This window comes from Anabas testudineus, chromosome 3, assembly GCF_900324465.2.
Source record: "Anabas testudineus chromosome 3, fAnaTes1.2, whole genome shotgun sequence".
Taxonomy (NCBI): Eukaryota; Metazoa; Chordata; class Actinopteri; order Anabantiformes; family Anabantidae; genus Anabas; species Anabas testudineus.
In genome coordinates, this window is record NC_046612.1 from 24,526,066 (window position 1) to 24,670,244 (window position 144,179).

Genomic DNA, 144,179 nt, shown 5'->3' on the forward strand with positions numbered 1-144,179 from the left:
CATCAGGCTGAGCGATGGAGTCGCTGCTCACAAAGTGATGGGCAGAATGGGAGGAACTGAGGAAAGAAAGAAAAAAGGAAATAAAAAAAAAAAACCCAAACAAACAAAAGAAGAAAGGGAAAGAAAAGAGGAGGAGGTCCAGTAGATCTCCGCCAGTTTTCTTCTGTGCGTCTCTTTCTCTTCTGAGAGCAATTAGACTCTGCAGGCAGTGGCTAGTCCCCAGGCTGAAGCTTTTGTTTGCGTGTGTGTGTGTGAGGGAGAGAGACAGAGAGAGAGGGAGAGAATGTCCGGTTTTTGCTATAATCACTGCAGCATCTCCAAAGGCTCTTTGTGAGTTCAGCAGAAACGAGGTGGTGTGCCTACACGGTCAGAGTGAGAGCAGAGTGAAGCATCAATGTCACAGTGACATCTGGAAAAACTTTATCACCCTACACTGTCTCTATATTTATTCTGATTATACATGTTTTCTTTATTTGTTTTGTATTTGTTGTAGTTTATATTTTATTTTAGTACTATTTTAGGCTTGGTTTCTGTTTTCCTGGGTAATTTACAGGATAATTACAGGAAGTTAGAGCTATTTTCTGCTGTTATTAAAAGTGGTAATGGAAGTAGACAGGAAATAAGTATCGTCCAAGCCATATTTGGTAAAGCTTATTCATAGGTGTATCTATGTATTTGCAGAAGTTTGACAGAAAGTGTAAATGTTACAATGCACACTGAAACATTAGGTGCACTAAATATTTGTATTTACTCATGCATGCACCTGCAGACACACACACACACACACACACACTTTCGTATGGTAGTCATTATGAGGAAACTCATTGACATAATGCATTCCCTAGTCCCCCTCTTGTCGCGTGGGCCATGTTAATCTACTCAGTATAGATTTTTAATTTATCACGTGTACTGCCTTACGCTAACCCTAACCCTAAACATCACAACTAACTTCCTCACCCTAAACTTTACACTTAACCTAAACCTAATTTTAACCCTAAAACCTAGTCTTTACCCCAGAATTGCCCTTCTCATTGTGAGGGCCGGTAAAATGTGCTCGCTTTATAAAAATGTCCTCAGTCCAATGGTTAAAAATTCATGTTGTTCCTCACAATGATAGCCATACAGACACACACACATGCACACACACGCACACACACACACACACATAACTCTTTCTTGTAGCAGACTGATTACTGTGGAGAGAGCTGCCATTTTACATTTAGGTGTTCCTGGTTTGGTTTAATCACGCTCACTGAAAGTGCAAACATTTACACGTTTAATCACCAAACTCCTTTCTCTGACTCACACAAACAAAAACACACACACACACACACACACACAATATGTGACGACCAGTGATAGGAGTGGGTGGTTGGTCAGGGGCTGATCTGTGTGTAATTGGGGGATATTTCAGCAGTCATCTCACTTAGCCTCCGGGAGACTGATCTATATTCACTCAGTTACTCATACACACATACACACACACACACGCAATAAACAGCATTCTTCCACACAGAATCCATAGACCAAGTAAAGACACTGAAGTCTCTGATGCTGTTGCCACTGTGGAAACACACAAAGACTCTTTTAAAATGCTTTTGAATTGTGCCAAGAAAATGATATTATGTCATATTGTGTCTTTTTTTTATCTTACTAAAATACCAATTGTATAGGCTTAATCATCAATATGTCAATTGTATATACTGTAAAACATGCAGTACAGTTGATATCAATGATTATCACATTAATAAAGAAATAAGCTCATAAATGCAGAATAAACACATGAAGGTACAACTTTCTTTGAATTAGCTTCACCTCTAATCAATAAAATTAAACTGAGTGTAAATTAAGTTATTTAAAAAGTCCTAATTTACACGGCTGCTGATGCTGCACTGCAGCCCTCGTCCACCCTTAATATCACAGTAATAATTGATGGATGTTTAGGCAGCTGAGGCCTGTGCAGATGGAGCTTCTACATAATCTTAAAGAAAATAAAGCAACTGCACAATCTTCGTACTATTATCGTTCATCGGATCAGACAATTAATTCAGCTGATGATCGCTGCTTCCCTCCCCTTTCTGGTTTGTGCCTTATACTATAGACGTGCAGATAAAGTGTAAAACACAGTCGTGGTACAGACAGTGGTTGTTTCCCAAAGTAGGCAAAAAAAAATAATAAAATACAGAAGTATCAGCAGGACATTACAAATGTACTTAAAATTTGTTTGCATATAAAAACTGGATTATTAATTGATTCACATACAGCAGCTGGTCCAACTGACTTTATCAGATAAGAGAAATGTTACTGACATACGTAGGCTTTTATTTTCTTTATTTCAAATTATCAGTGAAGACAAGAACTGATGCAGTAGATTAAGTAAATGACTTTTACCACTTTACTTTAAGTAAAGCATCTAAAGTATTGAAAACTACAGCAACAATGCCATAGAAAAAGCATTAGCATAAATTGGAAACAAAGTATGTAGTTGTACTTTGTTACTTTCCACCACCGTCTTATGACGTGCGCTCACTTAAAGGGCCACACATTCCAAATGTTTCCATTAAAAGAGATTTGTTAAGGACGATTCACTCCAAACTATTGAACCCAGTCAGTGACGTGAATCGCGTATTAAAAATATTCCATACATGTCATTGTGTGTCCGCTCGTTCAATCACTTTTTAAATGCAGGTGTCACGGGTTTAAAAATGGCGACGAGCGCTACTCTTTATATTTAATGAGAACAACAGTGGAGAGCACGAGAGCAAGGTGATCTCCTCTGTGCCTCAGAGAGCTCCATGCTAATTTTTCCAGGGCACAGGCACATTAGCATAGGGAAGCTGACACCGTTGCTTTGGGCTACATATAATACCCTAATGACCGCTCTGCTGTTACTTTGAATCAAGGGTATTAGTTTTGTCTCTGATAAAAGACAGCCATGACGGCCTAGCCTACTTCCAGTGTTGGACAGTGAAGAGTTTTTTCTTTTTTATTACAGTGTTTTGTGGAAAAAGGCACGATGTGATTTATCTTTGACTACTACTGAGAGTAAACATCTCGTCATCTCTCTTCCCATCTCCGCTGCGCTCTCATCTCTCCTCTTATGTCTTTTTGTTGCTCTCCTCTCTCCTCTTCCACTTTTATTACAAAAGAATTCACTACATAAATCAAAGCAATCCAACGGTGGTTATGGAAATAATTACAATGAGCATGCCGCATTTTTTTTTTTTTTCTCTCCCCCAGCCGGAGCATCAGAGCTTATTAAAAGCAGCAACTTGAGACGTGTTCGTCAGTATGTTCCACCTTCCGCAGCCATGTGTGTTTGTGGTGGAACATACAACATACACAGACTTACACCCATAAAACAAACTGCTGCATAAACATCACATAAACATATACAAGATGTAAAACCTCTTCTGGGCTCGTATTTTTCACAGCATTCCCCCTGTTGTTCCTCTTTGCACCTCCCCAAGAAAATCTTATAAATGCATTATAAGAAACTAACACCAAGAAAAACCAAGTTTTCTAAAAATGTCTTGTTTTGCACCTCACACTTGCAGAATCTTTACTTTTTTAAGAAAAAAAAAATAATTTGATGACTCAATATTTCCAATAAACACGATCTTTAGTTAAACAGTTCTGTCAAGCATAACAACAGGCCTCCTTTCTGCTTTAGATCAAAATATGTTTCCTGTTATAAAAGAAAAAAACAAAACAAAACCGTAATGTCACTCAAGTAACACATTACTTAGAAATTTCATTTGATTTCATGCAAATAATGGACGGGGATGGAGAGGATCAAAAATTAATGCAGGACTTTGGGAAGCACGATAAATTATTGAGCGGCGGGCTGATTAATTCTTAATAGCCATTGTCAAAAAATCACCGTCTTCTAGTGCCGTTAATTCTCATCAAACCTACTTTAGAAGAGCATTTGTGGCTCTGCTCCGACGTACGGTGCAGGAGCACTTCCTCCTCCTCCTCTCTGCAGAGGAGAGATGCAGCTCGTTTCCTATGGCTTGTCTGACCTAGTGGAGTGATGGCATCATAAAATTAAAATGGTACATTTGAGTGTTGCTCTAAAAAAATATCATTTTACTTTTTTAACTGCAAGTCTGAAGTCTATACTATTTATTTTCTACATATGTAACATGACATCTTTGTACGCTTTAACTCTTTTAAGTCCTTTTTTTTTTTTTTTTACTCCAGTGGGAACTTCAAAGAGCTTTTAATTTGGAGAAACATGAAACAAGGACACTGTCTTGCATGCCCTCTGAACCTGATATTAGCTTGTCCCTTGCTTCTAGAAGGACTAATTCTAATGGCACAGGAGCAGACACACAGCAGTGTAGTGCAGACAGAGGCTTCGCACTGTGACATGCATTTCTGCAGAAACATTTTCTAAGTTTCTGTCTAAAATGGTCACAAATCTTTATAAAGGTATAGTTGGATTTCATCCTTTAATCATTCTATCTGCCTGTGGACATAGCTGATGCTTTCTGGGTGAATACTGGCTAAGTACTAGACACAAATAAGAGAAATGAACAGTCATGTGCAAGTAAGAAAAAAAATGTAATAAAAAAGTCATGTTGTTCTTCGTGTGCATGCAGCTAAATAGTTGAAATATCTGCTCCCTACACGCCCCCCAGCAGAATCAAAGCACCACATCTTATTTTGAATATTAATTTCAAAACATGTTTCCATGAATTATAGATAACAGATATCAATATGTTAATGAGTACACAACATATGGTTAGCTCCAATGATTATGAATGTACACCAGTAGGGGGAAGAGTGTGCAAGGAAACAGATCTTGTTGTTATGAGAGCAATAATCCAGCCTGGTAGTGAACCTCTCTGTTCATGGAATATGAGGAAAACTTAAGTGTTCCTGTTATCGTTCACGGATATTTACCATGGAGGGCGACTCTACGCCTGCACGGCTCAGAAAGAACACCGACAAACTTCAGTCCTCGAGGAATTCAAATAAAGAGCGGATCTGTGCTTTGAAAACACATTGGTGGAAAGAGGATGAGCAAAATAGGGGAAAATAGTGGATCAGGTGGTGGGGGGGGGGCTTGAATAAACAATCTTGTGACCATTTTTAATTTATTTTAACAAGTTATTAATCAAGCTATGTACAGTTTTATTACAGCTATGATTTTTAGGGGTTCTCTGCGCTGTCAGGGTTGACATTTAGAAATGTATAATATATTTATAAGTGGAAAGTTGGACACATTTGAATATTTTCAGTACGATGACACATCAATTCATAACATTCATTACATTACTATGTCAATTCACGTGACGTGATATCAGTGTTGTCAGTAACTATAGTCGTGTCTTTTGTATTTATTATGCAGATGATAACTTATTCTCTGTTTAGATTTATTTTTAAAGGGTACAGTAACTGGTCAGTGCCAACTTACTCTTTATATTTACCACACTTTCTATGACAAATCATATTTAATCATGTGTCAGTTGATAAGTATGATCTCTAAGAGATTCATACTGTGGTTGACAACATTTTCATCCAAATTAGGCTTCTTCTTCTGTCGTCAGGATAATTAAATGTACATCCAAACCTTCAGTTTACACATTTTATATCACTCTACATTTACAGTGCATTCAGGAAAGAATGAGGCATTTAAATGAGCAGAAAGACAAGCCACTGAAAACAATGAAAGAAATGAGAGCTTTAGCAAATAAAGCTGCTAAAAGCTGCAGCCAGTAATAAGGCAAAGCATCTGATCCAGTGTGCAGCCGCTGACTGTTGACTGGCACGGCCTATCTTCTTCTGCATATTCAACAGCTCTTATGAATATCAGAGCTACTTGATTGCATTGTGATTATTCAAAATTCTCACTCACAACCACCCCACCCCTCCCACCCCCTCCCGCTCTGCCTGCCCTCTGCTACTCTATTACTAGTCAGAACACAGCCCCAGTGTTGTAGCATCGCCAGCCCGATCTGACACCATTCCTTTTACAGGTTCAACAGCTTGCTTGTCGTACAGCAAAGTAATTAGTACTGCATGCTCATATTAATTAACAAAGAGCGTTATCACTTTATTAATCCATATTAGAGAGGTGGAGGAGGAGGGGAGGGCGCATTCAGTGTTAGTGTAAGGATTGCTCTCTGTGGGAGTCTTCCCCAGCGCTGCTTTGTAGTCCCATTGTCCCTGACCCCTGGTTGTCTTCAAAACATTCCTACAGCAGTGGCGTATGGCTTCCACAGTGTTCATTAAACCTCTGAATGCAAATAATCTTTACAGTATAAACAAACAGGGGTGGCAGGATTGGGGAAAACAGGTGCCACGGTGTGAAAGCACGCTAAACGATGTGATAGTGGGGGAATTAATTACTACCACGGCGCTAATTGGAAGCAATAATTTGTGTGATTAGCGGGCCGCTTAAGAAGTGAGACACACATTCACCGCCTGTGTACACAAGCGGAGAGGCGTGAGACCATAAATAAGATGCCAGTCACACATGAATCAGTAGATCTCAACTCTCATACTGCACGTAGCGCTAATGGGGAGTAGTTTTGTGGTGCAGATACGAACTGTAAATGCAGAACACGCTTCAAGAGTGGGGGCGAATAGGTATAACTCTGTGATGAACCGTATCCAAAAGGTTTTATTAGAAAATGCTGATGGGGTATGGGCTAAATAACAAAGCAGGTTTTGTACTGTAGGTTGCGCCCCTACTCCCTCCCGTTTGGTCTCCCTCACCCCCACTCCCCCTTCTTTTTTAAAATCTCTCCATCTCTTGATGCTACACAAACCTCAAAGCTCTGAGGGCATCTTTACACATACAGCACTTCTAAATGTAGACTACAGTTTAAAAAAGAGTCCATGTATTAAATCCCCCCTCATTATTTCCCCTTTTCTTCTGATTGGCCATAATGATCAAAGTGCATAATTAATCTCTGCCAATTCAGGATATATTTGAGTTCTATAATTCTGTTGTTCACTTCTTTTCTTCTTTTTTGTTCACACAAGTGGAACCCAGTCGTCTCTTGTTCCACAGCAGCTTTACATCAGTGATCCAGTGATGTGCTTCCTGTTTAAATCTTCCTCTCTTTGATGACAGCACTGTTAATATGTTTGCATAAAGCGCCTACGGTGTAGATGCAGCATGAAATCGTGTTGCATTCTCCCCCGTAGCTACGCTGTATAATTGTCCTGACTTTATTTCTGCCCCAGTAGAATTTGCTGTAACAACACACACTGTATTTTGTCATGTTTCTCTGTGCTGCCGTCACACTGAAGGCTTCCTCTCATACGCTTTACCTCACTTTCATTACACTTTTTACTGGTTCTGTTTGGCTTCACCCTACTCTTGTGCTTTCATCAGGAATCCTCCTGATGCTGACAAGGACCCTTTGGAGTCACGATTCGACATCATGGGATTGACGTTGGACACGTCATGAGAACAATCAACTTCTGTCTCCTTTGGGAAAGTCCTACGTGTTGTTGGGCCATCCAACACCGAACCAATACCCTACTTTATTGTTCCAGGCATAAAATATCGACGCACCTGTGTTATTATCCCCATGCATCTCATACTGACACTAAGGGGTACCTTTAGTATCAGTATGAGACGCCGAGGGATTTGCCAAAGCATCATTATCTGGCACTCTGGGAACTAGAACAGGCTGTTTTAACCTATACTGCCTGTTTATTGTTTGGATGTAGTCACTATTAGCATCATTACATCCACTGCTATTTGTCTTCGCTAACTGTTACGTGAACATGATGCATGAAACCTTTTATAATTGATATATCACATGATCCACTAACACCTCTCTCTATGGGCATGAGAAATGGAAATACTACTAGTGTTAGCACCACGGGTTGTGTTGAAACTCATCCGTTTGCTGTGGTCCGATTGATTTTCTGGTCACATTTTGTGAAACATGCTCCCTGATGAAACGTCGAGCAAGCGGCAGATGTTTTAAAACACAGATATCACAGAGCTGTTATCTGATTCTTTCTGATGAATTAGAGCCGGGTCCTTCCAGTGCTCAAAGGGAGTCCACTCCGCATGAATTATTACCAAATATAATTTCAGCTATTAGTCCTCTTTCCTGAACATCTTAACACGGAAAATGTGGAATTAGAAATTAATACCTCTGAATATCGTGACAGGGTTTTTGAGACCAGGGGATTCATTTTCATCTTCTCCTCTTCCTCCCCCTCTCTCTCTTTCTTTTTGTATTCCAACTGAGTTTCTGACACATTTACGTGTTAAGTTGGGCTCAAGCAGTTCTATTACCATACAGATTATCCATTGTGAGCTTTGGTGTGCTGTTGAAAAGAATTGGCATTCAGTAGAGAAAAAGAAAATACAGACGCAAAGAAAAATGGAATGGCAATGGGATTATGTGTATCCTACTTCTCTCCTGTTTATGTCTCTAATCTTTACTGGGGTATGTTTTATCCAAATTGATTTCTTCAAGCTAAATGCTCATGTTCATGGTATGCAGGATGGCTCTGTCTGCCTATCTGTGCAAAGTTAAACAGTTTCCTCCTTATCTACATAATGGCATATAGGACAAGGTGATGACTTCATATGCTATAATAACAACAAACAGCAAGAAAGCGTCAACAAAGACGTCCCTGACTTTTCTCCTGTGGTCTATAATTTATTTGCACTGGTCACCTCTTCATGTAACCATCTAGGTTATTGTAAGTAATAACTGCAATTCTGTCAAACAGAGAGATGTGTCTAAGGGCCTGTAAATGCTTCAAAAAGCATCTGGAGAAACAAACAAAGAGAGAATTTAGAAGGTACATGCAAGGAATGCTCAAGACTGACTCATGAAGCATCATATCAGCCTCCACTGGGTCAGTCATTGGCTAATGTCAGGCTGTCAGTGAGAGTATGTTGCCTTAATTCAATTCAATTCAGTTCTGTTTTATTTATATATAGAGCCAAATCACAACAGATGCCGTCTCAAGGCACTTTACAGTGTTTAAGGTTTGTGTTTAAGACCTTACATTATGTATACAGAAGAATTATATAGAAAACCCATCAACCCTACTTGAGAAAGCACTAGGCCACCAGGCTCAGGGTGGGTGGCCATCTGCCTCAACCGGTTTGGGTGAGTGGAAAGAGGAGAGAGAAAAGAACAGCAGGCAACAAAAAAACATCAACAACAAGCAGGAAAAACACTGGACAGGTTGGTAGGGCCAGTAACTGCAGTCTGGAGATACAGAGCTCCAAGCCCAAGGATACCTGCAGAGAAAGTACAGAGAGAGGGAGAGAAACAGAGAGGAGAAAGCACAACTATGGGAGAGAAATGACAAAGTTAATGACATTCAATTGTAGCAAGAAGAGAGGAGGGTAACTTAGCTTATCAAGGAGAGTCCCCCAGCAGACTAACCTATAGCAGTATAACTAAAAGATGGTTCAGAGTCTCCTGATCTATCTGTAACTATAAGCTTTATAAAATAGGAAAGTTTTAAGCCTAGTCTTAAATGTAGAGAGGGTGTCTGCCTCCCGAACCTGGACTGGGAGCTGTTTTTTCAGGAGATGAGCTTCATAGCTAAAGGCTCTGCCTCCTATTCTACATCTGGAAACTCTAGGAACCACAAGTAGACTTGTAGGAGAAATATGATCTAATCCTGCTAATTCCAGTTAGATCTCTGGCTGAAGTATTTTGGTTTAACTTGAGGCTTTTTAAGCTGTTATTAGGACATCCTCACTATTAATAGGGAATTCCAATAATTAATAGTGAATTACAATAATCCAGTCTAGAAGTACCAAATGCATGGACTAGTGTTTCAGCATCATTTTGGGACAGGATGCTCCTAATTTTAGCAATATTCCCCAGGTAGAAGTAATTCTAGATGGGGCAATTCTAGATATTTCTTTTATGTATAAAGTAAAGGAGATATCGTCAGAGATAACTCTAAGATTCCTGACAGTATTACTTGTGGCCAATGTTGTGTCATCTAGGGTAAGAATATGATTAGACATCATGTCTTCAAAACAAAATAACCTCTGTCTTGTTTGAGAACATCCAGGCCTTTATGTCATTTAAGCATGCTTGAAGTTTGATTAATTTATTAGTTTCTCCTGGTTTCATAGATAAATATAACTGGGTATCATCTGCATAGCTATGGAAATGTAAAGATTGTTTCCTAATAATATTGCCTAAGGGAAACATGTATGGAGTGAAAAGAATCGGTCCAAGTGCAGTTCCTTTAATCCTAATGAAATGTTCCAGTCTGTGTAATAGAATGTTGTGATCTATAAGGAGGTATCGCGATATAACCTCTATAGAGGTAAGGGGTCTAAGAGACATGTTGATGATTTAGATGAATTAATTATTGAAATTAACTCAGCATGATGTATGGGAAAGAAGAAGTCTAAGTACAAGTGTCTTACAAATTAATCTAGAGCTGTTATACAAATGAATCAATCCATGCCGGTGCCATAGAGGATCTGATAATTTTTTTTAGTTATGATTTTATTTGTAAATAAATTCATGAAGTCATTACTACTGAGAGTTAAGGGATTCTAGGCTCAACTTTGTCAGCCTGGCTACAGAGCTGATAAGAAACATGTAATTGTTCTTATTTGCTTTTAATAATGATGAATGACACGTGGTTCTAGCTTTATGGAGAACTTTTTTAACTGTGTTTTCAGATCAGGCAAGATTCATCTAAATTAGTAAAACACCACCTCCTTTCCAACTTACATGATGTCTGCTTTAAGCTACGGATTTATGTATTGTACCATGGAGCTAGCTTCCTCTATTCAAGACCTTCTTTTTCAGTGGGGCAGTATTGAGTATTGTTCAGGCTGAGTGAGGCTGCAGTATTATCAACAAAATCAACGTGTATTGGAGTAGAGTTAGGATGACTGCCCTCCTCTGTGTTGGTACATGGCTCTGAAATAGAAGATGGAATCAGTTCCTTAAATTTGACAAAAGCATTTTCAGATAAACATCTACTGTAGTGAAACTTATTCTTAGGTGAAGTAAAGTTTAGTACAGTAAATTCAAATGTTATTAAAAAATGGTCAAAAGTGTTTTGGGGAAAAACTATAAATTAATCGATTTCAACACTGTATGTCAAAACAAGATCAAGGGTGTGATTAAAACAGTGAGTGTTGTTTTTTTTTTACATTATAAGTAAAACCAATGGAGTCTAACAGTGTATTAAATGCAGTATTGAAGCAGTTATTATCAACATGGATCTACACGGATGTTAAAGTCACCCAGTGTAATGACTTTATCTGCAGTAAGAACTAAATCAGATAGAAAGTCTGAGAATTCAGTTAAAAACTCAGAGTAAGGGACAGGAGGACGGTACACAGTAACAAACAGGACTCGCTTTTGACTTCCAGTTTGGTTTAGAGAGGCTAAGAGTGAGGTGCTCAAATAAATTCAAACTTGTCAACCTGCCAAATGTTTAGGTCTGGGGTTGATTAATAAGCTTGAGTGGAAGATTGCTGCTACTCCTCCACCATGACCTGCGCTTCTAGGAACATGATAATTAATATGGCTTGGGGGGGTCGACTCATTCAGACTGACATATTCTTCCTGTTGCTGCCAGGTTTCAGTGAGACAAAATAAATCTATTTGATGGTCACTCAAATAATTTGCTAACAGGGATTTAGACAAGAGAGATCTGATATTTAACAGTCCACCTTTGAAAGTTTTCTTTTTAGTTTGTTCTGTAAGAGGGACATCTTTATTTTTATTTTAGACATTTCAGTACATTAATGTGACTCTAAGGTGGATGTAGACACGCACCAAGTATGTTAGAAGTGCACTTTCTCTTGCATTTTTTACATTTTACTTTTTAGTCCAATCCTCTCTCAGAATGGTCCATTCAGAAGTCACAGTCCCACCTCAGGCTCAGTCCAAACATCGCCCACTGAATCTTGCAGTTCTTTTTTGTATTTCCTTGCCTCACTCTGCCAACGGGAAAACGGTAGCAGCTGAAGCTCCTAGCCTGCACTTCCTGCCCCTGGCTTTTATTTTGACAACCCCCTCCGGTCTAAGCCTTTTTTTTCTTTTTTCCAGCTTCACTTAATTGTCCCTCATTGATTTCACCTGCTCTCCCCTGCCACTGATCACCTGATCTGTTTCACCAGGTAAGCTCCCTTCACTCCTCACCATTTTGCCAAATTGTCATTTTGTTTTGGTTCAGACGGTTCTTTTCTTAAGCCCTGTTTTTCCTGCCTTGAACGTTCCCTGTGGTTTTGATTACCTTTGGACCTGCCCCTTGCCTCTGGTGTTTGCATTAAATAACGAAATAATAAGGACAGTCGGGATGTCTAGGTCTATGCCTGGGGTTTTGAAACCTGGTCCTAAAGGGGTCCCTGCCCTGCTAGCTTTCCTAAAATCTTTGCCCTTCCCTTGGATTAGGCTTGTTCCGTAAATAAGAAGATGGAAGAAAACACCTGATCTACATTATTATCTTTGTGTAGGACAGGGATAGTTAGAAAAAAGCAGGGCAGGAGGTCCTTATGGTCCAGGTATTTGCAACCGTTGATAAAGAAACCCACTCCAGGTTATACAGACACTGACCTGTGGCAGTACTGTACAGTCACTCAGCTATGGTAAGCATTTCTCACTCTTGCTGACGGATATTTACTGTAAGCCAATATCCGTTCAAGATGTTTGCAATTCTATTCCAAGTAAACCTTTCCAGGAACACCCAAACACACGCAAAACTTTAATCTTCACTTTTTCCTACTAACGGAAAACAGAAGATCTAGAAAATTCTTTCTGTGACCCAGATTTCCTTACCTACCACCACTTACAGTTTGTAATCCCGTACTGACCTCAACCTATCCTTTCACCGCTCTCGTTTCAATGTGCGTCTCTTGGCCACGTCCTTTGCTATATTTCCTTGTTCCATCGCTCTCTCTCTCTGTCTGACCTTAAAGAGAAGAAGTCATGAGGGAGGAGCCCATCTGAAAGTTCAGCCAAATGTTAGCAAGAGAGGGAGGGATGTTCTTGAAGAGGAGCACTCACTCACTCACTCTTTGTCACCCCCCCCCCCCCCCCCCCAACTCCTCCGCTTCAGTTTGCCATGTCTCCTCTCCCAGCCAAAAGCTTTCTGTCTAGTCTTTTTGAGACTGCTGGCCAATAATGGTGGAGTAGTCTGATACCATCGACTGCCAGAGGGAGTGGAGGCAGCAAAGAGGTTGTCTGGCAAACCCAAACACCTGTATGCTGTCATTCATGTGATTGTTATCCCTCACCCCTCCATCCCTCTTCACTCTGCCTCCCTCTCCATCATTCACCCCCTCTGATCTTTCTGCCTGTCTCTCAGAGGGGACCTGCCAAGATTACTGCACCCTGGAGAAGTGTGTGCACGATTTGTGTGCATATCCAGGTACAGTATATGTGTCTGAGCTCGCCTGCTCTTTTTTGATGGAGCAAATGGGGAGGCGATTTATAAGCTGAGAGACAGAAAAGGGTGCCTCTTCAAAAGTTTGGCAGGGCTTGAAAGAAATAGAGCTGCAGGTCTGGAGAGAGCATGTCACCAAAACCTGTGTCACTCCCCCCCTGTTCTTCCTCCTTATCTTTCTCTTCATTTTGTTTTCTAATAACGTAAAGACGAGAGGAATTAGAGGGAGGGGGGAGAAATGTCACTGAGAAGGAGAAAATGATTAAAACCTATGGTGATTGTGGCGGTGGAAAAGGTTGCGGTTATTGGAATAAATGTACTGTTGCCAAAAAGTCTGTGTTGCCTGTTACTTACACCTCCAAGATTCACATTACTGTGTGAATTGTTGGGTGAAACACTTGTATATCCAGCATGTCAAGTCTTCCACAAACAGTGGTGCAGGAGACCAGGATGACAGCACTGTAGACAAGCTGCTCCCTCACTGGCTTCTAAATACAATCTCTCATTAGTGCTCTTTCTGGAAATGTGAAATTCACTCGGTACGCCACGGTACTGCTACTTAATGTTTTCTTTTTAAATGTAACAACAAACAACTTGGTTGGGTTTAGTATTATTATTATTACAATGATATATTTAAGGTTATATATATATATATATATATATATATATATATATATATATATATATATATATATATACATATATGACTGGGTTGAAAATATACAAGTTGTTTTAGGGCAAACTACCAATAGGCTGCTTGCACGAAAGACCTATGTGATTATTTTATATGCGGGGACAGTCTCAACACTGTCCTCAAAAACACTGGTGAAGAAAAATGAAACAGAGCAATCCAGAACATTCCTGTATAATTGTATATGATTTCTATACGGTTCGTGATCAAGACCACTTGTAGCCCCAGGCAACTTCTTCCATATCCATCATTCAAACAATGACAAACTACAAAGCGACAAAGATTGAAACAAACAGCTGAAAACAAGAGCTGTTGTTGACGCTTGACAGCAAGCATAACAGCGCTGCTTGGGGATTTGGGTTCAGTGGCAGGGTGGAAAAATCTTTGGGACATGTGCTCGGGGTGTTGGATGTTGTTCGACACCAGTCAATGCTCTTTCCGGAGTCAGAGTGGGCGGTTGGAGTCATAGACATTAGACAGGTGAGTGTTATATCTTTGGGGGGATTGAGATCTGACGAGTGGAGCAGGGTTGTCAACAGTTTTTATCCTTACAGCGCAGATGAATAGAGCTGGTGATCTAAAGCTTGTTTAAATTTGGCAGTTAAGAATGGAAAGCTGTAGTCCTGAAGAGCCCCCTTCTACCAGTGTCCCTTTATCATCTTTTATGAGCGTCATCATCTTCGCACAGAAAAGTGGAATCCTGGCACGAGATAAATCGATTATTTAAAATTTGGAATGAGGGTTGACACATTTGGAGATTTGCACAGCCAAAGAGAAAATAAAACATTTTGTCAGGGTTTTTAAGGGTGTTTAAGACAAGTATTGTATACAAAAGTGAATTTTGATTTGTTAAGAATATACTATTATTATGCTGTCATGATGCAGACTCTTCTGTATTTGTGCATCTTTTGTAAGTACATTCAACAATCACACTTGTGATTTTTGCATGCTTTATGTCTGACTAATACATCTGCTGCAGACTGCTCATCCTTAGTTGCAGGTGTTTAAATAAGCACAGTAAACAGCCCTCATGGCACGGATCTCAGATCAGACCCCTTGATGAGTTCCTGGTGCTGTGGACATTTGCAAACAGTTGTTTTTAACACTATGCTGTACAGGAAAGTCACTCTCAAGAGAACAAATTTAGTCTAAACAACAATTTTAGAAGGGTAAGGACTAGTGGGACACCAGTGTATTTACTGTAAAGATGGCCTAAAATAACTCTTTTCCCTAAAAAACAAGTTTTTATACAATGAAACTATGTTTTGTAGTATTGAGACTGGATTTCTCTTAAGATAATGAGTATAGATGTACAGTATGTTGACATTTAAAATAAATGGCTAATTGCAAATATGCCAATACAAAATATTGTATGTCAATAAAGTGTAAGCCAAAAAGTCTTGCCGTACAACATCAGGTTTTTTTGACTGCAGCCTTATTAATTTGTTGCGTGGTTATGTGGTTATTTTTTCAAAGCATTTAGTTAAGGTCAGCAAGAAAAAAGATTTTCTCTTTTATGCTAGACTACAAGTACGAGACACAATGTGTCCATTTACTTTCAAGCAAAACTATAGTCTTTGCCTTACTTTTACTGATTAAATCTAGAGTTGGACCGAGGTATTTGGTGTAATAGTTGTGTGCTTCATACCCCCACTGTTTATTCCAGGCACAATCTTTCATCCCAGATGCTGTAAACAAAAAGTGCATCATTGAAAAATACGTTTTCACAATTTGAGCCCAATGAATCCTGCCATTGTCATCTTTGAATATACAGAAGAAAAAACATCCACTGATAGAATAACCTGGTCATTCAGTTTATTCAGGTAGTCTGCTGACGTCATTCTTTGGACACATACATTACTGAACCCTGACCTGACCAACTGTAGCAACCCCAGATCATAGCACTGCCCCCACAGGCTTGTACATTAGGCACTAGGCCTGATGGGTGCATCACTTCATACACCTCTCTTCTTACCCTGATGCACCCATCACTCTGGAACAGAGAAAATTTAGGACTCATTACACCACATGACCTTCTTCCATTGGAAGGTTCTGAAGATGTTGTATTTCCTTGATGCATGTCAATAATTTGACCCTTCTGAAACAGGATAACATCTTTTCCACAACATGCAGTTTTTGGATGGCCAGGGGATATATATATATATTTGGCCCCCTACATCTCAGGGTAAATTTAAATTGGCACAGCGTACAGGTAGCATGTGGCTCCGTTTAGGATGATGTTTCTATGTACTACCTGAACATTCATACATTATATAAATCATCATCATCCTTGGGCTGTTGAAGGTAAAAATGCAGATGGTGCACTTTCAGTGAGTTTCTCTTGTCTAATTTCCCCACTGACCACTGCGTTAAAAATAGACAAGAGAAACTCTACAGAAATGCACCATCTGTATATTCAAATCCAGTGGCAAGAGCTAAAATCACATAAAAAATGACACCCACTTAGAACAGCATGTACTATATAACGCTTTAAAAAAACGTAAACTAATTATAGTAAACTTGTTGATTTTTTGTTATGTTTAAATTAATGGTTAATTAAAAGATCATATTCAAGCGGGACAGTGGGAGAGGATATGGTAAATGCAACTGAGCACAGTGCAGTAGGTACAGTATGTGTCTCCCAGGTTCTGCTGCCATCCATGGCTTGTCGAGTAGATTTATGCGAAAGGCATGCTAACATTGAAAAAGCATGCTGCTCTCTTCTTGCATGGATCCCCTTCCTGACTAACACACACCTACCTACACACTCAAAACCCCAAACATGGGCCTCTGTGCTTCTATCACAGCAACCCTTGGCTTTACTTGTGAGAGGAGTTACTCATTGAGCCTCTCTCTATCTCTGTTTCTCACTAACACACATGCACACTTTCAAACACACAGGCGCACTCGAACACAGAAAGACAAATGGAAAAAGGAAAATGTGGCTGCAACTCTTAAAACTCAACCATTTTCAAAATAAAAGAATGTTGACTTGAAACCAGCATGTCGAACGCAGCCACTGCTGAGAACACCGAAATCCTGGAGTGTAAATGAAGAAGATGAATGGCACACAGCGCTGTCACTGTCATGGTAACCTTCCCACAACCGCACCCCCTTTCTACACAGGGTGTTTTATTACAATCAGTACCCATGTCTGCTTGCACTGGGGAAAATGTGCAAGAAATAATGATCTGGATGGTCTAGGGGGTCTGGATTGAAGTGTTCCTGTAAGAATTCTAGTGGCGTAAGCAATTTATTTCTTAACACATAGTTCATATTGTTTAAGACACCCCATATATCTGCCAAGTGTGATGCGAAATATGGCTTTAATACAGCATCACGCACACCAGGGGACAAGAAAATATTTCTAACCCCACCACCGCCCACTCCCCCATCAGCCATCCAAAACTCAGAGGAAACAGAGCTTTAACAGAAAAAAAAACCTCACTAAATGACCACACATGTAGGTTTTTCCTCTTGATAAAGTGAACAAAAAGAAATGCTAATAAAAATACAGTTATTATATAATATATTTATATATAAATATATATATATTGTGTTTGTGAATACATACACACTAACAAATAAGACTACTCAGGACTCTGGCCACATTCCATGTGTTTCCAAGCATGCACTATGAACATGTGAGCTGGGCAGCAGAAACAATACCCTCTGTCACTATTTATCATCTGTTGCATGTGAAAGTCATTTACTGTTTCCTGGAAGTGGAAGTCTAATCAGGTCAAACTGTAAAAAACCCACACGTGGAACAAACATTAGTGATGTAAACAAGCAAGCCCAGGTGTTCATGTGTGTTTGTATGTACAGACATGAATTGAATGTTGAAGCATGATGAGAACAGTCAATTTTTCCATATATTCCAGTTGGAGATACTTCTCAGAAGGACTCAATGGTCTCGCAGACAGAACTCTGTGATGAACATACCATCTACTTACCGGAGGACTTTTTCTTGTGGCTGAAGATAGTCCTTCATGACTCATATTGCCTGTTTGAACTTAACCATATCCCGGTTGGGATTATGTGACTAATAAGAATCTAACCTAAGTTCTAAGTTCAACAGTCTGAACCACGATATGCATGTTGTTCATTCCTACCTTCTGATGCGACCTACATGTACAAGAGTGTCTCTTGAATCCGTGCCCTGCCGTACCGGCAGCAGGAGATATGCCACAGATGAACACACATAACCATACAAAAGAAACCTGTTTAGATATATAATATATTTTTTACTTTGGCTTTGTAGGCTTGCAATCAATGCTGAGGTCATAACATAACATAACATAAGGAAAACGAGCCGCAGCAATGCATCGTTCGAATGGAGGTGACCCAAAATCATCCATAAGCACTGTTACTGTACACATGTTTTTGACACTCTCATCCCAACCAGCCACGTCTGTACACATCTCCTTCAAAGCATGTTATCTTGAAATTGGAAAAGTGCTAGTGACTCTGAGATTGAATGTCGTGTTCTCAACTAGTTAAAAAGCCAATTAAAGTAATTTACAGCGCATTCATAAAGTATTCAGACCCCCCCCCCCCCTCAACTAAAAACAGAAATTTTGCAAATGAATGAAAAAAGGAAAAGTGAAATATCACTTTGGCATATGTGATTAGACCCTTTGCAACAACACTTGAGGTGCCTCATGTCTTTTGACTGTTGCTGAGATGTTTGTACGTCTTGATTGGCTGTATTAGAAACCAAAACCCATGAGGTCAAAGGAACTGCCTCCGACTGCCTCCTATCAACACTGCAGCCCTCCAACAATGTGGCCTTTATGACACATTAGCTAGACAAAAAGCCGTCACACCAGAGATCTTGTTCTTCACAGTCTGAGCAACCTTCAGGTACCTTTTTTTTTGGACCTACCAAGTGGCCTTTAATGTATTTTTCACTAAGGAGAGGTTTGTTGAATTAAAACGTTATCATAGCTCTTTCTGTGTATTAAACCTCACATGTGATAGAGAGAGAGAGCAAAATAGAGCTCAATAGATCAATAGAGAGCTCAATAAAAGATCTGATTATATTTTGGCTGCATTTGTGACTACAAAAATATAATTGATATAGGCACATAATACAATTTTATATCAATTCCAGACAGTTGAATCAAATTAAATCAAAATTGCATTATGACGTACTTTGACGTATCAGCAAACATCAGGCCGCTCGCGTAGATATTGGATGTAAGATTGTATTGTGAAAAAATGAATCATACATACAGATAACACATGCTTTAAGTAACATAGTTTATATTCTATGTTTTAGCTAGTTAATTGATCAGGCGTTGCTGTTGGTACATTGTCATTTCAATTGTTATCAGAAATATTGTAAAGTGTTGAGATTTACTTTTAAATCTGTATCACCCACCCCTACTTGAAACTTTCAAAAATTTCTAGAGGAGACCTGTGTGTGTGTGTGTGTGTACAGAGAGAGAGGGACTTACACTCTCAGTCCCAGCACTTGGTCAATAGTGAACCTGTGAACTCTGCTGTGGCTTCCAAGATGAGCTCTCTCTCTCCAGAGAGCGGCAATAGGGAGCCACAAGATTGATGTATGTGTGTGTGTTTGTGTGTGTGTGTGTGTGAGAGAGAGAGACTAGAAGAAGGATTGAGGGGTGGTGGTGATCACAAACAAGGCAATTATTCTGTGCAGTGTCCATTTTAAACAACCGAGTGAATTTTTTTGTTAATGGACTCATGTCAAAGACAAACCAGCAGCATGTCCACTATATTGGGCTCCATTATGTGATATAGCTTTCAGCCTTCATCGAGGGGGGGGGGGTTCCAAGGAGGAAGTGGAGTGGAGTAGGAGGGGTGAACAGTGCGTTTGTGTGTGTGTGTCCTGGAGGGAGGGCAAAGTAAACAGGCAGTAATTAAGAGCAGAATATTCGCTATCATTGCAGTTTTCATCCAGTAAAGAAGTGCTTCAGAGGCTTTTTTTTCCCCCCATTCTCTGCACCAAACGTTAATTTTCCCACGTCAGTCTCTGCCACTGTAAAGCAGCAGAAAGCCACTGTGTACCGTGTGTGTGTGTCTGGTTTGTGAATGTGAGTGTTGCTGAGGCCTCGAGCATCATTAACATCAATTAAGACAAGATGAAGAGAAACCAACCCCAGCTGACCTAGAAGTAGATGACGGGGGGAGAAGTGAAGAAACAGCCAGAGATGGAGGGACAAATCTGTACCCCATATCTGAATCATGCTATAATTATTATTACTAATATTATTATTGGTAGATACACACATTACTAGATGAGTCATTCCAGTTCAATTTGTTAGAAATTCATTCAACAATTTTCACTGTTGGTTAAGGTCAGATGGTTTGGTTTTAAGAGTAAAAAAAAAAACAGTGTGGGTAAAGACGCAGCTAACTTTTTATCCATTAATTCACACTCCAATCTTTCACTGACCTATTTAAAAAAATACAAAGTTTATAACTTTTTAACTGCATGTAAATATACCAATTAAAAAAAAAAGTTTACCACCACTGTAATGTGTTCAGTATGAATGTATTTGCCACTTATTCTCAGGTCACATCCTGCACACCCATTCCCTATCCTGTTGTCAACACCCTCTTTTCACCTCACTACACAATAGATACACAACACTGCATGGGCACTAAACTTTGAATGTGGATTTTTAGCCATGAGGTTTAGAATCATCCTGTTTGGACATTTCAATATTCTGATATTAGAATGGCCAAAACTAAAACAGAACTAAAACAGTTCATTAAAAGATACGGTATTGCAAAAAAATACTAGTTACTGGTCAGTTGTCTGTAAATGACCTCCTGTCTATCAGGATGTACAGTATTTTACATCCTGGGCTTCTCTACTGTAGCTCACCTGCTGCCACCTCACTGGTCCAAATACAGTTCCTCACTTGTAACTTATGTATCACAAAAGCTTGAGTCTTTTCCACACTACAATAACAAACCAGTGTGTTTATCATTGCATTTTCTGGTAATTTTGCTGTCCGTGTCTTTTACTCCTCAGTTTTTGTTTTTTCATTATAAACATTTACTGGGATGTGTTTCTAAAAATCTGTGAGTGCAAAATCTGCAGTTGGCTTGAACAATAACTTGTCCATTCCTTAAATTAAAGCTGTAAATGTAGCCTATGAAATGTCGTCCGGTTGACATGACCCATCACATTTTCAATTTTGCTTTGTAACATGACTTAATACCATATTAATACCGTTGCATAACGTGTAGGGTTATCTAACGTTTCATGTTCACAGTCAAAGTAACACAGAACAAAAGGGAGAATTATATTATATTTATGTTATGTGGGTCTGAATGAAGCATGCTACAGATCTGCTATTGATTTCTGAGCTGTGGGTGTGAGGTTAAAGGTCTGTAAGTCAGTTGCTTCTACAGTACAGCAAATGCACGCACAGACACAGACACACACACACACACACACACTGGTCTCCTCTAGAAATCCTCAACCTGGATCCCTGAGGTGATGTTCCAGCACAACATCAGCCAGCACTGACTTCTCATAATAAGGGATATTTTCCAGCTCAATAAGCCCACTACCCCTACACACACATAAACACACAGCAATATCTGCTGTGTCTTTGTAGCAGCAGAGAGGGCTGCTACTTTAACAGCAGAGGTGGGTGTAGTAAAGTGTTGCCCCAGCTTTAAGAACAGAGGCCAGGCTGTAATTAGCTTACTACAGGTTTCCCCGGCCCTGCACATTTGTGTCAGCTAGCCAGTAATTCTGGCTGTAATATATCGGCTTGGCCTTGTGAGTGATGACCGCGCAAAAGAGAGAGAGAGAGAGAGAGAGAGAGATACGAAGGGAGGGGGAGAGGGAGAGAAGAATGGCGAGGCTGATTTGTGATGCTTAGGCTTGCATTTCTAATACAATCCTACTACAGTTATTTGTCCGTCTGATATAAACATCGGAGCAGACAGGGAAGGGGGAGGCACAGGAGTGGGGAAGGAGGGATATGAGGAAATGAGATGAGGAAATGAGAGAATGAGAAAGAAAAGTTAATCACCTTAAAAACTTTGAAATGTTATTATATATTGTGGAAAAGGGGACATGCTCATCTATAACTACTTATTTACACATCCAGCATACACAGAGCAACAAGGGAATCCACTGGAGTTGTGACTTTGCCCACATGAGGAATGAAGTCACCATAATCACTTACTGTTAGCTTTGTTTTGGTCTCCTCATGTTCTCGTGAGAATATCTGAGCTGCTAGATGTCCCACTGTGGTCACCAGCTAACAGCTAATGTTTGGATTTTTCATTTCCGTAACAACTTTCTAGGTTCATTAAATTAATACTTCTAAAAAGGGTTCAGTAATAATTAGATACAGTGGAGTTCATTTATTCAACAAGTTGTCCAACTTTAGCACCCCTCTACTAGTGCATGGGTAAACAGCACTCATCCAGGTGAGGTTATTTGGAAGTTAACTCTGGATCTCTTTCTTTTTATAACTCCGGTTGACATGACACAACTTCCAAATCCACATACGTCATTTGTCCCTACCCTCTCATACAGCCTACATGAACAGGTGCCTGTTGGAACTTGAGCCCTTCGGGCATCATGCACCAAGATGGCGGCTTCTGTAAAACGTACTTTCTGCTGAAACACTACAATGGATTAAAACTGTGCAAACAAAGTGAGTTGGTTGCAACATCGAATGATGTCTGTGACATCACTGGTTACTGCATCCAGTCTCCTTTTAACAACACTAGGTAGCTATGCGATGTCCACTCCAGTCACTAGACATCAAGGTGATACATATTAATTATATCCATTTTACTGTTCATTGCCATTGGGAAGACTAGGGAGGAGGGTCAAGACCACAGATCTACATTAAAGAAACTTAGAGACCTCCACAGATTCATATTACATAATTTTTCCTCACAGATTTTCCCAACAGTCTTAAAAAAAGAAAAAGCAGCAGCCATGTAAGACAGAGATGAGTGTTGCAGTATCTTGGCATTCAATGCCAGGTTGTCTCTCTGTAATTGTTTGTAACGTCATGCAGGATTTTTGAAAAGGTTAGTGAGCTCCCACTTTCTGTGTGTTTTGATAGCTTGGCTGCAGGGTACAGTCTTCTTGTGTCTTGCTCTTGTCTGTGTAAGAACAGATGCTGCAGGCAAGCCCCTGGGCTGCCCTCAGGGCTTCATAGACTCTGGAGATACACACACCTGACATGCAGCCATGCGCACACATAGGCACGTGCGCACGTATACACACACAAACACACAGTCAAGCAAGCACAAATCTTGGTAATGCTTGTATTTACATAGGACCTTCTGATCAATGACATGTGGAGTAAAGCCAAGTCTTTCAGATGGGCACACACACCCATATGCCTGTTGTAGATAGACACACACACACACACACACACACACCTCAGTGTATGCCCTTTTTCTGCACTTCTCTCTCTTAGGAAAGCTGCACTTAACCTGCTAGAGGATGAATTTAGCTGAAGTGTAGAAAGGTAGCTGTTAGCTCTACCTAAACACTTATTACCTGGCATTGTAGGTTCAATATAATTACCTGATGGAGTTGCCTACATGGATTTCTCCTCCGTCTGTCAGTGCGCTTACAGCAAGCCACTCATTATCACAGCCAGACTGGCTTTAGCTGGAGGTTGTGTTTTACTTTCAACACCCCGAGGTGTCATTATGGCTGTCAGAGACAGTCAAGTACTCAACACACATGCATTAACGGCAGTCTGCGCACACACATCCCGAGGAGCGCCACGGCCACGTATTCAGCTTTGTAAAGTCAAACCAAATCAGATATAAATCTTTTTCTTTACCTCTAGTATGTGAGCGACCTAACCTTTCACAGGCATCAAACAGTCCTACTTGACGGACAGCATATCTGCTGCTACCGCCACAGAAGGTGGAGATGCACATAGAGATGTGAATGCAGATTAACATGGATTTGATGGTGAAAAGGTGAACTGGCTTTTAATGAAAACGGTTTCATCTTTAAATTGTATTTTATTAGTCCACAACTGATGCAATTTCATCATTTAGCAGGGTAAGAGTAAGGACATCTTTGGCTGAGGACCCCTACTGGAGGTAGATCACAGCTGGGATTCAAACCCCAGTCTACTGCATGGAAGGTGGTATCTAGCTGTGTAGCTCCAGCTGTGCATATACAGTGTGCGCATATACACACTGAAAGCACAATCTTCACATAACAGTGCTATGATTCCCGTGTCAGCCCGCTATGTTTTGCCTTTTCCTCCTGTCTCCTATATCATTACTGCTCACCACCACATGCCCACATATTTTCCCACTTGTACTTTCAGTACTCTGAAAGATGTCTCTTAACTCTCTCTTTTTAAGTTGAGAAAAAAAAACAGACATTTTAGCATGACAGCTTTCCTCACTGTGAAACTACATGAACTATGTTAACTACCTCTGTGGAATCCAGGGGTTTCACATCTTGTTCCTCCTCCCAGGGCCAGTGTTGTAGCTGTGGCTGTTCCCACCCTCCAGAGGTTCTCCAGCATCCTGCTCTTCCTCTGAAGGCCTTCTGGTTCTGCTCTTACTTTCTTATTCTGCTTGCCTTGATCTACCTACCTACCAGTGGATCTGCATTTTAATTCTCCTTTCTTACTTCCTCATACCACCATCTTGATAATCATTGTGAATTTTTTTTTTTTTTTATTTCAATCATCATCATCATCATCAGCCCTAAAGCACACATTTGTTGCAGGATTAGGCCCATACATCCTAGTCCAGCGGTCAGCCGTGAGCCTGTTTCAACAGCTACTTGTGGATAACATGCTGATTATTAGTTTTCAGAACTTCTTATGCTGGTGACTTTTTGTGTTTGTGTGTTTCTATAGCAGCTCCGTTAGCGATGGGAGAAACTTAGCAGTTGTTTTAAGTACTGTTGTACCGCCGCCTTGCGATTTATTTTCCGACTCCATTACAACAAAGACATGTTCCAACTTCTTTCCCCTTTACTAAGAGACCTAGCATCCTGCTTCACTATGGAAATCAAATTACACAATTATTATGTTTTTGTTTTTAAATGAATTTTGGCTGCATTAATCACAAACCTAAAGAGAAATCAATTTTTTAACTTTTCATCTTCTGAGAGTGAGAAATGTTGACCCAATGTGATTGACAAGTGATTCACATGAGCCGTCAACAGCAGAACTTGTGGATTACCACTGTAGATCATAATGACATTTTCATTGTTATTATCCTCTGGCTTTCACCATCTTTTATCACCCCTCACACAACCAGGACAGAGTGCTTAAACTGTGTGATATTGCCTTCTGGTGTAAACTCACTTCTAAGCTGGAACATATGCACTCTGTCTTGTGAATCAGAAATGGTGGATCAGATAAAGTGGCGCTGCAGCTGTCCGGTTGGTTTGAAGTTGGGAAACGGAAAACTGAAAGGACAGCCAGTGACCACAACAAAGGGATGTTCAGGGGACATCTTTATCAGAAATAGCATGTGCTAATGTGTTAGATGTAAAGAACAGTCATGACACAAACATCCATATGGATGATTAAACTTGGGGCAAAGTTATTGTAATTGTTATTAATGCAATGTCTCGCTAACACCCGGAGCTCATAGATGAACTGTTTGGAATATGACTTGAATGTAAAATGCAACTTAACTGGAGACCTACCACTGGTACAGAGGTGATTTGTGTTATTATTAGGATGTGCTTCTTATTCTTCTCATCTATACACTCACATACAAATAGAGATACTCTTGCAGCATTGCTGCTCTAGTGCTGCACAAGCATACACTCAGCTGTTATACTGATGAAACCCTATTTTTACAATGTTTAAAAGAGAAGAAATAGGAAATGAGAAGGAAAGAGTAGAGGAAAACAAATGAAAGGAGAAAGGGGGATATAGTGGTGGAGAGGTGAAGCGATGGGAGGAATGATGGCAGTGTGCGAGGCAGATGTCACATCCTATCAGGTGACAGGACAAGTGAAAGATACAGTATTGCTTCTGCCATGTGCCGTTAACACACCAATGCACACACACAAACATAGAGCAGGCCCGGCCAAGCTTATCTGGCTCTGTACGGCTGTGCGGCCTCCATGCAGAGCAGCCATAGCTGTCGGCAGAGGCCCGGATCATTTTGGACAGTATCATTAAATGCCATGTCATTACCCGTTATGGAGTAGTGCTCTCACTCCCCGCTTCTCCCGCGGGATCATGAAGCCCATCTGATAGGTATGTAGTGTGTGTTTGCATGCATGTGTTGCCCTATGTGTTTATGTCTTGCAAACAGGGTTTGATGGAATCCGGCAGAGACAGAGACAGAGGGTACGGTGTAGGCTGTGGAAATGGGATGGACAGGGTTGAGAGACGGAATTGGCATTAAATTTCCGACGTAGCGTGGGGATTGACTTTGACTGGAGCGCAAGGGGGCTGTTAGCTTATCTTTAAGGCCGTGTTTGTCACAGTGCTGAGGGCAGCTCCGCTAGACAGGCCAGAAAAGAGGGAGGGAGAGCCGAGCCGAGCCAAGCGTGGGCTGAACGATATGGATAGGTGAAGGCTCCCGGTGGGACTTGCTGCCTAAGCCCGGCGAGCTGCGCTGGGGAAGAAGAGGAGAAGAGCGGCTAAATTGAAGGTTTATTTATCCAATTCGCTGTCAAGGTCGGCTTGTCTGTGAGCTGTCCTGTGTGTGTTCACAAAATGCCAAAATCTCGATGAATTGTTTTAAAAAAAAAAAAAAAGAGCGAGAGCATGCATCGAGGAGGGGAAAGAGGGGGGATCAATGACCTTTGGTTGCGTCAAGCTTCAAGCTGCCAGCAGCTCTTAAGGCTGTCCTTACCGGCCATTATGGTTGCCTTTTAAAAACAAGGAAGGAAAGAGAGGAGCTGTCGAGATAGTGCTCCAACACTGACACAAACACACACACATACACAGGAGGACGCACAGCAAGAATCACACACACACACACACACTTCCACACATTACCTGAATTAATACACACTGCATGTACTGAAACACACTCAGTGAAATAACAAAAAGTTATTTACAGTGCAACCGTTTGCATGTTGTTTGCATCTGCTGTGCTAAACAGACTACTTCCAAGGCTATGCATAATATAGTGTCCATCAGAGGGACAATTACTTAGCTTTTAGCTCATTCTCCATGATTGGATAGTGTAGTAGTTCCACGAGTGAACCCAAGTGCTGCTCATCAGTGATAATCAGTTTATCCTTTTACATCTCAATGAATAAGACTGGGAAGTATAGAGTGCCGAGGGTGATGGGCCATACTGGTTCAGCTTGGCTACCTCCACAAATGCAGGTTGAATAGGAAAAGGGTTTTTGATGTAGAGCATTAATCAGTTTGGCTTCAGCTTGGGTTGCTAGTACCGCTGCAGCAGTGTAACAGCCCTATCCTTTAGAGGGACCCCCTCATCAAAGTTTTGGAAGGCCCGTGTCAGCGTGAAAAGAACATGACCTTTAAGATCGTATCAGCATGTTTGCCGGTGCATACACAGCCAAGGAAGGGTTCAGTGGCCCATCAGAAAAAAAAAAAAAAAAAAAAAAAAAACGAGAGAAAAGACATGGAAAGAACAGAAAATTGTAATTCACTCAGAGGGCTGTTTGTTTGAAAGAGCAGTATTGCTGACACTCAAGAGTGAGCAGCTTTAATGCCATGAAGGGAAGGAGAAAATGAGGATGAAAATAACTTCTGCACACAAAATGATTTGTTTCCTTGATTGCTTTTTTTTTTTTTTTTTCCTTGCTGAGATCTAAATTGACACGACTCATGATGGAGTTTGATTCGTATAAAGAGACCAATGAAAAAAAAAGAGTTTACTTGAAATTTCAATGAACACGTGACCTGGATGACCAGTACATTTTAATAATGTTGCATTTTATTGGTTTGAAATTGTGAATGAGCTACATTTTACAGTTTTTCCAGGTCAGGTGTGGCCTCTTTGGCCACAGATGGGCATATTCTCAAGAGCCACATCTTTTATGTTTACTGTGTGTGAGTGTGTGTCTGTGCGTGTGTTTATTGAGTCTTATTAAGAACTGATAGTGATGTGATGGTAGTCATCAGTCACCTCCTACACCCTGTCTAGGAGTCCGTGGATTGTCGGCTCTGTCACACACAAATACACACAGAGTCGCACAGGCACAAATCTGTCCAAATCTGCCCACTGACATCAGCTTATTTATTTATTTAAATACCATATTGACTTCTTGTTATCTGCACTCACTGTTTTTCTCTTTTTTTTTTTAGCTGGCATGTGGAACTATTTTGAAAACACTGCATCTGATGTAGTACCTACTTAATTCTTACAGCTAATGTGTTTGGCCAAGATTGTAATCCTCTCCAGTTTATTCACACGGGCTTTCAAAATATTCACACGTTGTACTCACAAAAGCTATAAGCTAAAACATTTATTAGCAAAGTGACATCATCCCAGTCAGCTAATAACACTCCTCCTCATCCTCCTCATACTGTAAAGAAATCAAGGTGGTGTGAATCCCATATTGAGAAACGCCAACTGTATAACAAATGATGGAGTTGCAGCTGCAACCTTTGCAGATACATGGAAATATTAGCATTTCTCCTCAGCTGTGTATCATCAAAGTCAGACTTAGTTGGTGTAACATGCAAATGGATGAGATATCTGAGACAATTATAAAAGAAAAATACACTATGTTGTTTTTTTTATCTAATGTGGCACGACATAATAATACCAATACGGAATGTGTAATATTATTGTCATGTAATGCTATTATGTTACTCCAATTTATAATTGTGTTTGTTTGACAGTTACTGTAAAAGTTTACAATGTGCTTATAAGGACTGTAGCTACAACGCACCCACATCCCATATTGTTAAATGACGATTGAAGCTACCTCTGACACTCAATGGGAGTGATGGCAAATGTACATCAGACATGTCGCCAATTATATATGCAACAATTATACATGCACAAAGCACAAAGCATAAAATGCCTGGACATAATGTCTAAAACTTGAACGTCTGTGTCAACGTCTGCTAGCCAGTGTCTGATATCTCTGGGTAGCAGCAAACTCTTTCAAACTCTTTTCATAACTATCCAACCACTGTAGCTACACAGTGCACAACCTACAAGTTGCAATGCACCTACTTAACTTGCTATTAAATGTTGATTTATTATGTTTATTTATTAAACATTCTTTGTAATTCTGTTAACTCATGCAGCCATTACAATTTTCTCAGCTTGTGTAACAAGTTAACTCTTCAAACTGAGGAAAAGCACCATAGATCTGCAGGTAAAATGATCAATGGGCTCCTGGTGGAGCCACAGTCAGTCCCACTGAGTCAGTACTAAACTAAACATTGAACTGCTCACACTGACTTAGAAACTCCAGACATACAGGGACTGAATTCAACACCAACGTTTCTCATGGTTCAACATAGTTTAAACTACTGTGAAAATGAAGCACCCTGACCTAATCAGGGTATGTGTTGTGTATGTGTTTTATTATTAAAGACACACAGGACGTTTCCACTGTGACTGTTTTCTTCAAAATAAGAAAAGAACAATATTCAGAGAGCATTAACTTGCCAAGTCTGCACGTTGTCTACATTTAATAAGTTGAATGAACTATCAGATAGACTTGAGACTAGACTAGGTCAAAACAATTCTTGTTTATACAGTAGGTTCTGACAATGAAAATGAGGAATGTTAATAATGAACCATCAAATTTAAAACCTACAGTCGATATTTACATTAACTTTAAATATTAGCTGATTTCACAAGTTTGAGAATTTTTAATGTATCACTGTTGGCAACAGCTGGGTCCAGTTCTCGTAGTGGCTCAACTAACTTTCTCTCACAGCCGACTTATTTCACATTTAAAGTCACAGTGGAAATGGCTGTAGACTACAGAGAAGTGTATGTGTCTGAAATCTATAAGAAAGAAAAAAAAAAAAAAAGGCAAACAGGGCAAACAAAATAAACGTGTGAGCCAGGCGCTTTCTCTCCCTCCACCCACCACTTGTTCATCCGCACATCTTCCCTACAAGCAAACTGCTCATCGTACTGAGGGGAGACTTCTATAAATGTTTAATGACATCGGGTACAAGCACCGCTTTGAAAATGTGCTGCTCTTTTAATTTCCCTTTCCTTTTGTCTTTTTTCTTCGTTAGCTCAGCCTATGCTAATGTCTCTGAATGTCTCACAGCGTGTCCTGAAGGGAGCCGAGCCAATTGTGCTCTTGCGATATTGTGCTCTTACTAACGTGCTAATTGAGCAAATGATGGTTCTCTTCTTCCCCTGTTATGTTGCACGCTTTTCTTTAATTTCCCTCTATTTCTAGACGTTGCACATTCAGATCATGTCACTTAACAGCTGTCGGCCCAACTTATTGTCCGTGTTTTGTCCCATTTAGTGGCATTTGTGCAGCTAGTTTATCAAGAACAGCAAAAGATTGATCCTAAACATTTTCGGTTTGCTTCCTTCTGCTGCAGTGAGAAAGGGAGACAGGATGGAGAGGATAAAAGAGGCAGGGAGACATACTTAATTCTCACTACAGAGAAATAAGAAAATAAAGACAGAAAGAGAGTGCAAGGAAATGAGAGAGACAACAAAAGAATGAGAGAAAACAACTCCCCACTAAGCCGGAGAGGTGACCGATGGCTAACTGTGAAACCTGTGCCTGGCTGTGTGAAATGCATCTGGGATAATAGGACGTGCTTTGCCAGCGGTGAGCGGTGCTATAGTGTTTGCTTGCTTGCAAGAAAGTCCTGTGGCATGAATCTGTGACTTGCATCCCCAAAGATCAAGATGTTGACCCCCCCCCCTCGCCCCCCCCTCTTCACATCCTCCAGCTCTCCTCTCCTCTACTGCACCACAACATGTTTAACCTCACCACCTCCATGGCCTCTCTGCACAGGACAAGTACTGTGTGTGTGTGTTGTGTGTGTGTGTGTGTGTGTGTGTGTGCAATTGGTTCACTGCTGGACTGATGGTGAAACCTGGAGGAGGAGGAGGGGTGACTTTAATCCTCAACTTTCCACCCCCAAGGTACGACTGAGAGGATGAAAGGAGAATTTAGCCAGGCCCCTGTGTGTGTTGTCTGGGCTCGTGTTATGTGTGTAGGGTGCTGGCATCTGTGGAAGTCTTGGGCTCGGCCATAGAGAATGAATGGGTTTAGTGCCGCGGCCGGACAGAAAAATCAATGCTTCATATGAGGAGGCTGCGGGGGTTAGGCCTCCGTGTTCATGTCAACAAGGCTATTGGTTTTCTTAATACTCCAAAGTTGGCGTTTCCCCGCTTCGGGAGGGCCGGTGAGGTGACTTGTGTGGTCAAAGCTTAACAAAGGGATCCTGCCTCCTAGCCTTTGCTGTACTCCTCTGCTGAGGGAAGTCGAGCCAGGATTAATTACCAACTGTGCCGGCTGGATATTAGTTGTTGTGTTCTGCCATTGTCACGTCGGACACACTGGACTGATGCTATTGGAAGGAGCTTGTGCGCTGCAGAGCAGTGGACTAATACTGTTAGATGGAGTAACACAATTAGATGTTATAGTGGTGTGATGCTGGTGTGGCAATCATGCTGGCCCTCAGTATGGCTTTCACAGAATAATCAATGACCATAACGGTGCAAGCGAATGATCATTTAACAAGACAGACAACATTTTACCGAACACTGATCAGGTCAGGTTTAAGGTTCAAAAAGAGAAATAAATCTTACAAACATTTTGTTTGTGGTGCACAGCATTTTCGAACTGCGTTTTCATAGAAAATAGTGAAAAATATTCAGAAGCTAATATTTGAATTTAAGAAACGTGAATAACTTTTTTAATTTTTTTTAAAAGCCTTGAATTAAAAACAGATATAACATCATTTGGCCATTTTAAAAACATTTAACATATAATACTGTTTAGAACTGCTCGCGATCAAGTGCTTTGCTCAAGTTTTGCACTTAATTGATTTTGATTGATTTCTTTGTGGAATTATCCTACAAAACATATGTTAAATATGGAGAGGTGCTGTCAGAGGCTTCTGTAACCCTGACTCATTGAACAGCCTGAGAGCAGTGCAGAAAAATTCACTGCTGAAAGTTTGTGAGGGAGGCTCAGTTCCTTATGTTTGACTGGTCCAGTGTGTTTCATTCTTAACTATTGCACTAATACCCGAAGAACTGGACCGTACAGGCAGAAGGAGAACTGAGTAGTTTCATGTTACATCTAGTTTGATTTACCATATCTGCATATTGGAGGTTGTGGCGCAAACTTATTTCCCTGTATATCGTGTATATATTACCTTATGATACTTCACAGGAAAATGATGTCCTGTTTGCTCCACTACATTTATCTGAGAGCTGTAGTTACTACTAATTTTTCAGATTGATATAAATACTTGATGTATCAGTAATTTTTGATCCCTGTGGGAAAATTCACTCACCAGTAAATAAAGTTACTAAAAACGTATTTTTTTCTTTACCACCTGCGATATTAAAGTAATAAATGCACTAAATTAATTTTGGACCAATAATAAAAAAACACAATATTCTGAAAATGTGTCAGTTACACACTATGAATACATTTGGTACTTTTGGTAAATTTTTACTTGTACTTACTCAAGTTAGATGTGACTGCAGTGCTCATTTTGAGAAGTTATTTAGTCTTTCATTCACCACTGTTATTAACTGGTTATGGTGATGGTCTCTGCTAAACAGCAGAAAGAAATATGTCTGTGCTTCTTGTAATTTTCCCATTCACCTCTCTCCTAGTGTTTTCCCCTCAGAACCTTTACTATATTACAGCACGCACACACACACACACACACACACACACACACACACACACACACACACACACACACAGTTGTTAGCGACATTGTGCTATAGACAGCAAACCTATAGGGAGGGGTCTGTGGGTCGGCGAAGGCAGGGCCGACCCAGCCATTGAGCATTGCTCACCCAGAGCAATCGGATGAAAACGCAGTGCAGATGTAATTTGTTTTCAATGGCTGTTTCAAAAGAATAATTGTGGTGACACTGGCTGGTCGATAATATGGATTTTTGTTTTCGAGTGCAGTGTGTGTGTGGCGCTAAGAGAGGGCAGGAAATACAACGCTGCAGACCCAAATACGATAAAAATGGATTGTGTGTGTGTGTTTGTAGGGGTATTTGCAGGTCTGGTAACCATCACTGGGCCCTGGACATCATTGGAAGGATTACTAAATGTGTCCTATGGGCAAGCTATAGCCTAGTATTCATTCTCTCTCTCTCTCTCTCTCTCTCTCTCTGACTTTCTTTCCTTCTTTTCTTTCAGGAAAAAAAAAAAAAAAAGTCTTGCCTTGAATAAACTCACTTAAAATGAAACACAGCTCAGGGAGGCTCGGGTAAAACTGTGACCATATACCTGACAGGGCAGTGTGAGTGTGTGTGTGAGAGAGAGAGAGTGAAAATGAGGATATGTAATGTATGATCAAAAGTTAATCTAAGTTTTAAAAACATGTGTTCTGTCTTAATTAAACAAACCAAAAAAACAAAAAAATAAATAAAATAAAACCTAAAATTAAAACACACTTTCTCTTTATTTTTACAACATCTTTTAATGCAAATGATCCATTTTGTTTCATTCTCTGCTACACTATACTGTAATCCTGTTTATTTGATTGCATTACTGCATTAACGCTGTGTATGTCCCTACATTTCAGAGAGCAACACTGCAATAATTTACATGTAACATACAGTAGCAGTGCACTCGAACACACTAGCATAAAGGTACAATTACACATATAAAGTTGTTTTTAAAAGGATGACCAGAACTGTATTTATGCTGCAATAATAAAGTCAGAAATCTCATATACATGCCTTTGAGCCTCATCACTAATAGTACCTGAGCACATTATAAAATGTTTATTTCCTCCATGGCATGCTTTCTTATGATTGCTTCTGATAATAACACTATCTTTCCTCCTGGGTAGTTAGTGCACTCTCTAACTTGTGAATGGGCTAATTTGTCGCTCGTCCCTTACTTTTGCCTTTGTCCTTCTCCTCCTGCCTTGATCTCCTCCTCAGGCTCATCTCGATATGGCCTCTCTGTTGCCAGATAATGGCCACTTTGACCATTTGCCAAATCAGACACTGTTTTGCTGGGAGATGGAGTTAGGGCAATTCTAATTCGTCAGAGGAGGCAGAATGTGTGTGTGTGTGTGTGTGTTAGCAGGAGTGTGGACATGGTCGGGTTCATTGAAGGGGTGGGATTGTGTGACATTAAATGAGTGAAGGTAGATTTAGATGGCACACTGGGGCTGGGTTGAGAGGGAAATACAGTAAAAGGACATTATTCCTCTGTAGTCCAGGTCCTGGCTGACACTCTGCACCCCCCTCCTCCTCGCTCTGTCTTTCTGCACTAGTCCCTTGCTGCGGGTGGCCACCAGAGACCAGACTGGGGCTGATTTATTCTCCCTCTCTGCTGTCCTCTGCCTGACTGCTTCTGCAATGGAGAAATTTCCTTTCTCCCTGCTTTGCTCTCTCTCTTCATGGCAGCAGCAGGGAAAACAAGGGAATAAGAATAGGAGGGCTAACATTAGAACGTCTACCTCCCTAATACACTGTCCTACTCTGTCTACTCCCACTTTCCCACTCCATGGGTTGCTGCACACCTCCTATATCTTTGTCTAAGGCCGCCTGTATGTGGTGGGTAGATGAGCACAACTAAGGCAGCTTCCTATGTAAACTACACTAAAGTATATATGTAATGCAATTTGACACTACAAGTACTCTAGGTAAACATGATCTTTAGTTTTCTGCCTGAACTGGACGCAAACATGTAGACATACAATGTTTATATAAGGAACCCATTTACTTAGTTGCACATGCTCTGCTTTCAGCCAGATTGATACAGTAGTGAATCTATTTTTTAAACATACTTTTAATTTGATCATTTTTAATGTCTAAATGCATATTTCATTTGGCAAATAAGGTAATTTTGTAGGATCTATAAGCTTTAAAACATTTTTCTTATCTGAGTCCAGAATATGCTGGTCTTGACCTCACATCTCATTGATGAGAAGTGAGGTGATGTGTTTTAAGTCGACGGTGGTCTAACTAACTAATCACTAATTTACACAAATCCAACATCAATGGCACCTGAAGTGGGTTTAGACCCAGAGGCAGCGTTGAGCAGAAAGCATTTGCATATTCCCCATTTTCAGTTGGGTTGAGTACCTGACTTTTCAGGGGTTCTGACTGCCTAATACCCCTCCTGTTTTGTTTCAAATGTGGTTATGCAAGATAAGATTACTTCTTAGGCAAAAAAAAAAGGCTCTTTAGGTTTTGTGAGGCAGCACCTAACTCCGCTTTAGTGAACTTGAACATCATGCTGACATTTGTTAACACAGTCAGTGTTAGGCTAACAGCCAATTGGGTGAAATCATTGTACAGATCCTGATGAGTGAGAGGGCACACAACTATGAGTGGCTAAAGATCACTCCATGGCACGTGCCATGCCATTTTAGTATGCAGAATTTCATATAAAAGAACATATTCCACTGTGCAAATGTAATGTTGGATGATTATGTCTAGAAACAAATGAGCTGCCCACGTTTAAACATGCCAAAAATACATCCATGCACCTCCTTGACCATATTTTTAGTCTGCTGGCCGTCATCTCTGGACACTAGTAAGACACTGGCACACACACACAATATTGATTTTCATTTAGATAACTTAATGTTCAGAGACAATTCACAGCCTCTGTATCACGGACATCCCAGCTCCAACTTAGATGTATGAGCTTGCATCAGTGTAATCTGCCACCATATCTCTTCTCTCAAGCTCTCTCTCTCTCTGTTTTTCACATTCATTTTTTCTAAACCTAACCAATTCCGAATAAGCAGGATATAAATGGAGAGCACATGCTGCATCGATCAATCAGACTTCACACAAGCAGCGCGCGAATACATTTCCCACCAGCAGTTTTCCTTTTCCGCCTCCAACATCCCATTACCTCTGGGTAGTTGGCCAGTCAAACAGGAATAAAAATTGCACCCCAAACATCATATGTTAGGGCTGATTTGTCGAGCGGGAAGCCTGACAATTCCCAGAGACTTACACGACCCACGCCGGTGCTGGAAATCAGGCCTGTTATAGCAGCGGCATGTCTATAAAGATTGTTCATTTGGTGGAAAACAGCTACCTGGGCAGGGACAAAGAGAGTGATGCAGAAAGCGTTGTAAATACACAGGGAGATATATGGGCCTGGCTGACCCAGGCGGGGACTGTACAGCTGTGGGCATGAATCCAAGGAAACAGTCTTACTGAAGGGTCTTTATGAGGTATGGAGGGGTAATTCTTGTTAAATAAAAGTGCAACTTGCCATGAACAAACATTATTTCAGTAAGCATATAAAACTATAGAAAGTGCAACCAAATGAATCTTGATCTACAAATGTTGCTGAAATGAAAGCAACACGGAATGATGGCTGTAATGCTTCTCTGTAATTCCACATTAGAAGAGGAAAGCACTTCGGGGGGGTAGAAGCAAAGGGAAACAGCTGGCTAGTCTTTGACCAACGATTTAAAACAGCAGAAACAGCATATCACTTGTTATATCTGTAGTCAGACAGATGTCACTTTGAGAGATTTGTGCAGGACTCAGATGCTACTGTACTACTTATTATACGGACTCTCTGACTACTATATAACGAGGCCCTGTCCAGTGATTCAATTTTGGGTGGAGCAAACACTGAAAATGCTCTGTAATAATCAACTGGAAATCCCAGACAGAAAAACATTCTCCAGATGAAACAATATTTGGGCTCTTGCTGAAAATAAAAAAATACTCTGATGATGATGATTCATCCTGAACTCAGCAAGATTTCACAGCTTGAGCAGCTACTTTACCTATTTGCTGTGCAGAAAAGCATTCGAGTTCATAATTCTTCTGCAGATAGAGGGTTTAAAATCTTAATGAAGTTACAGCAGCTGTGGCATGTGCGTAAATTGCGCACAGACCCTCTCTCGATGTGGAGACACATATCGACCCTGCTGCTGTGTGATGGCCGCGGCTGTTTAAAAGGGGAGCTACATTTTACATGAGTTTGGTCAGCGTGACCACACGAGTGTGAGACTTGCAAGTGCTGTGATGGAGCATAGTTCCAGTTTAACCCTTGAATAGGAGGTGTGGTGGTTTGCATTTTCATCCATTTACAATATTTCCAAACGTTACTTTGGTGAGTACTATGCAATCTATTCAGTTGTGACAGAAATAGTAATTTAAACATCTAACCTCTAAAAAACCTTCTTCCAACAAGTGTAGTTACATTAACTACCTCCACCACTGATCTATCAAGCAGCAGTGTGTGATACAGAACATCCCCAGCATCTATTAAAGCACGCCTTGTTATCCTGTTAGTTCCCTTACTTAACTCTGTTAATTCCCCTGCCCCATCAACTCCACCCCCCCCATACCTGCTTGTTTCATCTTTCTCCCCACTGTCCCTTGAGGTGAAGGATGCTTGCTGATGAAAGAATGAAAGAAGACGAGTCATACTGAAGACAGCTCCTGCTGCCCTGGCAGTGTGTGGCCACCACACGGCACCCCGCCTGACCGGCCACTACTTAGTGAGCACTGCACATTCACACACACACACACACACACACACACACACACACACACACTTTTCCATCCTGTCACCTTATGTTCTATCACCCCTCATTGCCACCATCTCTGGGGGATGTTAACTGAGTCAAACTGGCAGCAGAAGAAGACAGGGGTGACAGAGAAGAACATCAAGGAAGTCGAGGCACCGACTGAGACCAAGAGACATCGTGGGCACAAGAGGTAGACGTGACTTTGACACGATAGGCCCTGGCACTTTGACGTGTATTAAACGGTCTAGACTGGACACTTCAAAACAGAGGAAACTGAGAAGGCAAAGGGGTGCAATAGAGATGACAGGACTAGGGAAGTCCCTCCAGATGGTATGGTGTTTGACAGATGAGCTAAATGAACCATTCCCACTTAATTAGAGGCAGGCTGAAATGAGTGATTTGCATCAGGGTGACAATAACTCCAAGTAGGTTAGGGCATTAAGGAATATGGCGATGTCCCACCCCATTGTTAAGTTTAGATATTTATCTAGTATCTGTATTTCTGTCCAGATACAGTAAATGAGCAGGTACAGCTATAATGGCATTTATAGCAACTGAAAGTGGACAACTGAACATTTAAGACTCCTTCAATTAAGTGTTTGTTTGTTCAATAACCTAGGATTAAACCTAGCAACTTTTTAGACACAACTCACTCATTCAGCTCACTGTAGCCATTTCTCTCAGGTTTGACTGTGTTCAGTGTGTGAACAGCATATTCAAGTCATAAGCCCAGCATCATTGCTGGCAAACCACTAACAATTTTGCATTGCACACACTTGTAAGATTCTCTGATTGACCCATTGTTCTGAAGAAATCCAACTTTAATTACTTCCTTTTCTGCCTCCTTCCAAAAGAGCATTGCAAAACATAACTAAGTTCTGATGAAGCTTTTTGATGTCTTCAAGAAGCAAGTCTAGTTGCCACTAAACACCACCTTGGGAATAACAAGATAAATAAAACTAAAAGCATTGTTGTGTTCTATATGTTGCAGAATTAATAATACTAGTTTAAAATATCTAGCCTTTTATATCTACGTGTAGCAGGTCGCCTTTCACTCTACAGTAGCTCAGATTAGACAAACCAAACACTGGCTCTGGAAAGGGAGTTTTTGGTTGAATTTGATTATTCTGGACTGACAATAATGTTTGCTATCTTTTTCATTTAGGCTGATGTGCATATAAGATTAGTACAGTATCATATAAATAGAGTGTTAATCCACATTCTTTGAAATTACAGTGAGAAAGTTAAGCTGTTGAAAGTAAAAGTGAACAAAAGAAGAAAGAGAAAGCCAGTGACCAACAATGACAAAGTCGTGCTACTGTATAATGTTACCACTACTCTGCTTTCCATGGCATTCACTTTCTGACATGTACCAGACACAGTCTGGTGTCAGTTACAGGGGTGCTGAGGACAGCTTTGACTCAGATGTTCAATCTTTAGAAAGAGGAACCTGAATAAGCTTTTAGCTCCAAGGTAATCCGGTCTAAACAATGTGTTTGTGTTTGTGTACATTGTGTGTGAGTGCAGTATTCGCTGTCATTTCCTTCTTCATATACATACTGTGATGGCTCTTCACGCCCCGGTAAAGTCGCTGGTGTTAACATGCTTTAGCTGACAGTGTGTCCTATTGTGTGTGTGTGTGTGTGTGTGTGAGAGAGAGAGAGAGCAAGAAAGACAGAGTGAGAGAGAAATCATGTTGTGGTTGACATGGTGGGATGGGACTTACTGTATGTAGAAAGTGGTATTGCTTGTGAAAAAGTGGCATTAGATGGGAAAGGTTGTCTCATGCAGTCATTGTTCACAATTCTCTGTTGTGAGTTCAGACTAAATCCCTGTGCACTGTTTCTCTGATGATGAATCCACCTGCTTTTAGGCTGAAGTCATGACATCATATCTGCTAAAACAGGAGGTAGGGCAAGTTGTCCTGCGACTCAAGAGGTTGTCAGTTGTTGGATTTTCAGTTCCTCCACTACACAGTTTGTCCTTCTATGTTTTTGTCTCTGGGTTAACACACACTGAGTCAGTTGCTCCTGATATGTGTGCTCATGACTTGTAATTAGTGATGTCAGCCCTTAATGATTGGTGAGAAGGTTTCTGAAGTTGATTAAAGTTTCCTGGACATGTAGACTGAAACCTCAGTAGTAGACTTATGGTAGACTTGGAGGCCTTCTTTGGACCACTATCCTGTTTTAGGAGTCAGCCTCTTTCTTGACTAATGGGATGACATTTGCATCTATAATTTTCTGGTATTTAGTGAAATCACTTTGTCCCTTAATTTTTCAGAAAAGGGACGTGTTACCATCCTCCGCCATCCTACGCATCCTTTTCCCTTCAAAATACACCTTTGGTTGATTGTGACCAACACAACATGATGGAGACCACTTGTTTCTCAAATAGTTCTGTTTTTACAAACATTGCCTGAAGCTTATTTTACACAGAAACAGTTATTTTGGTGAGAGTCCTCCTCTTTAAGTTACACTGCAGTGTGAATAGCTGTATTTTACACATGTACCCGGCACCCCGCACATATGGGATATCCGTTGCCCTCAAAACATTACTGGTGAATGAACCATCATATGCATGAGGTGCAGACAAATGATGACAAAAAATATGGGACTTGTAAAATCTATTTGTGAATTTGAATCTGTCCGTTATGTCAGATGTTGGATATGAATCAGATTTAGGAGTACATATAAAAATGATCTTATTCTGTTCACACTTCTGTGGAACAAGTTTGATCAGAGTCACTTCAGGATGTAATAGGAACGTTTTGTCATACAAAAGCACAACATTGTGATTTTAGCAATACAATCCGTCCCGCCGAAACTTACTGGTTTCACTGTAACTATCGTTTTAACAGCTGGCATGGAACCCCAGTTGTTTGCACACAAAGTTGGGATAATATATTTCTCCCTCTCAGTTCTGAGACTGTTGACACACACACACACACACACACACACACAGACAAAGAACTGCGGTGGGAGGGGAGCATGTTAGCTTATCCTTAGCATTCCCAGCATGGCACAATTAAGACTGAGCGCTAACAGACACTCCTAGTTTAACCACATTACTCTTAAAAAATGTTACACAAACCAGAGACATCTCTGACAGCGCAACATTATCCCCCCAGTTACAATTAATTACCCACACGTCCTCGACATGCATCTCATTTACATATCTTAACAAAGGCGAGGGGGGGGGGGGGGGGGGGGGGGGGTCTGCCAGGAGGGAAAATACAGGTTAGTTAGGTATGCCAGGGAGCATGCAGACATCTGCGAGTATGTGTGTGTGTGTGTGTGTGTGTGTATGTGTGATCATCATACTGAGATACGACTGATAAAAAACAAAACAAAAAACAAACAAACAAACAAAAAATCAATGCAGATCACCTGCTGATACCCGGCTAAGACAGACTGCTGTAGGAAGCTTCAACTTTCCATCCACTCCTCGTTTCCTATTATTGCACATACGATATGTTTGTCTGACTTTTTCGTTTTCCTTCTTTCGTGCTGTGATAAGTTGTTTTGCCTCATTTTCGCATATGGTGTGTGTTTTTTTTTATTTTTGCAAATGTGTGTAGACATTTGAGCTGTGCTGCAGACAACTATGTGTGTGTGTGTGTGTGTGTGTGTGTGTGTGTTGTCTTCTACATTATTTTTACCTCTTGTTCCTCTCTGTCTCTCATTTATAATGGAGTGGTGGTTGGGGGGGGGGACAAGCTGGAGATAAAAGAGGCGAGCAGGGAGACAGAGTGAGCGGTCACACTGTGTGATGCTATCTGCTACCCACAACGCATTGCAAGTGGACTCCTGACATGTTCTATACATCTTTCCACTCTGGCGCTCATTAAACAAATGCCCGTTGATATATAGCTCTCAAAGAAATGAATTTTTACATCTGTGGGCTGGGGACCTGCTCTCTCTCAGTCTTTGCATCCCCTGTGATCTCTTGGGCCTGTGAAAAAAAAAAAAAAACAGGCACTCGCAGAGTGTGAATGCACAGACACATAAAATCCTAAAACAGATATAACAAATGTGGTCATGAACACACTCGCCATGTACACATGTGTTATTTCCTGCTATAGGGCAGCTGGAGCTGTGTTTGCTGATATCACCTGAGTATGACCAGTTACTGAGAGAGTTGGCTACATGCACTGTGAAACAATGAAGCAGATATGATTACTCCGATACACAGTTTGTATAATGACACACACTACAACCAATTTACAACCAAAGCACCATGAATGCACTGTGTGATGTTGATAAGGAACAGATAGATTTCCAACAGATTCATTTATTATCCCAGTTATCGCATGCACTTTTATTCCTGCTGTGTTGGAGGGGGATGTGCGGTGCAACTCTGTTTTCTTACCTTTTTATATGCAGGAGTGGAATTTCAGGACTTTTTAGGTTGGCATAAATCATCATGACCTGGATGTATGGCATATATATCACATAAAGTAATGCTAGTTTTATGAAGATAAGCTTTTTTAGAGGAAACTAAGTATAGTTTAATGTCTTTCTACTTCTTTTTTTGCTAATTTATTCCAAAAAGAAAAATAAACCTCATTGGACCCAGTCGCTGAAACCTAGATTATAGGTTTACACATTAGAATCAGCAGTTTCTGTTAATAATAAATCCATGCTATATACCATATTTGGGTGGTGTGGTACCTCACCACTGCTTAAATGAACTGAGTTCAAAGTTAGCAGCAATTTTATTTGTCAAGCCCTGTGTTACATGTTCAGACATATTCATATTAAACTGAAGTAGCACTGTGATAATCAGGGGCATTTTTAAATATTTACCATTCCACCTGAAAGTTTGCAAAGTCATTTCAATTGTGTCAATTTCTGCATAAATATGTCCTATATTCTAAAACATATATATTATGATTTCCATGCTGTGCTCACAGTAGATAAAGGTAACTGAGTTAAACCAATGGGATGACTAACTTTGCACCTAAATATTTGTATGTGTGCAAAGTTTGTGAACCTCTTCGATTATCATTTCATTTAAAGGGGAAATGTGTTTCAGTCAGTGGGTTGATCAGGTGTGAGTTTTCCTTATTTAGAGAAGAGGAACTTAGAAGAAAGCCTTAGAAGAATAGTTATTGATGGTAACTAGGCTGGAAAGGGTCATAGAATAATTCCTGGAGAAACTATCCCTGTATAGTTCCAGAGAGCTGACGTCTGTTCCACTACTTTCTGTAACTCTGTGTTACATTTCAATCAGCATTATTAATAAAATAATAATAAAAAAAGTTATAATAAACTACAACTCCCATGAAAATGCACCAGACATAGACACGTGATGACCAACAGCATATGGGTCTAAATCTGGGCCAAATCTTTTTGTAGATGACAGTGGGAAAGAAAACACACTGGTGTTCGTGTTTATTGCTTTTATTAGTCACACGTGTTCATCCTCACGTGAAATGCTTTTTATGTGTTCCAATCTAATGTTTCATAGCATTTGCAGTGCTGAAGGTTTGGTGGAGCCACTCTCAGTCTTCCAGTTGATTTTTGGGGAAGTACCCATAATGATCTATGGTTAGTTTTTCATCACATTAGCTTCAGCTTTAGCTTTTTAGTCTCTTTAGAAGTCTCTCACATAAACAAAGTGGCATGTGCAGAAGAATGGTCTGCTGGAAATCCCCGAGCAGTGAGTTATACGACTATTATTATACATAGCACTATTTTTTATGGTTAGTACTGACTCAGAGACAACCCTTTGAAAATATTCATGTAAATATTACAGCATTTGCCGTTATACAAGAGTCCTTGCTTCCCTAGAACTCTACAGGGTCAGTGGTGAGTGCAAAGTTAGTGCCAGAAAAGCAATAGCCACATACACATGAATTCTGTTGCATTTGACGTGCCGGCTTTAAGCTGCAGCTTGCAACTCTAAAAAATGGCAAAAATAATCAAGAGGTGTAAAAGAACAAATAATTTAATAGACATTGTCACTAATTAAATATATAGAGAAGTAAGGGTTTTTTTTTGAAAGTGTCAACAGCTTTTCCCTGTAAATGTGACATCTCACGTCAATCCAATGTAAAGAAAACAGTTGCATCCTACAATGCATCCAAAAGATTGTGCTAAGTATCAAAAGAAATCCATTTTGCTTTGCTTCACACAGGAGAGCGGAGAGTTACTGGGCATGCCCGGCCTTGTTTGCCCTTGCATGCATTTGCTCAGCGACTGGCCGCTCTCATTAAAGCTTGCTAATGCACTTGTAAAACAGTCAGCAGAAACTATAGATCACTGCATGTGGCAGAGACAAGGTGTGTGTGTGTGTGTGTGTGTGTGTGTGTGTGTGTGTGTGTGTCTGGGGGGAAAGGAGGAAGGAAGGATGGGAAGAAAGTACAGTAGGGGGCTTTTTCTGGGATGGGAAGAGCAAAAGCGTGAGGGGAGGAAGAGGAATGGGGTGAGGGAGGGAGACAGGCTGAAGAAAGAAAGCGAGGGAGCGAGAGAGTGAGAGAGAGGGGTGGTATTGGGTGGAGGTGGATGCTGGTCAGTGGAGATGTCGGTGGCCCATTAATCTTGGCCTCTTCCTGCCTAGTTATTGTGTATTTCTTTTGGCCAGAGATTGATTGTAGCAGGGGAAGATGAATTTGCCCGTGGACCTTCTTTTCTCTCTCCCACTCTTTTGTTTTTTTTTTTTTTTTTCTAACTCCTGATGGTCGGCCAAGGTGATAATGCTCTCTATCTTTCTCCTTACTGGTTCCCCTCCTCTCTCTATGCCCCCCTCCCCTCTCTTTTCCTGTGTTTTTCCCCCCTTTCATTTATTTTAGATTACAATCATCATCCATTGCAGGTTGCAGAAAATGTGTTTGTATGGCAGAAAGAAATGGAGATCGAGGGTTCGGATGTCACTGCCCGGGGGCTGGAATGTGAGGATGGACAATGACCCAGCTGGACCAAAATGTTAAGGCAGTGGGCAGCTCAAAGTGTGCACACACACACACACACATACACACACACCTATTTATTTTACAGTTCAACAGCTAAAGAAGGACGAGATGATTATTTTCATTAACAAAACTCATTTGGGGGTGTGTGTGTGTGGCCGTTTCACAAGCCCATCTACCACTGTGCATGGCAGGTTGTTTCGGACATACAGTAAATCACACTTGGCATCATAACAGTGCACATACAGCACTACTGTATAATGCCCCAGATATTATGCACTATTTTATTATTAAGTGCACCTCCATACTGTCCAACACAAACTGCTGTTCTCAGTCATTTTCCCCCACTATTGTAGACATAACAACCACAAAGCAACTGTTAGCTTCATCCCTGCAATTTATGCAGTTTTAAATATTTAATTTCCTGGTGGGGTTAGCCTCATGATGAGGAAGTGATGCCAGCCATCATTCTAACATAATAACAAAGCAGGACATTCTAAGTTAAGGCCCCTAAAACCTGAAATAGATAAATACTATATTAATCGATAAAAAATAATTCCCTCTCATTAACCAATAATTTCAGAAACACCCCACTAATCGGAGTACACTGGTGTACATTAAAAGTGAAATAACTGTGGTGTGTTTGAGTGTAATATGCCTGTTTACGGCCTAAACAGCCTCTGCTATCTCTGTGCTACTGTGCACTCATGCATGTGTTACTGGTAGTGCTCTGCTGTATTAGTGCCAGATCTGCAGCAGTTTATTCCCTCGTCTGAATACTACTTAACCCCGTGACTTTGGCACGGCCAGACATATGCTACACACCACGGGGACTTCCCCCCTGGCACACACACACACACACCCTCACAGAGATCATGAGGATCACCCTTCCCTCCACCACCTTCATATTCCCAAAATGGTGTTATTGTCTAATCAATGATCTGGACATGATGACGTTTCATTCTATACAGCATGAAACCTACGTACCAAACAAACAAACAAACAAACAAAAAACTAAACAAACAAAAGTCTTTTAAATGGAACAATAAAATGAGGGGATGCAGCTTCCTATTAAATGCAATTCTCTTATTTATTTTGATTTTAGATTTGTTTTGCATGATTAAAAAAAATAAAATAAAAAATAAGCTGAATGCAAATTAAGTAGTTGGGGTGGCCGGTGAGCTTATAAAATACAAACTTACAAGTCCAGAACTGACTTTGAGTTCAATGTGTGGTTGGGTTTAGTCAAGAGAAGTGTTTTTTTTTCCATTCTTAAGTTAACTGTGCCCTTTTGTTATAATATTTGAACTCTGGAAACACACACTTAACACCTGCTGATCCAGCTGTGCCATCTCCATACAAAAATGATCTTGCTTCAGATCATGGGTTGGAGTAAAGGACGTCTCATTTACCTGATCTCATTGCATCTCTTCCTTGCATCTCTTTATTGGGAGCAACCGGTTTACCGGTGCAGCTATGCCTCCACTACAGGGATTGTTAGCTGAGTCTGGCAATCTCATAGCAGATCTAGAGATCGCATCTATGAGCGGAAAAAAAAACTGCACACTGATCTGAGCTCGGTTTGTTGAAGTAATGAAATATTATCTGGCTGCAAGATGTAAAGCAATAAAAGTCGACAGAACAGTGAATGGACACGACCTGATTCCCTGAGTCCATGGCTAGGGACTAATGCTGGCTAACAGCTGACAAATTTCAGTCTGATGTCAACAAACAGCGCAGATTAATTAGGAGCAAAATTTCAAAGTTCACAATTTCAGTTCCTGTGCTGCCTGTGCTCAGAGTGCTGTGCTGACAGTCTGCGTGTACCATGTTGTCTGCAACTTAGTCCATTAAACGCACAATTTATATATTCAAGGAAACAACAGTGTTGCTCACTTGTTGAATAATAACACGTTTCCAGGATTCTGAGAAGCACTTGATGCAACATTGGTGTTTATCTGATGTAAATGACTCATCAGCAATTAAACAGAATTAAGCTGGAATTACTGTGAACTGTGTTACTGGAATCAAACCAGGGGATCAGTGCAGAAATCCAGCCCTACTGTATACAGAGCTGGTCCTTCCCACCGTCTGATTGGTTTTGCCCTTGATCTCTGTAGTGCATTGTACTTTAAATTACATTAATACAGTACTTTTAGTCTAAAGCATTTATGAGCAATGTGATGTTTTATTGTAATAGCTTGTGGTTTAAGCAGATTGCACTCCTCCAGGTGACACCATCTGCCAGCACCTAGCTATAGGCAGAGATATATTTTAATATGGGGAGTGCAGAGGGAAGTTTAATGTCATTCGTATGTGTGCACTCCCTAAACTGGAACCATAGAAATCACAGGTGAAAATTAGTGAAGTCGCCCTTTAAAACGCACACACACCGACAAAACTTTCAAAGTCACACAAGCGGGGAGGAGGTGCGCACACTTTTCAAACCTCCCCTATTTTTTCTCTCCTGACATTATTTTGTATGTGTATGTGTGTGTGTGCAGCGTTGACCTTTCTGCAACGTTGCCCCGTATTCACTGGTTGTCAGCACAGTCTCTGTCCCAGGCCATCCGTCTCTGCCACCAGTCAGTCCTCCAACCAATCCTCCACCGTCCCATTAACACTCACACACACACACACACACACACACACACACACGCACACACACACAGGTGCGCACATAAAGTGCGTGTGCACATGCTTATAAGCACAGTGCATGGGTTCATGAGTACATGTGCAAATGCACTCCATGCAAACACACACATAATGCTCACACAAATACACACACACGTGCCAACACACACATGTTCACACAGACATACATGCATACAAGCAATCCTCTGTTGTCCCATTAGCCCGGGATGAGGTGCTCTGCTCTGCTTTGTGCTTTGGCTCAGCCTGGCTAGCCTGGGGGATCATTAAGGCCTTGCCACACACACACACACACACACACACACACACACACCAGGGTTGTGGTAACGGACTGGAGGAGTCCAGGTGGCCTGTTGTTATTTATAACAAAGGAAACAACACAGCAGAACCAGCTGACATCAGGCCCGTACGGACTTGGGACAAGGAATGTGTGTGTATGTTGGTGTGTGTGTGTGTGTGTGTGTGTGTGTGTACATGGGCATTTTTTCTACTTTTTCCTCTTTGTGAGTATGTTTATATGTGTCTGTGTCCGTGCATGTGCCTGGATGTGTGTGTGTGTGTGTGTGAGAGAGAGAGAGACAGACAGAGATCACTGAAGGACAGCTCAAAGTGTCTGTCCACCCCAAACCCCCACACCCCTTGACAGTGGTCTACCAGGACCACTGGACCAGATGTTGGCTCCAGAGCAACAACAAGATTGATTGGTTTAATTGCCAGCACTTTGCTCTCTGGCGTCTGAATACCTAATGTCAACTTTTAAAGGATGTTTGCTCTCTGTATCTCTCTCTCAGTCTCTCTGTCTCTTTCTCTTTTCCTGTGGCTGAAAAATGTGTCACATTTTCTAATCAGCAGGGTGTGTGTAGGTGTGTATGTACAGTTCATGCTAACATCTGTTCAACATCTCGCAGTGAAAACATGGCGTCATGTAAGGCTTTGATGACAGGACACAACACACTTCATGATGTCAGCTTCATCACTGCTACTTTTTTTACTTTTTACTTTTTTTTTTTTGCTCTCTAGACAAACCACTTGAAATAAAATATGGCTGCTACAGGTAAAGTACCATAAGTGCGTGGGACTAACAGAAGACAAATGACAGACTCTTTAATCCTTCTTGGGAGACATGGGAGACAATGGGCCACCTGCAAAAACATTTTTGTCTTATCTTAAAGTTGCTCTTGGTTCGTAAGAATGTTCTGTTTCAGATTCATCAGATTCTGAGGAAACATTAGTTTCCCAGTAAATACTGGGCAACGTTGCAATCTGGGAATTCATTCATTCAATTACCAATCATTTACTGTGTAGTTGTGGGGCCTACAGTATATTGACACACATAAGTATTACTTTACATACTGTATACCGTTTATGAGGCAATAACAACCCAAATTACTTAAGTCAGGTGTGTCAAAGTCATACAACGTGTTACAAAAACTCTCTGAATAGTTTCTTGGACTCTGTATAGAGCCTTTGCTATCTATATTTTCAAGTTGATACCCAAAGAACTCCCAAATTCAATTCAATTTAATTCAGTTTTATTTGTGTAGTGCCAATTCACAACAGAAGTTATCTCAAGGCACTTTACAGTGTAAGGTTTAAGACCTTACAGAGAATAATTATACAAAAAATTATATAGAAAACCCAACAATCCCATTTAAGCAAGCTTTAGGCAACAGTGGAGAGGAAAAACTCCCTTTGGAGGAAGAAACCTCCAGCAGAACCAGACTCATAGTGGACGGCCATCTGCCTCGACCGGAGGCAAATAAGCTGTGTTCGTAGGAATGTTGTTCATTTTGCAGGTATTTTGACTTGTTTGTGGCACTGGATAAAATGTCAGGGGATTAGAAGTGTTATTACTAATCATACTGAAGAGGACATGAATGTTGAGACATTTTTGTCTGACCTTCTAATGTCACCTTGCCACTGGTGCAAGCTGGAAAGTCAGCGCACTGGCAAAGTCAATAAAAGACTAAAACATCATCGTGGACCCATGAATATCTTCTACAAATTTTGTGCTGATCGATGACATGTTTTAGGTGAAAAGTCATGGAATAACCAAAGCCAATGCTGTTTTATAGCAATGGCTAGGAAACAATGACTGCACTGGGGCCAGTAAATTGACTATTAAAAAAACTAAATGTTATAATTTTGGTTCACTTTCATTGCAATAGTCTGGAAGGGCCATTGGATTATTTTATGTTATCCCCATTCATGTGTGTGGTGCACCAAGAGGTGCAACTGGAGGAGGTCACTAGTTCAAAACATGCAGAGGTGTGATTATTATTTAGTTAACTTTTAAGGCTGGAATCTAGAGGACTGACCATTTATTTTCACACTATGCACGACTGAGTGAAGGCGTAACACTATAAGGTTGTTATATTGTATCTGTGGGTAAAATAGGTGATCACCAGAGTCAGCGGGATTCTTACTCTAAGAGATATATACATGTACTGTAGTTAAATTAAAGTCAAATTCAGCAAAACAGTCATATTCCTATACTGTAGGTCAGCAGTGGCCAGTAGTCACAGCTTGAGTTAGTGGGGGCTTGTGTGCTTATGTGTGTACAGGCACAAATGGATAGGCCATGGATGGGAGGTACTTGTCAAGGCCAAAAGCATGGGTTCCTGCACAGCTCCACCCACCCGCACCCACCTACACAGACTCACACTTAAACACACCCACCTACCTTCATCTATCCCCTCCACATCATGTACCTCTCCACATCTGTCACTAGCAAAAGAAAGAGGGAGGGAGAGATAGAGCAGAAGGGAGAAGGAGGGAGGCACGCAGCAGACAATTAATTGTGTAGCCGTTTGGGGAGGCAGAAAGACTGAGTGAGCGTGAGCGAGAGACTGAGAAAAAGTGGAAGGGAGAGAGAGAATAATAAAGTGTCCCTGGTAGGCATTAATCTCCCTCACACTGCAGGCATGTCAGTGGAGGCTAGCTGGTGACTAATGCCACATTTTGCATACAGTGGTCACAGACAAGAGCTTCCTCACCAGGCGGCAACACGTGGAGGATTTAACTGCTGTTTTGGCTTGAAGACAGACGGACATGTTGTGAAGTGTCACTTCTCTAAAAGAGCCACAATTTCATCACATCTGTTACCTGGATTGGCACATCCAGGCTTCCATACTTTGACTACTGTTCGTGTGTGACCTAATGCTCCTCGAGTCTACAGATAGTAACTGTTATTGCTTTTCTTTCTTTTTTTTTTTTTTTGCACTTTATGATGGTTTTGCACAACGATGTGTCATAAAAACTGCATTCATATACAACTGATTTGCAACAGTGTTTTGAAAGAAACATAATTGCAACCATTAATGTAATGAGGTAATTTGTTAATTTTAATATTTGGCAAGTCACTGTAAAATGTTCAGACAAATGTACTTGCATTTTGCCAAATAACTGATCTTGCAGTACAATTTCCACTTGTAATGCCTTCCGCATTATTACACTATTTTACGATTATGTTCTGCTGTCGTTACTGGATGTAATTTAAATGTAATGCCTCATTCTTTCATCCAATCACTCAAAAACAAAAAAACAACCTTCACCTCGCAACATAATTCAGCCAGTAATTACTATGACATTACAATGTACAGTAATTGATGTGAGAGTTTAGTAGTATATGAACGTAATTTATATGACACACAGTTGTCTTGGAACACTTTAAGCAAAGTGGCAGGAGTGTGAAAAGAGGAAATGAAGACACAAAACAGAATTGCAGTTTAGGTGCATAGGAAAATAAATTTCAGGAGACAGGGCTGTCCAGCCTAGATCATGTTGGAATTATAAAAGTATTGACACCTACTTGTTGATTATACCTTTTTCAGATTTCAGATTGTGGCCCATCCACCCCCTTACTGTAATATTATGCCTTGAATACATTCACAGTGTTTTCTTTGTCTAACTTCTAAGTAGGTAATGTGTTATTCTTTTACTCTATAGTTATAAACAAATAAAGAGGAACATGGGAAAGATTCTTAACCCTAAGCCCTACATCACATATTACCAATATTATTCAATAGGTGGTGGTTTATTTTGCCATCTTCTATTAAAGACACCCCAGACACAGTGGATAATAATGGGTATAGGAGAGAGGGGGAACACTGTGTGTATTGTCCCCACATCCAAAGAGAAGACAAACAACTTTTTCCACTGCAGGAACCTAATGAGCAATGACTAAACTTTTAGCCATTGTCCAAGGTTCTGCAGTGATTTTGCCCTCAATACAATATGGCAAAGATGTCCCTGCGAGTTTCTGCAGTGCTTGTTGAACAGACTGAAATGAATGAATTGGTTGTACTCTCTCATTTATTTAAGGCACTTGCACTTTTATACTGAATCTTTTTTAGTGCTGCCAAAACAGAGGGGGAGCTTTTCTGAGCTGAACTCGGAGTGACTTTATGAAATGTTGTTTTCTTTGGTAGAGCAAAAGGGGGACAGGAAATGAAACTAGAGATACTTGATCCCCACATATGCCCTTACATGTACACACACACACACGCACACACACACACACACACACACACACACACACACACACAAAGGCCCCTCAGCTCCCAGTGCGGCCAAAGTGATGGTTAGTTAGACTAACAATAAACATTCAGTCCATGCACAGTCACACATCTCAGGAACGTGTTTGCTGTTGGTCGGGAATGCTGATGTGGGTAAGTGTGTACTGGTTTTGTGTATATGCACTGGGAATTGATTTCCCTGGTTGATCAATAGCATTTTAGCCCCTTAACTACCTTCCATACCATTTGTTATAACAGGCAGTGTGTGTGTGTGTGTGTCTTTGCATGCATCCCTGTTAAGATATTTTCACCTCCTTTGGTCAGAAACAAAATGTATAGATCAGCATACACAAGGGGAGAAAAAGCTGGGAGAAAAAAAATCGAAAGAGAAAAATCGTACAAGCAGAGAGATTCACAAACAGATGATAACTCTACATCTCTTTAATGATCGAGAGCTGTGCCCAGCAGGCCAAAGATATCCGTCCACGTTGAAAGAGCCACTACAGAAGTGTCTCCAGGTAGAGGGGGCCAATTAGCAATGTGTGCTAGTATTTACATTTTGGGCCTATCTATCATGCTAATCGCCGGGTTGATTTATCAGCTGGCTTGTGATTAATGCAAGGTTAGGGCAGCGGGTGTCCTCTGGCTGAAGGTAGATGGAAAACAACAATAACAAGTAAAAGCGAGGGATTCTTCTCCCTTTGCTCAGCCGGAGAGGGTAAGAGCAGGAGGAAGGTGAAATCTATCTCATATCACTTAGTGTCCCCTCTCTTTCGAATCAATGTAAATTTGCATGCGCAGAGTGAAAAGAAGAAAAACAAGAAAAAGCGAGGGGGAAGAAGAGTAGAGGCTGTTGTCTGAGTTTTATGAAGTTTTTTTTTTTTTTTCTTTCCCTTTTCTTTTTGGGAGGGTGAACGGTAGGAAAGCAATATCCTCTAGGCCTTTTAATCATGTGATGACGCGCCTAGGACCTGTCTCACTATGTATGTGTGTGTGTGTGTGTGTGCGTCTGAACTGTGGCCCCATTGATCAAAGCCAGCAGTGGTGTGATGGGATAGAGGGACAGGGCTGGGCTGTGGACACAGCAGCTCTCCGGCTCCCTGCCATCCTCTCCAACACCGCACAGGCAGGCGCAGGGCCATTTGTCAAAGTTTTATCTGATTCCAGAGGTATTGGATCTATCAGTCATTGCGTATGAAAGAGGAGATTGACCTCCTCTATGGGCATTTTTCTAAATTAGACCGAGCTGATATTGGAATGACACAGCCTGCTGTTATAGGTGACAAAAGCATTGTAAAGCAGCCTCATTAATACCAAGTGTAATGCGATAATTTGATTGTGAGCGGGTGTGTGGGGGACGGGGGGGGGGGGGGGGGATTTTGAGTTGTGTAACACGTTAGAGGTGTCCCTGGAGTCTAAATGGTTTCTCCCCTCTCTATGGGTTTTAGATTGCCTTCCAGACTGACAAAGCACCTGCCAGACATTCATGAATGATCCCATCCATCTGTCCATCAGGACGGCAGTCCACTCGGTCATCAACAGGTAATGCCTGGCGGCCGGCCTGGCTGCCTGATAATGGAAGATAGGAAAACATCACACACTCTGTCACCTAGTGTTAAGGCCCATATGCATCCCACTTAAGACAAAACATGCATTTCATGCATTACTTTCTCAGCATCCAATCTCTTTATTTCTCACTTTCCCTTTCTCCGTTTGACCGGATTCATAATCATTTATCATTTTACTGAAGTAAAGTCAGAGATCAATGTTGTTTTGTAACTTTCTAATCTCATTTCTGTAAAAATAAAAGAATCTTCATGTGTGACTTTCTTTTTTTTTCCACCTAATGCTGTTGTGGTTGGACTAACAAGCAGCCATTTCGGCACGCTCCAACTAAATTGCCCTGACTATGTTTAGTTTTCTGGCAGACAGCGCTGGTTAATTGCCACTTAATTAGCTGTTTTACCCAGAATGCTTTGACCCACTTGGGACAGGTCTCTCATTAGAGGCAAACCATCTGAACTTATCGTGGATTCTAAAAACATACTGCGCTGAAAAACACAATTATCAGCATTAGGCGCTCACGTTTTTGAATAGGTGTTGTTTGGCTGTTTTATTACACAATTTCACAGCTAATACTCCGAGGAGTCACTAGTGGTGACACTGGCTCTCAACTTTTAGAGTTTACTTTTTGCTTCACAGATGTGGGCTTTAAAACGTGGAGCTGTTTATGAGCTGTTTATCCTTGAATTTAAACTGACTGTCTTGATGTCATGTTGGTTGTGTTTGTGATTACTGGTGATGCTTTGAGACCTCAAAGGGCCCCCACTGATAACAGTTCAAGACCAGTGAGCAACCCTTGCTCTGGCTCAGCACCCTCCTGGCTACATCAATATGCCCCCAAGTTTCTACAACATGCCTAAAAACACAGGCTATCAATAAGACCTCCACCAACAGACATTAAAGATTGAGCTTTGCTGGCAGGAAGACAAGCTGTTTCCTCTGTAAACTTTCCTCCTGCTTTATCAGTCACACTTCAAACTGGCAAGTCAGACACCCAGGATCTGAAAACTTACAGTCAAAGCTTTTAATTCTGCTCGGTTCGATGCCCCTCTCTCTCCTTCCCTGTCCGCCTGTGAATCTGTTTCCACTGACAAAGAGCAAAAAAGCAGAGACGTGCAGCTTTCACCATACAGATATTGGCAGAGTGTCATCGGAATGAATGAACCGCTCTTGCATCGCAACTGCCAACTTGTCAGCCACGAGCTGGGATGCATGACTGACACCCCCTGATTGGTCGATTTAATATAGAGAGAGTTGGAGGGAAGTAGACGGGTGCCTGCCTTCCCTGAGCTCCGCTAGAGTGGGAGATGGAGGGTGAGGTGTAAGTCCATTTGTCGAAGACATGAAGCGCTAACTCTCTAGGTATGGGCCTGTATGCCTTGTTAGAGAGAGAGAGAGAGAGAGAGAGAGAGAGAGATAGTGTGTGTTTTTTTTTTCTTTTTTTAGTTAGGAGTTAGCATGCAGTTTGTTATCTCCTCACCCCGGATGTTCCTGACAAATCGACTCCGACAGCTATCAAACGGTCTGGCAGAACAAGACATCTCAAAAACTGGTATCAGACCAGAAATACACAGAGATTAAAGTTCTGAACAAAGCTCAGAGGTGCTGCCACATGCATTGACAGACAAGACCAGGCTATCAGCCCTATTGATGTAATCTTTTTCATACTGATGTATGTACTACTAAATCATCCTGATGTTAAGCAAGCACTAGGCAAACAGTGGAGAGGAAAAACTCCCCCTGGGGGAAGAAACCTCCAGCAGAACCAGGCTCAAGTTAAACGGCCATCTGCCTCGACCGGTTGGGGAGCAGGAAACAGCTATACAAACAAAACAATAATACAAACAACTACCACATCGGTCCTTGGGGAGACCAGTTCCAACGTAAAGACATTGTAATCTAATGGAGAGTCTTCCCAAGGACAGATTTGTTTTAGCTTACAGAAGATCGCAAAAGGCTCGCCGGTAGAGGTATGTTTTAAGGAGAGTTTTAAAAGATGTTACTGAGTCAGCTGATCTTATATCCTCGGGTAAGCTGTTCCAGAGTTTAGGGGCTCTAACTGAAAAGGCTCTGTCACCTCTAGTAGTCATTCTGACATTGGGGACATACAGAAGATTTCTACCAGAGGATCTCAGGCTACGTGCAGGCTCATAAGGCTTTAAAAGCTGGGATAAATAGCTGGGGGAAAGGCCATGCAGAGCTTTAAAAGTTATTAATAAAATCTTAAAATCAATCCTAAAAAATACTGGCAGCCAGTGTAAGGAAGCTAATACAGGAGTGATGTGATCATATTTTCTTTTTCTAGTTAAGAGTCTTGCAGCTGAATTCTGAACAATCTGGAGCCGATTAATAGATTTCTGGCTGAGACAGGTGAACAGACTGTTGCAATAGTCAAGGCGTGAGGAAATAAATGCGTGTAAGATTACTTCAGTGTCATGAAAAGAAAGAATTGAACGTATTTTGGAGATATTTCTAAGATGATAAAAACATGCCTGGACAAGCTTTGTGACATGATGCTCGAAGTTAAGTTTACTATCAAACCAAACACCAAGACTTTTTGCAGTGGGCTTAGAATTAGCTAAGAGAGAATCTGTGCAGGGCAGAATGTGTCTGGCTACACGCTGTGGACTGATGACAACTATTTCTGTTTTGTCAGAATTCAGCTGCAGGAAATTTTGAGCCATCCAGTTTTTTATCTCATTTATACACTCATGTAAGGAACTCAGTCCCCCGTGGTCTGATATCTTAAAGGGACAGTACAGCTAAGTGTCATCAGCATAGCAATGAAAAGAAACACCATGTTTGCGAATAATATGTCCCAAAGGGAGCATATACAAAGAGAACAAGATTGGCCCCAGCACTGAACCTTGTGGGACTCCGTACTTTACAGGAGAAAAAGATGACTTGTAGTTATTAACTGTAACACAAAACGATCTGTTGGACAGGTATGAGGAGAACCAGTCCAGTGCAGTGCCTTCTATTCCAGCCCAGTGCTTTAGCCGGTCTAACAAAATTTGGTGGTCTACTGTATCAAAAGCAGCACTAAGATCGAGGAGGACAAGAATAGAGCACAAACCAGCATCAGAAGCCAACAGAATGTCATTGGTTACCTTCAGTAGGGCGGTCTCTGTGCTGTGGTGTTTGCGAAAACCAGATTGCAATTCGTCAAAGATGTTATAGTTTTCTGCGGCTAGAAATAAGTGTTTAGACACGTACTTTTCTAAAATCTTTGATATGAAGGGTAGTTTGGAGATTGGTCTGTAGTTTTCGGGGGATGAGGGATCTAGACCAGGTTTTTTCAAAAGAGGTTGCACAGATGCAATTTTAAAATAATCTGGCACAATCCCAGTGGACAGAGAAGTATTGAAAATATTCAGGAGAGAGGGAGCAAGCGAATCAATGATCGAGATTAAGAACTTAGTTGGGATGACATCAACTGGGCTGGAAGATGGTTTCATTTTAGAGACAGTTTGTAGTAGCTCAAATACGGACATGGGAGGAAACTGGCTTAAAGTGCATTCTCTAAAAGGGTGTGCAACTATGACTGGTGAGGAGTTGGGGATGACAGAAGCTCTGATTGATTCTATTTTATCATTAAAATAGGTTAAGAACTTCTCACAATCTGCATCACTTTCAGCTGGGATGCTAGGAGGGGTTGGGTTTACTAACTTGTCAACAGTCTGAAATAAAAATTTAGGATTATGGCAGTGAGCAGTGATCAGGTCTGAGAAGTATTTAGATCTGGCATTCTTTACCATCGTATTGTAGTGGAGTAATGCTTCTTTCATAGCTTCATAATGCACTTGAAGTCCGGTTTTCTTCCATCTCCGCTCAGTTTTCCTACACTCAGCTTTACAACTACGAATGCTGACATCTATCCAAGGCTGTTTGTTGGTGTCTTTACGAGACACATTTGAAGTTTTTAAGGGAGCAGCAGCCTCTAGCGCAGAGGCACAATTATTGTTGAAAAGGCGGACGATATCATCAACATGTGATGTGCAAGAAATACCCTGCTTCAACACAGAGAAGGTGCTAGTGAATTTAGCTGCTGACTGGCTGTTAAATAGATGGCGTTTAACAGTAGATTTCTGAGGTACAGTGATTGGATGAAGACAAGTATCAAATAGGACACATTTATGATCAGAGATGGAGTCCTTTAACTCAATAGAATTTAGAGTCAAACCTAAAGTGAATATCAAGTCAAGGGTGTGGCCCTGGTTATGGGTCGGACCTTTGACATGTTGGACCAGGTTGAAAGATTCAGTAAGATTGATAAAATCATTTGCTAGAGTATTAGTATTATTGTCAATATGAAGGTTAAAGTCTCCAGCGATAATGACCTTATCATACCTCACAACAACGTCAGCAACAAACTGGGAAAACTCTGACAAAAAGTTACCATTAGCTTTTGGTGGGCGGTAGATGACAGTACAACATACAGGAACAGAGCAGTGGATAAGAAACGACAGAGCTTCAAAGCTGTGAACCTGGTTAATTGATAGCATTGAGCATTTGAATTGATTTTTAAAGACCACAGCAACACCACCACCCCCGACCACTTAATCTAGGGGAGGTGAAATAAAGACATGTTGGCGTGGGTGGTGTGTGTACACACAATATACAGAAAGGTGACAAATTAAACATAAAGTGTTTAAGTAATGTGTAGAGCCAGACTATTATCTATACTTGCTCAAATGTATGCACTCATTTGTGGAACTGACTAATTTGGTAGCAGCTTCCTTTTTTGGGCACATTTACTGGCTACAGATAAAACATCTGGAAGCATCAAAGCTTCAGCAACACATACAGTAGTCGAATAGCAAATAACTTTATAATAAACTCAAACCCAGTGCAGTGAAGTGCGGATCGCTGCTCACTTTTGGGATGATTTCTAGAGAATAAATTCATGCACTGCTCAGCTAGATCAAAGTTCTAGGTAGTCTTGGGAGGTGCAATGCAAATCCTTGGGATGAGAGGATATGTTAACCTCCAACCAGGTCTTATTAGTCACATCGGCGTGCACTTGTTGCTGAAAGAGAGCAAATCTATGCATCCAGGTGGTTTAATACGAAAGACAGCTGTGAAACAATCTCATATGAATGTAATGTTCTGGTGTCCACATGCCGTTGGCTTTTTAGGTTGTTTAATTTAATCACACTTCTGGGCTGGCTGAAAGAGAAGGTGTCTGCCAAATGTGGGATGGTGGTTTTTGCTCTGTGTACCTTGCAAGTATCACTAGAAATTAGGCATGATAATTAAATCAGCTGGTTCATTCACTCATCAGGTCCTTCTCATTTTATCATCAGTGTACTGCACATCTCACTCCATCATGTTGGAATTGTTCTGGAGAAAACTACTGTTTGGGCTCCAGTGTAAGTTATTCTGCAGCTTCCTTTTAGCTGTGTGGGACTCTAGTTTACTCCATTTGAGAAACTGCTGTGCAGCTGGATGATGACAGGCCAAAGCAGAACACACTCTGTTTCAGCATGTAATTTCATGTTACCAGGAATCTAACATTATTGTTTCCCCCACCCGCATTCCAATTTAGAGACAGATCAATATTCAGCTTTGTTTATCAAAGTGACAGCTCCTGGATATTGCATTTTGCATTTTTATGTTTTCCTTTATAAGGGGGTATTAAAACATAATATATCTGAAGTCTTGGCTTTATGGGCTGACGATGGGTGGGGAGACGCTGTTAATGGTGTAAAACCGTTGAGGAATGGCGGCTGCTTCTGTTCATACACTCATAGTTACAAATATTCATCACACACATCAGCATCAGTGTTTGCCTAATGAAGACACTCTCTCAGTGAGTGTTGTCAATGACAGACGAAAAGCGCAGAGGAATTCCACAAGGGCTGCGCATATGTAAGTGCATGGATGATGTGTGTTTGCATGTCTGTGTGTGTGTTTGAATGTATGCTTGAGGCAGCCTGTACATACAGACAAAGTCTTCTCTCAAAGCTCAAGTCCCAAATCATGCATTATTTGCAAACCAACCATAAAGAAATGACAGTGGCAGCCCTATGCATACAAATCAGGGCCTATTATCCACCTTAGTCTGTCGGTTAGCATGCTGAATATGATAGGAGACTTGGCCGAGGGGAGTCGTACCCAAGGTCCTGACAAATGCTTTGGCTGATTCCCCTTGTGAGTGATGGAGCACTAACCCTGTTTAGCTCCTTTAATATACTTGTATTAGCATGAATAAATAACAAGTGTGTCCGGATGCTACACATATTTGATTGTGCCTCTATAATAGGCTGGTGTCTTCCGTCACATGATGCCACTGAGACTCTCTTGGTGTCGCAGCTGAGGAGGACTGACATCGATCATTATCGCCTGCCCCCTAAATCAATTATAAACCCTCAGAGAGAGTGCCAGAGAGGGGCGAGTGATCATGGCTGCGCGTGTGGGTGTGCCATTCCAACTATGCCAAGCTGTCTTGTCTTTTGTATCCCTGTTGTTGCAACAAAAAGCAATGATGTGTTATGATGGGTGTTATCATTTGGCATGGAGTGGCAGGGGGAGGGGGGCTTTACAGATCTCTACTTTAGGTGAACATACATTGTATATATTGTAGAAATTTCAGTGCTGAGGTTTTCCTTTTGTAACGTGCATGAGCCAGTGTGTGTTTAAAGCTAGTTTGAGCATCATGGTAAATATGATACAGGAAAATATAAAATCAGGATGGATTACATTGATCCAGGCAAAAAAAATAATAATAATAAAGAAAAACTTTTTAATCAGAGTTCAACATCGATTCAGTTAAACTTCTGGGATATTAATCTGGTCAGTTAAGTAGCAGAGGGAGTTGTTAATCAGTTTCAGCTGCTTTGGTGTTAATGAAATTAACAACATGCGAACTAGAGGGGCAACAATGAGACGACCCCCAAAAAGGGAATGGTTTTACTGGTGACAGCCACTAATATTTTCTCTCTTTATCTTTTCAGTTTTTTCACTAGTTTTGCAGTGGGCCAGGGTTGGTATCAATACTGGTAGCATGAGGTGATACCTGAACCCTACAGAGGTTGAACAGGCAGTCCAACTCCTCCAGGATGTCACATCAGTATGTACCATTGTCAGAGGTCTTGCTGTGTCTCACAGGACAGAGGGAGATTCCAGGACATAGGCAGTTACTTTAGGAGAGCTGGACAGGGCTGTAACTGAAGGTCCTTAACCCATCAACAGGACTGGTATCTGCTCCTTTATGCAAGGTGGAACAAGATGAGCACTGTCAGAGCCCTACTATATCACCTCCAGCAGACCACTGGTGTGAATGTTTCTAACCAAACAATCAGAAACAGACTTCATGAGGGTGGCCTGAGGGCCAGACATCCTCTTGTGCTCACTGCCCAGCAACGTGGAGCTCGATTGGCATTCGATTGGCCCATCCAATGCCACTAGGTTGCACCCTAAACTGTCTGGGAGCTCAGTGATGCCTTGGACCAGCTCTGGGAGGAAATACCCGGGCATCATCCGTTGTCTTATTAGAAGCATGTCCTGATGTTGTCAAGCATACATACAAGCATGTTGGGGCCATACAATTACTGAGTATTTTGAGTTGCTGGAATGAAATTTCAGTAAGATGGACTGACCTGCTGCATCATTTTTCCACTTTGATTTTCAGGGTGTCTTTGAATTCAGCCTTTTGTGGGTTGATAATTTAAATGAGATGAGTACATGGAACTAGACTTGGTACTTACTGGGGAGAAGCAGAGGTCAGTGCTTTTTCAATAAATATCTACTTACATTAGGATAGCTATTTCACTTGCCAGTGCTATGGCATCATAGGGGTATTTGATGAGATGTGGTTATGGGTTGCGTGAGAGGGTAGGGACAAACTACTTCTGGAAGTTGTTTAGGTTGGAGGACATGTTGGTATGTAAAATGGGAAAGAGGCCTTGGGAAACTACAGCTGGTTCAAGCAGACAGTTCTGCTCACTGTCTACACTCTCTCTGTACAACATTAAAGATTATGAGTTTAATAGTGCTCACAAAAACTGTCAACAGTTCATGATAGCTTCACTCTTAATTTGTTATATTTATCCAGGACATGATGCTTTGTCATGACTGAGAGCTGCTTTTCCTTATCTATAGCTTTATGACATCATACCTTTAAACAAACAGCTCAACCAGGAGTAATCCAAAATGTAAATGTGTGCAAACGGATAGCCCTCTTTGTCATATACTGTAATATACTAGTATCCTTATATAGACAAAACACCCCACCGTAAATCCATTTTCTAGTGCTGCCAGGTCAGCAACAACCTAACTAAGGTATCCCAGATGTCTTTTAACACAGCTACTTCATCTAGCTTCTCCTGGGGGAATCTGAGGCTTCCCTGGGTCAAATTGGATATAAAATCTCTCTGGTATGTTCTGGGTGCAGAAATGCATATATCAAGCAAAAGAACACACAAAAACAAACAAACAAAAACAAAAACAAAACAAAACAAAACAGTAGGTCCATTAAAGCGTTTTACCTTGTCCATAAGCATCAGCCCAAATACCCTTATTTTCATTTAAATACACTGGTCATTTTGAATCACAGATCCCATTTGAATTCCAAAATAGACCCAGGACAAGACTGCAATCCATTTTTGCAACAACAAATGTTCAATGATTGAGAAAAATATCTATCGTATTATGCTGCATGAGTGGTCCAGAGCTATGTTGGCTATAGAACTAGCTTTTATAAGTTAAGAGCCTATCTAAATCTTACCTCTCCTTTCTGTCTCTGCTCATTCTCCCACCGACTGGCTGTCAGCCCAGTACACACCTCCCACACATGTAGCATTAAGCCATTTGACCTCTGACCACTCTCTGACAGGGTTGGTAGAGAGACTGACAGGTACACCGAGCGCTATGTTCATTAGCCAAGGCAGCCACACTGGAGCCTGCTGCAGATTAATAGCAGAGTTTTAGTAGCTATTACTAATGTTGCTTTGCTTTTAAAAGACAGCTGCTCTAACAGACTTTTAGCCATAGGCCCCCCAGCACACTCTGTTTCAGTAAGAAACCATTAGTGTCGACTTGCGAAGAAAAATAGATAGGAAAATGAAGACTGTTAAAGAGAAGGGCATGTTTAAAGACTTTGTGATCCCAGATATTCTTAGCTATTTTCTATTTTTATAAACAAATGCAGTCATACCTCCATCTAAAATGTGTGCCATTGTTTTTCCTCACGCAGGCCCTGTATACGCTTCACTTATAAATGTATGTGGTGGTGTACATATGAACTATCCATAATAAACAGACACCCCCACATCCTGAAAGAACTAAATAAATTCATACATATTTAAAAGCCTAGGGTTAAAAATTAATGTACAGTTTTTCTACAGTTTGAATCGTATGCAGTTTGAAGTACAGATTCTCAGTTTCATGTGGCAGGTCAGTGTGACAATCTGCCACGAGCACACACGCTCACTATGGACAAAGAGCTACACTAACGTATGAAAAAGAAAACCCACCAGTGTGACAGGTCTATACAGAAAATCTTGATATGAAAAAGCCAATTAGAGGTGTGAATGTATGCATATACCAAATAATTACAAATAATAATGAGGACAGTGTTATGTTTACAATATGTTTGTTGCATGTAGTTCAGCCCAGTACATCCGGTAAATGTAGGATTATAAATAAATTAACAATTACTCCATAGTGAAAACACCTATTGATAGATTATTTCCTATTGAAAGTTTATTGAAGGTGCACTACTATAAATTAACACTATTCACGGTGGCGTTCAAGGGCCATGCAATTAAAACAGTACTGAGGTGCTTTGAGTCCGGTGCTAATTTCAGTGACAGTGCAACATTACAATCAACATGCTATGCTGTTTAGTAGGTAGTAAGTATCTCCATATTCCCCATTTAAGTTTAGCGTGTTAGCATGCTAAATCTGTTAATTAGCACTAAACATAAAGTAGACACAGCAGAAGCAGATGGGAATGTCATCATGTCAAGCCAGTTTCCCAGGGCCACATCTTGGTTCACCTCATTGTTGTTCACAAGCAGTAATGGTCTCATTACTGGAGAGCAAAGAAGAGGACGAAAGAAAGCAAAAAAAAAAAAAAACACTTCACACCCCCATTGTGGACATCTTTTTTTTTTTCTATTGAGATTGCTGGGAAATGCATATGAGCAATATGACTAATTTATACAGATTATTTATTGTATGGAACATCCTAAACACACTTCAGTAATTATGCTGGAGCAAAGGAAGGAGGTACTAATGAAATTGAGGAGAGGTCAGCGTGAGTCTACTGCTGGATGTGGCTCGGATTCGCTTTACAGGGGCAGCTGCATTTCTGCTAACTCTAAAGTATGACCTCTCCTTCTCCTTTGGTGTTGCCTTTTAAGCTCATATGGCTCTATTTTATGTGGTTTGGTCATTTAAAAGTGATAATGTTAGATTTGCATCGGTTGCTAGTAACATGGGTTGATGTAGACCCATCACTCACTCAACCTAATCAAAGTAATTACTTTAACCACAGAGTTGTGACACTTCTACATGGCATATTTTTTTTATTTTAGGTTGTTGCACTTGTTGATTCACCATTACGTTTCAGGGTTTGATCCTGCACAGATTCAGTTGTACTTAATTTTTTTTTAAATGCATGTATGTACAATAGTTGTCCCCAGCTTTTAAACTGTAACTGTCTTCCACCTTTTTATCATCAGAGAAAGTACAGGAAAAAACGGACAGCATCCGAAAGGAGAGATGCCTCAGCGCGCCGCGAGTGGGTACAAGCCAAGTGAGTGTTGAGAATCCCTCTCTCCTCGCAGTGCAGAATTGAGACTGACATTTTATATTTTCCATTGAATTACACCTCATCTGAAATTCACTTTGAACAGTTTGAAATCTTAACTTCCTCTTTGGCATGTCATTACATCTCTTGAAAAATAAATAAAGAAATAGGGGAATAGCAATCATTTTACCCCAACAGTCTTGATCTGTCAATCATCTTCAGCGATCTGAAGACGCACAAGCGCGCTGAGTGAAGAAAATCAAAATGAAGTAAATAGGTTAAAATGTACATCAGTTATTCATCACAAACTAGTTCAACCAAAGTCATATTTTCCTCCACTTTCTTCGTCGTAGCTAAGTGCAAATACTGACACATGTACTTCAAGGCTCCCCACTACATTTTCAAAGTGGAGATCTGGCTTTATTAAAAATTCATAAGGTCATATTAATTAGAGACCAATTTTTTTTTTTTTTTCTTTTTTGCATGAGAGCGATGAAGAAATAATAAAAAAAAAGGAGGCCCAGAGGATCATTTTCATTCAGCTGGCCTCAAAATGAATAGAGAAGGTGAACGGCACAAGGCTAAAACATGTGCTTTGTTCTGAGGCCAGTCTCTTTGTTCATCAAACCCACGACTAATTTGTTCGCCCGCCCCCACCTCGCACATACACACACACACACACACACACACACACACACACTCCTCTGCCATATTTCTCCTTTATTGTATATTCTTTTTTAGTTGAGTGCTGCTGATTTGAAATGCTAATTAAACATATTTTTAATGTATTCGCTAGGCCCATCAATGCAGGCTCATATATCAAAGTGTCCAAAGTTGTATTGATGTTGGAAATCAAAGAGATGATTACTTAGTAACATCCAGAATTTTTTTTGCTGTTAATTGTCCTCATTCTGGTCCAAAAGCATTTCTCGAGTGGACAAGTGGGGTTATTTATTTATTTATTTATTTATTTCCCTGGGTACACTGCTGTCAAACAGACAATCAGTTTCTTTTCGAGGATCATTGTTTCAGTTTTTATTCCAGTTTTGTCTTCTCGTGTTCCAACGTGGGCTCGCACATTAGCGCGAGTGACGCCGAAGCCCTCGTTAATGTACAAGTGACTCGCGAACAAACAAGCAAACAAACATGTGCTTCCACTGGTATCTTGTCACTGCGTTGTAGAGTACATGCGCACACACTTGCCCGCACATTTACACACAGCCTGTCAGCAGGTAAAGAGTGCTCATGTGTACGTGTAAAGTGTGTGAGTACGTGTGTGTGTGTGTGTGTGTGTGTGTGTGTGTGCATGTCAAATCTGCAAACAACAAAAGATGCGGTATAAAAGACATGAAAGGAAATAATTCATTAACGACCTACTTTACATTTTTTCCCTCCCATTTCCCACTAATTAGACTGAAAGACAATAAGAATAGCTGCATTTCTATTTCAAACAGCAACAGAAATAATGCTGATGGTAGAATAGTCATAGCAGCACTGTGTTCTTGATATCAAAAAGCGCCATGATGAGGGAAAAAGAACAATGAGCCATCAGAGGATCCTTTCTTTTATTTTCCTTTTAATTTTCATGCATCCTTCCTATGTGATGGTGGCAATGATTCCTGCTCCCCCCCCCCTCCACACACACACACCACCACCCTCTCTTTCTCTCTGTGTGTCTGATGTAGCTAATGCCATTAACTCTCCCTGCCACTTTCCAGGTCACTAATTCTTCAGCTCTGAGTTCATTGTGCCCAGACCGCAGTGCTGTCTCCGTAATGAGGTTATTTCTGGGTTATTACCTTCCTCTATGATATGGCACCTGATGGGAGGCATGAAATTGATATAAATCAAAACTGGTCTGCAATGAACAAATTGAATTTTTTTTTTTTTTTTTTTTGAAATTTTTTTGTGCTCCCCCTCCTTCCCCTGAATCTGCTTATTCAGATCAGAAATCAAACACGGCAAACTCGTTTTACTCAATTCAGACAGTAATATATAGCATATACAGTGTACTAGAGTGTGTACAGTGAATGGATACTTTATTTGGTACAAGACATATGATCAGACCTCAATATGCAAATTCACTAAGTGTAGCTGGATGATGCCACGACCTGGGCTGAGCATGTTGTTGAGCAGCTTGAGCTAAGGAAATCTGTCTTGGGAACAATGCAGCAAGTTGTGTTTGCAACATTGACTCGACATTTGGGCTTAACATGGCAAAGTTGTACACAAACAGTACTGTAGTTCATTGATTCATCCAGCTCATATGAAGCTCTGTTATTTGAAATTGTGTTTCTAGCCCCCTGGTGAATGATGTTCACACTGGCTTTTTAGGTGAGCTAATTTGTGGACTTTCGCAAGCTTGTAAATGCTCATGGTAAATGATAACTTGCACTTTCACTGCAACATGCAATATTGTATATGCTGTACTTTTACAATGATGTGTTGTAGGTCAGCAATTAGTGCTCTCTTCTCTGTTTTGCTTCCATGCAGTTGACGGATGTGGAAAGGGAAGCTGTGCCCTGACGCTCTGAGCGTGGTGTTTCCTTTTGGAGGAGTGATGAGATCAAATCCATTCCATGTGAGCTGGCTGATTAATGAATAAACACAGTTCATTAGAATTTAACTTCTGGCCCAGAAGAGAAGCAGGTTTTAAACCATCATGCAGGAATGCGTGTGGACATCCAGCTGTTGTTGTTGAATAAAAGATCAAATATAACCGTTATGAATTGGACACATGATTCCAATTGTGACGTGTTCTGCATTTATACTTTACATTAGCTTGTTTTTTTTTTTCCTTATTCAGATGAAATGTTGAAATACAGCTTGCTTGTTCATACCAGATAAATGCGGTTCCCTACATGAATAAGTCTAACTCCCTGAGATACCACTGGTTGGGTATCTTTATATATCAACAGGCACAATGTGAGTAAATGGGGGTTGCAAAAGAGCATGTGGCATTTGTTCTTTCTCTCTCTCTCTCGTTTTTTTTTTTTTTTTTTTTTTTTTTTGTCCTTGCAGTCCCATTTTCAATTATCCCACTGGGGGAAAGGCAGAGTCGGATTCCCAGACAATCCCATTTCCAAGAGGCAGGCGAGGCGTGAATGTGAGCGCACGGGAGCAGAAGAGTGGCTGCCGAGGAGGCTGGCATTTGACTCTGCTGAATAAGCCCAAGGTGTGCAGTCTGCCAGGTTAGAGAGGTTACGGATGGGAGGGGAAAGGGAGGAGAGGTGGAGGAGAAGGAGGAGAGGGCTGTGTACGGTGGGTGTTAATGAGGGAAGCGAGGTGTGTGGCAAAAAAAAAAAGCAGCAGGTATAGAAGAACTGAGAGCAAGAGCGAGAGGGGAGAGAGGGAGAGAGAGAGAGAGAGAGACGAGTTGATATCTGGGTTTCAGCCTTGCTCATTACGGTCTGTCTCATTGAGAGGTGAAATGAGGCTTGCTGATGGCTCAGTGTGGTAGGTATCGTCCTTGTCGGAGTGAGTCATGACAGAAAAGGAAAAAACCTTCATCAACTCCATTAACAAAACTCAAGCACTCTCCAGTGTTCCTTTGAGTGGCATCCAAATGTCAGTGAAAAGGATAATGTAACATTAAAAGAAAATGTCTTTTGTAACCCTCCAGCTGGCACTGAGCATGACCTAGTGAGAAAGACAAAAAAAAAAAAAAAACACAGAACAACTGCAGTAACTGTCATTTAAGAGGAACGTTGTAGTTGCTGGTGAAATGCACAAGGATACGTTAGTTATAAGAAATCCAGATGACACAAAGACCAATGTGTCCAAAAGAAGACATCCATCCATCAGAACTGAAGTGGAATTACAATCGCAAGTTTTCGGCTACCTAATGTACTGTTTTTCATTAGTTACTTTAGTGATGCAAAAGAATGTCCCCGTTCCTGGACGCAAAGCCAGAACACTGTAGTTATTTAACATCCCCGTCCTCCCTCTACTGCTTTTATTTTTCTAATAATCTGATGTGTCACAGATGTGGCTGCATATCTTTGGAGAAGTATTCACAAAACCTGTTCCCATCAACTTTTATTGCAGCTTCTTTGTTTTGATGACATTTCTATTTCCGCCGTGTCTTATTGCATTTGCTTCTACTGTTTTTGCTGTAACTTCGGCGCTCGCTGTCACTGGTGTCGCCATAAGAAAAACAAAAAAACAAAAACTGCTTACATGTACAGTCAGGCACAGACGCACTGATATAATGTAAATCCTACATGTTTAGTGTCACTTCAGTGTCAATAAGTTGCAAGTCAGCTCATGTGTCAGGTTCCTACCTCCCAAACCAAGTTGTGCTTCCCCTAACAACCATTGTGTAAATTATAGACCCCCGAGAAATGTTCTATTTCCTGCCATTTGTGAGATCAACATGAGTACATGCAATATGCAACGTGTGTGTGTTGCTGTCGTGCGCACCCCTGCTGCATTTTTACTGCATTTGTGTATACACGATCGGTTTAAGCCTTCACATACACATGCAAGCTGGTTTTGCAACAGTTCTGAAATAAGTACCACCTTAAAGTGCAAATAACACTGATGCACAAAGTGTGAGAGAAATCGGTTTCTGCTGCAGGAGAAGGATTAAGTGGAGAGGATGGGACTGGTAACAGTTTGACACTGAAGTAGTTCTGGGGTGACAGATGGCCCGACGCAGTGCGTTTGCAGTATCTGAATGTGTTTGTTTTGTGTGTGCGCATGCAGTTTGTGCACTTGGTGGCCATATGTGTAAACATAAACCACCCGTTCTCGGTGTGTAATGTGTTTGTACCTGTGTTTGTGCGTATGTCCATATGGAAAAAGCATGTCGACCGCCTCGTGCTGATCTGCTGTACAGTATGTACTGTATGTATGCTCTTCACCTCATGTGTTGCCTGTGTGGTAGTGTGTGCGTTTGCCACTTAGTGTGAGTGAGAGCAGAGTGGCGCTGAGATGGCAGCTGGCGAAGCTAATCCCCGTACGTGAGGGACGCGGCCCAGCCCCCGGTGTCACCCAAACCTGCCAGGCCTGACGGAGGTGCATTCAGCCCGGCCGCTTAGTGTCAGTCGTCCCCTGTCACTCAGTCCCGTAATCACCCACATGACTGACAGACAGGCCTTTGCCTTTGATGGTGCAGGGGATTTTAGAGGAGAGCCACAGAGCTGCAGCGATGATCCGCCACTGTGTGCATGAGGGAGTGTGTGTGTATGTGTGTGTGTGTGTGTGTGTGTGTGTGGGTGGATGGATGCCACCAGGAGGGCTGCTTTATCATATGGGTGTAAGATGATGATTCTGATCCAGCTTAGTGATGAAGATGAAGACGATGGTACTGAAGATGATGATGATGATGGTGATTGGTTACCTTGGTGTGCAAAGTGTGCCAAAAATGTGCGATGCGAAGGAATCAGTGGGGCAGCCACTCCACTAAGGCAAAGCCAGAGGGACCAAAGGAGACAGCGACACAAAGCCATGGATTTACTGAGTGTGTGTGTGTATGTCTTTGAGGAGAGAGAGGAGAAAGCAGAGACTGTATGAGAGTTTAAGAGTGTCACACACTTGCACACGCTTCACATTTGAAGCGGGAAAATCTGAAATACACATGTAATCGCACGATTATGAAAATACACATCACAAGTGTCATCGGCGGCGAGGTTGTTGGTAAAAACCCTGTCAGGCCTCTGACAGTCTCGATTCTTATTGACTTCCAGAAAGTTCCAGAGTGACGTTTGCAAGTGTGGCTGCGAGGGAGTGAGGCTTGGCTACGCTGACGTGCATGCTGATGGATTATATCAGTAATGTTGTGTGCAGACGGATTCAGCAGTAGTACTGAACGACTCCGTTCAAATTGCATCAGATCCAAATCCAATTCAATGAATGAGGGTCCTATCTGTTATTCAGTCATAACTCATTGATAGTGATCTACTTTATCCATTTTTCCTAATGTCAAAATGTGAGTATATATATATATTTATATGAAATCTACGAGTAGTTGTTTGCACAAGCTGGGGACATACTGACAAATACTCTGTTAGTCTTAGTAAGGTGTTGGGCCAGTGCACCTTGGATTGATTGAAGTGTCTCAAACCACACTGTAGTAAGTCAAACTGGATAATGTACTGCAAGGTCAGCTTAAATAGAAATAACTCTTTTAGGAAACCTGGTTCAAGGGTTGAACATGCTTCCTGTAGAAGACTCAATGCAAGCACCTCTGTGTGCAACAATCGATGTATTCATACCAACGTACGTTGGTATGAATACGCTCACATCCCTGTCTCTGTTACTCTCCAACACTGAAGAGGGTGCTGTTGAGAGGTCTGCTGCAGAAAAAAGATGTGACGATTGAGTGTCCAAACTTTGCCGTTTGGTATGTAATCTTCATACAGTACGTGTGCTGGGATCTTATTACTAGTGCGTTTTGGAGGGAGGTTGATAAAGTAAGTGGTTGAGCCAGTTACCAACAATGAGGTGTGCACTAATGCACAGGAACCTTAAGTATAACTGACCCTCAAAGAACATAAAAATTATAGTCAGAGTAAAACTGCAGGGCAGTTTCCTGTTGCCTTGCTGTAGCACTACCTAGCATGTAAACATGACCACTTTGGAGTTGTTTTGCATCAAGCAAGCCGAAACTGACTGGACCTGGTGAGACACCAAAGAAAACCCTAATTAATGTAATTAATTACACATACAGTAAGCATCACATTACATTTGTGGATCATTGTTCCTTCTAACAATGGGAAGTAGTAACCTCGCAGTGGCCTGTATTTTAAGGAAGACACCACATCTAGGCACCAAAAAGCTTAGCGCTTAAATAATTAAACTAGACTTTGATTCTGAGCGTGTTTATTGCTCCGATGCCAGAGCCACATGAGCATCTCTTTGTCTGTCTCTGTGTTGCATTGTCCCGAGCAGTAATTGCTTAAAGCAAGACGCATGCTGTCGAATGGCCGCCCAAATGAAAATATGTTTCGTCGCTGTTTTCAATCACAGTGTGCAACAGACAATTAATGCTCTCTTAATCCCTGGACACAAATTCACATCTTCAGCTCTGGCGCTGACAGTGACACCAATAAATAAACATAGAAACACACATTCTGTTTTCCTTTGACCATTTTCTCCTCGTGTTTTTTTTTTTTTTTTAACTTGTCTTTATCTCCTCTATTTCCAATCTTGAACTCGTGAGTTTTCTCTGATAGTGATCCTGTTAAATTAAGTGCCCGGGCTTTATCCAGTGCCCTCTCACCGTCACTCCTTTAATTTAGTCATTATAATTAACCATTAACTGGTGTCAGTTTCTGGGCCACTAACAGGCCCACTCAGTTCTGCTTGTCTGCATTATCACAGTTTGGGGGAGAAAGTAAATTATAATGAAGGGCTATATAGTCCAATTACTGATAAAAGCAGCCAAGTGCGCTCCTTGTAATTAGGTGCCAGTATCCCTCCCTCCTTCTCTCGCTCTCCGTTTCTCTCTGCCTTTCTCGGAGTGACACGTCGGAAGGGAATATATGCTTAATAGCTATTTTTATTACCGTTAACCTCTTACTCATGTTCTTAACCTGGCCACTTTCAATCACAGAGACAAGGGGATGCCACAGAGAGACCTCACCACGCAAACAATTATTTTATGTACTCCACACGCCCGTTACACAAAGTTAGCAGGAATGGTAAGGAAGTGAAGCAAGTTTTAAGGGAAGCACTGAAAAATGGAGGAGGGAGGAGTGAAGGATTGTAGGACAGAGGGAGGAAACAGGCAGCAGCGTATCCTTCTGTTCCCACTCTAATGGGATGGAGCGGACCTGTCTCTTGTAGCCGGGACGTGTAGTTCCCCACCAGAGCACTTACAACCCAGGGCTGGTAATTAAACTGTATGATCAGGCCCTTCCCTTTCCTTTTCCCCTCTCTTTTCTTTTCCCTTTCAGTCGTTCTATCCCTTTTCTCTCCTCTTGTCAGATGGGACAACATGCTTTGGAAAGGCATGAATTACGAGGAGCGATGAGGAAAGCTGAAGAAAGGAAGACCAAATTAAGGCAGCTGGAATGAGGATGGATTTTAGAGTTGTAACACAGCAGTCCTAATTCCAGTTTTTTTTTTTTTTTTTATACTGTACATGAGTGAACTATGTAGAGAAGTAACTTCTACTGAAGTCCGATACTGGTTAAACACGATTCCTTAAATGCAGTCATACACTGGGACTAATTTACTAAGACCTCTGCATCTTTTTCATTCACATGTGGAACATTCTGCTCTACATACTGTAAATATGCACCATGTTGTAGATTCAGTCTGTTTGTTTTAGCATTACTCACCTGTTTTCATACATTTAATGCTGATTATTTATTATTTATATATACCATTCTATTTACATTTTTGACTTCAAAAACATGCAGATGGAACATGACAGATTGCAGTGTGATGGTTTCACATTTTATTTCTCTAAAACTGATGAAGAGCAGCACATGCATAGAGACCAAAAATCTCTTTACTGTTATCTCAAAATAAGCAATATAGTAAAAATCTAGTCCAATAAAATACCTTTTTGAAGTTGCCCATCAATTAACTAGGATTTGTAACTTTTATTTAAGGAATTAATGCACTTACCTGCTCCACTCTGAACATCTCTCTCTCTCTCTCTCTCTCTCTGTTTTCTCCCAAGTGGTTGCTCCTATTTCGTGGTTTATTTGTGTTGCATTGCATCTCTTTAATCATCATTGCTTTGGTCGCAAGGTTTGTTTTGCTATTGTTGTATATTTAATATGATGACTGTATTTGTAATGGACTATGTGTTCGGAAACTACAACTTCACGACAGCGCACGCTTTAATTTGGCCTTTGATCATCTTATTCTGCACTTATAGTTGTAATTTCCTGGAGAAAAAAAAAAAAAAAAAAAGCATCTGCTTGCAATTATCTGTCTAACATCCCAGACAGGACATAACAGATTGCAATCCTCAACATCAACACAAATAAGCACAGTGTTGTTTATGTTTAGTTTGGTAGTGTGAATATTCACAGTACAACAACACTGAAAATTGCCATTACACTGTTTTCAGTTCCTGATTACTTAATACATAACCGACTGATGACTAATGACTAATTACCACATTGTATATTTATGCCATGTTAGCTTCATGTGCTCAGTGTGATATGATCGCGCTAGGGCCGTGGTGTGTATAAAAAAGGTGCTTGTGAACAACTCTATATTCTCTATATAATATCTGACGCTGTATGCAGGCCCACACCTGTTTGTATGGATGCGACATTGCTCTGCACCAGAGTGCGTTTTGTAAAGGCATTGTTTTCTGGGAGTTTGGTGGCAACAGACGATGGATTAAACGATGAATAAGTGATTTATTAGCTGCCGCTGTCACGCTGGTTAGATGGATTACTACAAGCCACCTCTGACCCCACTTACCAGCCCTGTGTCTCACCGCAGAGGTGTGTGTGTGTGCATGTGTGTAGGTAGGTGCACTGGCCAGCTGTAATCTTGTGACAGGATGAGACTAGTTGATCAATGGCCTAATGAACACTGTATTTCATTGGGCCAATGAAGTGAGTGGTGCTAGCCGGCCACAGTGGCACGACCACTGGACTGAGGAAAGAAGTGATTTGTCCTCAAAATAAAACACGATTTTGTTCGAATGCCGCAGTTTCACAGACATGTTGGTACAAACAAGGAAGAAAACAACAAGTAGTGGAAATTTTTACCATGAACATATTTGATGATAAAAAGGGAAACTAATCCAATATTAGTCGTAATAAAGTTTTTGTTTTTATGTTGAAGATTTTATTTAATTTGATAATTTACTGTTTGCAATTTACTCTTTCAGTGACATTATAACAAAGATGGACTTTGTTTTCCACATTTGATTTTATTGCCCTTTAAAGATTGTGTGATTTGTGTTATTTATGTCCTATGACGACCTTTCTAGGTCCAGGACTATCTGATCTACCTCCCTTATTCCCTTTTGGAGCTTTTATATTATGGAAAGAACTTCTTATTATGAACTGACAACCTAATATTATTTTTATACTTTTTTTTCCAGCTTGTGGTGGTAAAATGCACAAATTCAGGGCAACCTTGGGAATTTGATACATCATTGGTGTCTGTGTAAATGAATATTATCACCTATGTTGCACATATTGAATATCAAAATTAGGCAAAGTAGTCGGAGCTAAGTTAGGAGTTGCAGGACCTTTCTACACGTCACTAGAATGAAAACCTCATGTATCATGTGGTATCTGTAAGTCAGTGTTTCAGCCACTCATCTCTTATCCCTCCTTTCTCCATAGCATACACTACTGTTCAAAAATTGAGAATCACTTTTAAATGTCCCCATTTTTGAAAGGAAAACAAATTTAACAAGATCAGAAATCCAGTGTAGACACTGTTGATGTTGAAAGTACCAATCATTACCTGTTTTTAAGGTACTATCTACACAGATGAACAGAGTTCCATCATCAGCGAACAATATAGAAGAGTTTTTTTCCTCCAGGTCCTAGCATGGTCTCATGGCACCTTGAACAGGGACATTGTATGTAGCTATTTTTATTACTGTTTATACTGCAGTTATTGCATGTCAGTCCTGCATTAGCTATCTATGACTTTTTGTCTTTATTTCTTTCTTTGTTATTACTAGTAGTAGTCGTTCTTGTAGGATGCTTCTTTCTCAAAAGTCTAAGGATTGATTTGACTGTTAGATAAAATCTCAGCAGGAGGTGTTTTAATGATTTTGTCTCCTCCCTGTAGTGTCTAACACAGCAATTGCTATGTTAATTTGATGTTTTGTATATGTGTTTTATTGATTACCTGTGTAAGACTGTACCAATTAAACACTATTATTCTTAACTCTAAATATGTACTTTTACTTTTTTGTACCTATATAAATCTATGTAAAATGTAGCTGCTGTACGTTACATTATCACAATAATTAAACCTAAAAGTCTAAGTTTTTTTTTTTTTTTTGCTCCAAAGAAATCAAGCAAATATGATGACATATAAAACAGAAATAATGTGCCATTGTCCTTTCGTATATTTTTTAATTATGTATCTTTGTGTGTGACAATAAGTACAGGGTTAGATTTGCCTGCTGACTGAAACAAAAGATGAAGACAGGAATGCAGGCTTCTCAACTAAAAACATTAGATAGCATTTCTTGCCCCTGCTCCTTCTCTGCCACCTACACACACACACACACACACACACACACACACACACAGAGATACACACTTACTCACTTTCTCCCACTGTCTAACGCTTTGATGAGCTTTTGCAATAAAATGCAAAACAAAAGGATAGGGGTGGTTTTTTGCACCTTGATGGCTGCTGACTTTGTTATGAGATCTGTAATAAAGGAAAGTAATATGGTTTAAACATTAAATAAGACTTTAATTGTCACCACCATGAAAAACGTGCCTTTCCGAGGACGTAATTGAATGTCCCCATCGCATTGGGGGAATTAAAATAGGTCATTTTATGTGTTGCTTTATTTTTGATTGAATCTGCGCTTAAGTGGTTGAGACAGTGGAATTATCCATTTTTTTTACATGCCTTGTGTGCTCAGTGACTGAGAATTGAAAAGAGAGAGAGAGAGCGGGAGAGGGAAAAACGTGGGTGAGAGAGAAACGGAGGTAAGACAGAGAAGGGGATGGAGGAAGGGATTAGATGACAGAGACAAATGCCTTTGCATTGACAGCTGTCCTCCATTTTCTCACAGACAGACATACAAATGAGGACCACAAATCAAACGAATCCCTCTAAGATTAATCCTGGGCCCCGGCAGGCACGCAGGCAGGAATTGGCAGGACGGTGGACTGATGGATGCAGATGGATGTTTCGACTTTGATAAACTGTATCAATACCAAACACTTTAGAATCAGATATTAAAGGAATCGGCATTTGCTCACATGGGAAGAAAGAGCAGCCTAAGCATTAGCCGATCAGCAAATGGGCAAATGCATTCACAATGAGAACTAAAGTAATAATGCTCTTCCAGCTCTTCCAGCTCAGGATGCAGACGACAATTTGATTTGTACAGTAGGAGCTGTGTTAAATTGTGTGTTTGACTTCTGGATTACTGAAGTATAGTGGATGTGTACAAAGCCTAACAATTACACCACTAAGAAACTGAAGAAATATACTGTATGTTCACTGTTCTGTTTTATTATTATTGACAGTCCACCAAAACATTTGCCACCCTTAATTTTTTATTAAATTAATCCAACTAATTGCCCACTCAGTATTTACATATTCAATTAAATCCTAAATGTTGATTCTTGGTTTGTGCCTCATCAAATTGCAGGCTATTTGTAACAAAACAAGACACAGATTAACCTTAGGTTTAAGAAGTGCTATAATGGTCACTACATGTAACTAGATATTGAATGTAACTTCAGGGGAGATTTCAGTTGGAATTTCCGATAAGGAGGTCTGAAATTCTCACTTCCAGTGCCAAATTAGACTAAAAGTTTTACGTTGAGACCCCTACAGCCTGCAACTTTCCATTTCAAATAAGCCTTGATGTGTCTGCATGCATGTAGGTAAGAACTCACATTAAGCTGAAATATCCAGAATTTCTGCCATTTAATGAAAAGCAACTACAGTAATAGAGGACATGAAAAATCTTGACGTCTTTATATAGCGTCCTATGAGGTCTGTCCTCAGTGCAGGTGTTACAAAATGAGTGGTCTGATAGTGAAAGGATAGGTGGAATGTAAAATAGCCGGTGGACACGGACGCCTGATGGGAATCAGATGGAGGATATAATATCAGGTCAGAAAGGACTGAAGAGTAGCCACACTTCCTCCTTTCTATTTTTAGAGTATTTTTACAGTAAACAATGGCAGTTACCGTCATTCTTCATTGACTGGAAACCTGAGATCAGTTTGGACCCATGTGAGAATGTCTCACTGTTTGATTTCACTTCCAATATCACTTGATGGAGTGACCTACATTCCTCAGAGAATCACTTCACACATTTCAAAAAGCCCCATGGTTTGATCTATTTTGGTCACATTTCCAACAGCTTCGGATTGCTGATGCTTAAGAACCTTATGCTTTTCAGTAGTGATGATGATGTATATTGTATAGTTTTGTTTTTTTTTGTGCTAATACCCCTGGACACTGACAGTGGTTGTTTGAAATTGATGATAGTATTAATTTAGCTGAACTGACTCTGTAGCTGCAGGCAGCTTTACTCAAATCATGTGTCACAGGTGAGAAATACAAATGAAGGGAAAACCAGCTTTGTAAGGTTTGTGTTTTGGGACCCAAGGAATTCAAAACACCAGTGGACTAATTGTAAAAGAAGAGAAATGGATGAAGGTTAAGGGGCTGAAGGGGTTGGTGGGACGGGGCAGGTCGGTGAATGACACAGAATATGGTAGACGATGAATGAGCCGAGACGAAAACAAAACAATGAAAGATAGTAATCTGGAAGGGAAAGAGTAAAATTTGGATTTATAGTCAAACAGAAAGAAAAGTATGACTTGAAGCACAAGGTATATTACTAACACTCTCTCTTAGTAGCCTAAGTACAGTATGCTTTGTTGCTATGTTTTTTAAATGTCATTAGCCCATTAAATGACTGTTACCAGTTATCTTGCCCATAAATATGCTTCAGAACTCCAAGCAGGCCAGACGGTGTATAACATCTATGTTGTTGTAATTAAGCAGCTGCAATTCTGAAAACGACCACTGCAAAATTTTAGAATTATTACATAATATCTAAACCTTGTAATGAATAGGGTCAACACGAACAACAATTTCCAGTTGGTTCTGGTTTGGTATATGTTAATAGAACAGAATATGATTCACCTCATTTTCATATACTCATATAAACTTTTCTGTCTCATTCATATCCAAAGCACTTTCCAGTTCTGCTTCTCATTCACCTACTCACACACCGATGACCGAACACTTTAATATATTGACAGGAGAAGCTGGGGATCTAACTGCTGACCCCACAGCTGGTGGACGGCCGATCTACCTTCTCAGACACAACTGCATCAAACCTTTCCACGTCCTCACATGTCCTGCGTGGAACCATCTTTATGTTTCTGATGTATTCAGGCTTTAATTTGCAGATTTGTTGATGACAATATTATTTACACAGACTATTAGGATGACTTGACAATTCTTTCTTTGTATTAGTCAACAAAGTTTTTTTAGTTGGGTTAATAATGAAATGCAAAATGCAGCATTGTGTTGATGATATGTGTTGTCTCTTTTGTTAGCAGCATATTAGTACTGATTTTCATGTTTTGTCTTATCCAGGTTCCATATATTCAACCCCCCCCCGCCCTAAAAAAATGACAAAACACTCCAGATTTGGCTTCCTCTCTGTAATGCTTGATGAATGCTGGTGTTGAACTGTAGAAAAAGCCTCATTACGAGACACTTATAGATTACCCAGGGTGTCACACTGGGGGATAGGTGGTGGGTGTGAGGGTTTGTCTGCGAAGAGGAGGAGAAACAATGAGACTAGATCCTGCTCTGCCTCTCTTTCCACCCTCCTCAAGCTCTTCTCTCTCTCTCTCTCTCTCTCTCTCTCTCTCTCTCTCAAATGGATAATTCTGGTGATGCTTGTGACAGGCTGTGGTTTAGATTTTGATTTATGTTCTTCCAAAGCTAAAATCAAAGAATCCATCTACTGCTATTTTATGGCAGTTGGGATGATGAATGGGCCAGTCTCTGGACCAAAGCAAGCTGCTGTGTCTTTGCCCTGGATTTTAATTGCTAAAGTAGCCAGTCATTGCTCAGGATTCAAGACGCAGTGAGAGGGAGAAGGCAGATACACTCCTCTCTCTGTCTGTCTCTCCTCTCTGTCTCTCCAACTCTTCTTGTGTCATTCCTTCTCTCTCTCTTTTTTTTTTATCCTTTTAATAGTCCGTCTCTCACGCTTCTTCCTCCCCCCCCCCCTTCCAAAATGGTGAGGAGATGGCTGCTGTGAAAGAAAATTTAATCAAGTTTACACTAACGCACTGTTTAATCATTTATAACCTGGCCATAGTGATCTGCTGTTACAAGTATAACTAATAGCTCACGTAATGGGCCTAACTTTGAAGTGTACATTCCACATGTATATTTAATGCATTGAAACGCCATCTTTAAGCAAAATGGCACATAAGAGTTTGATCCCTTAATTTAGTGTTCAAAACATGTTCGGAACTTTGGGATTTTTATCTCTTTTTTGGGGGGCGCAGTAATGAGGCATGGGTTTTTCATACTTTCTGGACTTTCTCAAAGTGTCAATAGATAACCAATAAATAAATAAATACATAAAACTGGCTTAAAATCATTCCCTGGGACCTGGATAAAACTGATAAACATGTAAATAAAATCTGATGCTTGCACATGTAGAGGAAAATGCCATTCGTTCTGCCCCCTCCACTCGTACTAATGCATTCCTTCCCCATCACATCAAAGAGAGCGAGAGAGAGAGAGAGAGAGAGAGAGAGTGTAGATATGTGGAGCATCATTGCTTTTCAAACACCACCAGAATCAATGATGCAAATTAGAAAAACAAGCAGGCAATAAATTCTTTCACATCTGCGGAGCCTGGCGAGAATTTTTAATAATTTTTAATAAAGCATAATTGTAGTTTGTACCACTGAATAATTTAATCACATGGATATATGCAACATGGAGGGGGAGAAAATATATAAAAAAAAGAAAAGAAACACTTCCCTCCTCCATCGTCCCACAACTCTGAACTACTGAAACCTCCACGTACCATATCCGTGTTACATTTGTGTCTGTGTCTTTTATCTTAAACTTTGTCATTTGCACCATCGATGTTTTAATACTAAGCGGTGCACTATGTAATTTTGTGAATATCTTATGAAAGAAATTTGGTCTGACACAGATGTTAATGTGGAGAGGTGCTGTCAAAGGCTTCTGTGTCCGTCAGCCATCAAACAGCCCAGCAGCAATGCAGAGATACTCATTTCTAAACCAATCAGAGACGGTCAGTTTTTCCTGCTTAACTGTCCTGTAACTTCATACATATTGGAATCTCATAAAAGTTATATCTGAAGTGCTGGGAGGAGATGAGAGGACACTAGAGCAAACTAAACCTGCCAGTTCCACCTGCTCCCTATCTAATCATTATCGTCTGGCTGTGTGTCTTTCACGCTGTTCATGCAGTGGGCTCCAGGTCTTGCCACCAGCTGGTTACCTGTTCTAACTCGCTCCCCCTTTTCCCCGCTGTAAGTGTTGGCCGGCTCCATTTCAATGAAGCCTCTTCTTTGCATCTGCCTGCCTGCAAAACAGATGTTCAAATGTTTTGATGCCACTCAGAGTGCTAGACCATTGTAACGAGGCCTTAAAATGAGATAAGGTGAGATATGGACCTACACTTCTAAAGGTCTGAAGACAAACTTCGAGTAATTTAAGACTAAAGAGATCAATCAAGTCAAATAACAAAATTAAACAATCAGCATCAAGAGAACATAATACTTGAACTAGATATTAAGAAATATAGCAACAGAAAATGTTAAGTGGCACCATGTGATTCCCCTTACTCCGAGGATTTTGTGGCAGTATGTGCATGAAAACACAATCAGGGTGTGTGAACATCCGCTTACACCTCCCTGCCCTCCCTACTGGAGGTAGGACACAGCCGGAGGGCAGCGGTCTTATCACTACACTATCCAGCCGCTCAGCTGTATAGATGTACTGTACTCTCTCTTGAACTGATGCCACTTGCATCAGACGCCATCAACGTCCATGGGTCTGACACACACTAACAGCTGATGTGTGTGTGTGTGTGTGTGTGTGTGTGTGTGTCATTGCAGGAGAAGAGAGGGAGGAGAGAGGGAGGAGAGAGAGCCTCAGGTGAAACACCAGCCTGCCTGTAATTTATAACCATGACATGGGAGCCAAGTTTCTCTAAATGAGGCATTCAGATAGCCAAACCAGTCATTTATCCTGATGATTAATACAAATGATATTCGTAATAATAAATATTGCCGCCTCGCAGCGCGTAAAGCAGCAGGAGCAAGGAAAGAGACACAGAGTGGGGTGGTTGGGTGGAGCGGGGGGGGGGGTGTTTGGTTCCAGTGTTTATTGTGTGCCGATCATGGAGGGGGCCTCTCGTCAAGTAGCATTTCAGATAAAAGCGGGATGAAAAGGGGCAAAACGCAGCTGGGTAGCACAAAACAACTGGGCCATTTAATGTCATCCGGTGACATTTTCATGTAAAATTGATACAAATTGTAGTCTTTACTTTACAGTGAAGAAGAAACTGTGAGCAATAAACACATGGCACCAGCGATAGTGACAGGGAAAAAAAAAAAAAATAGGAAGACTGCGACAAATTTAAAGAAACAAACCGAACCACTGGTGGTGTTCTCACATTTCAAACCACTGTTTATTATGTGTTTGTTTCATATTAAACCTTCACAAAAATGACTGGGTATTGAAAGACGTAAACATTTGTAGGTGTCAAAGCCTTGGCACCCTGCAACATGAATTAAAGAGCAGTCAAAAGACCATCGTCAGCTCAACTTACAGCCCCTGTCAATAGTAGGCTTTAAGTTATCAGTGAAGACCAATCAGGACAAGAGAAACCAGGAGCACAGGTGTTCCACATGAACTCATTAACCAAGGTCACAGCCTGCATGAAGCCCAAGAACTGAATGCGCATGCAACATCGACACGTGGCCACGTGCAAGCTTTAAATGATGCGTGTTTTTGCCAGAGTGCAGGCTGAACGCACCTGACTTCATTCTCCAAAAGCCCTGCGTCCAAGAGTGTGCACCCTGCAAGCACTTTTGATTTTGCACTTTTGTTCAGAAAACATGAAAACCTCCGTTTCAAAACCTCGAAACCAATTTGATTTTCTTTCTCATTCATTCTTGAGTGCTTTTAGCTGTATGTTTGGGTTATCATCCTGTTGGAGGAGCCATCATCTGAAGCTGAGACGATGGGAGCTATGTTTTCTACTAGAATGCCTTTATATTCTCCTAATTCTATTGTCCTCTGCACTCTGCACTCACTGAAAACACCATGTGCCAAAGTAAGCTTAATTTCTTTATTCCTAGGAAAATATGAGGTGACACGACTCACAAGCTCTCTTTTTTTTTTCATCTCTCCAAAGCACATTCTCCCAGAAGCACATAGCCCTCGTTGCCACAGGGTCAAATAGTGATGTCAATGCACAAGTCTCTGACGTCGTGGAAAGCATCATCATCCAACGCTATGATATGAGATAGATCAGTAAATACACTGATCTAGAAAAGCGGCACTGATTAAAAACAACTGAAATGAAAAATGAAAAAAATGAAAATGAAATGAAATGAAATTTGAATTTTCACTAAAATCTGCTTATTTTTGTTATTTCTTAAGGATACTTATCGTTTTGTTGTTGTCATTTTAAAATATCTTCGTAGCATAAACACAGATTAAGCTGTTTTCACAGCTTCTTTGATACGAAGGCATGTGTGACAAAATTGCTTTTCAATGATAGGCACCAACAGTTGCCCCCACCTGCACCTTAAACTGCACTTTAGATGAGATTGCCCATAGCCCATAGACATATTTCACTGCTTATGCTACACTGTATGTATTTCGCATTGTATACAATGATATATGTGCACATTAGCCCCAATATGTGCCTCTTATATATTATTAATGACGGTGTATAAAAGCCATAAACTGGTGATAAGTGATAGCAGCTAAAGCTGAAAAAATGTAAGAAAACAAAAACAGTTTAAAAGGCACGTGAAGGGGAAATAAGTCCAAATAACTCCAAAACAGAGCTGCTAGCCTGATGCTAAACCTACAGATGAGGATGATCCTATGATACCTACTGGGCTTTGTATAAAGTAATCAAAGGCTGATTTTAGGAAATCAGCGATATTACACATAAAGACAACATGACAACTGGCCGCAGCAGGTCCCTCAACCACAAAGGGGCTGCTTCACTCTCTTCCCACTAATTCAGACGTTAAGTTATCCACGGACACACACTCTCACCCTCCTCTCTTTACATCTGCCTCTGAAATAGTCATTCCCCACTTCAAACTGTGTTTCGCGCTGATGAATGCAGGGGGGTCGAAGAGAGAAGAAAACAGAATCGGCTTTCTAGGAATCGACGTGAAGATGGAGAAGAAGTGAAGGCAAACACACACACACACACACACACAGAGTGCCTGATAAACTTTATGTCTCGCTGTCATTTCACTGAAAGTAAACAGGCGCTGCAGCCTAACATGACATCACTAAGTAGGTTAAGCGTAGTCCCGCGTGGCCATCGATCATAACAGAATCTAGCATATTCTTGCCCCCACTAGGAGAAGTAAAAGTTTTCCACTGTAGCTGAGATGACATTTAATTTTTCATATCTCCTCCGTAGTCCTGGAATGAATTTTGGCAGACCTGATGCAATTTAACAGCTTGGCAGTTTAAAATTGGGCAATGAATCACTGGGATTCAATGGGAGACCAGCTGCTGCATAATATTTTTTTCAGTGTCGAAGGTGGAGGGGGGCAGCAGGGGGGTGGTGGGGCTGGTGTAGGTGTTGGACAGCGGACCTCCGCCCACTTCTAATCCTCCGGCTTCTGTTGTTTTTTTTGTTTTTTTTTTTCTCTTAATTGAACTTACACTTCACAAAGGTTTAAACACAGATGTAGAAGTCAGAGATATAAAAGAAAAACAACAAGAAATAAAGATGATGAAGTGCAGTGAGGCTGCAGCAGCTGCAGACTGTGTGAGCGCACACATGAGGCTGTCCTTGAAATTAAATGTCCAGCATGTGCTGTGAAGGTGCTGACTTTACCTCCCCCTCTTTATCTGATGTTACCTGCTTCCTGTTTGTTTTCTCATCCTCCTTTTAATTTCTTTTTTTTTTAAATCCAGAGACACAAGACAAGGTTTTGGAGTCATGACGCCGATTGTGCGACATAAACTTTTTACAACTGTAAAGATGCTTTATATATTTTTAAAATATCCACACGTGATTTTGCCTGTGGAAATGTATTTATTTAACCCAGACTCATCTCTATGTATAAAAGTATGAATGAAAAAGGAATTTCTCTTTCCACAAGTTCGGACATTTGACCATTAAAACGCGACATTTTGAATCTCTCTTCATTCCGAATCGCAAATCACAGAGTTTCAAATGAGCCTGTGCTGCGTGCAACCCAAGTGAAACAATTACAGCGCACAGCTAGCTATGAAAGAGCATCAAAACACATTTGTCTCTATAACAAATCTGCTCACAGCACAACAACAGGCGCAGTGGGCGAGGCGCCTCTCATCTCTCTCTCTCTCTCTCTCACTATGAGGAGACCAGAAGGATGGTTCGAGCCCTCTGACCCCCAGACAAAGAGCACAACACACAATCGCAAACCATTACATGCACACAAACGCCTCGGTTCAGCACATAAAAGGCTCTCTGTGTGCTTTTAAAAGGTGAGGAGGTCCAGAGGGCTCGCACTGTATCTGATTTTTGACAAAGAGCACACTGGGTAGAAATCAATAAAGCGCCAGTGATAGGCCGATGGGTCCCGCCGGTCCTCCCAGAGAGCCTGAGCTGCACCCATAATCCTCCTCCTCTTCTACCTCACCATCACTTTCTTTCTCTCCTCTCTCTGTCTGTCTCTACTTCCCTCCCCATGTAGGCTTTACTCCCTTCATACCCCCCCCCCCCCACCCCACCACCAACATGACTAGTCCAGATGAACCCAAACAAGCAAAGAATGGACTGACAACGCTTTTGACACCGGCCGTTTATTAGCCCCACCAAGCGATGTTCAGAGCAAAGAAGAGAGAGTGAGAGTGTATAAAAAAAGAGGGGGGGGGGGGCGAGATGTGCACGTTGTTGTTGTTGGGGAGGGAAACAGGGCTCATTCTCGCCGTTTGGCTGCTTGGCTGAGCGGTGTGGCGTCGCTGGAATGACCAGAGGGTGGTGTGTATGCAGTGGTGTAGTAACTTCAACCTATGCTGCCATTTGTCAGGGTCACTGTCGGGAAAATTAGGGTTTATTCTTGTAGAAAAAGGTTTTGATGAATTGGTTGATTTATATGCTAAAGTATTTTGTACCAACCTATGGCCATCTCTCTCTCTCTTCTCTTTTTTTTTCTTTCTTGTTCCTCTTGCAACTTTTGTTAACATCATCCACATTTATATTCGCTTTTGCTGTATTTCTTTATCCCCAAAACTAAAGGAGATAATTTGAAATTGCAGCGCGCATATGTAAACATCACTGTGTGTGTGTGTGTGTGTGTGTGTGTCGTGGTGGTTGTTAGTGCTTCACGAAAACAACAAGAGCATGTGTATCCCCTTAACCCTGGTAAGGAGGTGGGAAGGCCGGAGAGGCTGTAAGTGGACTGCTTCCATGGTGATTCGAAACCTTTTTTTATCAGCCGCTTGTAAAGCATTACATTGTTTCCTCCATTCAGCAGAGTAATGTGAAATAGTGGAACCGATAAACCAAACATTTCCCTAAGTTTAGGTCAAACAACTGCAAGAACACCAGTGGAGGAAAAGAAAAGAAGATAATTGTGTGCGAAGGGTCTATAAGATATTTCCTGGGTTTACCTGACATCACTTTCGAGACTTCATGTGCCTTAAGTTGTGTTCAGGTGGATTTCATGTAGAACTGAAGGTAATGTCAAGACTGAAAATGGTGGTTGAGTATTATTTCTATTATTAGAAATCAAACTTGTGACAAACAATGTTTGCAAGGTAACTCAGGGCCATGAATAACTTAATGTTTTTACCAGGCAGCGTGCTCAGAGAAATGAAATGTCCACCCTGCGCTGTTTTGTCAATCAACCAACATCTATGTTTCTGGACTAATGACGCGATCAACTGTTACTGGATTCTTCTATGTAGGCTGCACACTTCTTCTACTTTTATCTTCCATTGTAAACATAGCCGACAGCCAACGTTGAGAGCAGTCAGCAGAAGGTGGTGAAAGGATACAAAATACAAAATATAATCCAAAATATCACATTCTGTAGGATCGCGAGTGAGTATTGTGTTAGTATCATGTGATAAAAGCACATCTCTCTAAAGGGTCAACTCATGATGAGCTCAGAAGAACAGCTGTGTGTTCAGTAAATGATTGACTTCAATAATCACATTGAAATTACAGATATGTTTTTGAAGAAATTATGATCTGAAAGATCAGCCGTGAAGTGAAAGTGCGCTCTAGATCACTCTATTGTTATGTGATTTATGATTTTCTAAAAACTAATTTGGTTACTAGCTTTATGTGTAATCAAAAAATGTATATTGTCATTAAAATTCACTTCTCTGTTTAGTTTACTTCTGGACACAATGACGATGACGACTACCAATACTACTACTACATCAATATAATATAATATAATATAATATAATATAATATAATATAATATAATATAATATAATATAATATAATATAATATAATATAATAATTGATATTCACTTCCTCAAATCAGTCCAGTGTTCATCGTCTTGAGTCACCTTCTCAAACTGGAGCAACATGCAGATGTGAAGACAGCAGCTGCATGTCCTCAGACCCGCCTCACATCGTGCGATGGACCACAGAGCTCATTTCTAGCATTCATCAGTCCATTCGACTCAGCCTGAAAGGTTCGCCTGCCTCGACAAACACCCCCACCTCCACTCACAACCCCTGTTTTAGACATGTATTAGTCATTATTAAACATAATAATGGCTTTTATAAGTCACACTCTGCCTCTTTGGTTATGTGAATTATTCAGCCAACGAGAGGGAGAGCAAAAGAGAGGGAGGGAGAGGGGCGCTGCTCTAGTCAGGTGGGCCGCGCACCTGAGTTGGCAGGCGACAGATGAGGCATTTTGTCTGAATTATTTATTTGATTCTCTTCAACTTTTTTCTACAACTGCCATGTTGTTTTTTTATCCTTCTTGTTTCTACCCACCCACTTCTCCCACTCCTCTATTTCCCCCTCAACCCCTATCACACACACACACACACACACACACACACACACACACAAACACTCTGCAAACCGTCACGTTTATTTCAAGTGGCGTTAATTACGGTTGCACAAGCTGTTAAGCTGTCGTCTGACGATTAACAAAGTCAAGCTCCAGCTTCAGCACCACCACTTACTTTCCTCCTTTTAAAATGGAGGGGTGGAGCTGCAATGTGTGTATGTGTCTGTGTCTGTGTGTATGTGTGTTTGTGTGTGTGTGTGTATGTGCAAAAAAAAATACAAGAAGCTTTGTGACAGCCATTGTTAGCACTAACAGTAGGGCTATAAAAGTACAGGGGTCCTATTTTATTATTTTATTCTGTCTCAGCAAGCGAACAGACAATATGAATAAACTTAATTTGTGAAACGTCTCCCCTAATTAATTTGAAGGAGGCGGTGGGGAGGCTGGGGTTGGGATAGAGGAAGGATGTGGGTGCTCGCTCAATGAGGGGAAAGCATTAAAAGTTAAATCAACAATGTGCTCGTCTTTGAGCTGCGATTCACATAAAGCGATGTGGAAACGCTTGCAGCCATTTGAACATCGGCTGTCAGCCGTGGTGGGAGACAACACATTTTGATGCTTGTCCATGGGTTTATCTGTGTGTGTGTGTTTGTTGCATGACTGCAGCGCTGACAGGATGCATCTATATGTCAGCGCACAGCGCATACACAGCACCCCGGAGAGTGGTGGACATATACAAACTGTATTACTGCATCCTTTTCTTTAATGTCTTTGTCAATTAGTGGACGCCGCTGTCAAAGCTGTGTGTAGTCAGTCCCGTCTGTCATAATTAAAAGTGTGTGAAACAGCCTTTGGGTTAAGGGGGAAGGAAAACACTTTATATGGTTGCAGTAGAGAGTTTCTTGAGTGCTATGCGTTTGCTGCGGTGCACAAGCTTGCTTACTTACTTACTTACTGGTGATTTCAGTTATATTATTACTGCTTCTTCTTATTACTGAGCCATATAACAATAAAAGTTATTGTAGTATTCTCTTCCATTGTTTTGAGTGCTTCATTAAGGGTCATTCTTGTAAACTGTAAAATATTTATAACAAATGTTATTCTTTGAATTTGGGGTGTTCTGTTTGAGGATACACAATGTTCATTTCACAAAAGTGGACACGTTCATTAAAATTATGGCTAATGTGTCATTAGTTTATCACACAGTATCTGTTATATTACTCTATCACATAATTAGGGTGCTAATAGTTGGATAGTAGTTCAAGATGTTTTCAGAGACAGTGAAGCCAGAAAGTCAAAAGCTGTACATACCATCCTACCAATAACTACTAGCTGCACCATTATTTTAGCAAATTGTTGTAACTACTTGACCTGAAAGACCATGGTCATTCAGGAAATATGTTTTATATCAAAGATAAAGAAATTACTGAAATAGTTTCATGATGACAGAAAGCCATAATACTGTTAACCATAAGCTGCAAATATAACAACTTGTTTTTTTCCTTTAATTTTAGAGAAAGGTCAGGGTTTATGTTACAATAAATTAGGTCCAGTTTGAAATAGGAAATGACAGTCCAGTCACCTGATGATGCTTTATCAAGTCCATTGGTGTCTCACTAAAACTACCTCTTCCCATCATAGTGAGACATGTAGGGATGTCACAAGACTACAATCCACAGGAAGGAGGACAACGCACAGGACTTTTCCACAGGAGACAGAGTATGAGTGACCGTGGAGTGATGTTACAAAGACTCTTCCAGGAAAAGTGACTGTTTTTGTGTCTAACCCTAACCTAGTCTTTGTCACCAAATAGTCTTGTCTTCCACAACTGTAACTAAGCATTTATGATTGTTGTCATGACAACAAATATGACAAGTAGCCGCTAACATTCCCATGGCAACAAATAGTGACACCACCGGGCACCTTTGGTGTTAGTATGAGATGCTAAAGTACTATAGAAGTGAATGTCTTCTATATATATATATATATATATATATATATCTGATGTTGATGTTCAACAAGAGGCAGAGGTTAAGCAAAACCTTTGGTTTACCTGTATTAGTGTCTGCTTTCTGATCCTGATTCATTTCACTTCTAAATTTATAAATTTAGATATATTTCAATGCAGCTTTTCACCATTTTAGTTTCCTCAGTTCCTACTTTCTGCTCGTCTAAGGACACATGTGTATGTGTGTGTGTATATGCACGTCTCTCTATTGTTGTGTGGACAGATTTTAGTTTAAAACCACTTAAAAGCCTACCTGGCCTTTCCTCACAACTTTCAACTTCTGTTTCAGGGTTCATACTTAGTTTAAGGTTAAGCTTAAAAAGAGATTAAGGTTTGGAGAAAGAGCGAGTGAATGCATTATGTCAATGAGAGGCCCTCAAAAATACAGAGAGACCAATGCATGTGTGTATGTTTGGATGACAGAGTCACCATCATTGCAAGAGATGATGTTTGGAAATGACACGTTTCCTCACGACTCAGTAGCGTTCAGTGGGGCCGCCAATCAGTGATCCAGCGTCGGGATTAGTTGTCGCGATGCTGTGAGACGTCAAACAGCCACTCCAGTTTGTCGCCTCATCTCCCCTTCTTACTGCCACTTTGTAAAATCACATTACCCTAATGAGAATAGGAGTGGAAAGGCAGTGACAGAGCATGGATATAGATGGGCTATGTGTCAAAAGCACTCAGATTTCATTCCTCCTGCTCTCTTTTTGAACTCAAAGAGCTGCTGGGCCGGGGGTTGGGGTGACGAAAAGATGTCTGTAGCCAAGAGCTTGTTGGCTCATTTCGCTGTGCGATGTGTCACTGTCAAGGTTGTTGTTGATGTTATTCTGTTTTTCAGTGTTATATATTTAGTCACATATAAAACTTTGCCAGGGAGCTACGATTGGACAAACAAATGTCAGCTTGAGTTGGATAACACGATTTTAATTGAATCAAATCTAGCAATGCTTGTCTAAATATACAGTACCTCCTTTAATGTTTGGGACAAAGAACCAGCATTTACAGTATACAATGGATAAAACAAAGCTATTCACGGTTGTACAGTATCCATGCATTTAAAGAAGCCTGCAAGAGCTGCTGTTCACTGTAGGAAGAAAACAAACAGTACTACAGTAATGAAACGGTGAAAACGTCACTGCTATATTGGCTATTTTTATTCTGCTTAATAATTATATAGCAAAAATATAAATGGACGGCAGAGGGTACATTTCACATACACACGAATGGGAAGCGAATGTTGGCGTGGCAGTGGTATGACACATACCCAAGCCCCTTGACTCAATGGACAAAGGCGCCCCCTCATCAAGAATCCATTGAACCACTGCTTGCATGCTACAATTATCAACAACAACTACCTCATGCGGTGTGTGTTGCAGCATCCATCAAGAAAACTAGGCCTACGGGATGTATAGGGCATGGCAGTGTAGGTATGGAAGTTAGTTAGTAAGTTAAGTGGACATCAAGGTCATGATCAAGCTTCAATAGTGGGGTCATGGGTTTCTTATCTGCTCCCACACACACATACACACAAGGTCTGATTCTGACTGACAGGACAATTTCTCCCACCTCCTTCACTTGGCGGACTTTGGACTTTGTAATAAAATACATTGCTCTCTCTCTCTCTCCATCACAAACAATACACACACGTACTGTACATGGACTCACAGAGGAACGGATAAGTATACAGTATGTTGATGCAAACAGATCATACGCAGGCACACATGAGTGATAAGACTTGTTGGGAACAAGCAGCCAGACACTACAGACACACATTAGAGCACACTACCACATACAGCTGGTGTCCCAGTAAAATGGATGGAGGTCTTGGAAGGTGAAAGTTTATGTGACTCACTAGGCTGATTAGAGGGACAGAGATCTAAAAGTAATTGGCTCCTTTTACTTCTTTCTCCCTGTGGATTTACAAGCTTCTCTGCAAATGACTGACAGCTTCTTTACGACGGTCAAACACTGAAGGATAAACTCACCCTGCCGAGGTGTGTAAGAGTATTAGTAAGCATGTTTGTGTGTGTGTGTGTGTGTGTGTGGACGCTCTGGTTGTTTTTCGTGCGGACAGAGGCGTCTGCACGTACGCTGACTTGTTGAGGCTGAAATCAACCCTACAAATGTGACGTGAAGCTTGAGTGCATTTAAGGCTGATTCAAAGTGCCAGTCAGCATTGCGAGTGTGTGTGTGTGTGTGTGTGTGTTTGTGTGTGTGGAGTGGCTTCTACACGCTCCCTGTCATCCAGTAGGCTCTGAGTGTGGGTGTGTGAGTGTGTGCAGTGGAGGGTTCCTCCATCCAGTTTTCTGCCTGAGAAAACAGTGCTTAGCCTATTAGCACTCCCTGTAATGCCCCCCACACCCAGTCCCCACGACCCGCCCTTAATCTGCACAACACGGCTGTCTGAGACAAAGCGAGACGACCTAGTGGACACTTCACTTCCAGTGAGGGAGGGGGTGACTGAGACATGAACATTTCCATTCTCCAGTCAATTATTCATTGATAACCTATTTTTTTTTACTTTTAGTGTCAGACAGAATGGTAGAAATGTGCATATATTCATGATTAATTAATCTCTGCATGCAAACTGCCACATAAACACACACATCCAGTTCTAACTAATGTATTATGTTTATAAGACGGCATATATATATTATTTATAGTTGATGTGGATGGAGGAGGGCCCATCATTGGATGTTACCGTGTCACATTACTGTCAAATGCAGAGCGACTTAAACGGGCCAGCAAGCTTCATCAGAGCTGGTGGAAGGTGGCAACAGGCAAACAGTCAAGGCATGAGATAGGAAAAGACTGACCACAGAAGTAGGTACAGAGGCATATGGCACATAAAGAAGGAAGGCTGAGGGGATTTAGGGCAGTGGAATGTCAACAGATGGTTGATCAAGTCTCAAACTATCAAATCTTATTTCCCTGAACCCATAAATGACCCTGTATATAGTTCAAGAAAGAAAAGAAATAAACAAAAACACATTTATACAAAGGCAAGAAAACATTTACTGGTTTAATAGCAATTCAATGTTTGGTGGTGGTGTAATGGTTGGTTGGTAGTAGCGGTCCAGCACTCCCGTGACCCCAGTGGACAAGTAGTTGGAGGGATGTTTTCCAAAAACAAATGCATAAATACAGTACATAAACAAAACATCGCAGCACACCTGATGTTTGCCAAAGACAACAGTGATGCTCCACAGTGCTACTGGGAAAATGCTTTGTGGACTGATGGGAATAAGGTTGAATTGTTTGCTTTTAGACATGGTGCATAAATAAAATCAATGCTAAACAGTATGTGCTGGTAGTGGTATGGTGATGCCTCGGGGCCTGGACAGAACTTCCATGTTGTAAGGTATTCTACAAGGTGATGTCAGGGAGGACGGCTGCTAACTCAGTAGAAGTTGGATTCATATAGACACATATTTAGTTTAAACAACTAACGTCATAGGTTGGTCAGTTATGTTAACTAGTTAGATGAGTCATGTACTCCCCTGTTTGTGTTTGTATGTGTGTGTGTTTGAAATACTTCTTTATCAAAGTAAATATATTTATTTGAACATCTGTTTGATGGAACAAGTTAAACGTAGCTCCATGTAGCAAAACTAAAAAACAACGTATCATTCATGTCCCATACAATAGCTGGGAATTCTGCAGTACTCTGTCTTGAAGTTTGATGTCAGTTATTCATAGCAGGGCAGAGGGGTACTCAGAGTGGCCTTTTGCTAAAATGCCACAACGATGTTAACCCATATATCTATGCAATGATGAGGGGAGCCTCAGCTTTCCAATAAAATAATGGAAAAGGCCGAAATCCATTATAAAGGCAAATGTTACCTTTGCATGAGAATGGAGATCTGATTGCTCCAGCCAGAAATGTGAATTATGGCTGTACTGAAGCCTGCTGCTCTGGCGTGCATGTAGAGAGCAATCTTTACATCGTTTCACTCTGTGTAACATCTCGTCTGTGTCAAGAAGGGTGTGTGTTAGTGAATAACTAGCAAATTTGTGCATTGAAGGGATTCCTTTTGTAACCTTTATTTATTCAGGTAATGTTCCTGTGCTCTTTTCCCCCAGCGTCCTACCTCATACTCACAGCTGCAGCTGCACATATTTATGCCTATGGAAGCTGTCAGGGCACATAGTCTATTTCTGTTGACTCCTGAGCTCAACCGATGTAGCAACATGAGCAGTGTTTCTCTTTCACTTCCTGCCAGCTGTTTTTCTAACTGGTCTGGGAATTGAAATTCAGGACCTTGCAGTCACAAACTCACTTATTTGGGGACATACTGTTCATGCACAACAATGATTTCTCATGACTCAGCATAAGTCACATGGTTATTTTAGGATACTGAGCATCTTTCCTGGTGACAATAATGACTAAAGTTACAGCAGATCATAAAGATGAGGCAACATATCCAATTTCTCTGTTGAAATATTATTTTTAAACAGCTGCATCAGCTTGCTGGGTCAGCTTGTTAATTACCAACATCAAAGCACTGAGCTGACAGACAGCAGCAGGACAGCAAGTGTAGGCTGTCAATGACCACAACACTATCTATAACACAATAGCAACACAATAATGTAAAGGTGAAAACAGAAATGGAGAAAAATGATATGATGTGGTGGATGACAACATCATTTTCTACACTGACCAGTCATAATGACGCGGTGAACTGCATGGCACAAATTTTAATGCTGGCCATGATCAACAGGAGTCAGGTCACACAGAACAGCCCTTTTTATTTATATATGTTAACTGTCCAACAATATTAAAACTAACACAACAAATATATATATATATATATATATATATTAGTCTTTTTTTACTTATTCTAAATTAGACATGGTAGTCCTTTATAACTGAATGGAAATCCATGACAACACATATTATTACCGTATGTTGTGTTTTTTTTATCTTTTAACTTAAATTACTCACTGAGTTCATACAACTTATGTATGAGTTCAAAAAGCATGACATGGATCATGTGACTATAACAAATACTCAGATGAAATACATACAGTCAAGAAATCAAAGTCAATTTTTTGTTCCCAGTTAAAACTGAACAGATATTTTGTAAGTATAGGACACAGGCACAAATCAAAAGTCAAGTGCTACTTTTTCTGTGTTCACGTGGACATTTTAGATAGTACGCAGTCGTTGTTTGCTGTGCCATGCATAGAATTTGTGCCACACAATGCTCGTTATGACATTGTTTGATGCACACGAATCTATCTGGTTATAAAAAGTAGAACTCAAACTATGTTTATCTCACAGGGCTGAAGTTCACTGACCTCCAGCCCTTTCTATACTTTATTTTTTTCATATCTCTCTCTTTTTCACACATGTTGCAGAAACATTAGCCCTCTTTATTTATGTATTATTTTTTTATTGAACTTCCAGCATGAGATGAACCATCTGTTATTGTATTCAGGAGCTGCTGGGTAACAGAGGGCAGCGACCTTGAGACAGATCTTCTTACTCCAGCTAAACGATGAAAACAGAACAGAAAGGAAACAGAGCAGAAAAGAGCGTGTGCTATTCATGGACTCACACACACACACACACACACACACACACACACACACACACACACACACACACACACACACACACACACACACACACTAACCTTTCTTAGACAATTTACACAAAATGCCTTAGGCTGTTGTCACAGACACAGACATGCTCCCAGGCTCATACAAACATAGGCAGACTTTCTTTCTTGCAGTCTCACACAACAAAACACACACACACACACATACACAGAGTATTTGGTGCTGTCCTCAGAAGGATGTTGGCATACTTTAGACAAAGTCTGAATTAACATACACTGTGTGCTGTATATGTGGCCAGTTACAGTCGGCTTCTTTCCCTCCTCTTCTTCTCCTTCGCTGACACACTGCTGTACTGCTGCCACGTCTCCGGCCCATCTCTCCCTGTTTTAATTCAGTCTCCCTCAACACCAACAGTGTCACTTTATCAGTGCATCTGTAATACTCCGTAATTCAAGGCCAAGCTGGTTCTGTCACCGTCAGGTCCCCGTGTCACCGCCACGTCAAGGCAGACACGTGTTAGAGGACACTGGGACCTGTCCATCTACAGAGGGGGAGATAGAGAGACTTGGAGTGAATAGAAGAAGGGAGGCTTATCAGTGCAACCTTGCTGGCGAATTAGCAGACCCTTGAGTGATAAGGAGAGGCAGGGCAGCTGACACACTGAGAGAAAAGAAAGGAGATAGGAGTTAGTTGGGGAAAAACCGGAGAAGGACATGGTGTGGTGACAGCTGCTGCTTTAGTAGCTGCTTTATGTCTGAGGCTCTGTTCACACACACAGTTTAGAGGGACAGAGGGAACCACTAAGAACCACATTTCTCTTACTCTATTCTTAACTAAAAGCAACTTTGAAACGCCATTGTCACATTGGTCTGTGGAGTTTTGCGACTTCCGAGCAGAACCAGAGGACTGTTAAGGTGTGTTAAGGAGTTACTGATCAATCAAAGGCTGAGGTAAAGCTGAGTGTCAGTACAATAGTATTCTATACTTTGTGTTTGTCTGGATGATTTAAAGGTTTAGCCAAAATCTACTACCCCACTGGATATACTGTATGAGGGACTGCATCTGGCCTCCAATTTGAGTACTGGATCAGGAAGCACTGATTTAGCCAATGACATTTTTTTTCTCTAGGTTATTACTACTTACTAAACTGAGAGTTGTCAAAAAGAAGACTGAAATTCCCTTTAACATTATATCAGAGTAACAAAGATTTTTGGAATCTCTAAAAAAAAACCAGTTGAAACAAAGATATTTTCAGTATTCAGTAAATGCATCCATGTTTAAAGACAGGGTAGAGCAGCGAATGTAAAGCTGATATCTGTGGCCATTCTCTGCTGCGGCTTTGCTCTTGTGTCAGGATCAACCCTTAAATATCTTTCTGTCACCTCACTGCACAGATCAGCCGTCATATAACACATTACCAAAATGGCTTTGACATCTTATCTCCTAAGTGTGTTATCCTTTCTGTGGTAGTTCAGCCTAGCCTGATGTTACTGGATCAGATTGGTAGTGAGCTTATCTGCTTCTCTCAATCATTGGAGCAGACATTAGGCTCTATTTTCTCTGTGGCGTAAGATACAAAACATCAGAGTTGTTCTTTTCCATTTCCTCTCTGATCCCATCTCCATCACTGTCTTTAACATCATCCTGTCTTTATCATAAACTGCCAAGCGCCACTCTCACAGCCCCCCTCCGCTTCACAACTTGTGTGATGCACATTTGGATGGATTTCCACTTTTGGCTGAGAGACGCGTGGAGTCAGCTTCGATCGACCTCAGCCGAGGATGAGGCGCTCTTGACGTGAATCAGCCTTGTCAGCTCCTGTGACGGCTGCCTGTCTCATCAGCCCATCTCCTCGGCACTGACATAACATGATGGGAGATGATACAGAACTACAGCACGTTGGCACTCAGATGTTAGCAGGCGGCCCCGGGGCGTCAAAGATCCTGACAGATGCCACTTTATAGCTTTAATTCCATGGTTTTAAAACAGCACTTGACACAAATGTAGGTTGGCTTTTACTATTTGCAAGCAGGGGAAAAAAACCAGTGGGGCCAGGAGAGCTAGACTTTGTTAGCAGCTTAGGTTGATCTGAGAGATGCAGTTTAAAAACAGAGATAAAGGAACACGGCTGCTAGAATTTTAGGATGTACATGTATTACAATAATCTTAGATATTTATTTATTTATATACAAAGTCAACTAGTTCTATTTTCACATAGTGTCACTTTCTAGCCAGATTTTGTTGGGTCATTACCATTAGAAGTATTTAAAAAGGAAAGATAATTATGATTTTATACTGTGAGGGTGCTCACTCTTGTTGGGTTTAGGACACACAGTGGCTTTCAGGGGAGCCCTCTTTTCTTGTGTGCACCGCAACGTCCCAAGCCATGAGAATACATACAAGTACGAAACGGCGCAATGAATAAAGGTTACTACAAAAAACCTTTGAGTATTCCAGTTTTTCTTGGTCCAGCTGAAAGTCAATGTTGCATCACCAGGCTCAGGCCCAAGTTTGCTGCTGCAGGTGGTAACGGAGTTAACTATAACTCCACTTGAATAATTGTTTAATCTAAACAATGCGGGAAATGTGCTGGGACAGCAGATCTTGTTGAGGTGTCAACTGCAGCTTTTTTTTTTTTCTAGGGCTGTGTTTGGGTACTCCCAGCTTTTGGTAAAGGTTAGTAAAACAATTATCTTCATTTAATGCAGTGAACAATAATAAGATGTTTAATACTTAGACATTATGTAAGCTGTGCCCAAATCTAATCACATTCAGCAGTGGTGCAAAGTCCGTGTGGCTGGTGTACACGCTTGGTTGGACAGTGGACAGTATGGACAGTGGGAGCAAACGTGTTAATTGAGTAGAAATTGTTAAAATGGTACATTTTCTTTTACCAATCATCAACTTTTAAAAGTTTTTATAGTGTTGACTGTATGTGTGACCTTTCTTTATGCACATCCTACATCTCTTCATTTAAAATCTCTGCAGAAATGCTTCCAGAAAGCACATTTTGTCTCTACTTCATTACCTCTCCATCAAATTCCTGCACATTTGTTGCACTTGACAAACATTCTGATCCTCATTTGGATTCTCATTCGGGAACAGGGGGTTGTGGGGTTGAGGGATGAACTGATTATCATCAGGCCTACAGATCTGGCAAATGCTAGCCAAGTGATAAATGCACATTATATCACATGATTGCACCATAATTACAAAAAAACAAGGGCTGAAATCAAATTTCAAACGCATTATAATATCTGTCGATTGCAATATCAATATTCTCCATTTCCATTAAGAGTGCTTGTAATGGGGAAAGCATGTTTAATTAATTACGCTGAACCTTCATTACTTTGAAGACAGCTTTTGTTGAATTCTTAGGGATTATGATAAATTGTGTTTACCAGCTATGGTATAAGCGACAAAGATGAGTTTACGAACTCATGTGACACTGGGAAGCAGTGACAGAGCAAAGCAGAGAGGAAGGAAGGGGGGAAAAATAGTTGAAATACTTCAATCACAAATAGGCAGATGATGATTAAATAATGATATGCGGGCTTTGTTTTCTGTGTAATTGTTTGTCCACGTTGCTTGAATTTATTTAACATTGCAGGTTATTACTTTATATATATATGGAGTCAACTACACAGTCCAGTTACTGACACCCCAGCATGTCAAATCGAATGGCGTTTCTTTGCATTCAACATTGCAACATTAAGGTTTGTGATCATTTGTTGTAATATCTAATATTTATTTCAGTTAAATCCAACCCCAGCACTCTTTTCTAGTGAGCACTGGGGTACTGTATATCAGCTGACAGCAAAACATCGGTTACTGCCCCTCACAATGTACTATTTTGGTAGTGATGCTGAAAGTGATACTTCACTGTTTTGAAAAGGGCTTCTCACAGATGGGCAATAAAAATGATTGATGCCCAGAGAGGGTTTCATAGTGGTGTGTGTGTGTGTGTGTGTGTGTGTGTGTGTGTGTGTGTGTACACATCAAAGTTTCCAGAGGATTTTTCTGTGTGTCCACATGTGATTTCCATGGTGGAGAACATGTGAGATGTCATGAACTGAATGCTATTTAGCCCATACTATTAATGTTCTGACTTATTTTGCATGTTGTCTAGACTTAATAGAACACTAACAGCTGAAAATTCATCTTGTATCATATGCAGAACTTTATCTAGAGTTACAAAGACGAAACAATAAATGCATTGTTGACAGCTTCTCACTGATCAGATAAATTATTACTCATCTTGAGTGTGGATTTTTGCTGTTTTTCGTAGTCTTTATTTTCGACTATTTTGACTGCTCTTAGGTTTTCTTTGCTTTCTTCTTTTCGCTTTGCTTTCTATTCTTCTTTGCTTGGACAACACATGATATTATAAGACGACAACTTTGGGAAACTGAGCTACGTACTGTAGGCTGATGAAGTCAAGCATACCATTAGATTGTCCGGATTAGTGAGTGTTTTGTGAGCAACGTGCGACTGGGCAAAATGAAAACAGGTAACACTGATGAAAAGAAATGCAAATGAACCTAATCATCTCAATGGCAGGACCACAATTATCCCGAGCACTTGACTAATGACTTACTGTAGCAGAGTGGAAACATTTACCTGAAATATTAACCAGTGTGTTGGTGGTTACATTTTGCTAACAAATGTGTACAGTACATGTGTATTTGTTGAAATGCTTTTGTCCATATTTCACTTTTGTATTTTGGCAAACCCCCTTGTGTCTCCCCCCTGTACCCCCACCCCCAAACTCCCAACTGGTTGGATAATAGAATTACAAATATGTCTATAAGCACATGTACAAATCACTGAACCAACAAGACACACACAAAAAATCTGCCTAAACCATCCATGCTCTAATGTAACTACACATCTGTCTGACATACAAGTTCCTTATAGCCACTCAAACATGCTCATTTCATCCTGACTCCATCCTCCCTATTATTCACTTGAGAATTTTACCTTAGTTTGCGTGAAATGTGTCTTGGGGGATTATTAAGTAGATATCGATTGTGATTTGATTAAACTCTTGCTAATTTGCTGCAAACCAGCAAGACATTTAATCAAATAAAAATCAATAGTGTTTTAAGAGCCCTTGGTACATCCCTGGAATAGGGGACTACAGTGGAGGTGTTATAAATTACTGGTCGGAGCGATCCGGCCGATTGTATAATGTTGGAGGGGAGGGAGAAATGGACAAAGAGGGAGGGGGAGAGAGGGGTGGGACACAGAGGATATGTCACTCTCGTAGTGGAGGAAGGATGGATTTGTGTTCAGTGGGGAACAATTGGCCTTGGTGTTTCAATTCCAGTGTGAAGAATTATACTTCTCAACAGCTAAAGAGAATTATTATTGTCTGTTTTCATTTTCTTCATTCTTTTGTCAGCATAAAACTAACAAAAGAAACTTTTTTAGATAGAAAAACAGTGTTGACAGTCTTGTCTGTACTGGATTATTGCTTTATTTTTCAACATACGTCACATTGACGCGTGGCAGCTTAAGTATTCATCAGTGTAGTACAGTTGTATAGTTGGTCCTTCATCTCTGTTCAAAATAATACACTCTTTACTACTGTATACAGTGTTATATTTCTGCTTTTATTCTGCAATATAGAAAACAACATTGCTGTGGTCTCATATCTTGGGAAAAGTTATATGAAAAAAGAAGTCCAATCCCAGACGCATCCAAAAACAGTTGGGCCTGATCTGCAAAGTCTCAAGGATAATTACACATCACAGACAATGTGGTGAACGCAGAAAACTCATTTGTTACCTGCAGTGTTTGTGATTACTCAGGTGTTACACACAAATACAAGAACCATAGTTCCAACCAAGAACCAACTAGAATGTGATCCTCCCCATTTGAACTGATATCATTTGAAGAGTCTCATACAAAGATCCAGCAACTACAGTTTCTTCTCATTCTCTTGTCACTTGGAACGACTGGCAGCTGGATATTACGTTTGATTACCACATTTTCAGGTTTAATTAGAATTTTATTTTTATTTACCTCACTAAGTGTCTTCATGATGAACTAGACTTTTACCCCAAAAACAGCAATCAGTTCTTACTGTACAGGTACTGTTTATAAGTTTAATGGGAGAGATTCTCCACAGCAGTTTAAGAGGACTGTACTGTATGCTTGGAGTGTCGATTGCATCAAGACTAAAACTTCATTACAGCTATAACATATATGGACTTCGACATGAGGGATCCATATTGTTTGTTTTTCCCAGTGCTTCTGTGTTATTTAGAGCAAATATAAACACTGAAGATATTATAAAACTTCCATAGTTATGAATATGACAGAATGGGGTGTGAACAAAAAAAGAAAACTATATGTATATAAGATGCAGACTGTTCGTTGTTATGGTAACGCTCATAACGTGATGTTAGAAGCGTTTCAAGAATCCTTGGACTATGTATTTAGCTTCAAATAATAAAATTGATATTGATTAAAGAAAACAGGATACTTTTGTACGTCTTTAAGAAGGAAAAATATGACCCTTATTTAGTAACTTAGTAACACTTCCCCATTACTTCAGTTATTTTTTTATAGGTTTTATGTCAGTAGAACATGAGCGTCATCTCATGACTCATGAGAGGCATCTATAGCTGGGACAAATAATGCAGTGTGTTTATACTGTGGTCTGGCAGTAACCTGTGTGTCACGGGGTCACCATGCACGTTAGGTGTCAATTATACCTCCTCCATATGTCCTGCTCTACTCCTATTTATCTTCATCCCTCCTAGTTCACACTGTGACCTCCATGCAAGCCCAGCAGGGACAACCATGTACCAAACACACACACACACACACACACACACACACACACACACACACACACAGGCCTTGACTTTTAATAATTCTACTATATCCCATGTCAACATTTGTCTTCTGTCTATCATAGCAGTTTGTTTGTAGATATACTATATGCTTTTGGGAAATCAGTTTGCACCAGGGACTCAATTAGGATAGATATTCATGGATTTGTGCATTTAACAGTTTAACTCATATCACTGATGCAATGCTTCTTATCCTATGTTTATTTACTGATCCACTCATGCATGTGCTAACATTACTGACCAATCAACCAATCACAAAATCTGATCATATTATCTAAACAAATATGACTTAGAAATACGTAGCAAAAAAAAGGTCTATAGTCTACATACCCTGGTTGTAGATGCATACATCAAAATATGTCATTGGAGTGCATCCATGTGCATAATAATCCCCCCCCACCAAAAAAAAAAAAAGCAGCAGAAAGTCCTAATTAAGAAATTCCATATAAAGGACATCAAACAAAATGTAGCATATTGCTCACACAGGCCCTCTTCCCCATCTGGCTAAAATGGCTATTGTGGCTCATTGTCTAAAAATAGGGATGAAGACAAATTGTTATCATTTGCCAAAGCCCATGACAATAATGATGAATGAACACTTTTTTCCCTTTTCTGCTATGCCCTCTGAAGTCATTGCTTAAGGCCTTTTCCTGCTTTTCCCCTCAGCTTTCCCCCTCTCACCTTGCCCTGCAACGTATGGTGCAAAATATGAATTGAATAAACATCACGTTCAGTCGGAGATCATCTCTTACTGTTTTATTTTCCCCTTTTTGCCTGTTACAATGTGTCCAAAATATTTTACCTCCACCTCCCTTTCTCCTTCTCTATTGTTACATATGTAATCAGCATGGCACGCTGCTGCTGCTGCTGCTGCTGCTGGTGGTGGCGGTGGGGGATTGGTTGATGTGGTGATTGATCACCAATTTGACCTGACATCACCGGCTGCCCCCGCTCCCTCACTAACACCAGCCCAACCTATACAAAACTTCCTGGGTGAGTAATGTCCCCACTGGTTGTCTGTTCCTGATAGCTCACATTTGATGGACGAGCGGCACTGAGGTTATATGGACAAATAAAACATTATTATTAACCTCATTCGCCTGTGCTTGTATGCTTTTTTATGCCCTTAAACATAGGAAATCAGTTCAGTGTGTTCTACGAGCCTAATCGTGTTATCAAGTAGGAAAGATAAGGAACGGCAGCTGCTGGACATGAGAACTGTTGTATGGATTACTTCGTCCCAATATAGACTGGAGACCTCTGCTATTAAGCATTTGAGACACTACTGTAAAGTACCTTCATCCTCTTACAGTACTTGCAATTGCACATATGAAGGGCTCCCCAGTTGTCACATACTTAAATTCATGGGTCCCAATTTTGATTACACTGTAGTCTGTAAAATCCATCTGTCAAAGTGACGTTACAGTAATACAGGATGATCCCAAACTTCCAGTTAAAACCAACACAAAGCATCTTAGTAAAGTGTCAGGCCGTAATAAATCTCAGAGCAGTTTCCCTGCTCTTTGGCACAGAATCAGCAAGTGACCACTCTATCAAAAGATGTTTGTTGTTTAGAGGGGAGCCAAAGAATATACTGGATGTACTCCAAAACAGCGCAATCAGGTCTGTTTAAATTTGTTGATAATCCCCCGTGACCACATGTTTTTGTGCAAGTGATTTCTCTCCCTGTTTTTAAATTTCTCTCACTAAACGGTTTATGACATGTTCTCAAACAGCAGATTTTTTTGTACCTTTGTTCTAATATTAATTAATTTATTGTCTTCCTAAGTTGAAAGCACAGTCTAGTTTTATTTAACATACTTTATTCCTTGTCTACCCAGTGCCTATTGGAATGATTTTGGAAGGCCAAACACTTCTGAGTGCTTCTTCCTCACAGGTGTAGATGGTATTACACCACCTTTTATAGCTTTAAAAGCATGTAATGATCATTCTAAACTAGTATTTATTATTTAGTGTTTGCCCAGGTTGCCTTTCTTTTATGGTAGAGTTTGATTGAAGATCTGAAACAGTTTAGTATGATGGACACATAAGAGAAGGGGTTGTATTATTTTGCATGGGATTCACAAAACGTTTCACATATACACATCTATGTGGTCAGTATTTATTTTATTTGATATCACGTTCTCTAATTGGAAAATCTGTGAAGTCTCTTTTAGACCCACTGCTGGGCACACTTAGGGAACCCCTTGCAGTCAAGCATCGTCTATTTCATTACACATACATCACAAGCACAGTATTAAAAATTGTGTTAACTTGATCAAAGCAAAGTGGCAGTAAGGGGATGTTTGTGTAGTGTGTTTGCATCTATACATATACAACATACATTTTCTTTTGTGTGTGTGTGTGTGTGTGTGTGTGCGTAGCTGGCAAGGGTGCGAGTGAGCAAGAGAGTGGGAGGAGAGAGAGAGAGTGAGTGGGAGAGCTGGGTTCAGAGCCAGTTCAGCTGTGCATGGCTTGACAAATTAGTTGTGGAATTGTTGCATTCACAGTCACTTAAATAGGAATCTGTCAGAGAGGAGGAGCAGGAACCAGCTTCACCACAGCTTACGACAGAGCAGCCCGCTCACTGTCGCACCGCGTCCTCAATAACCATCTTGCCCTCCTCCCCTTCTTCTGCTCTCTTTGCCTCTGTGTCTCTCCTTTTCCGTCCCTTGCTCCTTCTCGCCCATCCTGTGGTGATGGATTGAGCCTAATGGAAATTTACAACCGTTTTACATGTTGATGCCCCGCCACCCGGTTGGTTTCGAGAACATAGCTCAACACCAAGCTTCCAAGAAGTCCGCCTAGAAACAGCCGGCATCATCAGCCTCCTCTCAATCTCTCAGCTTCACAAATCTCAGCTGGATGGAGATTAATGCCTATGTGGGCCCCCCTGGCTGCAGCTGCACTCTGTCCACACTCAGTCAGTGTGTATACCATGTGTGTTCCCTTCCCATGCCGTGGCTTTATACGCAGCAGTAAGAAATCCCTCTTCAATGGATACCACCCTGAAAAAAAAGTCACTGCCTCTCGCCTATTTGACCTGTTTGCGTCCGTCCTTTGTATGGTGATGGGCTTTCAGGCTTGCAGGGCATTTCAGTGTGTCGGAGAGATGTATCCCCCAACATTGTTGTATATCACACTTTTGGATGGAGGGACAGAAAAAAAAAACGACGGGAAGAAGAAAGGAGCCAGTTTTTCACCCTATCAGCTTCGAAAGGCAATGTTGTGCCCTTGTAATTGAGTAGGTATCTCATCTATCAACAGTGCCACCCTGGATAATAAATATAGAGTACACAGGCAGCTCCTCTGAGATTTAAAGAGAGGGTGTGTGAAGGAGTATGTGTGTGTTCGCTTGCGTGCGCATGTACATGTGTGTTAAGAGGAAAAACTAGAACAGGTGCCTTTGCCCTGACAAACTACCTTTTTTCTGTGTGTTCTTGAATGAGTTCACGTTCTGATCTTATGAAACCTTCACATGCTCACCTAAAAGTGTTCCACCATGGTGTGTGTGTGCAACAAGTCACAACGTCAACGTCATTTTCCAAAATGTTCAAATTTCAGTTTGGACATTTCTAATTATCTTATATCTACTTTATCACAGACTTCCTTCATCATAATAACCAGATAGCAGAAGCAGGTGACAGCCAGTGAGCACACCAACAACCCGAGTACTCATGCTGCATTCGATGCACATCGGAAGTTGAGAGCTGAACATTTTGAGTTCCATTTACAACTAATGAGGCCAAATGTAAACAATCAACATGGCTGACCTCACTACAGTTTGGAAGCAGCATGGTACCTGGTGGTGAACAATGTGTAAAGTTGAACTTACCCGTGTGACCTGAGGCAGACTACATGTACTCATGGGTAGACAGATCACTGGCCACATTTTCTGGGAGGATGAGGGCAGGAGCTGACTGGATGACTCATTTAGCTGAAACCGATGCTCCTGTAGTGGACATGTTAGGTAAGATATTCTCCTGTTTTTACATATAATCCCAAAAAATGAAGGCAGTGTACTCTATTCAGAACACTTGTTGGTTCAAATACATTTATTTATATGTAACAAAATGTGTATTTTAAGACTCAGATGCAACAGCACAAGATTACCCACCAGGAGTAAGTATAAGCAGTTTAATGACAAACTCTGAAGTTGACAGCCAGGCAAAAGCACCCAGCAAAAGAACCTCATGGATTTCTACTGAGAGACTAGTTTTTAAACTCGCTAAAAATCCAACATCAGACATTACCAGGTGAGCAGAACCAATAGAACGGAGCTGATAGGTAACAAACAATGGTGCAGTCACAAGGAACCACGAATAAAAGTCCATGCACGCATAAGCTGCTCAGGAAACCAAGGAAGAGATTAGTCCAAGAAACTAAAACTGTCCCTGTACAAGCATTTTAAGGCATGCATGTATCACTTTCAACTGCTGCAACATAATAAATCTAAAAAGAATCAAAAACTGTATTCAGGTGTGTAACCCGCGTTGTCAACTGAGAAACCAGAAACACAGCAGTTTGAGTGAAAAACAGACTCATGTTCAGAAACAGAAAGTGAAACACGTTGAAGTACTGTTGTAGTCCAGGTACTTAGATTTAAAACTCTTCAATGATCCTCATAAAATATATGATGACATATTCTATTGATCCTCTTGGGGAAATGTTGGACAGCTGCAGTAGATGACGGCACAACTGTGGGGTGTCTTCTTCAAGGAACACCTCGACATGTAGCCAGGATGAACCAGGATTCAAACCACCGACCCTGGGGTTTATAGACGACGACTCAAACCAACTGAGCTACATGTCGCCCCAAATGTCAACATTAAGATTCTCCTGACATTGATGGGATGCAGTTCACCAGGATCATTTCCTCAGAGAAAAGTCATCACTGATTTGTTTTTATTGATTTCCGTATTTTGTTTTGTGTGTATGTTCTTTATTTCTTTATTTATTTTTTTTATTAACACTGTTTGGATTGCAGACACAGGCTGCCTGAAAGCGCATTGACCAGATGAGAGCAAGTGTTTCATTTTAGTCATTGCAGAATTAATACAATTAGCTGCAGCTGATACAATCATGTCAACCAAGGCTGCTACCTGAAGTTAATGCTGGGCACAAAGTGGGGATTGAATTATGTTCTTAATGAGCCTTTTAATGTTCTCTGCTCAGACAAAGACCCTCTTTTAATCATGATTACAATACAAGTACCACCAATAATATGATGTAACATTTTTGAGTGGAATTGATCTTCCACCACGTTGCAGTGATGCAACTGGGTACAGGTTGTTGGTTCACACCAAAAAAGCTCTTATACTGTGGGATTACATTTTAAATTGAAGCATGTTAGGAGTCTCAATGACAAAAAAAAGAAGTTAAATTTGACTTAAATATGCTGGAACTTGGAAAGACACTGAGATGATTTAACTAAGTTGGACTCCTGAACTTTCAAATGGGTCTCGACTTTGAATTATATATTGAATGCAACAACACAGCGGCTCAAGAAATTTGTGAATCTATATATAAGTACCTCTTTGTCTTAAGACTGGATTCAAAAGTCAGAAATCTCTTCCTTTAACGCCACAACACTGTGTGGGAGGTATTTTTGTGTTTGAGTAGGCTTGAAGTGTGTGTTAGGTGTCATGCATATGTGTAAATGAGTCTGCACACAGGAGATGGGGTCAAAGGGCGTCGTACTTGTGTTTACACTGCTTGCATCACTCCGAAGACGTTAGCATGTCAGGCCTTTTTCATTGCCAGCATTAGGCTAATTAGCATGGCCATGTTCTCTCAGAGTGTGTGTGCGCGCTTGCTTGTGTGTACTGTACTGTATGTCTGATGAGTTCCTATGGATGCCATGCAGGAGCTGACAGGCGGCCTGTAGTCTGGCAGTTGACAAAGAGCACAGTCTGTCACAGTGCTACACGCCGACTCTCTCTCTCTCCTCTCTCTCTCTCGCTCTCTAACTCGTGTCTCCGGCTAATTGGGCCCTCTGGATATCTTCACTCTGGAGGATGTTTGTATACAAGCATATGATACGTGGCCGTAGGAGCATACAGACTCTTACATACACAATACATCTTTGCTTGGGAACTTCTTCGCTTCATGAGGTGCTTGTGCAATTTACAGTTCAAATCTGAAGCTTTAACTCTTGCATGTAATATTGTGATATCGTATCTTACAGCAACATCATTACCCTACGGATACAAAACTACAATATCCTCATTTAGGACATTGTAGAAAAGGCGTCACATTTTGCAAGTGACACCCAGTAAATACAGATAGACATCTTGACAGAGTTGTGGATAAAACAAAATGGATGACTGAAGAACAAAAACAAAAAGATTCTAAACACTCTCTTTACTCTGGATTTTTTTGTCAGGACTAAAAACTTTACCTTCTCTCTCTCTCTCTCTCTCTCTCTCTCTCTCCCATCCTTCTCTTTTAGATCCTTTCAAAAAAAAAAAGTATTAAAGTATTAATTTATTAAATTTCCTCTCCATTTAACGACCCCATTTGGAGAATTTGCGTTTGATCCTCACCGGCTTGGCGAAGCGTGAAGATGGCAGGACGGCGAAGGGAGGAGATGGATCCGTCAGCATGTCACATAAATATCTTATTAGCCAGTGATCTTATCATCATAAAACAGCCCATTTATACAGTTAGGCATGTCATGTTGGTCAATTGCACAAAAAAAAAAAAAAAAAAAATCCAACCGCATGCAATATTAAACCCTCAAATCTCATGCCAACACCATTAAGGAAGTCTTTGAAACTTTCTTTCTCTTTCTGTGGACGCTCTCTCTTCTTCCTCTCCTGGATTTGCCTGTGTTATAAATTCTCTGGTCCTGTTTCCTTTTTTTCTTCCTCTCTTCCTCTCGAAACATGTGAAAAAGAGCACAAGAATTTATATTTGAGCGAGTTGGAGGCTTGAACCAACTGATGTGGTAGAACTGCCTGAAAGAAAAATCTGCACGCATGCCTGAAGAAAAAAATATTAGTATATTATTATATAAGCATTTTTATTTTTTTATACCTTTGACGCTCAGCTGGTAGAGCCACCCATGAACTGCAGGGTCAGTCCTTGCACAAGATACAGACACCATGTAGCAGCACCCACGTGTACTGGCTCACTGTCCACAGTCAACAGCTTCCCCAAGGGGATCAATAAAGTTTTTTTCATTTTTATTAAAAAGATTAATAAAACATTTTGGCAGCTTTTTTCTATGAACTCCGGGGCTGAGGGGTTTAATTCCCCGTTGCTCCTGGTCACATGTTATGTGGACCTTGACATTGAAACCCTGAAGTAGGGCCATTATGTTCAATAATTTCCCATGGGGATCAATAAAGTATTCAAAAAAGAATTTAGTGTGTTTTAGAAAGGTAACGATAAAAAGACTGTAGATACAGAGTGAGTTCACTTGTTTGCTTGATGTTCAGAGCTGCAAACTCCTTTGAACATTCATTTCACTTTACTTAATACTTAAACAAGGAACATATATCTATTAAGTACATTTCATACAAAATGTGTGTAAACTTGCTGATCCTTTGCAGTTATGTTTCTATGGAATTAAACTATACATGTGATTATGTTTTTCTAGCAAACACTATTATGTTATGATTATGTTCTGATGCATTTTGTAAATTAATTAAACTAACTGATTTGTTTTTCAGTAATTTAATGGAAAGTGAGTCGAGGGTTTCGTGGGGTGGACTTGGATGGTTAGAGAAAATGGGATTTTATGTAAAGGTAAATAATTGAGTGCAAAGTAACTGTTTCTTTTTTTTCTCTTTTTTTTTATCAAACCAGACCACTGAGAGTTGGAGTAACGTTACGTCTTCTTGCCAGCAGACGTGGCTCATGTCAGGCCAGTTCTTGGTGCTACATTCTTTCTGGGATCTATCATTGTGACAGTTGCTGGATCCTGTTCAGGGAGGTAGCTGTGGTCTTCACTATTGAGCATTTGTTGTTGTTAAGTGATGCCTTTTTCTCCCATATGCTCATTTAAAAAAATGTCTCCAGCCTTGGTGGATCAGCTCTCATGCCAGTACCCTGCCACTGAGCGGACACTTTGAATGGTTCAATGGAGAACATCTACTTTATTCTCCTGGCTTCTGTGTGTCTGGTGCACGACTTTAGGCGGTTAGCCAAGGCTGTGAGTCTTTGCTTGGTAGTTTCCAAGTCCTCAGGATTGGACATGTTGCACTTCTTTATCACAGCTTTCTGTAAATAGCTGGCTAACATTATTCTTCATGGAAGCATACTGCTTCCTATGCCTCTTATCTATCTATCTATCTATCTATCTATCTCTCTCTCTCTCTCTATCTATCTATCTATCTATCTATCTATCTATCTATCTATCTATCTATCTATCTATCTATCTATAGAGATATATTGTATAATTATTATAATAAATACTTATAAAAAGGTTCCTATGAAACTGGTGGTTTGAGGGAGAAAAAAGTTACCAAAGTTACTTGAATGCACCTGCTACTTACACAGCGTGTTGTTCAGTTAAATGGATTGGGCAGGATCTGGCACAAATTAAACCTCCAGACAGAAGAAACCTTAAAAACACAATCAGAAGATGTAGAAGGAAGGAAAAGAGAGCGCAGAGAGCAGCAGACAGACTGGGAGGATTATTATTCAGTCATCAGAGTTTCGTGGAGCAGAACTGACATGGACAGGAGCAGATTTCCTGCTTCTCACACTTCCATCTGCCACTTCACCATGCAGAGGATACATACACACACTCTATCCTCTTACACACACGAGCCGGATGCACACTAAAAGGCAAAACCGAGAGAGATGAAGGGGCAGAATCACAAACTAAGATGCTAAAAAGCCAAATAAAGGCATGTGGCCTCCTCATCCTGCATGTGAACAAATATTAGAATATTAAAAGTTCCATAAGGTCAGCAAATAAATGCAATTGCAAATGCTGCATGTTGTTTTTATATTTCATTTAAAAGCCAAAGAAGCCATGTTGATAATCATCTTGGTGGTGATTGGTGAGGTCAGGCCAGCACATCTAAATATCAGCATCATTGCAACTTTGCACATAAACAGAATCTTTTCCTTCTCATCAGCGTCCCTTTTTCCTTCTACAGACCCCTCCATCCCCCACCCAATTTTTAAAGCCCCAAATCTGTCTCATTATCTTGTTTTGATGTTGTGCTTTATCAAAACGGGACTTGATGGCTTCGGGGCCCCAAAGTGTATCTGAACTGCAAACAAGAAGCAGAAGACGAAGAAGTAAGAATGCCCACATCATCTCACCGCCCGGTCTGTTGACAACAACAAGAAAGATCATCACAGCAAAATGCCCACATGTATGGACATCAATTATTTTTTAATTGTGAAAGAGTACAGTACACTAATTAAAGCTAGTATATTGTGCCATGCCAAAGGCAAAATTAATAATTGATATTTTATTAATATTCAAAAGTAGCACTGGGAATATATTAAAGTGATTTTGTGGTTGCAGAAATGATCTAATAGCCAGGCGAGTGTGTGTGTGTGTGTGTGGGGGGTGTGTGTGACCTGTTTCTGATGAATTAGACTACTCCACCCCACTGTTAGCCGGGCCAAGATCAGTTTAGCCCCAGAGAGAGACACAGAGAGTGGATAAAAGGGATTTGTTTTACAGGACTGTGGTTAATTTCACCAAAGGCGGTTCACAATTCAATCAGAATGAAGAGATATTGATTTGACATTGATTTGGCACAAGGTTTTTTTTTTTTTTTTTTGCTGGATGCACTTGCAGTAAACACAGCCCTCCCAAATTGGGCAGCGTGCACCAGCTTGTGCAACTTTAGCTGGTGCTGGGGTTTATTTTGGAGAGTTGAAGGTTTGACACCAGGGACACTTTGACACTCAACTGGCATTCATGTGGCCAATGTGGGGCCACTATACGCACCGTACACACACAGGATTTCTTTTTCTTTAAGTTTGATTTTGAAGGTTTGCATAGGTTATCTGCGTAGCACTGCTTCATATTCTCACCGTTTCATACACGAGTGTCTCCAGTACAGAAGCTGACTCTACGACAGTGATCTCAGCCATTAATTAGTTGGGAATCTTTTTTTTTTTTTTTTCAATTCGACATATTACCAAACTTTGACATTTAAAATCAGGAGAAGAAGAAGTAAAGGAAGTGAAAGAAACAGGAAAGAGAAGTTCACATCAGCACTGACATGTTAGGCTGGAAGAAAGACTTAGTGTTTCTGGGAGAAATCTTTATTGTGCATTCAATAGCTGACATTATTCAGAAGAAATGGTCCAATGCTGTAGAAGTGACCCCTTTTTTTTTTTTTACTGGTTCATTTTCACTGTCTATTTTCTTTACTGAGATACTTAAAAAAAGTCATTATTAATACTAGTTGTAGAACCTGTGTGTTTAGTAATATGGCAAAGTTTCTCAATCTTCAGGGCATTTAGTAAGTAAGTCAAATTATTTTATTTTTAAATGACATTCTCATTCTTTATTTCAAAAACAGGCACATCAAGTGTCTTTGTAAAAATAAAAGGTTCAGGTTTTACGTTGTTTAAGAAAAGTTCAACATACATATATAACTAGACAATCAAAAGAAGTTTAACCCCAAATAATTCTGTTGCATTATTTCTTGTTTGAACTTATTTGTGTGTTTCTCACACTCCAACGTTTTTTTTTTATTTATTTATATTTTTTTTGCGGGGTTCACAATGTGAGTGAAACTGCCAAACTCTAATGCTACAGAAGCAAGCTAATTGGAAAAAGTGCGGTTACACTAACTTATTGGAGTATGTACACATATCATTAATTATCATTATTAATATGGAAAACAATCAGTTCCTACATCACTTTTTTATTTATTTAATTTATTTCTTTTTTGTAGGGTATTCCTGTGTGTGTGTGTGTGTGTGTGTGTGTATGTGTGGGATGTGGCACAACCATGTTATCACCTCATCCCATTGCAGAAAATTTACATTAGGAGAACGACTGCGCTAATCTAAATTTTCTAATTAAAACTATTTGGTTGGCGGTATCACATAAATACTATTATTGTTTAATATCGTTCGCTGTCGTGCAGAATGATCCATCATTCTGCCAGGTGCTGCCCCCTCCTCCACCTAACCAACCTGCCCCCCACATCCTCATATCATATCCCCTTTAAAAAAAAAAAAAAAAAAATCATAAACAAAAAGATAATGACGCCACCTTTTCCTACCACCATCATCTCTGCATTTCTCCTATTTAAAAAAAAAAAGGAAGCCGGGGCAAAACAGAGGTGGTGGTGTGGGGGTGGGGTTGGGGTTGAGCGTGTGTTCAGTATTTTTTTAATAAGCGTCCTCAGTACTATTGAGTGGGTCCCTTTGTTCATATGGTAAGATTAATTATGCTGTCAGCCACTCTCAGGGGCTGCTTAACAAAGATTCACTGATATAATGGCCTGCCCCGGCGCTTGGCAATCACAATCACTGGGAGACAATTTCAAATCCTCCCTTCTCCACACAACGGCAAACCCTCGGCAGCCCTTTTCATCAAAGAGGAAGTCATTTTTGCCCGGGATGATGGCTCAACATCTTTCTCCTTTGCATCTGCGCGGACACATACATCGGTAAAGCAGATACACGCAACCTCACAAATAAGTTTCCCCTTCACGTCTGTGCAGTTGGACTCTTCAGCTGTCATTCATAACTTGCTATTATATTGTGTGTGAGATCAGGACGCCTTCAAGGACGGCAGAAACAAGTAATGGAATGAAACACATGGTATTTCATTGCATTTCTACGCTCACACACACACACACACACACACACACACACACACACACACACAAACCAGTATTTCCTCCTCCTTCTCCTCCTTCCTCCCTTGCGTCTATATTAAACCGAGGTTAATTTTGCATTGCAGATTGAAGATGCTGTGGCCGTCATCATTGCGAGCTGCACCGATGAGATGGATGTTTTTGCCACAGTCCATAGGGGACGAGCGGCGGGTAAACTGATTGATACTGGCAAGTCCTGTTCAGGCGATTTGAAAGACCTGATTTGTATTTTTGTGTCTTGCATCTGTCACTGCACAAAAAGCTGTCCGTGAACGAGCTGGATACGTGCAAAAGGGCAGAGATGGAACAGAAAATGAGAGGAGGAAAGAGTACCTTTTTGTTGTTGGTGAAAAATTAACATGCTTGGTTGTGAAATGTGCTGGCATTGAAGGAATCGCTACAGCTACTGACCTGTACTGTATGTGTGGGTGTGCATGTGGTTGTGAGTGTGAATGGAGTCTGAACCACGGTTGGTGGATACTAAGATCAAGATAATCAAGATCAAAAATGGATCAACACCGTCCAGCACTGTGTGTGTTTTTGTCTATATGCATTCCTGCAGCTGTGCGGATACATCTCCCACACTAGTTTGATGATGTGTTGCTCAAACAACAACCTGAGATTTTAATGCCTAAAACCTAATGTTTTTAATTTTGGCGAATGTGCATCATAAAAAATAACATTTGTTTTAGCTGCCAGCAGAGCAACAGTTGCTTTTCAATGGGCACAAGAACCAAAAACCTTTGCTATTGCTCCCATGACCTTAAATTATGAAGAGCGCTTTTTAAAATGTGTTTTCACATTACTTTAATGATGAAACTTCCTGACTTTTTTCTACAGGAGAGAGCAGTGACTTTACTCCTACAGGATATTTGAAGTCTTTACTTTAAGTATGAGTCTACTCCTCCTACCAAGGAAACATATTTTGTCCTGTTGTGTTCAGGCTGTGCATCTCTGCTCTGCTTAACACCATCTTCATCACAATAATCTGGTAAAATGCCTGTATTATGTGTAATGCCACACCAATCTGCTTGTCATACTCTTCCCTCTGAACACGTTCACTTTTGGCAGAGTAGGTTCAGTGTCCCACAAACAGGAATGAATGAATCAGCATAATTCCTCCTGACTATGAGGATTAATAATAAGGTAGAGTCCGCTGTCCAATACCATGCCATAAACTTTCTAATACTGAACAACTGAATCCAATAACCAAAGAACGCCTTCCTTCCCATTTTCTTTAAAGTAGAAACCTCCCCCTTGGTCTGCCAGTCCACAAGCACCATGATGTCCCGTAACGTCCAGGTTCTGATGGTCACTGTCAGATTATGCAAATGTAGAGTCTTGTGGCAACTTGGCCAAACAATATGACAGATTCCACTGGTACCTAATAAATCAGTTTGTTCTGTCTTTTCTTGAGTGATATCATTGTTAGGAAGTGCAGAAGACCAACTTGATCTGCCTACATGTCAAGTGTTGTCCAATCAACTAATGCCCATGTCAGAGCTGACAGCTCTTTTCCTCTCTTCATCCAAGTGTCCAAGACATTCAGATGCAAAAATAATGATAAGGTCTCAAGGTCAATTGTCACTTTTTGGCCTAAAGTTTGTTTGTTTCAGCTCCTGAGATCTGTGGAAAACTCTTCTTAATTTTAGGACATTTATACCATAAAGACATAGAAATTGCCAGCAAATTGTTTGGATTTGCCCAAGAAAGGGCAGATGTGGATACTGCCTGTATGTATTCTGAGTGATTTATCTAATTTTATCCTAATAATTTATTCATATTCATTTGCTTCCCATTTTATAATAAGAAGTATAAGCACTTTCTTTAAAGACAAAGGGGAACTGCATGCATATGTAAATTAGAGCCTACAAATAGCATTGTGCAACATATAATCCTGCAATGCAATTTGTGCAATACATAATTTTCTACTATACTTTACAAAATGGCAATTTAAAAATGGTAAATAGTTAAATTACTTAAAAATAAAACATGCACCAACCCACCCACACACACACTGAGTTCACATATCTCCCCATTTATGAATTCCACACATTGACCTTATGATGTGCCAGTCAAATATGCCAGAGAGACTTTCCCCAACCTTTTGCCTTTAAAATCCAACATATCCAGACAAGGCAGCTACATCATGACCTAAGAACACAAACTAGGACTGATGCCACAGTAATCATGATGAATGGAAGGCAGAAGACGCGTCACCATTTCCTCTCTGCTTGATAAATGGTCTAATATACTCTTATTTAGCAAAAAAGAACCTAATCATAGATCTTTAGATTGTGGTAATACTTGACATCATATGTACTTAAAGAGCTTTTATGAAATATCTATTTCCTCGCCTTTACTTTCTTTTTTATTTTTTGCTGTAGACTGAGAGAACTGTAGAGAACAAATAATACTATGAACCTATGAAGGCATTTGTTATTTGTTTAGACTTTAAAATATATGCATATGTTTTAGTTTTTATAAAAAATCTAATAATAACAATAATAATAATCTATTATTGAGAGTAGATAAACATAAATATATCATATCAACAAGATTTCTTACCTATGTGTGCAGAAAGAACAGATCACTTTCATAATTGTTTAACAGCCCTTGCTGTAAATTTTATCTCCAGAGAGAAGCTGCACAGTCTTATCATTCAGCTCATACTGTACATGACTTACAGTATGCTGTGTCCATACAAAGCCTGTTACTGCTCCATGCTTTATGACTCTGCCCAGTGGTGACAGCCACATCTTGCTGAGATATTTGTAGGAGAAGCCGTAACATCAGTAAATTCACAGAAAATGGGAATTTCATGAAAATGGAGTGATTCAAAAAATAAATAAATAAATCCACAAGTTTATCAGGCCCACAGCAACAAGTTCAATCATTTTTATTAAGAGAATATTCAAACACAGTTAGGAAGCAATGCAGCATAGTTGACTATTTTTTTTTTTTTTAATTAGGTCAAATCTCTATTAGAAATATCTTGTCTGTAAAGGGTTTGTTTGATCTTCTGTTTTGTTTTGTTTTTTTTTTGCCATGTGTTAAAATGCTAAAGCAATAATACCATTATTTTATAATTATTTGCACAGCGGTGTTACTGGAATATGGTCATAATTATTGTGCACATCCTTGTGTCTTTATTGTTCTCATATTGTTTTGCCTGTTACAGTTAAGGTTAATATATTCTAGCTTTTAAGCTTTTTAAGCCTCCTAATTATGATTCAACCTTGGAATTGCTCTCCACTCTTTTTTTTTTTTTTTTTTTTTGTCCTCGACTCTTAATGAATGTTTTTCATTGTTGTCTGTTTAGCATTATATGGTATTTGTCATATATGCATTTTTTTTTTTCTTCCCATTCGTTATATAAATTACAGCGTGATTTGAGAAACTTTAAATGATCTGCCACCATTTTGGGCCTTGTATGAAATTAATTGCTGCCATGACAGATGATTGCAGGCTGTGCTGACGTTAAGGTCATTAAGTTCTGCATACACTGTAATGAGGTAGACACCAACACATGCGATTGGCTACCTATTATTTACCAGACTATTGAGGTTGGCTTCTGCTATTTTGCCCTTGATCCTGAAAGAGGAGATTTTTTCTCGCTGGGGAACAACAGAGCGGGAGAGGAAAGGAAAGAAAAGAACAATCGCTTTTTTTTTTCTTTTTTGCATCACATGCAGGCAGGCGTGTTGGTGTGTGTGTGTGAGTTGGGACAGCGAAGAAGATCGTGTGTGTGTGTGTGTGTGTGTGATTGGGGGTGGGGGGTGTTAGGCAGTGGATGTGACAGTTTTAAAGAGTCTCAACATGTAAATCAAAAATAGTTTGGGCCTTAATGGATGTGTTTCAGCAGATCTCTTCCAGGCAAGGCCCCGTCATCTTGCGTCCCCGCGACCCGCTTGCCTGTCTGGTGGGATGATGTTTACAATAATGGGGAGAGGCAGTCCAATTTCACCCAACACGCCAGGCACGCCAGCCACCTCTCGGCGCAGCCCCTGTGCCACATTTGAAAAGAGATGAGATTGAAAACAACACTAACTTCATGTACAGGGCAACGTGGGAAGAGGCACAGTCATCAGACGCAATTTCACCTTGGCAGGGCGCTTGTCAAAATCAAGAAATATCACAGTTTGTTTCTTTGTCTCTTCCTGCTTTTCTCCTTTTTTTCCTCTATAACTGTATTTTCTACCCCTTGGGTGCCACTCACACATGCAAACACATTTTCATACTAACGGAAACACATAGAGAAGGCCCAAATAGACTTCTTTGTATCCTCTGACAGTTTTCAGATGAAGCACGCACACACACAAACACACCTACACACACACACACATGCACAAACTATGAAGTCCTGAGGGAATAATGTGAAAAGCCTGATTTATTCTCCCAAAGCTAGCATTTGCTTTTTTCTTTTTTTATTTGTTTGTCTCTCCTTGTATCCAGACATCATGCGTGTTAACCTGTCCAAACAAACCGAACATGCATTATTGTCCTACTATATACATGTATCTCTCTACACTTGAGCAGCTGACAAAGAAAGTAAAGTAAACTTGTGATCTCATAATAACACAAAGATAAAATTAAGGCAAATGCCCTTTGGGAATTTTGAGGAGAAAAGAAAAAAAAGAAAAATAAAATCTCACACACTTGTTCCAATATTGCAGGCGGGTGTGAAGTGCTGATATCAAAATAACAAATCCCCAGTAATTTTCTCCAGTGAAAACTCTTAATTATGCGTTGATTTTTCTGGTGTGGAAGTGCATTAATGAGGATATTTATTTTGGTTGGTGGCATGGCGAGCTGACATCAGAAAAAGGGAGCTGGACGTAACGATGAGCAAGGTGACAGTGTAGGACTGGGAGACACAGAGAAGAGCAAACTAACTGACACAAACTGACCTTGCTTTCCACTTCATATTTTGGTGTGTGAATTTAGTGTCTGTATGTGTGAGGAAATATGCATGTGTTAAACGAATGTAAATAATGACAGTTTAATTGTATTATATGTGTTTATGGTGTATTTCTTTGGATGCACTTTACTTACACAACCATTTAAAAGTTTCCGGTCACTTAGTCATGACATTTCTACAAGCAATTCTGTTTTTTAATGGACTATCCATGGGGGTACAGAGGTTCATCATCAGCAAAAAGCACTATATTCCAATTGCACCTTATTTTTGCCAATGCAAGTTTATGTATTTCTAAAGCTAACTGATCATTAGATAGTGTTGTATATAGGTGTGTAACTCTGTATGGGTCTGGAGAAGCTGGGTAATACAGCCCCAATGATGTCAATTCAACAATGTTACAGTTATTTCAAGTAGAATCAAGATTGTTCAGTTTTACTAGTTAAGTTGAATTAGTCACTATATTGTAGTGCTTTATCAGATAGACAACGGCTCAGGTCCAGTACTGTATATCTACAAATGGTTTCATCAAAATACTTAAAAATCACTCAATCACAATCAAATTACACAAACTTTTTTCCCTTTGGTGGTTCCAGGCCACTATTTTGGCCGCCTTTGAAGTCCTCAACTGATTCAAATGTTTCTAGGACCACGCTAATGCAATGAAGTGTCAGAGTGGTGTCCACAGTACTGGCAAAAACCCTATTTTTGTATATTGGGTGAATCAACCATTTAACGTTAAAGGTCTACAGCAATGGACAACATGTTGTAAGAGCAGTGCAAAAAATCACTTACAGTCATTCAAACAAGACAGAACCATAGGTAACTAAAAGGACTAAGATAATACTATATTAATAAATTATCTTAATGACAAGACAGGGACAGAAAATTTACAGACGCATTAAAGTCACTGCACTTATCCAGGTTGTATTGTTGTAAGTCCATGTTGTAGCACAGGGTGCTGTACCTTAGGCACTGCCGCCGTCACCAACAACCTTCCCTATCCTCCCTCAAGTGTCCTCACGTTTGGATCTTTTCTCTGTAGCCCTTTTAACCTTGCACTACCTCTCTACACTCTGCACTCTAATCCAGGCGCTGGTCCTTCACTAAGTCACCCTCATAAATAAGGTCAGTGCAGACAAAGAGAGGAGATGTTAGGGTAACAAATCACATCAAGGGGATAAAACCTGGTTATTTTGTACATTTGTAGGAATCCCTATTTTGTGAAGGGTCAAGCACCCTTCGTTTTGCTGTGATCTGGGAAAGTGGAGAAGGATGTGAGGAAAGAAAGAGAAGTTCATTTTATTACAAAAAAAAAAAAAAAAGACATAGAACGAGGGCAAGGATTTCGCTGACGAGTGGGGAAGAATGAAAAGGTTAATTGGGCTATTATCCAGCTGTAGTTTTTGAAGGATTTATAAGATGTCCTGAATTCACTCTCACTTTCTCTCACTCTGTTTGAGACATGTGCTCGTGCACACAGTGCACAAAAAGAGACAAGCACACACACACACACATTGTTATTTAAACAATAGAAGAAAAATGAAAGATTAGAAAACCACAAATAAAAGTTTTTACTTACTTGTATGTTGCATTTACACACACACACACACACACACACACACACACACACACACACACACACACATATATATATATATATATATGTAGAGAGAGAGAGAGAGATTGGCAAGATAAAGTATATGAACCATTTATGCAGAATTTGATTTTTTTTTATGCATTAATTTGTGATGTGATCTTTCAGTCAGAAGTATTAACAAATATAATGTGCCTAAAATAATAACATAACAAAATCCTGATCTTTTATGTCTTGATTCAACAATTAAACCTCATAGTGCTAGTGGAAAAAGTCCATGAACCCTTAGAACAATGACCTCCAAAACGGTAATTGGCACACCTGGAAGAAAATTATGATTACAATTATTTTGAGGTTGTGAACTAGAGCTACTTTAATGACAAAAACACCCAAACCTTTTGAGTTTGCTCTGCATAATAAAAATACACGTATGTGAGCCATGCCTCACCAAAAGGAGCTTTCAGAGCATCTATGGTGAAGAACTGATCAGTTATATAAATCTAGAAAGAGTTACAAAGTGATGTCAAAGACTCCAGTCTACAGTTAGGCAAACAATCTACAAATGGAGACACTTTGGGACTGTGGCTACTCTACCAAGAAGTGGGCGGCCAGTGAAAGTGACCCCAAAAGTACAACAAACACTCATCAATGAGGCAAAGAAACAACCCCCGAGAGAGAGCCAAAGATTTGAAGACATCATTGGAACTGGCTAACATCTGTGTTCATGAGTCTACAGTATGTAAAGCATTGAACAAGCAGGGTGTCTATAGCAGGACAGCCCGAAAGAAGTTGCTGCTTTCTAAAAAGAACATTGCTGCATGCCTGAGGTCTGCCAATAAACACACTGACACCCAACAGCAGTATTGGCAAAATGTTTTGTGGACTGAAGTTACATTGAACTTTTTGTAAAGAACCCACAGCATTACATCTGGCATAAAAAAGGGCACTGCATATCATCATAAAATGATCCTAATTGTAAAGTACAGTGGAGGAAACATCATGATTTGGGCCTGCTTTGCTAGATCAGGCCCTGGGCAGCTTGCAGTGATTAAGGGGGAGATGAATTCCTAAGTATATCAAAACTCTTTGGTCACAAATATATTAATATTATATATAATATAATAATACTCTTGACTTAGATGAAGATCAGATCACATTTTATAAAAAATCAATGCAGAAAACTATGAAATTCCAAAAGGTTTACATACTTTTTCTTGTCACATTAATCTTATTCTCTTCTTAGTGAAAATAGATTGTGAAGACAGGTAATCACTATCTATATGTACTATAAATTAAGCATAAAGCAGACCAGTGGATATGTCAAAGAATGTATTCAGCATACAACAGCTGAGAACTGTATGGAAATGATCTGTGTCAGTTTGGTTCAGTTTGACTTCTCTCCAGTTTCATCTCCTTCAATCAATATACTGTAGTTAGGCTGACCGTTGATTTGTTAACAGTGAATTGCTAAACATATATGACTGATAAGTCACCTTACAAAGAGAGCTCTTCATGTAACCTTGCTATGAACTCAGGTGCTTAACTGATGCTATCACAATGATGCAGTGCCCATTTTATCAGTGGCTAAGTGAACACGCAAATAAACCCAATCAATGAGGAGCTTCTCTGTCAAGAGAATGGTTTGAGAATGAATGAGCTTGAATTAACAAATGAATACATGTATAATGATGAAATGGAATATGCACGTATGAGTGCGGTTGTTATTGAGACCGAACGGAAATGGCAAAGTTGCAGTTTAACAAGGTTTTCGGATGTTTAAGAGGCACTGTAAAGATTTTGTGTACTAAATACTGAAAGAAGAAGTGGTGTGAAGCATCTGCAAAATTGAAGCTGCAGTATTTGAGCAGGAATGGAATCACTATTTTGAAGTTCTGTTTACCTATGGAACATTAAGTCTTTCCAAGTATCCGCTACCTGAGAGCTAATGGAAGACACACATATACACAGCAACGCACACGCACACACACACACACACACAACATGCCAGTTATTCTTTACTTACTTATTCACATACTTAAAGCAGAGAAAGAATGGAAGCAGAGGGCAGTGCTCTGCCCTTGAGAGTGGCCCCTTGATTAGCAACCACTCATTTGTGATGTTCACTGGCAAATCAGTGGCCATTCACATGACGAAGAATGCCGCAGAAAAAATGAACAGCTGTCACTGTGTGATGTGTTAATTTCCTGACAGTCTCGGCGCTGAAACCAATTACTGATTTAAGGGCAGGGAGAGAGAGGCCTTGTGCATACGCTCATTAGGCTCCTTCAAGACTAAAAGGATAAAAGCAAAACAAGGACAGAGAGAGAAAGTGAGCGAGAGAGAAGGAAAGAAATAGAGACTTTCACACTCTTGCTGTCAGCTGAAAGCCTTGTAAGTACAAAATGTCATTTCTGAAATAATTAAAAACCAAAACTACTAAAGCCGAGTGTGTACTGTAAGGATCACATATTAGTGATATTATGTTTTGTGGAAAGAATAGAAATTTACTTAGCACAGTATGACTGTGTAAACTCACAGTTCTGTTTTGTGTTCTCACCTCCTCTCATAGAGTTTGTATTGTTCCTGGTGTTACCATGAAAGCAATGACCATTTAAAACTTTTGAACTGATTATTAGTAATTTCTATGCATCCCATATTCATGTCAATATTTCACACTGATAAATTATACTTTAAGTAGTTCATTTAAAGGTAAGACTGGGTACCTCAGTATGTATCTGTCTTGATAAACAATAGAGGAATATCAGTAATACTGCATGTGCATTAATATCAAACACTGACTTAAGTCTGGATCATGCTGTCTGCCTCTGTGTGTCTGCTACAGCATCTGTGCTGCCTGTATACAGCCCTGTAAGACTGAGGTTGGTTTCAACAAGTAGGCATTACGATGTACATGGGCTCTGTGCTCCTGTTGCTTTCCAGGTTCACAAAACATCTGTTCATGTGTGTCTTGTACTGCAAGGAGATAAACCACGCCATGAAGTTTGAATGTTAAGCCGTGTATGAGTCTCACATGGGAGAGTATGAGCTGGGTCAGGCAGATCTCTAGAACCTGGTTGTGAGAGCAGAAACTCATGGCTGGATAAAGTTCAGACAAGATGTTGACAAGTGGAGGACTGTGGGAAGTCCATATGAAGCCCTGTTCAGCCATACATAGACATTGTATTGATATACTTGGTATCAACATGTTAACAAGTTTCATTATGAATAAAAAAACATCATTATGTTATTAGAAAATGTAATCCGATCCAAATGAGATCTTAGATGTTTAAAATTAGGACATTTTGGAATTTAAAAAAAAAAAACTTTGCCAGCTGATTCAAAGTAACAGGTTGGAAGATAGATTCATATACCAGGTCCATTCTGCGTTAGAAATTTTCACTGATAACCCACATTATGCTGCTTCCGTGCTTCCCATAATGCTCCCAGTCTGAGGGCCAATGGGGGCAGCCATATCCCCTGTGGGCCCGCTTGTTCTCTGCTCCCTTCCACCAGTGGAGATAATGTGGGAATATTTATTCACTGTCCTCCATGACCCACTGTGTGTGTGGAGTGCGATGCAGACTGTAATTGGGACGGTGGTTAAGGGGACTGCTGGGTTATTCCAACGACAGGCCTGGCATCTCTAGAAACATGGCCCCCGGTCTGTGTCCCTATCCCTGCTCCCTCGCTCAGCCTAATCTGCTAATAATACCTTTGTCTAATGGTGTCAATGGCCATATATCACCCCAGGACTGGAGAGAGGAAGGGAGGTAGTGAGAGAAAGAGATAGTGGGGACGGAAAGATTCAAAGGCATGCTGTCTGACATGGCTGAAGATTAAAGTAATATATTCACCAAAAATCCCAACGACAAACTAAGAGAAATGTACTGCGGGATGATCGCTAGTTCTTTTCATATAATTTAAAATAATGTTGCAGGGTTATATTATATAAAATAAGTGAGCAGCCAGTTCAGGGAAACTGGACTCATCACAACAAATCACTAAATCACTAAAAATGATTACATTTGACAATTCCTGCAGATTGCATATATCAGTTATCACAACTGCAAGCAGATGGGTGTGTTCTGTTGAATTCATAGGAAAAAAAAAACACACACACATATGTCTGGTAAATCAAGAGCCGTGAACATAATCTGTTCAAGTCCCTAACAAGGTTAGTCGTCAGGCGGCCATGGTCACCAGTTTTCTCTAAATGAAGGCAGATATTAATGAGGTCTTGATGGAGTTGAGCTTTTGTTGGAAACGCCTTGATGTTGAGAGCTAAAACAAGACATTCTCATCAGCAGCCTTCCCCAAGTCTTCAGAGATCAAATTATGTCTGGATATCAAATAAATGAGTGACTTACACTTAATTTCCACAAAGAAAAAAGGCTGAGACATTCTTGCAAGACAGAGAACTGTGAAACTAAGTCAGAAAGCAAGAACAAGTCTTTTCTTTGTTCATAAATAGATGATTATTTTTAATTTCTTTAGATGAAATGCAGAGTGCGTCCCAAGAGATGCACTTGGCTAGTTATTCCGCAGAGCTTGTGTATTTTATTTTTACAATTGGGCTCCAGTAAACAAACTTTATTTCTCCTTGATAAACGGACTTGAAAGACACAGAAAGAAAAAAAAAAAAAAACTATCCCAATAGATACGGTGCAGACTGTGGATAGATACACATGTTTGTGTTAGTGTATGTGAGTGTGTGTAGAATTAAGTTTATCAAATCAATTACATCCACTTATGTACCCATATGTATTATACATATAAACTATGTACCTATTGCTCAGATTCTTTAAAACCCAAAATGGGCAAGTTTCATATTTTACGTTTTTATAAGCTTATAAGTAAGTACACACAATGCTGCCATGATTCATTTATAGTCTTTCACTGCACTATAAAACATCATTACACATACAGTAAATAATGTCCAGCACAGCTTCTATCATTCCTGCACACATACAGTAATTACCTCATTATATTTTTGTTTTTTGATGAACTTCTGGAGCCAGTACTTGGTCAAGGAAGAAAAGGAGACGTTCACATGCAAAGACATGTTTTTTTATAAACAGAAAAATATAGCTATTATTATCAACCTACAGCAGATCCTCCTCTGGTTTTCTGTGTGTTTTCAACTTGGCAAAGTGTCCTTCTGCGGGCGACGGCAGTGACTGCTACTTCTGGACAGCAGTGTGGGAGGACAGCTTGAGCTTCGAGCTTCTCTATTGACTCGGACTGGTGCAGCGGTTCTGGCTGGCTGCTTCCCTGAGGATAGTATTGACACCCAGGTTCTGGTTTGGATAGCAGGGTCACAGGAGTAGGACGCTCCTATTTTGATTAATTGAGCACTAGCCTTGATTAATGATGCCTTTAGCCACAGTCTTCTAGCCATGAACTCAAACTTTTACATGGCTTTGCTACATGGGAAGGCCTCCTGAAGAAAAGTCAGTATACATAAACATTTGCATTTGTTTCTTTATTATTATTAGTAGTAAAATGGACTGTAGTTAAATCCCATTCATCAAAATGTTGTTGTTGTTGTGTTTAAATACTTTGCAACATTGGGATGTGGGATTGAGATAGACTGGTCATTCTATAATTCCAATGGTTATATATCCTACGTTTGGGGGGGAAATTGTTTTTTTTTTTTTTTTCATTTCCAACACTTCTATATTTGAAAATACAGATTAATACATTCATTGTATCATATTCTGCTGACAGTTCTTTCAAGAATTCCCTCGTCTTGAGTTTGTCGTTAAACAGGTTTAGCTTGCTTAGTTGAATATGAATATGATTTGTTACATTGGCCGACAGGAGTGTGTATTGTACCATTTGCAGGCATCCCACCTCTGAAAACCTAATTTCCAGTTTCCACCTTTCCACCATGCCAAAGGTGGGGAGCTGAGACTGGGGGTATGGGTAAGTCTGAAACATGAATGAACTACATTCTGTACTAACCCCAAATGCCTCACACATGCACCACAGCTGATGATGATATACTGCTAATGCTAAAGGTGTCACTTTCTTTACATGAAACCTGTGCACAAAAGCAAATGATATGTGCTCTTATGTGCAGAACACTCCCAGAACACCCAGGAGAGATGGGATGTCTGCATTTAAACTGCTGATTGAATGGAAGAAAACCATTTACATTTAGGTTTCTACCTTGTTGTCGTATTGCTATATACGTTAACGCAGACAATATGCTTGCTTTACTCACTGTCTACTACTGCAACAAGACTTAACTCAAAAATATACAAAATGCATTCAGTTATACACTAAATGCCCTGAAACATAGTTGCATTATTACATGGCTGTTGGGGTACACATAATGGAATGCAGCTGAGTCATCAGCTATAGTTCACTGAGTCACTAAAGACTTCATGTTATCTTACATGAACTGGAAGCTCCTCAAAGGAGCTCGCCTTACCCCTTGCCTTATTACTTCTTTTAAAGTAAGCAGCTTGGGTTGCTACACCGGTGTGGGCTAATGCATGCAGTTTGCACAGCTGCGGTGCAGGACGGCAGACAGCCGATCATGGTGTGATTTATGACGCTGACCGCTGGCTGCGTGGTGCAGGCTAATGACACATACACTAAAGTCATTGATTGTATGAATGCCCTCCGCTCTTCATCTATCACAATTTAATGTTGGAGTTTGCAATGCAGAGGTAGAGAGGAGGAGGAGGTGAAAGAGAAGAAACAGAGGGAGAGAAGGGGGAAGAAGCATCCCAAGGAGGAGCTGAGGTGCAAGAAGAAGGGAGTAGAGGAGAGAGAGCATCAACGTGCAGCTTCTACACAGACTGACACAGGCACTGCAGAACAAGAGAAGCAGATGGGACAAGCGTAAAGAGTCCTGATACCCCAAGGCCCAACGTTGCCCCTCCCCTCCCCTCTTCCTTCCTAAGTCATGAGTGATTTGCTGCACCACTAATATCCCCCCCCCTTTCCTCTGCTTTATGGAAATGTGTGTGAATTGTGCACAGTGGACACTGTGCTCAATAAACCAGATAATAGCAACAACAAAATGAGCAATGCAAGAATTAGTATCAGTCCATGACAAACAAAAAAAAAGGAATGGGGGGAGGAATGAAAAAGAGAGGTATGGAGGAACTAAAGAAGAGAAATGAAATAAAAAAATAGCTGGTAAAAAATGGAGAGTAGTAATAAAAATGTATTCAGTCTTGTATGAACTCACAGCCATAGCCCACTGTTCATGAAGTACTGTAAAGTAAGTGCCAGCATTTTATTGGGCAACTGTAAAATCGCAGTACGATAGTTGTGCAGGATGCAAACTATCCTGTCCGCCTATGAGGCTGATTTACACTTCCACCAACAGGAAGGAAGAAGCGCTGTGTGTGTGTTTGTGTGTGTGCACGCACATGCTTGAACACATGTAAAATGAAGCCAGTTTTCTGTGCAATCTATTCTTCAATGTTTGTTTCCCTCCTCTCAGTGAAAGCCATGTAGAGCCAGTCCTATTCTTAGTAAAAATACAAGATGAGTGAATGTTTTGACATGAGAAGTGTGTGTACAGTTTGTAGCTGTGTTGCAGGGCTGGATGGCAGCTTTGCTTTACAGCCTGCTGTAAAATACACGCTGTGCCAACAGGTTCTTATTACCGATGGTTACACATTTTAAATGTGCACCTCTTTGCAAAACAAAGGATATACCTGGGTCATGTAGTGTTAAGAACGACAAAGTGTTTGTTGGAAGGAGGTCAGGCCAGGACTTCCTCATAGCAGTGAGTCCATGCTGAAATGTTGATTGTTTTAACCTTGACTGTAAAGCAATGTTAATACATTCTGTAAAATTGGAAATATACACAAATTTTAATAACACATAGACTTTGGTTGATGGTAGAAAAATGTTTAAAGTTCACAACTTAACAAATTTACCCTTTGTAACCATTTGAACATATCAATAAAAGGAAAATTAAAGAAAAACATAAGCATGAAACACAAATTGAATGCTATTATAAAATGTTAATATCAACGCAAAGTTAATATTACACTTAGCAGGTTAAATCACATAAAAACACATTTTCTCAGTCGAGCAGATAGTTTAGCTTTAATTTGTCTGTGCTTTGAGATGCCGGTCACTGAAGTGTCACCTCCATACAAGAGAGGTGAGTGGAATCTAATTTGTTGTGCTCACAATATTAAAAATTACATTTACAAAATTTAATAGCAAGGTGTCTTTCTAGAATCAGTGTCTCGGTTACTCTAAATCAAAGACATCACTGTGGACAGTTTTGACTGAAATGACTTTCTACAGAAGAAATATTCCTTGTGAAAATTGATGACACAGGGAGGAACACGTTTTACAAAGAGATGCTGCTATTAATTTCTTTATTATAATATCTCAACATGGAACACAATAAACTAACCAATTGTTTCCCTATGATAAAATACCTATACTCCAGGGCTACATGGTTAAAATCAAATGTAAGAGGGAATAAAATTAGCTTTAAACTGTGGAGGTAAACCAGGTACAAGAGAATAGTTGGTTTCTTCCAGGGTAAGATAAGGACATCATGGTGAGAACAATGAGCTCAAAGTGAAAACTCACAGTCTCGCTCTTTCATGACAGGGTGCAGATGAGCCATGACTCACCGCTTACATCACCTGGCTTAATTATGGCAGGATGTAAACAAGCCTGTCAGTTAAGCTAATCTGAACCATAGCTAGTAGGGGAGACAATAACACCAGACGAACAACAGGAAGAGGTCTAGTTGGACACCTGCTTCTCGGACAGACCTGTCTCTCAAACCTTCACACGAACGATCATGTAAGCCCATATGGCTTTTTTAACCTTCACTGTTTCCTTACTCAGTGGGAATGTATTCAACCTCTGTTTTCACCAGTGACAAAACATGCAGGAGTTGTACTTAAAGGATCACTGCGCTATATTCCAACCTGGCATAGGGCATGTTTCCTGTAAAGGTTGTTATTGTGGCCGTACTAATTTTGGGGAATGAGGTCTTGTGTAACAGCGTTAGTCTATTAGAGCCAGTTGAACCAGCCTCCTATAGCATCAAAAATAGCCAGAACAGACATCCCAGAGCAGTGTTCTGAAGGGGGATTAAGGCCTGCTGTTTGGCTTGTTGTGGATGGTGGCGCAAAACCCTGCATGTGTCTGCAAACCTCTGTAATTACATCATCGAAGCTGGTTCGTGATTCTGTGTGGGCCTGGTGTGTACCTCTAGAGAAACTTTGCACTGGCACACAGCAAGTTGTTGGTGATTGTCTCACCAGCACACAGTAAAATCCAAAAATGACAACCTGGCAACACTGTAAATTCATCACCTTTTAACCAACTAAAACCTCAACGTGGCTCCACAGGCAAAACGCAGCCACTTAAATGCCATAAAGTAGCTTATTTTCTTTAAAAATTCTGGGAACCCATTCACGAACCACATGGTAACGATTGCACAGTTTCAACCTGGGAATCTAATCCCGTGCCAGGTCATGTTTGATGAATGTCAAACATACTTAATTGGAAAGCCCTTTCATTCTGGGTGTTCATTTGCATTCAAAAACAAAAGCAGCTTGTTGCATTTTCCCCCCTAATGAATAGAATATTCCCTGAACCATGAAATGAAAGCATGTCTTTATTTTGATATCAGAGAACAGACAGTGCCATTTGTAGAGAATGAGAGGTGCATTTGACAGTACTGATAGCACAGATACTACAATCAATAGAGGAAACAAACAATACATACACATACATACTGATAAATACGATGCACACGTTAAAAAAAAAAGAAAATTGTGTGTGAGATATATTTCTTTAATACAATAGCTAGTGTTCCAAAGTAATTAAACACATGGTTACTACATGTTCCCAGGGAAACTATGTTATTTCATGCGCAAAAGCAGCACAAATGTGGCTTATGGTGTTGAATGAGCATTGAGAGTTGCTATGGAAGTTGGCTTTCAATCCAGATAGGCCTAATTAAGCTTGTTTTGAAATCAGAAGGACAGGTCTTATACTGCTGAAATGCACAGTAGCTTCCAAGAAAATATGCCTTCTAGTCCAGCTTGTTCTAATTCCCATGATGTCAGATGGTGACATTTGTCTTTATGTCATCCTCACAGGTGTATAATACTAATGTTAAAGGCATCCCTTTTGTTAGTGTGTGATGCATGGGGTTGTCAATCAACTACAAAGAAAGCCATGACACAGGCATCAATATTTGAAGTCTAAAGCAAGGACATGATATATTAAGCCAGACGTCTGTGTAGAGAAGAGAACAGAATGGATGGGTCAACATGCAAGAGAGAGAAGGTCATGTCCAGTGTGACACTGGTTCCAGGAAGTGCTTCTTTTATCTTTTCACTTAACATCCTGATTTTATTGCACATAACTTTCACAACTGTAACGGAACATTCATGATTGTTGTCATTACAAGTCCAATATGCAGCAGCCATCATTACCATGCTCTCAAATGGTCAAATAGGGACACCAAAGGGTTTCTCCTATCAGGCTAAATGCTACATGATTTGTTAATATGAAAGACAAAACATTAAAACAAAAAATAAATAAACTGGCAGCTGAAGTGCTGATCTTAACACTTAAAACTAAACCAAACAGAAGTACTACTATTAAATGGACAAATAATATGGCCCCCATTTAGCTCCATATACCTTTAGTAGTAGTAGTAGTAGTAGTAGTAGGGAATGCCAAAATTTCAGGAGACAATATAAAGACAGAAATTGTGAGCAACAATTTTCCCATGTGACCATGTAAAGTACAAAAGATAATGAGCCTCAGTCAAGAAAAGAGCAGGTGAACGCAGGAAAACCAAAGTAGAATCTGAGACAGTGAAATTCGAACCCCTGGTAAACCTGAAAAGCACGAAGGTGGTGTTACAGTTAGCTAAAACATATAATAACAAACAGGTAGAACAAAGTTATGGATGTATCAGACCAAAGTTGGCGTCACGGAAGAAGAAAATGATGCAGAGGGGAGGGGCAATGTCATGGTTCTTGTTCTATTAGACCTTTGACATCAATCTAATACATTAGTATTTAGTGACGGTTTTACAGCTGACCGCTGGACACTGTGTGCTCTGATTCACCCACACAAATCAGCAGTACAATGATCCTGAACATAAGGCCAAAGTAGACTTGAGCTTTTCTGCGTTAAGCGGTGGAATTGACTGCTAAGGGTTTTTCACGTAATAATAAATATGATGATTTTCTTTGATTTTGTGTACATTACATGTGTAAAAGTGTTTAAAGGGGCTATATCTCCCACAGTTCTTTTCATATTGATGTAAACCTATTTAAATTAAAGCTCGGAGCACCTCAGCACTTTAATGAAGTAATAATCATATAATTTTTAGGGTAATTGGTCGGAAGAATATAAAAGTATGCGACAATCCAAAAACATATTGTCTGAACTTTATATACCATCTTAACAAAAACCACGTCTTACTGTGGATGCACACTTCTGATATTTGATTATTCTTCTTAATTGCAAATTATCTTATTGTCTTGTAGACTGCATCTCCGCAGCATTGTTAGAGTGTACAGTTAAAGTTCTAGGACTAAATGTTCAGCCCTGACTCATGTTTGTTCTCTTTACACCAAGTTGAAGATGCCCCTAGATTTAGAAAAAGAAGAAGAAAAGTAAATCTACTTTAACACACACACAAATACCCACACAAACACATTTTTACTTAAAGCTTTCTCAAGTCATCTGTCACCCCTTCCCACCCTTCTCGGCACTGTAGGCTGGGAGATTTACGCAGCCCACTTGATTGCCAGAGCCCTCAAACCTCATCTGAGAGACGATAACGAGACGTCACAGCTTTACACTCAGGTTTTAGAAGGAGAGGGAACATTTGTCATTTAAGCGTCTCTCCCGGTCTGAACGTCTGTCAGCTGAGGCTCCACTCTAACGGCAAGACGGATCCAATTACCAGCCGTGGACATCTCTAACAAGGTGCCAGGAAAAGGCTGCCTGGACAAACAACGCTCGGGCCCAATAATGAGAGGCCCTCAGTTGAGTGATTTGAGTCTCTCTCTCTCTTTCTCTCTCCATCCTGTGTTGAAATCTGCTGCAACATACACAGTGTTACTTTTATTCATGTTTCCCACTTTTCGTTTTTCAAAGTTTTGCTCGTACTTTTTAAGAGAATAAGTAAGGTAATTGACGGAGAGGCAAACATGCATATTAGCATAAAACTTCCTACCTGGAACACATACACAGCTTGTCAATACAAATGATACAAGTAACAGTGCTGCATCTACAACGCGCGAGAGAAACTCTTTCACAAGTAGCTCATTTTGCCTCATTCCATGGCATAGCTAACCAGGCCATGGACTGTCAATGCCGGGGCCTGGATCAATGCGCCTGAGCTCCGTGTGTTCCATCGATTTCCCAACTCCCAGATATCACAGTGACTCTTCATCAACAAAGGCACTTTGTCCTTCCCAAATAATCAGATCGAAGGAGCTCCTCTCCTGAGACGAAGTCGCTTCAGTCGCTATAGTGTGCACCCCCACCTCCCCATCCGTCCACAAATCCCACCCTTGCATACCCTCCTGGCTCCTCCTCCAATTGCCCTCCTCATACCTCTCAGGGGAAACCAAAGCGTTTTGCTGTCATCACAGCTTCCAGTGAGTGAGACGCACGCTCAACAAATGACTGTGTGCTGAGAACCTGTGTATGAATGTATAATTTAAGGTACATATGCAAGCACAAATCGATATGCCTTGCCACAAATGAAGGAGAAAAGATGTAAAAATAAAAACTTCATGGTTACGGTAATCACAAAATATTGAGATGTTCTCCCTTTGTAAATAATTAATTTATGTAATCGATTTGCATTGGGTTAATACTTCATTGACAATGTTTAATATTAGGACTTACAAATGCATTGCACTGTATTTATTTTGTGCTGTACATGCATTGGAACTATGGGTTCCCACTGAAATAACTAGTACAGGAAAGAGCAACAAATAATGTAGGTGTTTACTGGAAGTACAACTAAATCACAAATTCCAATGTACAGTGTAAGTTGCAAATCAACTGTGTATTAACTAGTACCTTGTCTGGGCCTAATGATGCTTTTCAGAAACTAAAGAACAGATAAAGTTAAAAATCAAATATTCTATTTATGACTAGCTTGCCACGATACAAATGATGATTTGACAGGAGAAACATAATTGTCAAGTTTTGTCATGAATGATGAATCTTAATGTTGCATCATTACAGCAGATTATGTGTACTGAACAACTGCAATAATATCAGTAGACCCTTTACAAATGGAAAATTTAATTTAAGAAAGTCATTTAAGTCAGTCACCTCAAACATTCTGCACAGTTGCATTTTGCTCAAATACAACATTAATGTTAATTCTAGTACTCAAAGTTTTCAAAATATGACTAATTGATTTCTACATACTGATGCAAAGAAAACAAGAAAATACATGTAGAGCATAATCTGTATTTGCTTGGGTTTGAATATCGGGATGATGCATTTTTGCAGGGAGACACAAAACTTAGCATCACCTTTGTTCGCTTGATGCTAAATATATCATTGGGTTTTGGAATATTTCAAAAAATAAGCCCTGTGATTGTTACATGTTACAAACTTGTATTTAGCAAAGTCATCTTCACAAATAAACACCACTCTAATGATTTTTGAAGCCTAAATACAATCACCAGCATCAGAACCAGTATTTTATTGTTTCACTGTATGTAAATGTATTTAGAATTGTATTTATTTTTGGTAATCTCTCTTTAATAAAATACTAGAGTGAGTCAGTCAGTGTTTTACAGTCACAGAATGATCAAAGGAATAAAGTAATTCAGGTGAATGCAGTAGTTTGCATCCATCAAACCTTGTTACTTGGACAAACCATATTTTTAATTCTTTTTCCCACCCAATGGAAATGCATCATTTCTTGTCAATTTTGGAGATATTAATAGATGGGGTGCGGTGACCATTCATAAATCTAGTTTAATATTTTAAGAGGGTCTTTGGGCAGGGGGGGAAAGAAGGGAAAAGAACATGGGGAGAAAAAGAAGAGAAAAGAAGGTAGAGGAAGGGGAGGTGGAGAGTGGGGGTCGAGCTTAACTTGCTGCCCAATTTGATCAATCGCCATAGTCCTGCCTCTCTACTCAGAAAATTAGAAATGGGAATCTTAAAATCTGGAGCCGTTTATCATCACATGTAACATGGGGAACTGAATCAGTGTGTGTGCGCGTGTGTGTGTGTGTGTGTGTGTGGAGGGAATACGAGTAGATATTTCAGGTGCGAAGCATAATCTAAAAGTTTTCTTCCACTGTAAAGATGTATAAATGTATAATGTAGATATGCCTTATAGAGAAGCACACACACACACACACACACACACACACACACTTTGTTGAGTGGTAAATAGTTTTTTTCCAGTTAGCTGATAAGCATCAATGTAAGCAAAACAAAACTGGGAAGTTTGTGCAATCTCTTTATTGGAACAGTGGTACAGTCAAGTCAAAGTTGTTCACACACACACACACACACACACAAACAGAAAAACAACACATTGAATGTAAGTTAAACTGATATTCATTAGGCACCTGTTTTAATAACCTGACTCCCTACTTGACATACAACTCTCAGACCCCCTCTGTCTCCTAATTGTTTTGATTAGGTGATATAATTGCTATATGCATCTGGAGTGACGGTAACGTGTGAATTTCATAAAGTCCGAAAATTGCACAAAAACAAAAGGCTGAGGGCAAACTGAAAAGAGATGTGAGACGGAGAAGGAAGCACTTTTATAAATGAGATGAAGATATTTGATGGTGTAGTGCGAGATGTTATTCAGAGAGAGAGAGAACTCTTGTAGTTCTAACTAAGGCCAGAGTCAAACCTTTATAATTAGGAGACATGAGACTTTATTGCGGAGCGGTCAGGGTGCTTCTCTAATGGAGGTGTCATATGTGGACTGCTAAACAAGTAGGCTGACGCTTGCTGCCCATTTGTTAAAAATAAAGTCCTAACTACTTGACGTTAGACGCCCCCAAATTTCATGATGTGTTACAAAATAATGACCAGCGGCTTGCAGAGTGCAAAGCTCGCTCTCTTTGTCAAATGAGACCATGTGTTATGATAAAGTTTTCTTCATACTTTAATCATTTGTTCTGAAGAAAGTGGGAGCGCTCTGTAATGTATTTGTTGCTTTCACAAACCAAAGGGAAGTATTCTGTACGGAGCAAAATGGAAGAAACACCAGAAATGGGAGACAGAAAAATGGGATTACCTAGTGTTGTCTTGATCAAATCTTACATGTTGTCTAAACTCTTGTCTTAATTTGGCTGGTTTAGATTTGGTATTGAACTGCTTTTAGGAAACTTTTGGGGTTTAGAAATGTATGTCAGCTTTGTTAAACTGTCGGCTTGTTTAGCCATCCATCCATCCATTTTCTGTAATGTACTCAGACTTGGGTCACCACGATAGCAGGTTCATCAAGGTAGCCCAGACATCTCCCTCTGCAGTAACCTTTTCCAGCTCATCCTAGGGGATCCTAAGTGTTTCTAGGTCAGATAACACATATAATTTCTCCAAGATAGTCTGAGTTTAGCCTGGAGTCTGATACTAGTTGGACGGGCCCGGAAGACATCCAGTGGAAGGTGCCTAGAAGGTACCCTGACAGAATGCCTGAATCACCTGACCTGGCTCTTCTCTCTCTTGTTCATTTGATTTAAATTTGTTAGTGTGCAAAGTGAAAGCTTCAGTTGAACTGAAACAGGTATTATGGATTCAACAAATTGAAGAAATGGACCATAGTTCTGCAGTTAGTATGATAAACGTGCTCCTGTTGTAACTATTTTGTACCAATGTCAGTACAAACACATGCTTTTCAATTGTACCTTTTCCCTATTAAGTCAATACTGCTTTTTTGACTATGGCTATTATTTAACCCTACATAAGTACTGTACTAAACACAAACCACAGTCTCTTTGCAACTTTAATCCTGGATCTTTTTATACCTGCAACTTAATCAATACCACATGACCCATCAAAGATCAAAGAACTGAATCACCTCTCCTACTTGAATTTCAGATGTGCTACACACCTGATCAACCCAAATTCAACATCTTTAAGGCAAGGGTATTGAAATGGATATATTGGATTTTTCTTTTACAGCATGTCAACCACATCTTGAGATGAAGGTCTTTACAGTTCTTGTGAGCGGACATACTCAAAGGTAAGGTGAAAAACCTTATATCATAGACAGGGAATGGGTGCAAAGTCATTTATGGTGTTTCACTTGGTGGTTCACACAAAAAGTGACAGGGGTAGCTGTTTGAAGACTGAAAGAAGACAACTAGAGAAAGGTCAAACCTTCACACACCTGTCCACTTGCTGCACGAGGTGGGCAAGATTTTCAGATTGGCGTTTCCAGAAAGTTATAGAAATTGTGAGACCTATCAAAAGGGCCAAATAGCTTGTTAATAAGAGCATAGGGTCATGCTGATATTTGTAATGTTGGATGGGTACAATATTCCAAACAGGATGTTTTTTTAAGGGATTTCACTCCAAGGACAATTTGGGTTCCACTAGCTCCACATTACAATTGTGTTTTCAAAGGTGCACAGATTTGGTATGGTGCCCCATAATGCATCTCAACAATGTCCTCTTGGGGCCAGTGTTGCAAAGTCTGTGATTTCCAGGCCAATTTGACTTGTAGATGTACGAAGACGGGCAAACAGACACCTCTCAGAGTATACAATATCTTGTCTCACCATCTTTGCTCTCCCGGCGGCTTTGATTCAGGCAATTACCAAGTGACTGGAGACTCTTGCTGACATTTGTCTATCAACAGAGCTGTGACTCACTCTTCTAATTAGCGTCTACGGATATGGAAGGAGGAGAGAGTGCAGATGGGAAAGAGAAAGAAAGAGGTGAAAAAAAAAAGACACCCAGACTGAGTGAGAGGAGGGTGATCAAGCCAGGAGTGTAGCTTGCTTGGACAATTAAGGACAGGATGTATCACTGAGCATGATCTTTCCCTCAACAAAAAGCTAAAAAAGAAAAAAAAAAGCCTATCCTACCACACACAGAAAATGCTTAGTGCTGTATTTGCCATGCAGACGAATGCTAGTATTTATTCTAATTTGTTTGTGGGCCAATCAGTGCAGGATTGTGATGCTGGGCTTCCCCAGTGCGAAGATAGATTTCTGGTTCTTTAGTCATTCTCTTCCTCCGAGGCCCTGGAACAAAGCAGCATCTGCACCCAGGAGATAGCCTGGGATAAAATATGTATTAGTTTCCTCCAAAGCCCCCCTCGCTTCGCTTTCTCGTACCACTTTGGATGACAAAAAGCAGAGAATGAGAGAGAGAGAGAGAGAGAGAGAGAGAGAGAGAGAGAGAGGAGATGGGAGTTGTGCTGGAGATAGTATAGATTTGAATCTACTTACTGGGGGAATAGCCAGTGTTCATGCGACAACTGCACACTAGCACATAAACACCACAACAAATAGCAATATTGTGAAATGCTGCTGAGATTCACCCACTTTTTTTTTTTTATTCCTATTCACAGCCTCATCTTGCCCACCACCCCGGTGTCTGCAAGTAAAACCATTTAGTTGACTCAGATTTCTTGCGTATTCTCTGCTCTGTCCTGATTTTCTTTTTTCCTCACTTCTTTTTTCCCCTTCTCTCTCTACTCTGTTTTTTTTTTTTTTTCTAATTTCTTCTTCTTCCTCTCCTCCAGCAGCTGACAGGCTCTGGGTTTTCAAGAGAAGAAAGCGGGCATTAATTAAGACAGTGCCAGCTGTAATTTTCTGGGGAAGTAAATTTCTGCACAACTAAAGGTTACGGGGACCTTTTCACTGTCAGAATTTACTACAGCCTGTGAATGTTAATGCAGCTAATGAAGACATGCTCTCAGAGTCTGAACTTAAAAAACTACCACTAGGAGGAGAGGGCGAGAGGAGGAGGGAGGGAGATGGACAGAAATTGAGAATGTGAATAAAAAAACAGTGTTGATGTATTGGAAAATGGTGAAAGTCCTGCATTGTAACAGATTTGCATTCATTACCAGTAAATACTGTACACCAATACAAAATGTGTGATTTTAATTGTGTCTTATTAAGTCATTATTAAAAATGTATTAAAGTTAATTGTCACTTTACCCATAGTTTACGTTGGGTATCAATTTTACATGAGGGTCAAAATGGCAAATATATTTTACCCGTAAGAACAATTGAAAAATGAAAATTAGGATAGATGTCTGCTTTGTCTTTCAGAAGTTAGTTTAAAAATGAATTCATGACCTTGACCTAGAACAGTGTAGGTGTTTGGCGGATGTACTGGATGTTGCAGTTGCCTTGTTTTGCCTTGTTTCAAATCTGGCATATATGATGTATGAAGGGCTCTAAATTGCTGTGATCTAGATAAGAAATCCAGCAGCTGCAGCAGCCAGGTGAACAGGCTTAAAGAGACACAGCACTTGAACAGTGGGACATAATTCCGTAAGTTTAGATTGATAAGAGTGTTACGTGGAACTTCGGTTAATTAAATTGTGCTGAATTCCTAAATTTTAATCTTATTCTTTTACTGTTGTGATGCATGCACATAGTGTTCTTTCCTTGACAGACTGAGCAGTGATGACAATCACATTACACTATCTGCAACCTTTTTGAATCCATTAATGAACTGGCTACACACTACATCGCATACAGTGGCAAGAAAAAGTATGTGAACCTATTTCTAATAAAACATGGTCTTCTTCTAAGTCAAGAAACAAACAAACAAATATGATGTGCCTACGATAGTAACACCAATAATCATAAAAGCCTTATAGTGCCAGTGGAAAAAAGCAATAAGCTCAACCAGGTGTTAACCTTTAGCTTTGGATCAGACCTGCACATTGTTCAGGAGGAATAATGTGCAGAACAGCTTAAGCTTTGTCATACTTTTTGGATATCTCGTGTGTGTGACTCTCTTCAAGTCCTTCCACAGCATCTCTATTGGGTTGAGTTCTCTCTGACTTGGCCACTCCAGAAGGTGGATATAGTTGTTCTGAAGCCAGTCTGTTGTGGAATTGCGCTGGTGTTTTGGGTCATTGTGTAGTTGCATCACGCAACCTCTGCAGAATGTCAGCTGATGTACAGACATTCTCACATTATGCTGAAGAATTGTTTGATACACTTGGTAATTCATCTTCCCCTCAATCACTGCAAGCTGCCCAGGCCCTAATGCAGCAAAGCAGACCCAGATCATGATGTTTTCTCCAAAGTTCTTCAAGCTTTCGATGATGTTTTCATGATAATGATAATGCGAGTGCCCTTTCACACCGGACATAGTGATATGTGTACTTTCCAAACAGTTCAATATAGATTAATCAGTCCACAAATATTTTGCCAATACCGCTGTGCAGTGACAACGTGCTCTTTGGCAAACTTCAGACATGCAGCAATGTTCTTCTTAGTTAGCAGCAGCTTCCTTCGTGCTGTCCTGCCATAGACACCTTAGCTAAACACCAAGCTAATTCTATGTTTTATATACTGTAGACTGAGGAACACAGATGTTAGCCAGTTCCAATGATGCCTTCAAATCTTTGGTTGTCACTCACTTTGTTTCTTTTCCTCATTGATGAATGAGGAAAAGATTTGATGTACTCTTGGGGTCATTTTAAATGGCCACCCACTACAGTCCCAAAGTGTCTCCATTTGTAGACTGTTTGTCTAAATATAGACTGGTGAATTTCTAAAGTTTCTTTAATCACTTTATAACCCTTTTTAGTCTTATGTAAATCAACAATTCTTGATCGTAGATCTTTTGAAAGCTCATTTTGGCAAGGCATGGCTGACATAAGCGTATTCTTCTTGTACGGAGCAAACTCAAAAGGTTAGAGTGTTTTTTGTCAGTCAAAGTAGCTCTAGTCCACACCTCCAAACTAATTTCTTAAATTAATCAACTGACTCCAGCAGATTTTTTTCATTGAAAGGGTTTATATAGTTTTTCCACTGGCACTGAGAAGTTTTTATGGTTGTTCTCAATAATTTATTTTGTGTTATTACTTTAGGTACATTATATTTGTTTACACTCTTGACTTAGATGAAGATCAGATCACATTTTATGACAAATTAATGCAGAAAACAATGAAATTCCAAAAGGTTCACATACTTTTTTTTGCCAGTGTAGTTAATGATTTAACTCACAACTTGTATGCTGTAGAATAACTAATATAGTCACTACACTCACTCTACCTTACAGAAGGAACAAACTGCATCTACGTATGCAATTGAGCACATAATTGATATTAGTTGATATAGATAATTGGCTAACCTCTATTGATCACAGTAATTATCACTATTGAAAGCCAAATAGGTCATAATTCACTTTATTTTCTTGCCATTTGGTGTTTAATACTAATTTGAATGTAGTTTACTGTTGCCACACTTTCTTTATAAATGCTTATGTAAACGTCAACCACAGTTTATAAAAACCTCTTCAACCTTAATGACCACTGTCCCTCATAGCATCTTTTTATGGTAGTGAAATCTGCGTTGTGACACAGGATAAACAGAAGTCCTTCGGTTGTGCTTCCTCTTTTTTTATGACTTGTTGTGATACAGGATAAACAATCTCCATGTGATAGTGGCCTACTGAGCTGACAATAACAGTCTACCTGTAGGTAGTTTTTTTGTTTTTTTTTTACATAGTCCGAGCCGCCTACGGAGCGGCGCCCACTCCAATTTTATGATGAAATTTACACCTGGTGCGCAACATCACCACCACGCAACCATGGCGTTGCTTATGTGATCGACGCAGAATTGAATATCTCAGACTGACCAGCTGGTCACTGGTCATGGCCGATCAAGCTTAAAACCAGCCAATTCCGATCTCCACTTGATCGATCAGTGCATCTCTACGAAAAACATTTATCTGTGATCCAGATGACAAACAGATAATGGCTATTCAATGGGGTGAGACTATTCAAAGTAGGTGCGATGTAACATAAAATGTAGTCTTGCTATCAACATCCACTGAAGCCACATTGGTTTTTGTGTGATAATGCAAAATGTAAAGGTTATGAAACAATCATGGTGTTTGATTGATGTTCAAAAAGTCAGATGAAGTCAGAAACTTCACATGTTAATAAATAAAAAAATCATGTTCCAATAGTTCAAATCCACATCTCTATGTTTATTCACTATACATGCAGACAGTCTATATGCCACACAGTCTGGGATTTCAGTGTTTTCGTTATTAGTGATCAATATATTTCCTTATTCCAAGCTTTCTGTTTGCCTCTCCCGACAAAAGACAGCAATAGATGCAGCAATAGATCAAAATACATCTCCAAACAAGCACTTTTACTAAGGTGAGACACATTGGACATGCTTCAACCATTGCAGAAAAAAAATTTTAATTCAGGAGAAGCTGTTTCAAAAGGCCTCTAATTCACTCACAACAAAATATACCTCTCCCCGATAACCAAAGATATGAACTAAAACAGTGCAAACAGATAATGCAGTGAAAGAAAAAGAGGATGGAGAACAAGAGAGGGAGAGTTAGACCAGCGACAAGGTCAGAAAACGGCAAGGAGCTGGCGGACCTTAAGAACTCCTGGAGAAAAGTAATATTTAACCCGAGGCTAGAGAATAATTTCACTTTCCCTCAGATCAGTTTAAAAAATCTCTTGCTGTCAGAGCCTGGCAGATTTATACAAATTAATGGCCTTTAGTTGAAAATCTCCCAGCGATTGGGTTATTAATTGTTAAAGTGCATACATTAAACAAAATGAGCAAAAAGTCATTTTCATAAATTATCTCCTACTAAAAAAAACTTTGTAGGTAGGTAAAAGGGATTATTCGCCTGCTTTTTATATGAGCTCATTGTGATATTTTAAAGAGCAACGATCGTAAATACAGTACATATATGCAATATCGAGAAAGATAGAAGGGGATAGAGGATACGTGCTAGAACAAAAGATAAGGTGGGGAAAGAAAGGGAACAGAGAGGTGAGGACACAATAAAAGGACAGAACAAATAATAAAGACAAGGAAGTAAGGAATGAACAAGTGAAGAACTAATGGCTTAAAACTCGACGTGGGTATAGCTGAGTTGCCAAGTATTGACAGGTGTGGATCTCTATCCTGTCTGTTGTTGTGACAGAGGTTTTAATTTTGAAGCAACATGGTCAGCTGAGCATGCTCCAACAGAACAGACGACGCTGGACATGCATACAAATCCTACTGCTACCTTTACGTACACCTGCTCTGTCCTAAGGTTAAAAAGGTCACTGCTCCTGACCATGAACTATAGTGCAGCATGTAACCTCCCGGAAAAACTGCAACACAGTGTACCTGCGTACTTAAACACAACCTAAACACAACATACCACTTCTAGACAGAGCCATGACAACCATGCCTATATGCTATGCTAACCACTGGGTAGCATACAGGTGTGTAAGTGGTGCCAGTCATCTCATGCAAATATTGGCAAGGAGTTTTATTTTGTAGGAAAAACCAAAATATCATTATTAAGTTGTATTGTTTATTGCTTTGATGTTAAAATGGTGTGTGTCTTCTTGCACATATGTATAGCGCACGTCTCTAATCGCTCATATTCCCCAGTGTCTGTTCAGACATATAGACCTCACTGCCACACACACACACACACACAGCTGAGTGATGGGTACTTGAGGTGTCACTGGTCCTAGAACGTAAGAGAGAGAAAGAGAGAGAGAGAGGAGGGAAGAGGCAGGTAGAGAGTAGGATGAGATGTTATTTCCTAAATTTGGCCCCCAGGACAAAGAAGAGGCCTGTTTGATATTCATCTATCCGCCAGTGGCAGACTGGCGGGGGAGCCTGTGAAAATCTATTCACTATGATAATGAACAAATTGTCATACATTGGGCTCTGTCTCCCCTTGACAGTGATAGTTATCAAAGAGAGAGATCGAGGCAAAGGCCGAGTGTGTGTGTGCGCCTCCCAGATTGTCTCCGTTCCAGAGCAGTGGCTGTCATTAGAAAGACAAGCCTTCTGGCAGGAAGCTCCTGTCATGTCACAGCCTCAACACGTAAATGCTGCCATACCTGATTGATACATACAACACTGCTATTTGTATGTGTGTATGCATGTCTAAACAGTACACCTGACTTATGTTTTTCTTATCGCTACATTTAATTGTAGAACCTTACTTTGCTGCCTCTGGTGTATTACCGTGTTTTTTCTCTGCCATTTATTAGGTGATCAAGTCATAGGATATTTATTCTATTAAGGACGGCTGCAGAAGAGTTGAAGTCAGTCATGGATATTCATCTGTTCTGCTCTTAAAAGCCAAGCTGCAATAGGTCAAAGGTCATAGATATAACCTTGCATTCCCTTTTTTTGTCACATTCTTCTACATGTAAGGAATTCAGGAGGAAATAAAAACCCTACAAACACACTGCCCTGTGATAGCAATGACAACTCTTCTAATGCAACTGTGATTATTACCCCAGCTTCTAAGATGCACAGTGATGTCCTGATGTGGTACTATGAATCAAATACTCTATTGCCACTCATTTTTTGTTACCATCAAAAGTGTGTCAGCTATTATGTAATTTGCATGCAATTAGCATAGAGGTGCCCACAAGGCCTGTGGTCACCCAAAGCAGAAAGCTGAACATGTCAGCTTATCGGATCACGGCTCATGTTCAGCGTAGAGATGAAGCTATTCACCGGAGGGACTCTTTAATTGGACACCGCACATTGTACTTCGTTTTACCTGAGGACAGTTGATATCATTTAATATAATTTACATAGAATAAAATTTACATATATGCTTTATATGGTCTTATACTACATTTGAGCCTGGACTGTTTGAAACTATAGAAAAATTGTGAATCATTTTTAGATAAAGTTATTTAAAAGAACAAATATGACACTTTGTCTTTGTACATCTAGTATGCACTGTAAGTATGTAGTATTTTGAAATATTTTAAAGGTTCATCACATTCTGCCTGATTGATGGACTATTTGGCGGCATTACAAAAGTAGCTACAATTGCTTCCATGAAATGTAATCAATTTCAATATGAAAGCTCAAACATTCCCTTTATTGGTCCACACACAGTCAGTGTTCACTCATTGTAGCAGTCATTGTGGAAGTATAAATGTTTAATCATCACTGACAAGTGCAACGGCTCAATGACTGATTACTGCACTTTTAGCTAAAGTTCCTGTCTGTAGGTATCTGTTTTCTAAAAGGACATGCCATATAAAATTTCAGAAGAACAGGGGAGGTACAGTAGTAGTCAAACAGAGTTTTCATAGATGAATTTATATATATATTTGTTTTCCAAAACATCAATTTCACAAACAATTCAAATCTACTGATCTACTCTTTAGCATGGAGGCCTATTATTAGTAATTGTCAGTCGTCTACATCAATCTCCTGGTATGACTGCTAATTTAACTTAATCATT